The following is a 141,784-nucleotide window of genomic DNA, read 5'->3' on the forward strand; positions in this document are numbered from 1 at the left end:
GGTTCAGTTCGAGGTCACATGTTTCTCAGTTCCTGGGTTATGGAATGAGTATGAGACCCAGAAGATGATGGCTAAAGCTAATATAAGCCCGTGGAATCCATGAATATCTCTCATGTCTTCTGCTCTCCAATCATGTCTGCAATGTCATCCTCATTTCTTCAAGGCCAGGGGCCAACAGGAGAGTGCCCTGCCAGGACAAACCATCCCAGAGATGCTTTTCCCCTTGGCACCGTGCCCTGTATTTGCTCAGCAGCCCACATCCTGCTCTGCCCTGAGCCTTGGAGCAGACTTCCCACAAATTCATTCACATTCTCTCAGATTAAAGTCAAGCCTATATTCAGGGAGCACTTGAGAGACTTAGAGGTTTACCTAGAAGGAAGTTGGAAATTGCACTGCTAATATCAGCACTTTTGCAGTTGGGAAATTGCCAGACTGTTATATGACAATCAGTCTAACCCACCTAAATTGTTCCACAGATTAGCCATCGATTGTTAGAAAAGTCCCTGACTTCCTTTATCTTTATGGCACCAATACAAATACAGTATCCCAGAGGACACGCCTCCTGTTAACTACGAACCTATAAATATCAAGGCATTTTTACTGAGATTGAGAAGAACCCAGCAAAATGGGGATCTCCACAGTCATCCTTCAAATATGTCTTTTATTGGGTCAAATTCTATCTGCAGGTATTATATCTAATTATTACATTTGTTTTTCACTGCTGTAAATCCAAATCATGGCAAAGTATATCTGTTTTTTGGTGCTATTCTTTCATCTGAAGAGGAGTTTTATATCAAGAGTGGGGGGATAGTTCTTTGGTGATCATTGTAATTGCAAAGATTTTTTTGCTTTGTTTCTGGCTGAGAAATGCAATGGTTGTAGTTAGAAAAATCCAATCACTATGTCAATTGTCTTCAGTGAGTCACTCAACTAAGGAAATGATTGATTGGTTTTAGAAAAATTCCTGAAATTAAGGAAAAATGTGTATTATTGAAACTAAAGCTTTGTTATTATTGATCAAGCCTGTGGTTTGTGTATTGATGAACATGGCCAGCAAAGATTGCCCTGTAAATGCGCTTAATGTGGCTTCTGTCTGCAGGTATGTCTGGTTTGATAATTAACATTTACCAAGCAAAATCAGATCACATAGCTGAGCACAGAAAAGATCATTAAGATTCCAAGTCTATGTTTGTCACTGCTTTATTTTTAAATCTTTATTTATTCATTTGGCTGTGTGGGGTCTTATTTGGGGGACGTGGGACCTTGGCTGTATCACGTGGGATCTTCTGTTGCAGCACATGAGCTTAGCTGCCCTAAGGCATGTGGGATCTTAGTTCCCTGACCAGGGATCAAACCTGCATCCTCTTCATGGTAAGGCACATTCTTAACCACTGGACCAGCGGGGAAGTCCCAGTCTGTGACTGCTTTAGATAAATGATTTGGAGATTAGTTTTAAGCACATTTTGGTGTTCTTAGACTGTCAAGTGACAAAATAGACATGAAAGAGCCCTGTGCAAATCACTGAGAACTTGAACTGCGATGTCGTTTTACCGAGATGCTAAGTGAACAGGATGTTTAGCTAGTCTGTTTAGCATTTCTCCCTTCCTGCCTGTCTCTCTCTCTCTCGTTCTCCTATCTTTCTCTGTCTCTGTGTCTAGGTCTGTGACAGGCAACTCACTGACAGGCAACACCTGCCTTCCCCTCTTGCCAGGAGGACCTCAGCGGGTACTGGCTCTGGACAGACTGGGGCTAGAGACTGTGTCTCTATCAGAATACTGGAGAATGGAAGGCACTGTTCTTAGCTCTGGCTTTTATCAATATGAAGTTCATCCCCAGTCTTGCACTGGCTCTGAAAAGTGACAGTGGGTTCACGTCAGCCCCTAAGGGACAGGGAATGAATTGACCTGTCCTTCTCTACAAAGGGGGCTTTCCTGATAGCTCAGATGGTAAAGAATCTGCCTGCAATGCAGAAGACCCCGGTTCAATTCCTGGGTCAGGAAGATCCTCTGGAGAAGGGATAGGCTACCCTCTCCAGTATTCTTGGGCTTCCTTGGTGGCTCAGCTGGTAAAGAATCCACCTGCAATGTGAGAGACCCAGGTTCTATCCCTGGGTTGGGAAAATCCCCTGGAGAAGGGAAAGGCTACCCACGCCAGTATTCTGGCCTGGAGAATTCCATGGACTGTATAGTCCACGGGGCCTCAAATATTCGGACACGACTGAGTGACTTTCACTTCACTATCTACAAAGGGGCTTATGGCACCCTCTACGAGTGGCTTGAGGGGGCTGTGGTTTTGCATGTTATGTGCACACGCATGCACAGACACGCATGCCTGCATTTGCATTTTAGACATGAGAATTAAACCTCTGCAAAGTGGTTGCTCTGTACCAGGTACTCTGCAAGACAGACACCTACCTTTTCTTGTCTAAATCTGCTGACAACTCCCAAGTTGGGTATCCACACTGCAGATGAGGCTCAGAGAGGTTCTGTATCTTGTCCAAGGTCAGCAGTTGTTGCAGGGCTGGGCCAGGATTTGAACCTGGAGGAGGTCCACTGAATTTGAGTGGAGGATTTGGCTGGTTAGCTCCCACGGTTTCTTGCGGAGAACTCAGCTGAGGAGATGAACGGTGGCTTTCAGCTCAGAGCTGGAGCCTATGGAGGAGCTCCGTGCTGGGGAAACCCAGTCAGCAGACACTGCCCAGTTCTAGTCTTTGCACCAACTCTTGAGAAAAAGTCAATGAGTTCAGGTTTGTGCTGGGCTAAAGGGGCCATGAAACTCCTTCTGCTCCTGGCAATGTCTTTGGTCCTGCCATTTACCAACTCTGGGGCCTTTGCAAGCCTCAGTTTACTCACTGATAAAATGGGGTAGTGTTCCAGCTTCATAAGGTTGTACAGACATGGGGCCACCCATGCGGAGTCTGGCATGTGGAGAGTGTCTGGGCTCCGTCCACTGTTACTCTTCTGGGCATAATCCTAACATGACTTCCTAAATACAAGGCAGTATGTTGGATTGGATCCTAGAAAAAGGAAAAACTGGTGAAATCCAAATAAAGCCCGGAGTTTTGTTAGTAGGAGTGTACCCTTGTTGGTTTGGTAATCGTGACAAAGGTAGCTTGGTCATATGAGATGTTATCATGAGGGAAAATTGGGTAAGAGGATATGGAAACTGTGTATTTTCTGCAGCTTTTCTGGAAAGTTATTCCGAAATAATCTTTTTTTTTTTTTTTTAACTCAACTTCCCTTGGTCTCATTTCTTCAAGGTCAAAATAAGAAAGTAATAATTGCTTACAAACTAATTCCTGGAAAAGTGTTAATGCTTGTACTTCCCCTTTTCACAGTTTTTCAGGGATTTGGGCAATAATTAACACCTTAAAAAGAAGGAGGAAATTGTGAGATGTCCGTAGGTGGCTGACATTGGGCTGGGGTAGGCACTTCTGTTATCCTTTAAATAGGTCCCACAGATGTCTAATTATTCCCTCATCAGCTCTCTTCACTGCACCTTGTCTTTACTGCGCAAGCTACCCTCTGGGAGCTAGGTCACTCAGTCCAATCTAGGTGTGGAGTGTTCCAGAATGAAGAGGAAGTCCAAGGCCATGCCCAGAGCCTGAGTCTCAACCAGACACCCAGGACCCTCCTTTCCAGCCTCGGGTCTCTCCACAGTTGGCTTGACAACCCCCACCAGGGTTTCAGTTCCAACCCGTCCCCTGCTGTTTTCTACCCCGTAATTTTATTTGTTCTGCCCCTTTCCCAGCAGGATGCCTTACAGTACAGAGCGAATCTGTCCTGGCCACCTTACACCCAGCAGGAGCTGCCTCTTGCCGTGGGGACTGCTCTCCTGCTGTTCCCTCCACCTGGAACACAGGCTTATTCTTCCCCTCGCCACCTCCTCACCTCTGGCTAAATCTAGCTGCTCTTTTTTAAATACCATGGGCATTGTCCCATCCAGGAACCCTGACCTGTACTCTCAACACACATACACACACACACACACACGCACAAGCAATGTGTCATCCTATGCTTGCCACTCTTATTCTGCCAGAGCATCTTAACTCTATGGATTTTTCTAGAGATCCTGCTATGCGGGGAGTCCCTGGAGGGCAAGGACCATGTCTGGCATACTTAGTACAACACCACGCGTCCCTTGGAGCCTAGCAGAGGCCCCCGCTGGCCGGAAGGGAGGGCAGGAGAACCCGTCCTGAGCCGTCCTCTCTGCCCTGTGCCACGTCCTGAGAAGTAGTTCTCGTCCTTATGTGCAGTTCAAAGGGAGCCAGGCGCCAGACTGGGGCTTCCCAGGTGGCTCGGTGGTAAAGAATCTGCCTACCGATGCAGGAAACATGGCTTCAATCCTTGGTCCGGAAAGATCCCCTGGAGTAGGAACTGGCTACCCTCTCCAGCGTTCTTGCCTGGGAAATCCCATGGACAGAGGAGCCCTGCAGGCTACAGTCCAACGGGGTGGCAAAAAGAGTCAGACATGGCTTAGTAACTAAACAAGACCCCATCTCAGGAGCAATCGTATAGTTGCTAAGTCATGTCTGACTCTTTGCGACCCTATGGACTGCAGCCTGCCAGGCTCCCCTGTCCCGTCGGAATCTCCAGGCAAGAAGGCTGGAGTGGGTTGCCATCTCCTCCTCCAGGGGATCATCCTGACCTAGGATTGAACCCACATCTCCTGCACTGGTGGGCAGATTCTTTATCAGTGAGCCATCAGTGAAGCCCCTAAATCTGTTTGTTTCTCTTTTGCATGTGTATTCATTTGTGTTGTTTAAAAACTGCACATAAGTGATATCATACAGTATCCTACAAGTCTCTTCTCCACTCTTGGCTGCCCTAAACCCACTGCAATGCTGTGGCATGGAGCTGGTGGGAACAGAGCATTACCAGGTAGATAATGGGATCATTCACAGGAAAGCCATGAATGTTGCTTCCCAGTGGGTAATCGTGACCACTGAACATGGAGTGCAGTTGTATGAGCTGGGCTCTTGAGAAGGGGAGGGCAGGGATGGAGGGTGGACTAGCTATTCTTTGAGTCCCGAAAGCTGGGTTGGAAGGGAAAGAGGATTACAGTGACCAGACTCCCCTTGTCCTGAAATAGGCAACCTGACACTGAATCCCAAATACCTGTCCATTGCCGGGAGGTAATAATTAGAAGACACACCCTCCCTGTGCCTCAAATTCCTCCCTAGAAATGGCCCATTTGCTGCCTGATGACTGCACTTGTGACCTCCCATGCTGTTACTGCCCCAAACTCCACCAACCCCAGTGCTGTCAGGGGCAATGCTGACCACAAACTCTCCATTACTAAAGATTATTATTTCAGAATGCTTTGCTTTCTGACAAGTTGAAACGGAATCTCATTTGCACTTGAATTATGGGAAGCGGTGGAGCTGAACTATGAGCATATTTACTCTGGGGTCAGTGCCCTCGACTTCCGGCATCAATTTCACTGTCAGCGCTGTGTGACCTTTGATAAGCTGTTTTACATCCCTAAGCCTTGGATTTCACTTCCATAAAGCAGACTGTGTAATAATCTGACACTGTAATAATCTGATAAAGGATATCCTGAGGATAAAAGGAGATACTGCGGGTAGCACAGTTAGCTCAGTGCTGGGAATGCTATAACTGCCAGGATGTAAGAGCATCTCCTCCCTTCCCTACATGTTTCCTCCTCTCCCTTCCTTCTCCTTCTCTCCTCTTCCTCCCTCTCTGCTTTATCCTTAGCTTCACTTTTTCCTTGTCTTCTTTTTCTTTCATCCTTGCTCTTTTCTTTAGCCTACGACACCACTTCCTTCTGAACCTAAAAGAATCTGCCTCCTACATTACCAGACACCGCATCTCCCGCATTCAGCCTCAAACCACAGCTTTTAATGCAGTTAGGGTGGAGAGCATAGGAACTAGAGAAAAACAAAGAGCAAAGGTAAAAGCACACCTCGTCCCATCACCTGAGATTGGCTTTATTAAAATACGTATTTCTTGCCAATTACATGTGTATGGAAGTGGCATCATTCTTTCCCCTCTCCCCTCTCCCATACTGCCAAATCTTAGTTCCCTGACCAGGAATCAAACCCATGTCCCCTGCAGTTCAGAGTCTTAACCACTTGACAGCCAGGGAAGTCCCTAAAGGATAGCATTTAACATACAGTTTTTCTATAGTTTATATTCTGAACATTTTAACATGCATTCATGATTTTGGGAAATTGAAGTTTTTTTTTTTCAGGTTTTATTCTTTTTTAAAAATTTCTGCTTTATTGAGGTATGATTGGCCAAGAAACTTACAGGATATTTAAAGAGCACCTTGTGGTGATTTGATATGCATATGCGTGGTGGAAAGATTCTCCCTCATCTAGTTGAGAACATATCCATCACCTCACATATCTATTTTTATTTTGGTGAGAACATTTAAGTTCTACTCCCTTAGCAAATTTCAGTTGTATAATAGATGCAGTTTTATCAGCTATAGTCCCCATGTTTTACATTAGATCCTAAGATCTTATTTATCATCTGGCTGAAAGTTTGTACCCTTTTGCCAACCTCTCCCTATTTCTACCACCCCTTTTCAGATTCTTTCTGTAATTATAATAAATAATACTGTGAAGATCATGCTTGTTCGTGCATCTTTGTCCACATTAAGTAAATTATAATTTCCTTTGGCTAGATTCTTAGACATGGAATTACTGAGTCAAAGAGTTGACCATTTTAAGATTTTTAAAGCATACTGGTACATTATTTTCTAGCAATCTACCAATTCTTTCTCCAATAGTAAAAAAGGAAAATGCAATCTTCTGCAACTTTGCTGAATCTGAATATTACCATTCAAAACTCTTGGCTGAATTGTTGGATAAAAATTGATGTACAGTTATTTTAATTTGCATTTTTTTGCTTTATAGTCATGGTGAAAATTTTTAAGCCATTTAAATTCCTTTACTTGAACTGTCTGTTTTTATCCTCTATTTTTTTGTGTATGTGAAAGTTAGTATCATCTTTGTTGGTTTATAGAAACTCTCTCTGTCCATTATGTTGAACAAACTCTCTCTACTTTGTCCATTATATTGATGACAAATATTTTCCCAATTTGTTATTTGCCTTTAAGTTTTGATTTCGTTCTGCACAAATATTTTTACATAATTAAATTTATTGCTATTTTTCTTTGTAATTTCCTGTTGATTTAAAATCTAGAAATTTCACAAAAATCAAATAAACATTTAATTAGTTTCCTGTTTTCATTTGTTTAATAAAATCCTGTTTTTCGGTTTTGAAAATTATTTTTCCTTCTGGTGTGAAGTAAATATCTAAATTGATTCTAAAATAATTTAAATTTTAAACTTTGCTTTAATTTTTATAGCCTTATTTTGAATATTTTGGAGCTAATCGTAAGTTTTGAATGCCGACAACATGACAAACACTATATTAATTAAGCACCTGATATATTTTTCTAACTTTGTCGTCACAATAACCTTGTGAAGTAGGTTAGCATAACTATCTTTTTACAGATGAAGAAACTAGGACTGAGTGAGAATAAATGACTTGCCCAAGTTTAGAGACCAAATAAACAGCAGAGCTAGAATTTGAACTCAAGGCACCTGTCTCCCAGGTTCATAGGTGGGCAAGACCCCCAGTCCCAAACCCACATTGTCCCTTCCCCCTCCCCATCAGTATTTTTTTCTTGTTCAAGAACTTATCAGTCATTTCTAAAAAAAAAAAAAAAAATACTTATCAGTCATTTCTAGCCTATTTATTTTTCTTGATAAACTTCAAGATTAATTTTTAAAGACCAATCCAAGAAAAACTTTTTGATGGAAATGATATCAAACCTATGAATTAGTTTAGAATGACTGATAGTCCTATATTCAGTCCTTCCATCTGGAACCCCGATTCATCTCTTCATCTGAGGAGACAGCCAAGAAGCTTTACACAGAGTTGATAGTTTTATTCTTATGGGGTTGCTTCTCAAGGGAAGTTTATTTATAGTGTTTTACTTCCTTGGAGCCCATCTTCCCCTTGCCTGGTGCACATCTGCTCAAAAGTCCTGGTTCTATTCCGGGAGATCTTCTTCTGGACTCCCAACATCCCACAATTGGAGCTCTCAGTTCTCTGTCCTCTAACCATTTGTCTCTAAGCTTCGTCCACTCGAGCCAATTTCCAGAGGCAGCACTGTTTCTGTCATCTCCACACTCCCCCTGCCTGCTGGAGTCAGGCATCCAGCTGCTGTTTTTTAGTCGCTAAGTTATGTCCAACTCTTTGCCTCCCCTTGGACGCCAGCATGCCAGGCTCCTCAGTCTTTCACCATCTCCCAGAGTTTGCTCAAATTCATGTCCACTGAATCAGGGATGCGATCTAACCATCTCAATCCTCTGTCGTCCCCTTCTCCTCCTGCCTTCAATCTTTCCCAGCATCAGGGTCTTTTCCAATAGTCAGCTCTTTATATCAGGTGACCAAAATATTGGAGCATCAGTCCTTCAAATGAATATTCAGGGCTGATCTCCTTTAGGATGGACTGGTTTGATCTCTTTGGAGCCCAAGGGATTCTCAGGAGTCTTCTCCAGCACCACAATTCAAAAGCATCAGTTCTTCAACATTCAGTCTTCTTTATGGTCCAACTCTCACATCTGTACACAACTATTGGAAAAACCACAACTTTGACTCTACGGACCTTTGTCGGCAAAGTGATGTCTCTGCTTTTTAACCTGCTGTCTAGGTTTGCCTTTCCTTCCAAGAAGCAAACGTCTTTCAATTTCATGGCTGCAGTCACCATCTGCAGTGATTTTGAAGCCCAAGAAAATAAAATCTGTCATTGCTTCCACTTTTGCCCCTTCTATTTGCCATGAAGTGATGGGACTGGATGCCTTGATCTTAGTTTTTTTAATGCTGAGTTTCAAGTCAGCTTTTTTACTCTTCTCTTTCACCCTCATCAAGAGCCCATTGTTCCTCTTCACTTTCTGCCAGGAGCGTGATTGTTGAATAAATTATTCCCTACCACTCTGTCCAAACACTTCTGCTGCAGGCCTGCGATAGTGGTTTTCAAACTTTAATGTGTATCAGAATCACCTGGAATGGATACATATTGTTGGACATCACCTCCAGGGTAAACTCTTAAGTCTGGAGGAGGCTTAAGAATTTGCTTTTTTTTTTTGACAAATTCCCAGATGCTGCTTGGTGCTGAATATTCTTGGAACTAAATTAAGAGCCATTGTTCTAAAAGAACCCTTTTCTAATGTGACTGGGTCAGGCAGCTGTTTTTTCCAAAAATATTGCTTAAAATCATAAAATATTATAGATACACATTTAAAATGTTTCCTTTTATCTTAAAACATATAAACACACTTTGATTTGCCAATTTGTTGCTATAGACTTCTCAGCAGAGGTCTTCTGCGTTCTGCAGCACCTTTCTTGCATAAACTGCTCCCATTTGGCATATCTATAACTTTTAATTTTTAGTCTCTCTAAAGTAGAGTATGAAATGAAAGACATTTGCAAAACAACCTCCTAGGTGGCTCAGTGGTAGAGAATCTTCCTGGCAACATAGGAGATGTGAGTTCGATTCCCGGCAAGGGAAGATCCCCTGGAGTAGGAAATGGCAACCCACTCCAGTATTCTTGCCTGGGAAATCCCAGGCACAGGAGCTTGGCGAGGTACAGTCCATGGGGTCGCAAAGGTACGGGACATGATTGAGTGACTGAATGAACAAATGAATGAGGGTATAAATTCACTTGCTTTAAATATCTTTCTCCTTTTTGCTACCTAACCCACTTGATGTCTTTTTAGCACCTTAATTTTATTTCCAAAGCATTCAGCCTTAATTTTTTGAAAAACATCTTTCTTTTTCTACCCATATTTGATCAATTTACTTAATATTTATTTTAGTGTCAAGTTGATTTTGATTTATGTCAAAATCAACATAAACAGGTTCAGGGCTCATATCTGTCATTCACTGATCACACAGCTTGGTTGGAATGCAAGTTGCCAAGTGTACTAGAAATTAACCCACCAGTGCTAGTGGTTAGTAGGTTTACAGAAAGGATGGAGAGTTCAGTGGATCTGGCTCGGGGGGTTAGTTACCTAAAGGACAGTTAAGACAACTTCTTGTCTACTGCTCCTGCTGGGATGCCTTCCATCTAGTGAGTGCTAAGTCACTTCAGTTATGTCTGGCTGGGATCTCCCGTGGACTGTAGCCTGCTAGGCTCCTCTGCCCATGGGGTTTCCCTGGCAAGAATACTGGAGAGTAGCCAGATACTGTAAATAAAAATATAATATATCCAGTTAAATTCAAATTTTAGATAAATTTTAAGTATACATATATTCCATGTAATATTTTGAACATATTTACATCAAAGAAGAATTCATTGTTTATCTGAAATTCAAATTTTACTGGGGATCCTGAGTTTTATCTGGCAACTCAACAACTTTCACCTTGTTTTTTCTCGACATATGCCTATGCCTTCTTCTAAGCCTTGTTGAAAGAGCCTGTCCTCTCTGGATTCCTCCTGCCCTTCTTCCAAGCCCAGGAATTGCTTCTTTTGAGATTTCCATTTCCCCTCCACTGTGTTCCTCATTGGCCAAGGTGAAGTATTACTGGTTAGCAAGTCTGGCTGCCAGGGGCTTCCCAGGTGGCTCGGTGGTAAAGAATCTGCCTACCTATGCAGGAGATGCAGAAGACACGGGTTCAATCCCTGGGTCGGGAAGATCCCCTGGAGGAGGGCATGGCAACCCACTCCAGTATTCTTGTCTGGGAAATCCCATGGACCAAGGAGCCTGGCGGGCTACAGTCCATGGGGTCGCAAAGAATTGGACACGACTGAGCGACTGAGCATGTGGACAAGGTCTGGCTACCATTGGCCTCTGAGCCCCAGAGGACTACATCTTACCTTCAGTGATGGATCCCTCCGCTCTTTGCCCCTTGTGTGGTCAGAGACAGGTCCATATTCCCTGAGCGAATCAATGAATTAATGAACAATGGGTCCAGCGACCTTCCAGAGCAAAGAGCAATGCAACTCTCTCTGCTGCTCAAATTAGCTGATGGGAGGGAGGGTGGGTCTGGCTTTAATGCTTGTTTTCAGAAGAGCTCTCATTTGGCTGTTTTTCTTTGTCATTCCAGCAACATCAACAACGAGAGACACCACAGACACTGCCTTCTGGGAGTTACTCAGCTCTGGTAAGTCTATCTGAACTCCTGGGCTGGGCGATTGTGGTGCCCAAGGCCATCCCCAAGGACTCAGGAGGCACTGCCACAGAGAATTCTGCCGGGTTTTAGATGTGGGACAGGAAGGGTTTCCTCTGATGGGGTTCACCTAGACCCTTAGCTCCTTCCTCGTGAGGTTCCATACTGACCATGAGACAGGTCCCCAGGCTCCACGCCAGTGTCTGTCCAGGCACACTCCTTTCCTAAGGTCTCTGGTCCCCAGGCTGCCCCACGGGGTGTCCAACAGGGGTTACAGACAGCAGGGCGGCAGGGGCAGTGAGGGGCGGCAGTATCTAGCTGAGCCTCTCCGGTGAGAATCACATTCCTCTTCTTCTCTAGAGCTGCTAACAAGTCTTGGGGAAACTAAGGAATACACTGGCCTCAGTTAGTGCTTCAAATGCTAACTGCTTCTGCTCCCTAAATCCTCTTTTATGGCAGTCCTGTGTGTGCATGAGCATACCTGCTTGTGCAAAAGCACAGACTATGATTTGAGCCAAATAATACAAATGGTAAATATATGTGCACTGGGAGGCAGAATTGCGAAATGGTTAAGAGCAACCGTCTGAGTATGGGTCTGGCTGTCACTTACTGGTCAGTTGATCTGGGTCACCTATTCAAGCCAGCTTCCCTATGGGGTTAAATGAGGATGAGCTGAGACGACACTTGTAAAATTCTTGAGTATGATGTAAAACTCTGGAGTATGACCCCAGGTCCCCAGGCTAGAAAATGTTCAAATCATCCGCCATGATTAAGCTTTTAAAAATGGGCCTCCTTGGGTGTGTGCAAGGAAGGAGAAGAGATGACACAAAAGCAGACTCCCTTTTAAAAAAAAAAAAACAAGTCTTTGTGGACTTTCACCCTGCAGGCATTTTGGAAGCAAGCCTAGATCTCTCATTGCACTATAAGAAGGTGAACTCAGAGTCTACTATAAGAAAAGCAATGGCTCAAAGGTGGATTTCTTGCTTAGGGTCCTTGTGCATGAAATGTGCACGTGTCTGATTTTTCTTTTTTTCATTTATAGTTTCTGAGTCAGATCCTCCCAGAACACGTGGTAAGTATTTTGAAAACAGTATCCTGTATTTGGTTTAAAGTTTATCATTCTATACAGCTATTTATATCTGAAGAATAAACACTGCCTCGCTGGACTTTAGTGAATGGTATGAGGATTGGGTAATAATATGTTTTGTGTCCTTTATGGAAATACAAAGGCAATAGAAACTTCTTTCAGCTATAGTACAAATGGACTGTGGCTATAGAATTAGTTTTTTCTTTGATTTTATTTAGCCTTTGCCTCAAACTTCAGTGCACATTGGAATCAACTAGGGTATTTGGTTGAATGCAGGTCCTTAGAATTCACCTCCCCACCCCAGACACTTGGATTTGGATGGTCTGGGGTGGGACTTAGGAATCTGCATTTTTATGTAACCGAAAATAAAGATGGTCTGCAGACCCCATTTTGAGCAAGCATGCTACATGGCCCAGGACTGAATTAAGCTTTCATGTTTGCAATGCACTTATAAGATTTGACTAAGAATTTCCAAAGCAAGTGACAGAAGATCTATGCATATATTTTAAGTGCTACCTTTTTAAACTTATTTTTTCTTAATGTCTACGTTTTGCTTAATGTCAAGTAAATGCAGCTTTTAAACATTTTCCCGGATGGTTATTGGCTACATCCTAAGTCTGGCTTGTTGATGTAAAGACTTTTCCATAAGAGAGTTGCTAACATTGAACTTTCACACATCTTTCACAATGAGCTCAACATCCTAGCCACCTCATCTGTCAAGAGCTAGTGCTACCAGGATCCTTCTAAACAGGACAGGCCCCTGTAGCGACTTAGGGTTTTATGGAAAGATAGACAGTAATCTCTGAGCACACGGTTACAAGTACAGCTGCGGTGGGTGCTGGGGAGAGATGTCCTTGGCAAGAGGCATGTGCTCAAGCCGTCAGAGAGAGCCACCCTGTGGAAGTCACAGGTAAGTGGAGGTATAGGGCTGGTGTAATAGTTAGCCAGACAGAGGAGGAAGGAAGAACATTTTTCTGTTATTCCTGGCACTGATGTCAGGAACTCGAGGGAACAGATATAGACTTAAGCTGACTTAGTCACCCTACCCTCACCCCCACCCTAATATTTTATCTAAGCATCATAGTGCCCTGATGGGGGCTTATCTCTAAGTTCCATTTCCCAAACTATGTGCCTTTGGCATATTTACTGAAGCTCTAGGGAAAAAAAAAAAAACAAGGACTTCTGATCAACAGAATTCAGAAGTGTCACCTGCCATTGGTGGTAGAACACAGTTCGTCTTTGGGGGCAAACGAGCGAAGAGCAGGCAGGAGGGCCGCTGCCACTCAGACTCAGTTCTTGCTTGCCTTCTAAGTCCTTGTCTAAATCTGCATGGAGACGATGGAGGTGAATCCGGAGAAGGATCTGTGAGCACGTTTCCGGGATGCTAATCCTTGGTCACGTCTTGAATTATTGTTACAGCAAGCAACGTGCAGTCTGGCACAGCCTGCATTTTGTGCCATCCTGTCCCCCTCTACCATCCCCTCAGGCTGGACATCTTCCGCTTAGTCCATGGAGAGGGCTCAGACAAGGTTCACCATCCACAAAATCCTCAGACTTGGAGATCAATGCAGTCTGCTCGGCAGAAAAGACAGTACTCAGGAGAATGAAACAAGCTGGGTGATTTCTGAGCATAGCTCACATGGGACTCTCAACTAGTGTTAGGGGGCATGGTAAACAGACACGTACTTTATTACATCTAAAACTACTGAACGCCCCATAGCCGACCCATTTGTTTTGAAGTTCTATTACAAAACTCCAAACAATTTTAGCAAGAATGCTGCAGGCTCACAAGCCCAAGACTGGCGTGATTGTAAGGTGAACCTCAAGCCCTTTGCTGTGCCCATGTGTCATTTACAAACAGCAGAACCGACTAAGATGAATCTGTATTTCTTTCTAGATCAAGAGAATTTCCAGACTATAAATGATGGTAAGACATTTTTTCTTTACTTGCCTTCCCCGGGGCTTTGCTCACTGGCTGGGTTGGCCAGGGATGCGGCGAACTGAGGTTGAGTGCAGCCTTGGCCACAGGACAAGGGCCTGCCCTTTAGAATGCAAGGATGGAGCAGGAGTCGTCCAGGGGTGCCAAGACCCTTGGTGTGTCCCAGACACACACCCAACCAGTCCCCTGTGTCCTTCTTCTCCCTTCGTCTCTCTCACTGGTCACTCAGTTGTGTCCGACCCTTTGCGACCCCATGGACTGCAGCATGCCAGGCTTCCCTGTCCATCACCAACTCCCAGAGTTTACTCAAACTCATGCACATTGAGTCGGTGATGCCATCCAACCATCTCATCCTCTGTCGTCCCCTTCTCCTCCTGCCTTCAATCTTTCCCAGTTTCAGGGTCTTTTCAAACGAGTCAGTTTTTCACATCAGGTGGTCAAAGTATTGGAGTTTCAGCTTCAACATCAGTCCTTCCAATGAATATTCAGGACTGATTTCCTTTAGGATGGACAGGTTGGATCTCCTTGCAGTCCAAGGGACTCTCAAGAGTCTTCTCTAACACCACAGTTCAAAAGCATCAATTCTTCGGCGCTCAGCTTTCTTCTCTCTATCTGTCAGTTATTCATTGCATGATATTAGCTTCAGCTTGGAGTCAGGAGGTGGTGGTGGTGGGGTGGAGAATCAGTGCCCTTTCTTGCCATGAATGTCAGTTCTACCGAACACAGTTAATGTCTCCCAAGGACTTGCTTTGTACCCTGCACAAAATTATTTTCTTACAATGAATGAGTTAATATATATATATATTTTTAAAAAAACATTTGAAAGACTGGCTGGCACAGAATAAGTGCTCAACTAGTGCACATAGTAAGTGCTATTGTCATGAAATCTTCCTAACAGCACTTTGAGGTGAGTAGGATAATTAACTTTGTGCAGATGGGGGAACCAGGGCATTGTTAGGTAACTTGTCAAGTTCTATGTCTCAGGTCACATGGTAGGCCAGTGGCTGGGCAGGGATTTGAACCCAGAACAGTTCTCTTTGGCTCTGTCCACGATTCTTTCTAAATGGATCCTCTCTCCTCCTCCACAGAGAGCAAACACACCCTTTGTGCCATTAGCATCTTTCATGTGCTCACTAGGGCAGCTGACCCTGCTGCTGGGTCTTGGCTGTGTTGAGGCCAATCCCTGCCCTTTCAGAGCATGCCCTGAGGGTCCAGGAATGGCCTGGGAGGGACTTGATGGACAGGTTTCTGGTGACTGACCTCCAGGAAGGCACAGGTGGAAGCTGATTTCTGCAGGGACCATTCACAGAAATGACCAGAAGGGGGCAGCAGGTGGAGCGAAGAAAAAAACCCAGAATGCACCTTGGGAAAAGCCTACAGGCAATCCAGTTGGCTATTCCTGCTTCCCAGGTGGCACAGTGGTAAAGAATCCGTCTGCTAATGCAGGAGACTCAGGAGATGCAGGTTTGATCCCTAGGTCGGGAAGTTCCCCTGGAGTAGGAAATGGTGACCCACTCCAGTATTCTTGCCTGGAAGATTCCATGTATAGAGGAGCCTGGTGGGCTACAGTCTATGGGGTTGCAAAGAGTCGGACGTGACTGAGCGCACACACTCAGAGCAACCTCTGGCATTTACCATGTGGGCTGCTGTGTGTACATACACGTCACTAAGCATGGGATGTGGCCGTGGAATCCAGTCATCACCTGAGAATGTGTCCCCCAAGAGAGCAGTTCTGTCCAAGCAGTCATGTTGCAGTAGGTATCTTGGCTTTGGAGATGGATCTTTGGGAACATCTTTCCTCCCAGTTGGGGCCACCCTCGGGAATATCTCAGTGACAGTAGATGTTGTCATCTCGGAGTATGTTTGCACCAGAGAAATAGGCACTTGGTATTTGAAGTTCGTGTGCATGTTCGGTTACTTCAGTTGTGTCCAGCTCTTTGCGACCCCAAGGACTATCGCCCGCTGGGTCCCTCTCTCCATGGGACCCTCCAGGCAAGAATACTGGAGTGGGTCGCATGCCCTCCTTCAGGGAATCTTTGCGACCCAGGGATGGAACCCAGGTCTCCTGCATCTCCTGCATTGCAGGCATACTCTTTACTGCTGAGCCACAGGGGAGGGAAGCCCATTTCAAGTTTAGTCTTGTGAACAGATTTGGGCCACTCATTGACAGGGTGATTTTTTTGAATGGAGATTGTGGAAGCACAGGAGGTGGTAACAGGAACCAAGAATGTCCCTGGTGGCCTCCAACATTGAAGGCTGGCAGAGGGACAGATTTGCCTTCTGCTTCAGCAGGAACACAGCCTTGGGGGCAGTGGGCAGGGCTTCTGGATCTTTGCCTCCAGATCTTTGCCCGTTTCTGAGCCGAGTTTGAGGGCCAGTCCTCCCTGGAGGAGAGCCGCAACCCAATGACCTTTCCTTCTGTCTACTCTGCAGTTATATTTGCCACGGAGGAACTCTCAACAGTGGGCCCAACAGAAGGTAATGTTTGGTATTTGGGATTCTTGTGGGCTCATTCCCCTGCTGCACCCAGAGGTCTATATCTAGTCCAGAAGAGGTACAGAAGGCATAAGGGATGGGGGTGCTCAGCTCTCAAAGGGGGAGGGCCTCTGAACAAGGCCTCACTGAATGGGTGTCTCTTCCATGGACCTTGACTCTGAGAGAGGGGAGGGATCAACCCACAGAGACATCTCTAAGGAGCTCCAAGATGGAGCTTGGCTCTCTGTCTCTAAGAGTATCCTGTTCCCCGTGCTCCATGCCCACCATGTTATCTTCACCAATGCATGCAGACCTCGCGTCAGGCTAGGATTCAGGGTCACTGGCTACAGGGCCTGGAGAGGCAGTTGAAATCTGCTGAGGGGGCCAGCTTCTCTGGGCTCTACCTGAGTCCATATGAGGCCTCACTGAGTTTTGTTCCCTCTACAGGAACCATGGTCCTTTAGCCTGGGGTGCAGAGGTCCTGTAACCCACCCTGGGGTCCCCTCCAGTAGGAGAGCTGAGACTTACAGCCAGGAGAGCCTGAGGTCCTGGCAGCCTGGGCTGGGGGAAGAAAATCGCTGTGTATTTCCCTGTGATGAAGGTTAACTCACAGCCATATTCAAAGGTGACCCCCAGCCCAGGGAACTGAGGCCATTTGTTGTTTAGTCACTTAGTTGTGTCCGGCTCTTTGCAACCCCAAGGGCTGCAGCAGGCCAGCCTTCCTTGTCCTTCACCATGTCTTGGAGCTTGCTCAAACTGATGTTCATTGAGTCGGTGATGCCATCGAACCATCTCATCCTCTGTCATCACCTTCTCCTGCCTTCAATCTTTCCCAGCATCAGGGTCTTTTCCAATGAGGCAGCTCTTCCCATCAGGTGGCCAAACTACTGGAGTTTCAGTTTCAGCACTGGTCCTTTAAGTCAATACTCAGGGTTGATTTCCTTTAGGATGGACTGCTTTGATCTAAAGTCATTAGAAGTCCCCTAAGTCTGGAACCTGCCTTAAGCCTGTGACCTCAAGAGAAACGTGAAGTGGTTCCCTGTGCTGCCCTCTAGGGATCCAATCGGGCTTGGCCCTGAGGCTGGTGAACGGAGGTGACAGGTGTCAGGGCCGGGTGGAGGTCCTGTACCGAGGCTCCTGGGGCACCGTGTGTGACGACGGCTGGGACACCAACGACGCCAGCGTGGTCTGCAGGCAGCTGGGCTGTGGCTGGGCCGTTTCAGCCCCAGGAAATGCCCGGTTCGGGCAGGGCTCAGGGCCCATTGTCCTGGACGACGTGGGCTGCTCAGGGCACGAGACATACCTGTGGAGCTGCTCCCACAGCCCCTGGAACACACACAACTGCCAACACAGCGAGGACGCCAGCGTCATCTGCTCGGGTGGGTCTCAAATAGACTGGCTGGGCTTCTGTGGGTGTGGCTTCTTGCTTACATTATGAATCCCCTGAGAAGCATTCTCTACAATTCCCTTTCCCTTGAAATCCTCTAGTGCTTTGCTTATTTAGTACATTAGCTTTTGTCTGGACCTTGGGTATGTAGATGGAGAATTACAACAAATGAAAAACAAATGGAGAGTGACATGTTGCTCCATGCCACATGCAAACCAGAGGCAAAAGAGGGCAGGTCTGCCAGGAGGTCTCTGAGCAGAGGTCATGGCTGGGGCTGCCGGTGGCCCCGGTTCTGCCTCCTGAGTCCTGGACCGAGGCCCCTCCAAGGAACTGGGAAGCACGGTCTGGGCACCAGGACTATTGTGAGCAGGGCGGTGGGCCCTGTGTGACCTGCCGGGCACCGCCTTGTCACCCCCTAAGGTCAAGCCTGACCAATCAAACACCGGGCTTGACCTGGAGCTAGAGCCCTGTCTCACTGCCTCAGTGGATCCATAAAAGCTGGGAGCCTGGCGATTGATTCTGGATCCACTGCATCATCAAGACAGAGCCAATCACCTTGACTTTGGAAATAAGGGGCGCTGGTCTGCTGGGACCTCTGAGCAGGAGGCCCCGTCCTCCACGGCAGAGCGGGTGCATGGTCTGACACCTCAGCTGCTCTGCATCTCAGCATCCCCCACTTTGCCCCCATGGAGCCCCTTCTGTGCACCTTGTCTGACCTGCTTTCTCTCTCCCCCAGCTGCCCAGACCCAGTCCACAGTTGTGCCAGGTGAGTCCTGCTGCCTCTTGACTCCGGGATGTCCCCTCCCCTTGAGTAACCCCCAGGGCCCCCAACCAGTAGCCCCAGGAGGGGACTGAGGAGGATTTCCACCTCTCAGTACCTGCCCTGGTCACTCTAGAGCACGTAAATGGTTCCAGATGAGCCATAACACAGGCATCCTCTGGACTGGCTCAGTGATTTCAGGACTTCCTGGCTGCACAGTGTCTCCCCAGAGCTTTGGGTGACAGGGTGGTCTGTCCTGGGGTCATTTCTGCTTGAACATATTCTCTGGACTGAGAGTTAAGTATGCCGGGAGGACAGAGCTTTTTCCTGTCCTCCACCCCAGACAGAGTCTAGGCGATGCTATTACCAAGAAGTACCCAGTCAGCAGGGCATGGTGACGGCTCTGTGGGCTGTGCCACCTCCTCAGATGAGAGTGTGCCTTTGAACATGATCTGGGCTCACAGCAAACTCTCAGAAAAGGCCTCTTCTCCCTGGACCATGGAGCTCCTCAGATCCCACTGTCCTGATCCCGGTTACAGGTCACTAGACCAACCTTGATTGTACCGACCTTCTTTGTAATCCTGCTTTGTTTCCCCTCCAGATTGGTGGTATCCGACAACTAATTATGGTGAGCATCACTTGGATCCTACTGAACTATCAGTGTTCAATACTCCACTCAATGTCTAAATCTTGGGTGAAGGCTCTGTGTACACCACCCCATTCAATGTCAGGGATTTCCTCTACTCATCAAAACTGTGGATAACCTTCACCTATCCTTTAGAGAGTGTATGAAATAGGCTGTTTTAGCTCACAAGTGGTAGGATTTCAACTGACACTCACTTAAGCTCGACAAGGACTCAGTTACTTTCATGTCTAAGACATTTAGTCATAGTTCTATCTTTAGGTACAGCTGGATCCAGAGGTTCCAGGACTACCTGTCTTAGCCACTTTTTATACCTCTGATTTTTTATGTGTTTGGGCTTCACTCTGTCTTTACTTCCTGTGATGCGGACAGGGGTCAGCCCCAAGTCTACATCCCAACAGGAAGAAAGAGTCCCTTTGGTCTAGACCTTCTGATGACAAGTCTTGGAGAGACTGAGAGCAGCCTGCTGGCAATAGGTGCGGATCCCCCAATCATCTCCATGTACTCTGGTGATAGGGAGAGGGTCCATGGTTTATTTTAGATCCAGGCTAAGTTTTGCGTTTGAAAACGACATGGAAAGAGTTCAGTGGAAAGCAAACGTTCAGAGCAACCTCGCGTCAAGTGAGGTCGAGACCCGAGTCCGGTGAGCAGCAGAAAGAGGCAATTGGTGGGGGCTGGGAAGCTGTGTCTGCAGGTACCCTGATGCACGGGCTCCTGTCCGTCCCAGGGCTCACTAGGGATGCAGGACGTGGGCACCCCTCTCCATCTGGCATCCCAAGGCTGAGCTCTGCTCCTGAGTTCCTGCTGTTGTGGGGAACCAGTCAGAGAATACGCATACCGCAGCACACAGCCGCAGTTCTCTGACACCGTCGCTGGTGGGTCAGCGACGGTGGCCAGACTTCAGTCAAGTGCTCTGGATAAGGAACAAGACCTAGACTCAGTCTCTTCCCTTGGAAGATTTCCAAAACTCACCCAGACATCAGGACTCCTTCCTTCAGGAGACAAAGAGAGTGACTTTTCCTGTCTCCTTCCAGGAACCGAATCGGGTTTGGCCCTGAGGCTGGTGAACGGAGGTGACAGGTGTCAGGGCCGGGTGGAGGTCCTGTACCGAGGCTCCTGGGGCACCGTGTGTGACGACGGCTGGGACACCAACGACGCCAGCGTGGTCTGCAGGCAGCTGGGCTGTGGCTGGGCCGTTTCAGCCCCAGGAAGTGCCCGGTTCGGGCAGGGCTCAGGGCCCATTGTCCTGGACGACGTGGGCTGCTCAGGGCACGAGACGTACCTGTGGAGCTGCTCCCACAGCCCCTGGAACACACACAACTGCGGACACAGCGAGGACGCCAGCGTCATCTGCTCGGGTGGGTCTCAAATAGACTGGCTGGGCTTCTGTGGGTGTGGCTTCTTGCTTACATTATGAATCCCCTGAGAAGCATTCTCTACAATTCCCTTTCCCTTGAAATCCTCTAGTGCTTTGCTTATTTAGTACATTAGCTTTTGTCTGGACCTTGGGTATGTAGATGGAGAATTACAACAAATGAAAAACAAATGGAGAGTGACATGTTGCTCCATGCCACATGCAAACCAGAGGCAAAAGAGGGCAGGTCTGCCAGGAGGTCTCTGAGCAGAGGTCATGGCTGGGGCTGCCGGTGGCCCCGGTTCTGCCTCCTGAGTCCTGGACCGAGGCCCCTCCAAGGAACTGGGAAGCACGGTCTGGGCACCAGGACTGTTGTGAGCAGGGCGGTGGGCCCTGTGTGACCTGCCGGGCACCGCCTTGTCACCCCCTAAGGTCAAGCCTGACCAATCAAACACGGGGCTTGACCTGGAGCTGGAGCCCTGTCTCACTGCCTCAGTGGATCCATAAAAGCTGGGAGCCTGGCGATTGATTTTGGATCCACTGCATCATCAAGACAGAGCCAATCACCTTGACTTTGGAAATAAGGGGCGCTGGTCTGCTGGGACCTCTGAGCAGGAGGCCCCGTCCTCCACGGCAGAGCGGGTGCATGGTCTGACACCTCAGCTGCTCTGCATCTCAGCATCCCCCACTTTGCCCCCATGGAGCCCCTTCTGTGCACCTTGTCTGACCTGCTTTCTCTCTCCCCCAGCTGCCCAGACCCAGTCCACAGTTGTGCCAGGTGAGTCCTGCTGCCTCTTGACTCCGGGATGTCCCCTCCCCTTGAGTAACCCCCAGGGCCCCCAACCAGTAGCCCCAGGAGGGGACTGAGGAGGATTTCCACCTCTCAGTACCTGCCCTGGTCACTCTAGAGCACGTAAATGGTTCCAGATGAGCCATAACACAGGCATCCTCTGGACTGGCTCAGTGATTTCAGGACTTCCTGGCTGCACAGTGTCTCCCCAGAGCTTTGGGTGACAGGGTGGTCTGTCCTGGGGTCATTTCTGCTTGAACATATTCTCTGGACTGAGAGTTAAGTATGCCGGGAGGACAGAGCTTTTTCCTGTCCTCCACCCCAGACAGAGTCTAGGCGATGCTATTACCAAGAAGTACCCAGTCAGCAGGGCATGGTGACGGCTCTGTGGGCTGTGCCACCTCCTCAGATGAGAGTGTGCCTTTGAACATGATCTGGGCTCACAGCAAACTCTCAGAAAAGGCCTCTTCTCCCTGGACCATGGAGCTCCTCAGATCCCACTGTCCTGATCCCGGTTACAGGTCACTAGACCAACCTTGATTGTACCGACCTTCTTTGTAATCCTGCTTTGTTTCCCCTCCAGATTGGTGGTATCCGACAACTAATTATGGTGAGCATCACTTGGATCCTACTGAACTATCAGTGTTCAATACTCCACTCAATGTCTAAATCTTGGGTGAAGGCTCTGTGTACACCACCCCATTCAATGTCAGGGATTTCCTCTACTCATCAAAACTGTGGATAACCTTCACCTATCCTTTAGAGAGTGTATGAAATAGGCTGTTTTAGCTCACAAGTGGTAGGATTTCAACTGACACTCACTTAAGCTCGACAAGGACTCAGTTACTTTCATGTCTAAGACATTTAGTCATAGTTCTATCTTTAGGTACAGCTGGATCCAGAGGTTCCAGGACTACCTGTCTTAGCCACTTTTTATACCTCTGATTTTTTATGTGTTTGGGCTTCACTCTGTCTTTACTTCCTGTGATGCGGACAGGGGTCAGCCCCAAGTCTACATCCCAACAGGAAGAAAGAGTCCCTTTGGTCTAGACCTTCTGATGACAAGTCTTGGAGAGACTGAGAGCAGCCTGCTGGCAATAGGTGCGGATCCCCCAATCATCTCCATGTACTCTGGTGATAGGGAGAGGGTCCATGGTTTATTTTAGATCCAGGCTAAGTTTTGCGTTTGAAAACGACATGGAAAGAGTTCAGTGGAAAGCAAACGTTCAGAGCAACCTCGCGTCAAGTGAGGTCGAGACCCGAGTCCGGTGAGCAGCAGAAAGAGGCAATTGGTGGGGGCTGGGAAGCTGTGTCTGCAGGTACCCTGATGCACGGGCTCCTGTCCGTCCCAGGGCTCACTAGGGATGCAGGACGTGGGCACCCCTCTCCATCTGGCATCCCAAGGCTGAGCTCTGCTCCTGAGTTCCTGCTGTTGTGGGGAACCAGTCAGAGAATACGCATACCGCAGCACACAGCCGCAGTTCTCTGACACTGTCGCTGGTGGGTCAGCGACGGTGGCCAGACTTCAGTCAAGTGCTCTGGATAAGGAACAAGACCTAGACTCAGTCTCTTCCCTTGGAAGATTTCCAAAACTCACCCAGACATCAGGACTCCTTCCTTCAGGAGACAAAGAGAGTGACTTTTCCTGTCTCCTTCCAGGAACCGAATCGGGTTTGGCCCTGAGGCTGGTGAACGGAGGTGACAGGTGTCAGGGCCGGGTGGAGGTCCTGTACCGAGGCTCCTGGGGCACCGTGTGTGACGACGGCTGGGACACCAACGACGCCAGCGTGGTCTGCAGGCAGCTGGGCTGTGGCTGGGCCGTTTCAGCCCCAGGAAGTGCCCGGTTCGGGCAGGGCTCAGGGCCCATTGTCCTGGACGACGTGGGCTGCTCAGGGCACGAGACGTACCTGTGGAGCTGCTCCCACAGCCCCTGGAACACACACAACTGCGGACACAGCGAGGACGCCAGCGTCATCTGCTCGGGTGGGTCTCAAATAGACTGGCTGGGCTTCTGTGGGTGTGGCTTCTTGCTTACATTATGAATCCCCTGAGAAGCATTCTCTACAATTCCCTTTCCCTTGAAATCCTCTAGTGCTTTGCTTATTTAGTACATTAGCTTTTGTCTGGACCTTGGGTATGTAGATGGAGAATTACAACAAATGAAAAACAAATGGAGAGTGACATGTTGCTCCATGCCACATGCAAACCAGAGGCAAAAGAGGGCAGGTCTGCCAGGAGGTCTCTGAGCAGAGGTCATGGCTGGGGCTGCCGGTGGCCCCGGTTCTGCCTCCTGAGTCCTGGACCGAGGCCCCTCCAAGGAACTGGGAAGCACGGTCTGGGCACCAGGACTGTTGTGAGCAGGGCGGTGGGCCCTGTGTGACCTGCCGGGCACCGCCTTGTCACCCCCTAAGGTCAAGCCTGACCAATCAAACACGGGGCTTGACCTGGAGCTGGAGCCCTGTCTCACTGCCTCAGTGGATCCATAAAAGCTGGGAGCCTGGCGATTGATTTTGGATCCACTGCATCATCAAGACAGAGCCAATCACCTTGACTTTGGAAATAAGGGGCGCTGGTCTGCTGGGACCTCTGAGCAGGAGGCCCCGTCCTCCACGGCAGAGCGGGTGCATGGTCTGACACCTCAGCTGCTCTGCATCTCAGCATCCCCCACTTTGCCCCCATGGAGCCCCTTCTGTGCACCTTGTCTGACCTGCTTTCTCTCTCCCCCAGCTGCCCAGACCCAGTCCACAGTTGTGCCAGGTGAGTCCTGCTGCCTCTTGACTCCGGGATGTCCCCTCCCCTTGAGTAACCCCCAGGGCCCCCAACCAGTAGCCCCAGGAGGGGACTGAGGAGGATTTCCACCTCTCAGTACCTGCCCTGGTCACTCTAGAGCACGTAAATGGTTCCAGATGAGCCATAACACAGGCATCCTCTGGACTGGCTCAGTGATTTCAGGACTTCCTGGCTGCACAGTGTCTCCCCAGAGCTTTGGGTGACAGGGTGGTCTGTCCTGGGGTCATTTCTGCTTGAACATATTCTCTGGACTGAGAGTTAAGTATGCCGGGAGGACAGAGCTTTTTCCTGTCCTCCACCCCAGACAGAGTCTAGGCGATGCTATTACCAAGAAGTACCCAGTCAGCAGGGCATGGTGACGGCTCTGTGGGCTGTGCCACCTCCTCAGATGAGAGTGTGCCTTTGAACATGATCTGGGCTCACAGCAAACTCTCAGAAAAGGCCTCTTCTCCCTGGACCATGGAGCTCCTCAGATCCCACTGTCCTGATCCCGGTTACAGGTCACTAGACCAACCTTGATTGTACCGACCTTCTTTGTAATCCTGCTTTGTTTCCCCTCCAGATTGGTGGTATCCGACAACTAATTATGGTGAGCATCACTTGGATCCTACTGAACTATCAGTGTTCAATACTCCACTCAATGTCTAAATCTTGGGTGAAGGCTCTGTGTACACCACCCCATTCAATGTCAGGGATTTCCTCTACTCATCAAAACTGTGGATAACCTTCACCTATCCTTTAGAGAGTGTATGAAATAGGCTGTTTTAGCTCACAAGTGGTAGGATTTCAACTGACACTCACTTAAGCTCGACAAGGACTCAGTTACTTTCATGTCTAAGACATTTAGTCATAGTTCTATCTTTAGGTACAGCTGGATCCAGAGGTTCCAGGACTACCTGTCTTAACCACTTTTTATACCTCTGATTTTTTATGTGTTTGGGCTTCACTCTGACTTTACTTCCTGTGATGCGGACAGGGGTCAGCCCCAAGTCTACATCCCAACAGGAAGAAAGAGTCCCTTTGGTCTAGACCTTCTGATGACAAGTCTTGGAGAGACTGAGAGCAGCCTGCTGGCAATAGGTGCGGATCCCCCAATCATCTCCATGTACTCTGGTGATAGGGAGAGGGTCCATGGTTTATTTTAGATCCAGGCTAAGTTTTGCGTTTGAAAACGACATGGAAAGAGTTCAGTGGAAAGCAAACGTTCAGAGCAACCTCGCGTCAAGTGAGGTCGAGACCCGAGTCCGGTGAGCAGCAGAAAGAGGCAATTGGTGGGGGCTGGGAAGCTGTGTCTGCAGGTACCCTGATGCACGGGCTCCTGTCCGTCCCAGGGCTCACTAGGGATGCAGGACGTGGGCACCCCTCTCCATCTGGCATCCCAAGGCTGAGCTCTGCTCCTGAGTTCCTGCTGTTGTGGGGAACCAGTCAGAGAATACGCATACCGCAGCACACAGCCGCAGTTCTCTGACACCGTCGCTGGTGGGTCAGCGACGGTGGCCAGACTTCAGTCAAGTGCTCTGGATAAGGAACAAGACCTAGACTCAGTCTCTTCCCTTGGAAGATTTCCAAAACTCACCCAGACATCAGGACTCCTTCCTTCAGGAGACAAAGAGAGTGACTTTTCCTGTCTCCTTCCAGGAACCGAATCGGGCTTGGCCCTGAGGCTGGTGAACGGAGGTGACAGGTGTCAGGGCCGGGTGGAGGTCCTGTACCGAGGCTCCTGGGGCACCGTGTGTGACGACGGCTGGGACACCAACGACGCCAGCGTGGTCTGCAGGCAGCTGGGCTGTGGCTGGGCCGTTTCAGCCCCAGGAAGTGCCCGGTTCGGGCAGGGCTCAGGGCCCATTGTCCTGGACGACGTGGGCTGCTCAGGGCACGAGACGTACCTGTGGAGCTGCTCCCACAGCCCCTGGAACACACACAACTGCGGACACAGCGAGGACGCCAGCGTCATCTGCTCGGGTGGGTCTCAAATAGACTGGCTGGGCTTCTGTGGGTGTGGCTTCTTGCTTACATTATGAATCCCCTGAGAAGCATTCTCTACAATTCCCTTTCCCTTGAAATCCTCTAGTGCTTTGCTTATTTAGTACATTAGCTTTTGTCTGGACCTTGGGTATGTAGATGGAGAATTACAACAAATGAAAAACAAATGGAGAGTGACATGTTGCTCCATGCCACATGCAAACCAGAGGCAAAAGAGGGCAGGTCTGCCAGGAGGTCTCTGAGCAGAGGTCATGGCTGGGGCTGCCGGTGGCCCCGGTTCTGCCTCCTGAGTCCTGGACCGAGGCCCCTCCAAGGAACTGGGAAGCACGGTCTGGGCACCAGGACTGTTGTGAGCAGGGCGGTGGGCCCTGTGTGACCTGCCGGGCACCGCCTTGTCACCCCCTAAGGTCAAGCCTGACCAATCAAACACGGGGCTTGACCTAGAGCGGGAGCCCTGTCTCACTGCCTCAGTGGATCCATAAAAGCTGGGAGCCTGGCGATTGTTTCTGGATCCACTGTGTCATCAACACGGAGTCAATCACCTTGACTTTGGAAATAAGGGGTGCTGGTCTGCCGGGACCTCTCAGCAGGAGCCACTTTGGAGGGTTGAGGATGACAGAAATCCTGCGCTCCACGGCAGAGCAGGTGCACGGACTGACACCTCAGCTGCTCTGCAAATTAGCATCCCCCCTTTACCCCCGTGGAGCCCCTTCTGTGCACCTTGTCTGACCTGCCTTCTCTCTCCCCCAGCTGCCCAGACCCAGTCCACGGTTGTGCCAGGTGAGTCCTGCTGCCTCTTGACTCCAGTATGTCCCCTCCCCTTGAGTAACCCCCAGGGCCCCCAACCAGTAGCCCCAGGAGGGGACTGAGGAGGATTTCTACCTCTCAGTACCTGCCCTGGTCACTCTAGGGCATGTAAATGGTTCCAGATGAGCCATAACACAGGTGTCCTCTGGACTGGCTCAGTGATTTCTGGACTTCCTGGCTGCACAGTGTCTCCCCAGAGCTTTGGGTGACAGGGTGGTCTGTCCTGGGGTCATTTCTGCTTGAATGGATTCTGTCAACCAAGAGTTATGTGTTTGGAGAGGACAGAGCTTTTTCCTGTCCTCCACCCCAGATAGACTCTAGGCGATGCTATTACCAAGCAGTACCCAGTCAGCAGGGCATGCTGATGGCTCTGTGGGCTATGCCACCTCATTAGATGAGTGTATACCTTTGATGACATGATCTGGGCTCACAGAAAACTCTCAGAAAAGGCTTGTTCTCCCCAGACCATAGAGTCCCTCAGATCCCAGTGTCCTGATCCTGGTCATACGAACTAAACCAACCTTGATTCTACCGACCTTCATTGTAATCCTGCTTTGTTTCCCCTCCAGATTGGTGGTATAGGACAACTAATTATGGTGAGCATCACTGGGATGCTGCCGAACTCTCAGTGTTCAATGTCTAAATCTTGGCTTAAAGCTCTGTGTTCACCACCTCATTCAATGTTGGGAATTCCCTCTGCTCATCAGAACTGAGGATGGCCTTCACCTATCCATTAGAGAATGTATTAGTTAGGCTGTTTCAGTTTCCACGTAGTAGGATTTCAACTGACACTCAAGCTGGACTAGGACCTAGTAACGTTCATGTCTAAGACATTTAGTCATAGTTCTATCTTCAGGTACAGCTGGATCCAGAGGTTCCAGGACTACCTGTCTTAACCACTTTTTATACCTCTGATTTTTACATGTCTGGGCTTCACTCTAACTTTACTTCCTGTGATGGGGGCAGGGGTCAGCCCCAAGTCTACATCCCAACAGGAAGAAAGAGCCTCTTTTGTTCTAGACCTTCAGCTGACAAGTCCTGGAGAGACTGGCAGACTCAGGTTCTTCCTCCTGAATGTTGGACCGAGGCCCCTCTAAGGAAGTAGGAAGCACGGTCTGGGCACCAGGTCTGTGTGAGCAAGGCACTGGGCCCTGTGTGATCTGCCTTGTCATCATCCCCTAAGGCCGAGGCTGACAGATCACACTCGGGACTTGACCTGGAGCTGGAGCCCTGTCTCACTGCCTCACTGGATCCATAAAAACTGTGAGGCTGATGATTGGCTTCGGGTCCACTCTGTCACCAAGACATAGAGTCAGTTACCTTGATATTGGAAATAAGAGATGCTGGAACATCTCAGGAGGAGCCTCTCTGGAGGGTTGAGAATGGCAGAGGCCCCCCCATTCCTCCACGGCAGAGCAGGTGCCTGGACTGACACCTCAGCTGCTCTGCAGCTTAGCATCGCCCCCCTTGGCCCACGTGAAGCCCCTTCTGTGCACTGTGTCTGACCAGCGTTCTCTCTCCCCCAGCTACCCAGACCCAGACCATGGCTGTGACAGGTGAGCCCTGCTGCCTCTTGACTCTGGGATGTCCCCTCCTCCGCAGTCACCCCCAGGGCCTCCATCCAGCAGCCCCAGGAGGCCACTGAGGAGGTTTTCCACCTCTCAGCACCTGCTGTGGTCACTCTGGACCACAAAGACAGTTCCAGATGAGCCGTAACACTGGCATCCTCTGGACTGGCAGTGTGATTTCAGGACTTCCTGACTACACAGTGTTTCCCCAGAGCTTTGGGTAACAGGGTGGTCTGTCTTGAGGTCATTTCTGCTTGAACATATTCTCTGGACCAAGAGTTGTGTGTATGGAGAGGACAGAGCTTTTTCCTGTCCTCAGCCACAGATGGAGTCTAGGCGATGCTATTACCAAGAAGTACCCAGTCAGCAGGGCATGGTGATGGCTCTGTGGGCTGTGCCACCTCCTCAGATGAGTGTGTCCCTTTGATGACATGATCTGGGCTCATAGCAAACTCTCAGAAAAGGCCTCTGTCTCCCCCAGACCATGGAGCTTCTCAGACCCCACTGTCCTGATCCCAGTTACAGGTCAGCAGGCCAACCTTGATTCTACCGACCTTCTTTGTAATCCTGCCTTGTTTCCCCTGCAGATTGGTGGCATCCGACAACTGACTATGGTGAGCATCACTCAGAGCCTGCTAAACTACCAGCATGCAACACTCCAGTCCACAGACATGGGTGCAGTGCTTGCCTCTTGGGTCCAGGTTCTGAGCTCACCAGCTCATCTACTCTGGACGGTTGCCTTCACTTGCCAGAGTTATGGATATGCTTTACCTATGAGTTGTGCCATATGTTACTCAGAATGCTTTTGTTTGCAAGAATTAGGATGGCCACTCACACTCTCTTAATTGGGGCTGGTGCCACGGCTTACAGATACTGAGCTATAGGGCAACCTTCAGGGAGCGCTGGATCCAGAAGTCCCAATGTTCTTTGTCCCCACGCACTTTTCTGACCTCTACTTGGTTTTGTTTATGAGCTTCACTGTCAGGTTGCTTCCTGCCAGGGGCACTTGTCAGCCACAAGTCTCCTGCACAGGAGGAAAGAGTCTTTGATTCTTGATGTTGAGCCAAAGTCCTGGCGTGCTTGTGAACAGCCTGCTGGTAATAGGGGCCTCCTCCCCAGTCATCTCCAAGTCCTTCAATGATAGTCACCAATTCCTAGGTTATTTCAGGATTCAAGCTTAAAAAAAAAAAAATCAAGCTACATGTTTTTTATGAAAGTATCTGAATACATATTGAATGGAAAAGTCTTCAGAATAACCTTGGGCTGATGGAGTGGGCTCCCACATAGGGCTGAATGGCTGAACCTGGCTCCATGGTGGGAACTGGGAAGCTATGTCAGTGGTCTCCCGCTGCAGAGGCTCATTCTATCCCAGAGGTCTGGGATGTAATTTGCTGAAGTAGGCTGTGGGCTTTCCCTCTTCCCACTTGCTTCCTGAGACAGGATTCAGTTCCTGAATTGCTGAACTTGGGGACGATATCAGAGAACCTGCAGAGCCTGTCCACAGTCCACAGTCAAGGTTTCTATCACACAGCCATTGGAGATATACAGTGATGAACACGCTCAGTCAAGCCTGATGGACATCACTACCTAGCCCTCAGCAGCCTTTCCCTGGAAGACTCTGAATCTCAGTCCCCAGTGCCTCTTCCTTCAGGAGAAACAAGAGGGTGCCTTTTCCTGTCTCCTTCCAGGAACCGAGTCAGGTTTGGCCCTGAGGCTGGTGAACGGAGGTGACAGGTGTCAGGGCCGGGTGGAGGTCCTGTACCGAGGCTCCTGGGGCACCGTGTGTGACGACAGCTGGGACATCACCGACGCCAGCGTGGTCTGCAGGCAGCTGGGCTGTGGCTGGGCCGTTTCAGCCCCAGGAAATGCCCGGTTCGGGCAGGGCTCAGGGCCCATTGTCCTGGACGAAGTGGGCTGCTCAGGGTACGAGACTTACCTGTGGAGCTGCTCCCACAACCCCTGGAACACACACAACTGCCAACACAGCGAGGACGCCAGCGTCATCTGCTCGGGTGGGTTTCTATGACCTGCATTTTTGTGAGTGATTTTCTCCCAACAAGAGCTCTTCTTTGCACTGGGCTCAATCCCACTGAGCTTCCATGGAAGTTGTGTGGTTTTACTGACTCCATCATTGATAGATGTCAGTCCTGGATTTCATGGATCCACTGCAGCCCCTTCTGTATTGGACCCCTGGAGCAGGGGGTTGTTTTCAGATAGTAAGAGCAAATTCCGCTCAGACTTTTTTCAGTTGTGGAGACTGATGTCTGAGCTTGATGTTTCATATTCATTTCTCCTGGACAATACCCAGGCAGTTTTTTTCAGGCGATGGAGGGCCTGGGCACTCAGCGTCTCTCTCTCACGCACCTGATGGGTTTCTTGCATTCCAACCTGGGTGCTCAGGCTAACCATGCTTCCTCTTTCTTGCAGCTGCACAGATCACCTCCTCTTCTCCAGGTGAGTCCCTGCAGTCCCGCCCAGCCACACCCCTCTCTGGGATTCCGCCCTTCAGTTTTCCAGAAGGAGAAGAACAGCAGCTACCTGGGTAGTCGTTTCCCTCTGAGGACTCTGGAGGCTGTCTGTCAGGGAATGTTTAACAGTAAGACTCCTGTGTGCTGTTACCTATCTCTCTTGAGCCCTCCATTCCTTATCAGTTCCTGTCAGGAGCAAGAGGAGCAGGCAAGCCACTCCCAGGACTGAGGTCATAGAGATAGGATGCTTGCATAGGATTTCCTTCATTAGCTTTTCCATATGCTAAAAGTGATTATCTAAGACCCTCTTTTGATATGGATTGCCTTTTGGCCTTGTGGCTTCTATTGCTCCTTGTTTCCTTGGTAACTTGTAATTTCTGGTCTTTTGATCTTTATCTGAAGAAGCTACCTTGTAATACAGTATATATACTCACTCAAAATTCAATAAAGCACCCTTGTTCCACCAGAGACTTGGGTCCCCATGTCCTTCCTTCTCTCTCTCTCTCTCTCTCTCTATTTCTGGCTGATTCCCTGGAGCGTGAAGGCTGGCTGCGTAACCCAGGGAATATTAGCCTCTTTCCTTCTTTCACTTTCTTATCGTCAACTCTGGACCACCAGATTCTGGTCCGTTAAAGGACCCCAACAAGTGGTGCCCAGAACAGGGGCCTGGTATAAGCGGCACTTTGGACGGAGTGACTCAGGGCCTATTGAGGCCGGTAAATACAAGGCCAGGGGTCAAATGGCTGGAGAGCCCCCTCACTTTTCTACTTTACTTCATCATTTATTTAAAGTTCAGGGACTTTCAGTTTCGCACCAACGAGTAGAGGCTTGCCTTCAAACAATAGTTGAACATAATCCCTGGTTCCCTGATGAAGGCAGTTTTGATTTAGAAATTTGGCACTAGGTCAAAGAGAATGCCATTTCAAGGCAATTCTAGCCCTCCTGATCTTCGACAACAGACAGAACACTTATTCCATGAATATGAATTAGATGATGAAACTTTACAAAAGACCCAATTAGAACAACATTCATTAAATATTTCTGAATTTTCCTACAAGGCCTGCCCCGGCTGCTCCAAACGCTTCTCCTCTGCCAACACGTGCGAATCCAAAAGTCTCTCCTTTGCTAGAACCTAATGATTCTGACGACTCTTCTGAGACACTTTTTGACACCAAAACTGGCAATACTTTTCTGGATAATGATAAGTCCTTAGTACAAACTCATATTTGCAAAAAATTGTTACCTACTCACTCTCCTTCGTGACAGAGGCTCTCTGATTCCTGGCTTTGCAATTACAAGTCTCTGAAGCCAATGGTTTTTCTGCCTTCCCAGTTTTAAGAAATGTTAATGCTCAAGGGCAAATAATACCTCAATATGAAGGTATTAACTTTTTTCACATGCAACTAATGAAAAAGTCTGTAAATATGTATGGCCCACATTCGCCTTTTACTAGAGAAATTCTAAATGCTATGGTGTCTTCTATTGGAACCTTTATTCCCTATGATTGGCGAACTTTAATAAAAGCTCTCCTTAAACCAGGAGAATATCTTCAATGGACAATGTGGTTTTAAGATATAGCCAGAGATCATGCTAACAAAAACACTCGAGCTGGTGCTCCCCAAAATCAAATTACTTTTGAAATGTTAACTGCCATAGACAATTTGATGCTATAGAAGCTCAAATACAGTGCCCTCCTTTGTTGCATGAACAATTAAAAACAGTGGCCCTTGAAGCTTGGGATAGAATTACTCCTCAAGGGGAACCTACAGGTAGCTACGCTAAAATATTACAAGGACCTAATGAAACTTATGCTGATTTTTTAGCGAGATTAGAAACTGCTATTTCCCGTACTGTAATCGGAGAAAAAGCTAAAAGGCAATTAGAGAAGTTACTTGCTTATGAAAATGCAAATCAGGAATGTCAAAAGGCTATAGCCCCAGTTCGTGAGACAGGGACTATTATTGATTATTTGAAGGCTTGTCGCAATCTAGGAACAGAAACTCAAAGACTGCAAATGCCAGCTGAAACAATGGCTGCTTGCTTTAAAAAGGGAAATGAGGGATGTTTTATACGCGGGGATAAGAACAATTTAAAAAGGGATTGCCCTAAGAAAGCTAATAAAAAACCTCCAAAAGTCTGCCCCCACAACCTTCGGTCTTTTACTTGGCTGATCCAGTTTGATTACTAAAGGAATTACTGTTCACCCTGGAGTAATCGATTCAGATTATAAAGGAGAAATTCAAATTGTGATGTCATCTAAGATTTTATGGCAATTCAAAAGGGGGGACAAAATTGCTCAATTACTTCTTTTACCCTATATTTCTATTAACTCCTCTAATGATGTATGGAGAGGCAGATTCAGCAGTACAGATCAAAAACACAATCATATTTCATACAAGCTTGTATTCCCCTTCCTTTTGTTTTAGCCATAGGAAACTTACAATTCAATAAGACTTTACGTTCTGTAACTTGTGTAAATTGCAAATTGTATACCTGTCTTAACTCTTCTATTTCCTTAAGAAATGAATCCCTTTTGATTCTTCAATCTCGACATAATTTGCGGTTACCAGTAAATCGCCAACAGCCCTGGGAAGAAGGTCCCATGGCCTGGCTTGCTTCCCAGTTACTTACTAAATTACTCTGATGATCTGAATGATTCATTGGATGGCTGATTCTTGGCGTTTGGGGATTAATAGCTATTTGCACCACTGCTGCCGTCATTGGCGTTGCTTTACAAACCTCAATTCTAACACATAATTTTATCCAAGATTGGACTAAAGATGCTCATACTATGTGGGCCACTCAGGCTCAGATAGATGAGGATATTCAAAATGACATACAGGAACTAAAAACAGCCATCAAATGGGTTGGAGATCAATTAATAGATGTACAAAAACAAGTGGTACCAAAATGTGATTGAAATTCTACTCAATTTTGTGTTACTCCTTTTCAATTCAATCATAGTGCCTATAACTGGGAGCAAATCAAATTTCATTTACAAAATATACATGATAATGCCTCTCTGAATGTACAATTATTGCAAAAAGAAATCTTTGAAACCTTCTCTAAAAGTCTGCCCTCATCCACCAATATGGAATTTTTTTTTTTTTTTTTTGAAATTTTATCTGAACAACTAGCTGATCAATTATCTGGGTTAGACCCACAAAGATGGTTTCAAAGCATCACCCACAGCTTCGGGTCTGGAACTGTAACTCTGGCGATTGTCTTGGCAACTATATTTGTTGTTTACCATTGCCTTTCTGCAAAAATTGTTAAAACTAAATAAATTCAAATGGTCAGGACCTTTTTTTACAAATATAATAAAATAGGGGGAATTGTCAGGGAATGTTTAACAGTAGGATTCCTATGTGCTGTTTCCTATCTCTCTTGAGCCCTCTGTTCCTTATCAGTTCCTGTCAGGAGCAAGAGGAGCAGGCAAGCCACTCCCAGGACTGAGGTCATAGAGATAGGATGCTTGCATAGGATTTCCTTCATTAGCTTTTCCAAATGCTAAAAGGGATTATCTATCACCCTCTTTTGATATGGATTGCCTTTTGGCCTTGTGGCTTCTATTGCTCCTTGTTTCCTTGGTAACTTGTAATTTCTGGTCTTTTGATCTTTATCTGAAGAAGCTACCTTGTAAAACGGTATATATACTCACTCAAAATTCAATAAAGCACCCTTGTTCCACCAGAGACTTGGGTCCCCATGTCCTTCCTTCTCTCTCTCTCTCTATTTCTGGCTGATTCCCTGGAGCTCGAAGGCTGGCTGCGTAACCCAGGGAATATTAGCCTCTTTCCTTCTTTCGCTTTCCTATCCTCGGCTCCGGACCACCAGGTTCTGGTCCATTAAAGGACCCCAACAGCTGTTCAGTGACCAGTGGAATCCCCAGGACCAGGGCTGTCACTCAGCTGTCCCTGGAGGGACCTCTGCTCCCCTGCCACCTCCTGCTGCCAGTGTCTGCTCAGAGCTGCTATGAGGGGAAACAGGATTAGATCCTCTGATCATTTCTATGAAAATAAGTGTCCGAGTCATGCCATGCAGAACTGTGACCACTTTAGAACCATGATCAAGAAGCAGACTCGCAAGTATCTATCCATTAAAAAATTTCTTCAGGTTGAAAGCAATTTCCCAAATGATCTTTTCCTACAGTGATAATATCTACTCCTGAATCAGGTGGGAACTTCCATGTACTTAGTCCAAGTGGCCAGTAACACTGTAGGTGGGCATAGTCAAGGTTCCGAGACATCCTTATTAGGACAAGGATTTCCTTTCTCCACCAAAATGATGACCATGGAATTTAAAATTTTTCAGCAGCATCCTAAAATCACTTGGTTTTCTTTCTAGATTGGTGGCCCGCAACAAGTACAACCACTCAGAGTAAGTAACACATTTTTCCACCTGACCCACAGACCTGGGGATTCATTCCAATTCACAGACATGGGTGCAGTTCTTCCTCTTGGGTCCAGGTTCTGAGCTCACCACCTCAAATACTCTGGACGGTTGCCTTCACTTGCCAGAGTTATGGATAAGCTTTACCTATGAGTTGTGCCATATGTCACTCAGAATGCTTTTGTCTCCAACTACTAGGATGGCCACTCACACTCTCTTAATTGGGGCTGGTGCCACGGCTTACATATCGAGGATGCTGAGCTATATAGGGCAACCTTCAGAGAGCACTGGAACCAGAAGTCCCAATGTTCTTTATCCCCACGCACTTTTCTGACCTCTGCTTGGTTTTGTTTATGAGCTTCACTGTCAGGTTGCTTCCTGCCAGGGGCACTTGTCAGCCACAAGTCTCCTGCCACAGAGGGGAGAGTCTTTGGTTCTTGATGTTGAGCAGAAACTCCTGGAGGGATTGTGAACAGCCTGCTGGTAATAGGTGACTTCTCCCCAGTCCTCTCCAAGTCCTCCAATGATAGTCACCAATTCCAAGGTTATTTCAAGATTCAAGCTTAAAAAAAAAAAAGATACAAGATAAGCTTTGTGTGTGAAAGTGACCTGAATACGTATGAATGGATAAGTCTCCAGAATAACCTTGGGCTGAAGGAGTGGGTTCCCATGTAGTGGTGACAGGCCGAACTCAGCACCTAGTGGAAACTGGGAAGCGGTGTCAGTGGTCTCCTGCTGCAGAGGCTCATTCTATCCCAGAGGTCTGGGATGTAGGCTGTGGGCTTCCCCTCTTCCCACCTGCATCCTGAGACAGGATTCAGCACCTGAATTGCTGAATTTGGGGATGCCATCAGAGAACCTACAGAGCTAGTCCACAGTCCACAGTCAAGGTTTCTATCACACAGACACTGGAGATAAAGAGTGATGAACACGCCTAGTCAAGTCCTTATGGACATCAATACCTAGACCTCAGCAGTCTTTCGCTGGAAGAAATCTGAATCTAGGTCCGAAGCACCTTTTCCTTCAAGAGAAACAGGAGGGTGACCTTTCCTGTCTCCTTCCGGGAACCGAATCAGGTTTGGCCCTGAGGCTGGTGAACGGAGGTGACAGGTGTCAGGGCCGGGTGGAGGTCCTCTACGGAGGCTCCTGGGGCACCGTGTGTGACGACAGCTGGGACACCAACGATGCCAACGTGGTCTGCAGGCAGCTGGAATGTGGCTGGGCCATTTCAGCCCCAGGAAGTGCCAGGTTCGGGCAGGGCTCAGGGCCCATTGTCCTGGACGACGTGGGCTGCTCAGGGCACGAGACCTATCTGTGGAGCTGCTCCCACAGCCCCTGGAACACACACAACTGCCAACACAGCGAGGACGCCAGCGTCATCTGCTCGGGTGGGTCTCAAACAAGCTGGGGATGCTTCTCTGCATTTGATTTCTTGCTTACTTTCTGATCCCCTTGAGAAGCATTCTCTACGTTTCTCTTTTCCTTGAAATCCTCTACTGCTTTGCTTATTTAGTATAATAGCTTTTTTCTCGCCTTTGGGAATGCAGATAGACAATTAGAACAGAAACACAAACTGAAAGTGACATTATGCCTTCTGCTCCATGCCACATGCAAACCAAGGCAAAAGAGAGCAGGTCTGCCAGGAGGTCTCTGAGCAGAGGTCATGGGCTGGGGCTGCCGGTGACCCCGGTTCTGCCTCCTGAGTCCTGGACTGTGGCCCCTCCAAGGAACTGGGAAGCACGATCTGGGCACCAGGAGTGCTGTGAGCAGGGCAGTGGCCCTGTGTGACCTGCCATACCCCGCCTTGTCATCACCTAAGGTCTAGCCTGACTGATCACACATGGGACTTGACCTAGAGCTGAAGCCTTGTCTCACTGCCTCAGTGGATCCATAAAAACTGGGAGCCTGGCTATTGATTCTGTATCCACTGTGTCATCAAGACACAGAGTCAATCACCTTGACTTTGGAAATAAGGGGTGCTGGTCTGCCGGGACCTCTCAGCAAAAGCCTCTGTGGAGGGTGGAGGATGGCAGAGGTCCCGCCCTCCACGGCAGAGCGGGTGCATGGTCTGACACCTCAGCTGCTCTGCATCTCAGCATCCCCCACTTTGCCCCCATGGAGCCCCTTCTGTGCACCTTGTCTGACCTGCTTTCTCTCTCCCCCAGCTACCCAGACCCAGACCACGGTTGTGCCAGGTGAGTCCTGCTGCCTCTTGACTCTGGGATGTCCCCTCCCCTTGAGCAACCCCCAGGGCCCCCAACCAGTAGCCCCAGGAGGGGACTGTGGGGATGCTGCCCCTCTCAGGACCTGCCCTGGTCACTCTAGAGCATGTAGACGGTTCCAGATGAGCCATAACACAGGCATCCTCTGGGCTGGTTCAGTGATTTCAGGACTTCCTGGCTGCACAGTGTCTCCCCAGAGCTTTGGGTAACAGGGAGTCTGTCCTGGGGTCATTTCAGTTTGAACATATTCTCTGGACCAAAAGTTGTGTGTATGAAGAGGACAGAGCTTTTTCCTGTCCTCAGCCCCAGTGGAGTCTAGGCAATGATATTACCAAGAAGTACCCAGTCAGCAGGGCATGGTGATGGCTCTGTGGGCTGTGCCACCTCCTCAGATGAGTGTGTCCCTTTGATGACATGATCTGGGCTCACAGCAAACTCTCAGAAAAGGCCTCTGTCTCCCCCAGAACATGGAGCTTCTCAGACCCCACTGTCCTGATCCCAGTTACAGGTCAGCAGGCCAACCTTGATTCTACCAACCTTCTTTGTAATCCTGCCTTGTTTCCCCTGCAGATTGGTGGCATCCGACAACTGACTATGGTGAGCATCATTCAGATCCTGCTAAACTACCGGCATGCAACACTCCAGTCCACAGACATGGGTGCAGTGCTTGCCTCTTGGGTCCAGGTTCTGAGCTCACCAGCTCATCTACTCTGGACGGTTGCCTTCACTTGCCAGAGTTATGGATAGGCTTTACCTACGAGTTGTGCCATATGTTACTCAGAATGCTTTTGTTTGCAAGTATTAGAATGGCCACTCACAATCTCTTCATTTGGGTGGTGCCACGGCTTACATATCGAGGATACTGAGCTATAGGGCAACCTTCAGGGAGCGCTGGATCCAGAAGTCCCAATGTTCTTTGTCCCCACGCACTTTTCTGACCTCTATTTGGTTTTGTTTATGAGCTTCACTGTCAGGTTGCTTCCTGCCAGGGGCACTTGTCAGCCACAAGTCTCCTGCCACAGAGGGGAGAGTCTTTGGTTCTCGATGTTGAGCATAATGTCCTGGAGGGATTGTGAACAGCCTGCTGGTAATAGAAGCCTTCTCCCCAGTCATCTCCAAGTCCTCCAATGATAGTCACCAATTCCCAGGTTATTTCAGGATTCAAGCTTACAAAAAAAAAAACAAAAAAAAAAGGTTTCAAGATAAGCTTTGTGTGTGAAAGTACCTGAATATGTATTGAATGGAAAAGTCTTCAGAATAACCTTGGGCTGATGGAGTGGGTTCCCACGTAGGGCTGAATGGCTGAACCTGGCTCCATGGTGGGAACTGGGAAGCTGTGTCAGTGGTCTCGGGCTGCAGAGGCTCATTCTATCCCAGAGGTCTGGGATGTAATTTGCGGACGTAGGCTGTGGGCTTGCCCTCTTCCCACCTGCACCCTGAGATCGGATTCAGTCCCTGAATTGCTGAACTTGGGGATGCTATCAGAGAACCTGCAGAGCCTGTCCGCAGTCCACAGTCGAGGTTTCTATCACACAGACACTGGAGATACACAGTGTTGAACACGCTCAGTCAAGCCTGATGGACATCAATACCTAGCCCTCAGCAGCCTTTCCCTGGAAGACTCTGAATCTCAGTCCCCAGTGCCTCTTCCTTCAGGAGAAACAGTAGGGTGCCTTTTCCTGTCTCCTTCAAGGAACCGAATCGGGCTTGGCCCTGAGGCTGGTGAACGGAGGTGACAGGTGTCAGGGCCGGGTGGAGGTCCTGTACCGAGGCTCCTGGGGCACCGTGTGTGACGACAACTGGGACATCACCGACGCCAGCGTGGTCTGCAGGCAGCTGGAATGTGGCTGGGCCGTTTCAGCCCCAGGAAATGCCCGGTTCGGGCAGGGCTCAGGGTCCATTGTCCTGGACGAAGTGGGCTGCTCAGGGTACGAGACTTACCTGTGGAGCTGCTCCCACAACCCCTGGAACACACACAACTGCCAACACAGCGAGGACGCCAGCGTCATCTGCTCAGGTTGGTTTCTATGAACTGCATTTTTGTGAGTGATTTTCTCCCAACAAGAGCTCTTCTTTGCACTGGGCTCAATCCCACTGAGCTTCCATGGAAGTTGGGTGGTTTTACTGACTCCATCATTGATAGATGTCAGTCCTGGATTTCATGGATCCACTGCAGCCCCTTCTGTATTGGACCCCTGGAACAGGGGGGTGTTTTCAGATTGTAAGAGCAAATTCCGCTCAGATGTTTTTCAGTTGTGGAGACTGATGTCTGAGCTTGATGTTTCATATTCAGTTCTCCTGGACAAAACCCGGGCCGCCCTTTTCAGGCCATGGAGGGACGGGCGCTCAGCAGTTCTCTCAGGGACCTGATGGGTGTCTTGCGTTGAGCCTGGGTGCTGAGGCTGATCATGCTTCCTCTTTGTTGCAGCTGCACAGATCACCTCCTCAACTCCAGGTGAGTTCTGGCAGCCCCATGCAGTGAGACTCCTCTCTGGGATTCCACTTCTCAGGTTTCTAGAAGAAGAACACCCTCATCCTAGGGAGTCATTTCCCTCAGAGGACTCTGGAGGCTCTCCAGTGACCAGTGGAATCCCCAGGACCAGGGCTGTCACTCAGCTGTCCCTGGAGGGGCGTCTGGTCTCCTGCCACCTCCTGCTGCCAGTGTCTGCTCAGAGCTGCTATGAGGGGAAACAGGATTAGATCCTCTGATCATTTCTATGAAAATAAGTGTCTGAGTCATGCCATGCAGAACTGTGACCACTTTAGAACCATGACCAAGGAGCAGACTCTCAAGTATCTATCCATTAAAAAATTTCTTCAGGTTGAATGCAATTTCCCAAATGATCTTTTCCCACAGTGATAATATCTACTCCTGAATCAGGTGGGAACTTCCATGTTCTTAGTCCATTTGGCCAGTAACACTGTAGGTGGGCATAGTCAAGGTTCCGAGACATCCTTATTAGGACAAGTATTTCCTTTCTCCACCAAAACGATGACCATGGAATTTAAAAATTTTCAGCAGCATCCTAAAATCACTTGGTTTTCTTTCTAGATTGGTGGTCCGCAACAAGTACAACCACTCGGAGTAAGTAACCCATTTTTCCACCTGACCCACAGGCCTGGGGATTCATTCCAATTCACAGACATGGGTGCAGTTCTTCCTCTTGGGTCCAGGTTCTGAGCTCACCACCTCAAATAATCTGGACGGTTGCCTTCACTTGCCAGAGTTATGGATAAGCTTTACCTATGAGTTGTGCCATATGTCACTCAGAATGCTTTTGTCTCCAAGTACTAGGATGGCCACTCACACTCTCTTAATTTGGGCTGCTGCCACGGCTTACATATCGAGGATACTGAGCTCTATAGGGCAACCTTCAGAGAGCGCTGGATCCAGAAGTCCCAATGTTCTTTATCCCCACGCACTTTTCTGACCTCTGCTTGGTTTTGTTTATGAGCTTCACTGTCAGGTTGCTTCCTGCCAGGGGCACTTGTCAGCCACAAGTCTTCTGCCACAGAGGGGAGAGTCTTTGGTTCTCGATGTTGAGCAGAAACTCCTGGAGGCATTGTGAACAGCCTGCTCGTAATAGGTGACTTCTCCCCAGTCGTCTCCAAGTGCTCCAATGATAGTCACCAATTCCAAGGTTATTTCAAGATTCAAGCTTAAAAAAAAAAGATACAAGATAAGCTTTGTGTGTGAAAGTGACCTGAATACGTATGAATGGATAAGTCTCCAGAATAACCTTGGGCTGAAGGAGTGGGTTCCCACGTAGGGGTGACAGGCTGAACTTAGCACCTAGTGGGCCTGGGAAGCTGTGTCAGTGGTCTCTTGCTACAGAGCCTCATTCTATCCCAGAGGTCTGGGATGTAGGCTGTGGGCTTCCCGTCTTCCCACCTACACCCTGAGATCGGATTCAGCACCTGAATTGCTGAATTTGGGGATGCCATCAGAGAACCTACAGAGCTAGTCTACAGTCCACAGTCAAGGTTTCTATCACACAGACACTGGAGATAGTGATGAACACGCTCAGTCAAGTCCTTATGGACATCAATACCTAGACCTCAGCAGTCTTTCGCTGGAAGAAATCTGAATCTAGGTCCGAAGCACCTTTTCCTTCAAGAGAAACAGGAGGGTGACCTTTCCTGTCTCCTTCCAGGAACCGAATCAGGTTTGGCCCTGAGGCTGGTGAACGGAGGTGACAGGTGTCAGGGCCAGGTGGAGGTCCTCTACGGAGGCTCCTGGGGCACTGTGTGTGACGACAGCTGGGACACCAACGATGCCAACATGGTCTGCAGGCAGCTGGAATGTGGCTGGGCCATTTCAGCCCCAGGAAGTGCCCTGTTCGGGCAGGGCTCAGAGCCCATTGTCCTGGACGACGTGGGCTGCTCAGGGCACGAGACCTATCTGTGGAGCTGCTCCCACAGCCCCTGGAACACACACAACTGCCAACACAGCGAGGACGCCAGCGTCATCTGCTCGGGTGGATCACACATAAGCTGGGGATGCTTCTCTGCGTGTGGTTTCTTGCTTACTTTTTGATCCCCTTGAGAAGCATTCTCTACGTTTCCCTTTTCCTTGAAATCCTCTAGTGCTTTGCTTATTTAGTATAATAGCTTTTTTCTCGCCTTTGGGAATGTAGATAGACAATTAGAACAGAAACACAAACTGAAAGTGACCTTCTGCTTCATGCCACATGCCACATGCAAACCAAGGCAAAAGAGAGCAGGTCTGCCAGGAGGTCTCTGAGCAGAGGTCATGGGCTGGGGCTGCCGGTGGCCCCGGTTCTGCCTCCTGAGTCCTGGACTGTGGCCCCTCCAAGGAACTGGGAAGCACGATCTGGGCACCAGGACTGCTGTGAGCAGGGCAGTGGCCCTGTGTGACCTGCCAGACCCCACCTTGTCATCACCTAAGGTCGAGCCTGACTGATCACACATGGGACTTGACCTAGAGCTGGAGCCCTGTCTCACTGCCTCAGTGGATCCATAAAAACTGGGAGCCTGGCTATTGATTCTGTATCCACTGTGTCATCAAGACACAGAGTCAATCACCTTGACTTTGGAAATAAGGGGTGCTGGTCTGCCGGGACCTCTCAGGAAGAGCCTCTTTGGAGGGTTGAGGATGGCAGAGGTCCCGCCCTCCACGGCAGAACGGGTGCACGGACTGACACCTCAGCTGCTCTGCATCTCAGCATCCCCCACTTTGCCCCCGTGGAGCACCTTCTGTGCACCTTGTCTGACCTGCCTTCTCTCTCCCCCAGCTGCCCAGACCCAGACCACGGTTGTGCCAGGTGAGTCCTGCTGCCTCTTGACTCTGGGATGTCCCCTCCCCTTGAGCAACCCCCAGGGCCCCCAACCAGTAGCCCCAGGAGGGGACTGTGGGGATGCTGTTCCTCTCAGGACCTGCCCTGGTCACTCTAGAGCATGTAGACGGTTCCAGATGAGCCATAACACAGGCATCCTCTGGGCTGGTTCAGTGATTTCAGGACTTCCTGGCTGCACAGTGTCTCCCCAGAGCTTTGGGTGATGGGGTGGTCTGTCCTGGGGTCATTTCTGCTTGAACATATTCTCTGGACCAAGAGCTATGTGTATGGAGAGGACAGAGCGTTTTCCTGTCCTCCGCCCCGGACGGAGTCTAGGCGATGCTATTACCAAGAAGTACCCAGTCAGCAGGGCATGGTGATGGCTCTGTGGGCTGTGCCACCTCCTCAGATGAGTGTGTCCCTTTTGATGACATGATCTGGGCTCACAGCAAACTCTCAGAAAAGGCCTCTGTCTCCCCCAGACCCTTGAGCTTCTCAGACCCCACTGTCCTGATCCCAGTTACAGGTCAGCAGGCCAACCTTGATTCTACTGACCTTCTTTGTAATCCTGCCTTGTTTCCCCTGCAGATTGGTGGCATCCGACAACTGACTATGGTGAGCATCATTCAGATCCTGCTAAACTACCGGCATGCAACACTCCAGTCCACAGACATGGGTGCAGTGCTTGCCTCTTGGGTCCAGGTTCTGAGCTCACCAGCTCATCTACTCTGGACGGTTGCCTTCACTTGCCAGAGTTATGGATAGGCTTTACTTATGAGTTCTGGCCTGTGTTACTCAGAACACTTTTATTTGCAAGTATTAGGATGGCCACTCACACTCTCTTAATTGGGGCTGGTGCCACGGCTTACATATCGAGGATACTGAGCTATATAGGGCAACCTTCAGGGAGCGCTGGATCCAGAAGTCCCAATGTTCTTTGTCCCCACGCACTTTTCTGACCTCTGTTTGGTTTTGTTTATGAGCTTTACCATTAAGTTGCTTCCTGGCAGGGACACTTGTCAGCCACAAGTCTCCTGCCACAGAGGGGAGAGTCTTTGGTTCTCGATGTTGAGCATAAACTCCTGGAGGGATTGTGAACAGCCTGCTGGTAATAGGGGCCTTCTCCCCAGTCATCTCCAAGTCCTCCAATGATAGTCACCAATTCCAAGGTTATTTCAGGATTTAAGCTTACAAAAAAAAAAAAAAGAGTTTCAAGATAAGCTTTGTGTGTGAAAGTACCTGAATATATATTGAATGGAAAAGTCTTCAGAATAAACTTGGGCTGATGGAGTGGGTTCCCACGTAGGGCTGAATGGCTGAACCTGGATCTATGGTGGGAACTGGGAAGCTGTGTCAAGGTCTCCTGCTGCAGAGGCTCATTCTATCCCAGAGGTCTGTCATGTAATTTGCGGACGTAGGCTGTGGGCTTGCCCTCTTCCCACCTGCACCCTGAGATCGGATTCAGTCCCTGAATTGCTGAACTTGGGGATGCTATCAGAGAACCTGCAGAGCCTGTCCGCAGTCCACAGTCGAGGTTTCTATCACACAGACACTGGAGATACACAGTGTTGAACACGCTCAGTCAAGCCTGATGGACATCAATACCTAGCCCTCAGCAGCCTTTCCCTGGAAGACTCTGAATCTCAGTCCCCAGTGCCTCTTCCTTCAGGAGAAACAGGAGGGTGCCTTTTCCTGTCTCCTTCCAGGAACCGAATCGGGCTTGGCCCTGAGGCTGGTGAACGGAGGTGACAGGTGTCAGGGCCGGGTGGAGGTCCTGTACCGAGGCTCCTGGGGCTCCGTGTGTGACGACGGCTGGGACACCAACGACGCCAGCGTGGTCTGCAGGCAGCTGGGCTGTGGCTGGGCCGTTTCAGCCCCAGGAAATGCCCGGTTCGGGCAGGGCTCAGGGTCCATTGTCCTGGACGACGTGGGCTGCTCAGGGCACGAGACTTACCTGTGGAGCTGCTCCCACAGCCCCTGGAACACACACAACTGCCAACACAGCGAGGACGCCAGCGTCATCTGCTCGGGTGGGTTTCTATGACCTGCATTTTTGTGAGTGAATTTCTCCCAACAAGCGCTCTTCTTTGCACTGGGCTCAATCCCACTGAGCTTCCATGGAAGTTGGCTGGTTTCACTGAGTCCATCATTGATAGGTGTTAGTCCTGGATTTCCTGGATCCACTGCAGCCCCTTCTGTATTGGACCCCTGGAGCAGGGGGGTGTTTTCAGGTTGCAAGAGCAAATTCCGCTCAGACTTTTTTCAGTTGTGGAGACTGATGTCTGAGCTTGATGTTTCATATTCAGTTCTCCTGGACAAAACCCGGGCCGCCCTTTTCAGGCCATGGAGGGACGGGCGCTCAGCAGTTCTCTCAGGGGCCTGATGGGTGTCTTGCGTTGAGCCTGGGTGCTGAGGCTGATCATGCTTCCTCTTTGTTGCAGCTGCACAGATCACCTCCTCAACTCCAGGTGAGTTCTGGCAGCCCCATGCAGTGAGACTCCTCTCTGGGATTCCACTTCTCAGGTTTCTAGAAGAAGAACACCCTCATCCTAGGGAGTCATTTCCCTCAGAGGACTCTGGAGGCTCTCCAGTGACCAGTGGAATCCCCAGGACCAGGGCTGTCACTCAGCTGTCCCTGGAGGGGCGTCTGGTCTCCTGCCACCTCCTGCTGCCAGTGTCTGCTCAGAGCTGCTATGAGGGGAAACAGGATTAGATCCTCTGATCATTTCTATGAAAATAAGTGTCTGAGTCATGCCATGCAGAACTGTGACCACTTTAGAACCATGACCAAGGAGCAGACTCTCAAGTATCTATCCATTAAAAAATTTCTTCAGGTTGAAAGCAATTTCCCAAATGATCTTTTCCCACAGTGATAGTATCTACTCCTGAATCAGGTGGGAACTTCCATGTACTTAGTCCACGTGGCCAGTAAGACTGTAGGTGGGCATAGTCAAGGTTCCGAGACATCCTTATTAGGACAAGTATTTCCTTTCTCCACCAAAGTGATGACCATGGACTTTAAAATTTTTCAGCAGTATCCTAAAATCACTTGTTTTTCGTTCTAGGTTGGTGGCCCCTACCAAGCACAACCACTCAGAGTAAGTAACACATATTTCCCCCTGACCCACAGGCCTTGGGTGTCCTCTCCCCAGGCTTGGCTGCTGGTCTCCGGGCTGTAGTCAAAGTGCTCACTCTCCAATGAGTTCAGCTCTCCTGACTGTCCTGCCACATGATGTCCCCGCGGCTGATGTCCCAACCCCAGGAGGGTTGGGCCTCTCTCCTGCTCTTCTTTGTCCATTACTAGTCTGATCAGGATGAGATTCCTACAAATAGTCAGTCTCCAGATAATGCTGACCACCTGTTTAGGTCCAGCTCCTCCCAACAGCCTGCCTCTGGGTTGCCACTGAACCATAGCTCACAACCCCACCCTGCTTCCAGATCTTTCCTCCGCATCACCATCCTTCCCTCCTCACCACGGGGCTGCCTACAGCAGCTGCAGCTTTAAGCTGCCCCATCCCCATGATACATTCTATCAATGATGGTAGTCTTCATCCAATGGCAAGGTCAGTCCCTCACACCGAGGAGGGGACATCAAGTTTGTAAGAGTGAAATCGCCCCAATATTTGCTGTTGTTTGTGAAGAATGATGTGTGAGATTAATGTTTCCTATTCAGCTCCCTGGTGCAACTCTTAGGCCTCCCTTCCCTGGCCATGAAGAGGCCGGGAACTCAGCATCTCTCTCAGGAAACTAATGGGTTCATTGCAGCCCATCATGGATGCTGAAGCTGATCATGTTTCCTCTTTCTTGCAGGACCAGGAATCAACTTCTCCACTCCAGGTGAGTTCCAGCAGGCCCACCCAGCCAGGTTTGTCTCTGGGATTCCACCCTCTCAGGTTTCCAGAAGGAGAAGAGCAGACTCTACCTGGGGAGTTATGTCTCTCTGAGGACTCGAGTCTGTTCAGTGACCAGCCAAGTCCCCAGGACCACGGCTGTCACTCAGCTCTCCCTGGAGAGACCTCTGGTCCCCTGCCACATCCTGCTGCTTGTTTTGAGTGAGTGAGAGAGGATTGGGTCCTCTGATCATTTCTATGAAAATAAGTGTCCTAGCCATGCCAAGCAGAACTGTCACGCCAACCACTTTAGAACCATGGCCTAGAACAGCCTCACAAATGTCTATCCATTAAGCAATTCCTTCAGGTTGAAAGCAATTCCCAAAAGGATCCTTAGGCCACAGTGTTAATATCTGCTGCTGAACAAGCTGGGAACTTCTCTCTACTTAGCCCATGTGGCCAGTTACACTGTAGGTGGGAATAGTCAAGGTTCTGAGACTTCCTTGTTAGGACAAGGGTTTATTTTCTCCACCAAAGTGATGACCATGGACTTTAAAATTATTCAGCAACATCCTAAAATCACTTCCTTTTCTTTCTAGACTGGTGGCCCCCAACAACTACAACCACTCAGAGTAAGTAACACATTTTTCCAACTGACTCGCAAGCTTTGGGTTTCCTCTCCCCAGGCTTGGCTTCTGGTCTCCGGGCTGCAGTCAGGGTGCTCACTCTCCAGTGAGGTCACCTCTCCTGACTTCTGCCATGTGGTGTCCCCACAGCTGATGTCCTAACTCCAGGAGGGCTGGACCTCTTTCCAGGCTCTTTTTGTCCTTAATTATTCTGACCTGTGTGATTCAGATCTCTAGTCAGACTCTTGACGATGCTGACCTCCAGGTTAGGTCTCACCCCTCGCTAGGACACTAGTCCCTGGTCAGTGCAGCCTGGATGGACTCTGCTTCAGCGTCACCAGCAAAGGCTCCAAACAGCCTACTTCTGAATTGCCACTGAAGCACTCCTCCCTGGCCCACCCCGCTTCCACATCTTTCCTCCACATCCCCATCCTTCCTTCCTCACCACCTGGCTCCCTACAGCAGCAGCGGCTTCAGGCTGCCACACCCCCATGATCCATTCTCTCAGTGATGGTCATTTTCACCCAATGGCAAGGTCAGTCCCTCACATCAAGGAGGGGATGTCAAGTTTGTAAGAGCGAAATAGCCCCAATAGTTGCTGTTGTTTGTGAAGACAGATTTGTGAGATTGATGTTTCGTATTCAGCTCCCTGGTACAACTCCTAGGCTGCCCTTCTCTGGCCAGGGAGGGGCCAGGCACTCAGCATCTCTCTCAGGAAACTGATGGGTTCATTGCAGCCCATCGTGGATGCTGAAGCTGATCATGCTTCCTCTTTTCTTGCAGGACCAGGAATCAACTTCTCCACTCCAGGTGAGTCCCGGCAGCCCCACCCAGCAAAGGTTTGTCTCTGGGAATCCACCCTCTCAGGTTTCCAGAAGGAGAAGAGCAGACTCTACCTGCGGAGTCATGTCTCTCTGAGGACTCGAGTCTGTTCAGTGACCAGCCAAGTCCCCAGGACCACGGCTGTCACTCAGCTCTCCCTGGAGAGACCTCTGGTCCCCTGCCACATCCTGCTGCCTGTGCCTGTTGAGTGTGTGAGAGAGGATTGGGTCCTCTGATCATTTCTGTGAAAATAAGTGTCCTACTCATGCCATGCAGAACTGTGACCATTCTCAAAACCATTTTCAAAAGCAGCCTTACAGACCTTTCTCTGTTAAATACTCCTGCACGTTGAGAGTAACCCCCAAATGATCTTTACGGCGCCTTGAAAACACCTGGTGCCCAACATGGAAAGGTGTGCTGCTGTGGACGCCAGTCCTTTAGGCCAGTCTCCGTGTAGGTGGGAATGGTCAAGGCTCTGAGAAGTCCTGCAGGAGGAAAAGGACTTCCTGAGGACACTCATCCGGAGGACGATCTCTTGTCACAACACCCCCGGAGACCCACCACAATGGGGATGTTCCTCTCTCTCTGCTCTGCAGGCTCCTTTCCAAGTTGTGGCGGCTTCTTATTCAGTGCCAGTGGGAACTTTTCCAGCCCATTCTACCCTGGATACTACCCGAACAATGCCAACTGTGTCTGGGAAATACAAGTGAACCCCGGCTACCTCATAAACCTGGGCTTCGACAGTCTGCAGTAAGTAACCCCCAGGCCACCTGGAGAAGGAGGTGTCTTCCACGGACCACCCTGGGGTTTGAGTGGGGTCCTGGGCTGGGAGGCTTTCCCCTCTCAGGTCCCATGGACTACATTTCAGGTTTCTCTGATCCCCACCAGGAAGTCTCAGTCTCGATAGTGGGCAGTCCCTTGATCTGATTAAGGAAGAGCAAGAGGACGGTCTTAGATTCAAGGACGTTTCTCATAAAGTCCAAAATACCTGCAAAGTTTATGAGCAGCAGACATTCTGATGTTGATGTGAATCCCGCTTTCCACACAGGTTGGAGACACACAGTAGCTGCAGTTATGACTATGTTGAAATCCTTAATGGACCACTTAGTAGCAATGCCTCAGCGAGGAGAATCTGTCGTTACACCAGGGAAATATTCACTTCTCATTCCAACCGATTGACTGTTCGATTTCGGAGTGATGGCAGTGTCCAAAACACTGGTTTTTCTGCTTGGTATAACTCCTTTCCAAGAAGTGAGTACAAGGCATGAAGAAAAGATCCGTGGTTACCAAGAGGATGGGGTTTTGGGGAAGGGGTGGATGCAGATTTGGGGATTAGCAGATGCAGACTACTACATATCAAATGGATAAACAAGGTCCCACTGTAGAGAACAGGGAGCTCTATTCTGTGACCTGTGATAAACTGTGTAGAAAGAATATGGAGGCGGATACGGAAAAGAATATATCTGGAGAATGAGGGATCTGAACTCTGTGAGGTCAGGAGCCCCTTCCAGGTGGATCACGTAGCTGTTTATTCACTGATCAGTGTCATTGCGTGGCTTTTGGGATGAGGAAAGAAGCAGGGGTTAATTGGCTTTGGGTGTTTGCTGGGGGATGGGGTCATCACCTCTTACAGTGTGTGTCTTTCAGACATCAGCTTGAGATTGGTGAATTGGAACTCCTCCCATCCCACATGTGCTGGGCGTGTGGAAATCTACCATGGTGGCCAGTGGGGAACAGTGTGTGATGACAACTGGGACATTCAAGATGCCCAGGTGGTGTGCAGACAGCTGGGCTGTGGATACGCAGTCTCAGCCCCAGGAAATGCCTACTTTGGCTCTGGCTCTGGCCCCATCACCTTGGACGACGTGGCGTGCTCAGGGGCAGAGACCAACCTCTGGCAGTGCCGGAACCGGGGCTGGTTCTCCCACAATTGTGGCCACTATGAAGATGCTGGAGTCATTTGCTCAGGTATTGGGTGATGTCATATGTGGAAGGCTCCTTTCACCTCGGGGCTGCTGGAAACAGAAGCAGTGGAAACTGGAGGCCAGTGACTGGTGGTGTGTGTGGCTAGTTCAGGGCGTGGCGGTGGGCAGGCGCTTGTCAGAGTTCCCCTTGACCTGTGCACTCCAGGAGACCTCGCAGAGGCCACTTGATCTCTGGTCCTTGTGCTGAACACTCCGCTGGTGTCCAGCTTATCATTACTCTCCCATTTGCTTTATGGGCTTACCTCGTGCCTCAGAGGGTAAAGAATGCACCTAAAGCAGAAGATGCTGGTTTGATCCCTGGGTCTGCTATATTCCCTGGAGAAGAAAATGCAACCCACTCCAGTATTCTTGCCTGGAGAATCTCACCGACAGAGGAGCCAGGCAGGCTACTGTCCAGGGGGTCCCTAAAGTGTCTGAGATGAGTTAGCAACTAAACAACAGCAACTTGGTGCTGAGGCTGATCGTGCTTCCTCTTTCTTGCAGTTGCACAGATCAACTCCTCCACTCCAGGTGAGTCCCTGCAGCCCCACCCAGCCAGTCTCCTCTCTGGGATTCTGCTTCTCAGGTTTCCAGAAGGAGAAGAACAGCCTCCTCCGGGGGAGTCATTTCCCTCCGAGGACTCTGGAGGCTGTTCAGAGACCAGTTGAATCTCCAGGACCAGGGCTTTCACTCAGCTCTCCTGGAGAGACGTCTGGTCTCCTGCCGCCTCCTGATGCCTGTGCCTGTTCAGAGCTGCTGTGGAGTGGAGAGGATTAGGTCCTCTGATCATTTCTATGAAAATAAGTGTCCTAGTCATGGCAAGCAGAACTGTCATGCCAACCACTTTAGAACCATGGCCTAGTAACAGCCTCACAAATGTCTATCCATTAAGCAATTCCTTCAGGTTGAAAGCAATTCCCAAAATGATCCTTAGGCCACAGTGCTAATATCTGCTGCTGAACAAGCTGGGAACTTCTCTCTACTTAGCCCATGTGGCCAGTTACACTGCAGGTGGGAATAGTCAAGGTTTTGAGGCGTCCTTGTTAGGACAAGGATTTACTTTCTCCACCGAAGTGATGACCATGGACTTTAAAATTATTCAGCAACATCCTAAAATCACTTCCTTTTCTTTCTAGACTGGCGGCCCCCAACAACTACAACCACTCAGAGTAAGTAACACATTTTTCCACCTGACTCGCAGGCTTTGGGTTTCCTCTTGCCAGGCTTGGCTGCTGGTCTCCAGGCTGCAGTCAGGGTGCTCACTCTCCAGTGAGTTCACCTCTCCTGACTTTCCTGCCACATGACATCCCCAAAGCTGATGTTCCCAACCCCAGGAGGGCTGGCCATCTCTCCAGACTCTTTTTGTCCTTGACTATTCTGACCAGCTTGAGATTCAGATCTCTGGTCAGACTCTAGAGGATGCTGACCTCCTGTTTAGGTCCCACTCGTAGCTAGAACACTAGGCGTGGGTCAGTGCAGCCTGGATGGACTCTGCTTCATTGCTGAGGTTGGTGTGTCACGAGCAAAAGGTCCCAACAGCCTGCTTCTGAGTTGCCACTGAACCACCCCTCACTGCCCCACCCCACTTTCACATCTTTCCTCCACATCCCCATCCTTCCTTCCTCACCACCTGGCTCCCTACAGCAGCAGCAGCTTCAGGCTGCCCCACCCCCATGATCCATTCTCTCAGTGATGGTCATTTTCACCCAATGGCAAGGTCAGTCCCTCATATCAAGGAGGGGACGTCAAGTTTGTAAGAGTGAAATCGCCCCAATAGTTGCTGTTGTTTGTGAAGAATGATATGTGAGATTGATGTTTCCTATTAAGCTCCCCGGTACAACTCTTAGGCTGCCCTTCGCTGGCCAGGGAGGGGCCGGGCACTCAGCATCTCTCTCAGGAAACTGATGGGTTCATTGCAGCCCATCATGGATGCTGAAGCTGATCATGCTTCCTCTTTTCTTGCAGGACCAGGAATCAACTTCTCCACTCCAGGTGAGTCCCGGCAGCCCCAGCCAAGGTTTGTCTCTGGGATTCCACCCTCTCAGGTTTCCAGAAGGAGAAGAGCAGACTCTACCTGCGGAGTCATGTCTCTCTGAGGACTCGAGTCTGTTCAGTGACCAGCCAAGTCCCCAGGACCACGGCTGTCACTCAGCTCTCCCTGGAGAGACCTCTGGTCCCCTGCCACATCCTGCTGCCTGTGCCTGTTGAGTGTGAGAGAGAGGATTGGGTCCTCTGATCATTTCTGTGAAAATAAGTGTCCTACTCATGCCATGCGGAACTGTGACCATTCTCAAAACCATTTTCAAAAGCAGCCTTACAGACCTTTCTCTGTTAAATACTCCTGCACGTTGAGAGTAACCCCCAAATGATCTTTACGGCGCCTTGAAAACACCTGGTGCCCAACATGGAAAGGTGTGCTGCTGTGGACGCCAGTCCTTTAGGCCAGTCTCCGTGTAGGTGGGAATGGTCAAGGCTCTGAGAAGTCCTGCAGGAGGAAAAGGACTTCCTGAGGACACTCATCCGGAGGACGATCTCTTGTCACAACACCCCCGGAGACCCACCACAATGGGGATGTTCCTCTCTCTCTGCTCTGCAGGCTCCTTTCCAAGTTGTGGCGGCTTCTTATTCAGTGCCAGTGGGAACTTTTCCAGCCCATTCTACCCTGGATACTACCCGAACAATGCCAACTGTGTCTGGGAAATACAAGTGAACCCCGGCTACCTCATAAACCTGGGCTTCGACAGTCTGCAGTAAGTAACCCCCAGGCCACCTGGAGAAGGAGGTGTCTTCCACGGACCACCCTGGGGTTTGAGTGGGGTCCTGGGCTGGGAGGCTTTCCCCTCTCAGGTCCCATGGACTACATTTCAGGTTTCTCTGATCCCCACCAGGAAGTCTCAGTCTCGATAGTGGGCAGTCCCTTGATCTGATTAAGGAAGAGCAAGAGGACGGTCTTAGATTCAAGGACGTTTCTCATAAAGTCCAAAATACCTGCAAAGTTTATGAGCAGCAGACATTCTGATGTTGATGTGAATCCCGCTTTCCACACAGGTTGGAGACACACAGTAGCTGCAGTTATGACTATGTTGAAATCCTTAATGGACCACTTAGTAGCAATGCCTCAGCGAGGAGAATCTGTCGTTACACCAGGGAAATATTCACTTCTCATTCCAACCGATTGACTGTTCGATTTCGGAGTGATGGCAGTGTCCAAAACACTGGTTTTTCTGCTTGGTATAACTCCTTTCCAAGAAGTGAGTACAAGGCATGGAGAAAAGATCCTTGGTTACCAAGAGGATGGGGTTTTGGGGAAGGGGTGGATGCAGATTTGGGGATTAGCAGATGCAGACTACTACATATCAAATGGATAAACAAGGTCCCACTGTAGAGAACAGGGAGCTCTATTCTGTGACCTGTGATAAACTGTGTAGAAAGAATATGGAGGCGGATACGGAAAAGAATATATCTGGAGAATGAGGGATCTGAACTCTGTGAGGTCAGGAGCCCCTTCCAGGTGGATCACGTAGCTGTTTATTCACTGATCAGTGTCATTGGGTGGCTTTTGGGATGGGGAAAGAAGCAGGGGTTAATTGGCTTTGGGTGTTTGCTGGGGGATGGGGTCATCACCTCTTACAGTGTGTGTCTTTCAGACATCAGCTTGAGATTGGTGAATTGGAACTCCTCCCATCCCACATGTGCTGGGCGTGTGGAAATCTACCATGGTGGCCAGTGGGGAACAGTGTGTGATGACAACTGGGACATTCAAGATGCCCAGGTGGTGTGCAGACAGCTGGGCTGTGGATACGCAGTCTCAGCCCCAGGAAATGCCTACTTTGGCTCTGGCTCTGGCCCCATCACCTTGGACGACGTGGCGTGCTCAGGGGCAGAGACCAACCTCTGGCAGTGCCGGAACCGGGGCTGGTTCTCCCACAATTGTGGCCACTATGAAGATGCTGGAGTCATTTGCTCAGGTATTGGGTGATGTCATATGTGGAAGGCTCCTTTCACCTCGGGGCTGCTGGAAACTGGAGCAGTGGAAACTGGAGGCCAGTGACTGGTGGTGTGTGTGGCTAGTTCAGGGCGTGGCGGTGGGCAGGCGCTTGTCAGAGTTCCCCTTGACCTGTGCACTCCAGGAGACCTCGCAGAGGCCACTTGATCTCTGGTCCTTGTGCTGAACACTCCGCTGGTGTCCAGCTTATCATTACTCTCCCATTTGCTTTATGGGCTTACCTCGTGCCTCAGAGGGTAAAGAATTCACCTAAAAGCAGAAGATGCTGGTTTGATCCCTGGGTCTGCTATATTCCCTGGAGAAGAAAATGCAACCCACTCCAGTATTCTTGCCTGGAGAATCTCACCGACAGAGGAGCCAGGCAGCCTACTGTCCATGGGGTCCCTAAAATGTCTGAGATGAGTTAGCAACTAAACAACAGCAACTTGGTGCTGAGGCTGATCGTGCTTCCTCTTTCTTGCAGTTGCACAGATCAACTCCTCCACTCCAGGTGAGTCCCTGCAGCCCCACCCAGCCAGTCTCCTCTCTGGGATTCTGCTTCTCAGGTTTCCAGAAGGAGAAGAACAGCCTCCTCCAGGGGAGTCATTTCTCTCCGAGGACTCTGGAGGCTGTTCAGTGACCAGCTGAGTCCCTAAAACCTGGGCTGACACTCAGGTCTCCCTGGAGGGACCTCCCGTTCCCTGTCACTTCCTGGGACCTGTGCTGATTCAGTTGGCTGTAGGAGTGGAGAGGATTAGGTCCTCTGATCATTTCTATGAAAATAAGTGTCCCATTGATGCCATGCAGAACTGTGACCATCATAGAACCAAGTAGAATAGCAGCCCTACAGAGGTTTATCTGTTAAATAATCCTTCATGTTGAGAGCAATTCCCCAAATGGTCTTTCTGAGACAAGGAAAATATCTGGTGCAAATATGTTTGGATGTGCTGTGTTCTCTAACTGCTTTTTACTAGACACAGTGCAAATTGGTATAATCAAGTCTCTGAGAAGTCCTGAATAAGGATAACGATTTATTTTCTCCATCAAACTCTTGAGTATGGAATTAAAAAATGATCCGGCAATATCCTAAAATCACTTGCTTTCTTTCTAGACTGGCAGCCTTCAACAACTACACCCACTCAGAGTAAGTATCGCATTTTTCCACCTGACCCACAGGCCTTGGGTTTCCTCTCCCCAGGCTTGACTGCCGGTCTCCGGGCTGTAGTCACGGCACTCACTGTCCAATGAGTTCACCGCTCCTGACTTTCCTGCCATGTGGAGTCTCTGTAGCTGATGTCCCAACCCCAGGAGGGCTGGGCCTCTCTCCAGGCTCTTATTTGTCCTTTAATCAGCTGGTCATCCTAAAACTCGGATCTCTGGTCAGTGTCTAGGTGAAGTCTCCCACTGTGTAGGCCCTGCCCCTCATCTGGGACATTAGTCCCAGGTCAGTGCAGCCTGGGTGGAGCCTGGTATGTAATCAGCAGAAGTTCCCAATAGCCTGCTTCAGAGTGGCTGCTGAACCACCCCTCACTGCCGCCCCCCCCACCACCCCAGATGTTTCCTCTGCATCCCCAGCTTCCCTTCCTCACCACCTGGTTTCCTACAGTAGCACCAGCAGCTTCAGGCTGCCCCTCCCCCTGACCCATTCTCTGCAGGGCAGCTAGGGTATCTTCATCAAATGCCAAGGTCAGTCCCTGCCTCAGGGCTGGAATCCTCAGCACCGTCTGGACACAGATCCTCAGTGCTCAGGACAATCTCTAGGGCTTGCAAATTCTTTCCCATTGTTGAGTTGATTCCTGCCATCCTTCCCATCACTGCTCCATCCACCTCGGGGTTCCCCAATTGTGCCAGCTACTCTCATACCTAGGTTCCTTCACACATGCTGTTCCCTCTGCCTGGAACACCCTTCCGACCTTTTTGCCTCACCTCCCTGTGTACCCGTCCCCTTTCCCTCCTCAGTCTGGACCAGGAGCCAAATCTCCCAGCTCCTAGCAACTCCTGGGCTCTGTTCCATCACAGTCCCATCCCTGGAGACTGGGATTTGCTCTTTTCCATCCTCTTCTTTAGGCTGTGAGCTCCCAGAGGGCAAGTCCCACAGCTGGCATCTCGCTGGGAATTTGGGGTTGGCATATTTCCAGTGCAGAGCTGAGAAGCACTCAGCAGCTGAACCAAGGGTGCCAGGAAACTGATCATTATCTTTTCTGTTTGTCAACAGATCCTGTTTACAATGTCACCGGCCCAGCCAGTAAGTTCTGAGCCCCCTGACCATCCCCCTTCCCTTCTCCTCGATGACGGTGACCCTGGGGAGGGACGAGGAGAACAGTGAGGAGACGGCTTTCCTGAGTACGGCCTCCCTGTAGGGGCACCGCAGTGACCCTCAGTAGGGAGTCCAGGTGTAGGCACCTCCCGGTGGGATTCCCCCACGTGACTGTGCAGTGGACCCTGAGGGTCATCGGCATTTCTCCCTTTGTCCCAGCAGCAAATTATTCCTGCGGAGGCTTCCTGACCCAATTTTCAGGGAACGTTTCCAGCCCATTCTACCCTAGGAACTATCCGAACAACGCCAAGTGTGTGTGGGACATTGAAGTTCAAAACAACTACCGGGTGACTGTGGTCTTCAGAGATGTCCAGTAAGTGTGTGCGGTGGTGGGAGGAGATGTGTGGTGAGCCCCTTGCAGGCATTTTAGAAGGAGATAACTGGCACTTCTGGAGAGATGCTTGACCCACTGCCCTTTTTTTCTATGGGTTCCATTTTCGACCAAGTGTAGAAGCAGCCAAGGAGGGGACGCCAGGACCAGAGTCCTGGGTCAAGTTGCAGGTCTGTCACTATTTTGCTGTGTGACCTCAGGAAATCATTTAACTCTCCTGAGCCTGAAAAGAGGAGACTATAATACCTGTTCCCTCCCCTCCTGGTTCCTGGGAAAGTCATAAGAGAAATATATGAAAATACTTGGGCAATGTTACCCAATGGGAGGGGTTATTGTTAGAAGTAGTAATAGCAGAAAGAATCCTATTAACAACCACACTAGCTTTTCTGAACTCATTTCTCTCCACCCCCTCTTTCTCTGGGGAGTGGTTTTGGGCAGAAGAGGAATAATTCTTGTGGCAGATCTTAGGTTATCTGTTCCTCATCCGATGAAGGGTGGGGATCCTTGTTTTAATCAGAGGAGACAGCATCAGAACCACCGGGAAGTATGATTGGCTCAAGGGGGAGGGCTGACCACACTGAGACACCAGGAGCTTGTAGAGTCCTAGGAAAGGGGTGCCATCATTTTTTCTCTAACAGTCACCGCTAAACAAAGTAGTTTTTTCTCTTGATTTCTGGTTGCAGTGGCCTGGGAGGTTTTGCCTTGGAAGTTCATGTCGGGTTTTGCAAAAGATGTGATGTTATTTTAATCTCTTCATCATTGCAATTCATTTGGGGGATTGTACTTAAAGCTCATTAAATTCTACAGGGGAAGGTTAACCATGACTAGTTCTGAGCCAGCATCTTAGTAACAATGACCACCATTTATGGCATTTTTATGAAGCATTTTTCCATCTATTATACTGTTAGAGCCTCCTGACAGCTCTCTTCAGTATACTTGCATTGGGAGATTTCACCTTTGCAAATAAAAAATCTGAGCTGCAGAGAGCTTATCTGACTTGCCCAATACTTATTTGTTCAATTATTTGTTTCTGTTGCTATGAATTCATGGATTAAAAAAAAAATTCTATGGGAAACTGGGGTCTTTTTGGTCAAAGAAAAAGTCGAAGGTGGGATGTCATTCTTTCTTACGTGATGTGAAGGGCTGTCAGGAGAGGAGCTGTAGATTTCATACGCATGACCCCAAAAGGCAGGAGTAAGACCGATGTATGGAGGTCATGGGAGGATGAACCTCCATTGGATTTAAGAAAGTCTAACGAACTGGTGGTTACCAGTAGGGAGAGGGTTTGGGGGAGGGGCACTCTTGGGGTAGGGGATGAAAAGGTACAAACTATGATGTAGAAAACAAGCTACAAGGCTCTATGGTGTCAATACAGCCCAGGGAGGATAGCCAATATTTTTTAAATAAGTATAAATGGAGTATAGCCTTTAAACATTGTAATCACTATATTTACACCAGTACCTTGTGTAATATTGTACATCAACTGTACTCCAGTAAAAAAAGAAAGTCTATTCCTTTCAATTATTAATTTTGTTGGAGTTTCTGGCTTAGAGGTATAATACCTCTGACCACCAATGTCAAATCCTGGTTGAAAGTGAAGCCAGACTGTGCGTTCCATCTCTGCAGGCTGGAAGGCGGTTGTAACTACGATTACATCGAAGTGTACGACGGCCCGCACCACAGTTCCCCACTGCTCGCCCGGGTTTGTGATGGGGCAAGGGGCTCCTTCACCTCATCGTCCAACTTCATGTCCATCCGCTTTGTCAGCGACATCTCCATCACCAAGAGAGGGTTCTTGGGCGAATATTACTCCAGCCTTTCCAATGGGAACACGAGTAAGTCCCCACTCATCCGGGGTGACACCTCTGAGCGCCTTTGGCGGCTCAGCCACCCTGTGGCTGTGGAAGGAGAAACGAGAGCCACCCCATCAGGACACCAAGGCTTGGTGTGGGGCAGAAGGGGGCCAAGAGCAAGGGGTCTGGGGACTCCGGCTGCCCAGGACTGGCTGATGGGTGGCGGGTTGGCCTTTCTGTGGTCAGCAGAGATGAAGTAGAAGGGGGTGAGAGGACACCGTCGTAAGACAGTGAGATGTCAGTGCCAAGGGCAGAGGGGACCACCTGGCTTGAGACCTTGTGGCCTTCCCAGAGTGTGGGACACTGTGACCTTGTCCTGAGACCTAGCGTATTTGGCTGATTCCTGAAAGTGGTCTGAGCTGCTCTCTCAGCCACGTCCAGCAGAGGCTGGCGGCCACAGGTGGATCTATTAAATTGCCTGACGTACAGATTGACCAGGGGCTGGGCAAGGAGATGTGCTGGCTCTCTTTGCGGTCAGGATTTTAAGCACTGACCTGCCCTTAGCTGCAGGACCTATATTAAGTCCATAGCTAAGGATGCTGACTTCCCAACATCCCTGCAAGTTGCCCCAAGTGTTACTCTGTGTGTGTGTTAGTCACTCAGTCGTGTCTGACTCTTTGCAACGCCGGGGACTGTAGCTCATCAGACTCCTCTGTCCATGGAATTCTCCAGGCAAGAATACTGGAGTGGGTTGCCATTCCCTTCTCCAGGGGATCTTCCCCACTCAGGGATCGAACCTGGGTCTTCTGCATTGCGGGCAGATTCTTCACCATCTGAGCCACCAGTGAAGCCCAAGTGCTATCCTACTAAAAGGATAAACAGCAACCTGGCAAAAACATTTTGTTGTTTTACATCTTGCCCGCATTTCTCCATCAGAGGAATCCTAGTCCCCGTGCCCTCATAGGAGTCTCAGGAGAATGGAACTGACTCAAACCCCAGGGCATCTTCAGAGGGGTGGTGAGCTGTGTCCACAGGAAGACCACGTGCCAGCCATCTCAGTCTTTTTCTGTGGGTTTAGCGGGGGGTGCGCTGACTGACCGCACTGTCTGCCTTTGGCCCCCAGAGTTGCTTTGCCTGCAAAATCACATGCAAGCCAGAGTGAGGACGAGCTACCTCCAATCCTTGGGCTACTCTGCCAGGGACCTCGCCATTCCCGGCTCAGACAGAAACTACCAGTGTCAGCCCCAGATTACATCGAGCCAGGTGACATTCACGATTCCCTACTCCGGCTGTGGCACCAGCCAGCAGGTAAGCCTGGAGCTTCCCCCCACCTCCTGCTGAGCAAGCTTTCTTAGTGACAAGTGCTCTGTTTTGGGAATCCTGGGGACCCAGAAAATATAACTGTGGTATAACCAGAACATAATCTGGGTGAGGCTATAAATGCATTCCTTGGTGTCATGACGTGGCTGCAGCCACATTCAAACAGAAAAAGAAGGCAGGTCAGCGGGAGTTTTTCCCACAGTATCCAGCAGAGAGGGTGCCTGGCAGGCTGCCATCAGGTCAGCAAGAACAGTAGCAGCTCCCAGGGGCAGTTGCAGGTTTTAAAGGGCCTGGCGCTTCTATAGGTTGAGGTTGGGGTGGGTGAGAGGGACGGGTGCCTCCTTCATGGAAAGAAGGCAAGCATGTCTTACTTTTAGAAATCTTACAAAAACACATGGTGGTGTCAGTGCATTGCTGACCCCTGGAGGGACCTGCGCATGGGGTCGGGGGTGGGGGTGGGGGTGCTGACGCCTACACTTGATTGTTGTTTAGTTGCGAAGTCATGTCCAATTCTTTTGCGACCCCATGGACTGTAGCCCACCAGGCTCCTCTGTCCACGGGATTCTCCAGGCAAGAATATTGGAGTGGGTTGCCATTTCCTTCTCCGGGATATCTTCCTCATCCAAGCATCAAACCTAGACAGATGCTTTTTACTACTGGGCCACCAGGGAAGACCTTAAGCTTCATTAGCTTCACAATAATACATTGGCCTCTGCAGGTGTCCCTAGTTGAGCTGTCACCACCTAGGGTGACCAGCTATCTTGGCTGACTTGGGACTTAGCAGATTTTAGCGAGAAGTCCTAAGTCCCGGGAAACTCCTCGATCCTGTCACCCTACAAGTGACGGACCCCGAGATTAGTCCATGTCAAACTCCCCGAGTTCCCCAGCAACAAGATACACACCTCCTCTCATTGTCATCCTGCTTGAAAAGCAGGGAGACTGGGCTTTGAGGAGTCAAGAAGGTTGCCCAAGGCTCCTTAACTAGGTAGGTAGTGGTAGGACTGACGTCAGACTCTGAGAATCTCAAAACTGTGGCGCTGAGTGAAAGAAGGCATGCACGCCAGATCCCCTGCCCTGTGATTCCATTTCCGCGAAGCTTAGAAATGAAGAGTCAGTGTGTGATGGGCCAGTCTGGTGGGGGCGCTGCCTACAAAGGGCAGATGGAGCTCTGGGATTGTGAGAATGTTGGGCCTCTTACTGCCAGATCTCACTCAATGGCACTCTTAGAGTTGTTGCACTTACTTTATGCAAATTTATTTCAAACTCTCCATTCTAGTTCTGAATTTTTGACCACCACCTAAGTAACCACTTCCAGATCTTGTCTGTCAGGAAACAGACACAGAGGAAATACTTTTAATAGGTTTGTTGTTGTTGCTTAGTCACTGGGTCTTGTCTGATTCTTTGGCGACCCCATGGACTATAGCCCCGCAGGCTCCTCTGTCCATGGGATTTCCCAGGCAAGAATACTGGAGTGGGTTGCCATTTCCTACTCTAGGGGATCTTCTTGACCCAGGGATCCAACCTGCATCTCCAGCATTTGCAGGCGGATTCTGTATCACTGAGCCACATAGGAAGTTTTTTATTAGGTTTTGGTCTGCAACAAATATACAGCATGAAATGCTCGAGTGTGTACAGTGTGTGTGACACACGCAATCAGAGGGTTTGTTAGTCACCAACGACATTCTGCCCATTTGCTGTGTGCCAGGCAAGGGGCCACGAGGGCGCTGTGCCTGATCTGTTCCAGTCACAAGGAACAGTGACAGATGCAAGGGACACTCGATTAGCCAACCAGATGAGCCTGTCGTCAGCGGACGGGTGCCCGGGCCCAAGGGTCTGCAGTCACCATTGTGGTCACCCAGCTCCCATCAGATCTCCTTCTGGGAGGACCTGAGTGGGTCACGAATGCGTTAAGTGCAGAGAAGTGTACAGATGAGTCATGCCCTGCAAACCCTCTAGTCCACCTGGCTTATACATTTTGCAAATCAGCCATGTTGGATTCTGGTTTGTCCTGAGTTTAGTCAGTGGGAGTCAGTCCACCACAGGCAACCACCCCTCCTGGCTCCAAATGTACAGCCTGGAGCCTCTGATGTCTAGGCCATTCCATCTGTGTTCCTTCGTCTCTTAGGAGACTCCAAAGCCACAGGCCAGCCCTGGTCTTCTAACCTGGATGGTCGTGGGCCGCGTAGGTTAATTCTTATTCCTCTGCTTATTTAAATACCTGTATCCTCTACAGACCATGCCTCCGGGGCAGGTCCACATTTCATTCGTCTTTGCCACTGCCAGCGCCCCTTGGTGCAGAGCCTAAGCCTTTATAATCAGATTACTAATGGCTAGTTTGCGTGCCAGACACCAAACTCCAACAAGACTTTCAAAATTCTTGAGACAACCTTTATTCCCATTTAATCAAGAGGAAACAGAGGCTTACAGAGGTTAAACCACTTGCTCAAGGCCATGTGGTCATGAGCTGCAGAAATGAGATTCAAAGGCAGGATGGCGTGATCCGTAGCTGGAACTTTCTGCATCTCCTCCAGGTGCCCTGTTTAGCCGGTGTCGGACAAATGTTGGGTGCACAGGACAGACGCCATGTGGAAGAGGCCAGGACAGCCTGCCCTTCCCATCCATCCCATGCCTTGCACACTGTGGGCGTGTGTGCTCAGTCGCTCAGCTGTGTACGACTCTTTGTTACCCCTTGGACTGCAGCCCACCAGGCTCTTCCATCCATGGGATTTCTCAAGCAAAAATACTGGAGTAGGTTGCCATGTTGTCATCCAGGGGATCTTCCCAACCCAGGGATCAAACCCACCTCTCTTGAATCTCCTGCATTGGCAGGCAGGTTCCTTACCCCTAGCACCACCTGGGCAGATGTCTAATAATGAATTTTAATTTAAAATCAGAACCGCTTCTTATGATCAAGAACTAAACCCGCATGCCACGTGGCTTGGTGTGCATTCAGAATCTAGCTTGACCATGGAAACCAGAGACAAATGTGGATTCAAAAACACTTTCATGTGAATGTACAAATTGAAGACACTTCAGTTTATCTTTGAAGGAGTAACAAGATGGAAACATTTATGTGGTTTATTATGCTAATCACTGGCACTCCAATATAAAGTTCCCCATTTTTTAAAAGAAAATATAAATATAGCGTATTTCCCATGGAGGCTTCCCTGGTAGCTCAGGTAGTAAAGAATCTGCCTGTAATGTAGGAGACCGAGGTTCAACCCCTGGGTCCGGAAGATTCCCTGGAGAAGGGAATGGCTACCCACTTTATTGCCCGGAGAATCCCATGGACAAGAGGAGTCTGGTGGGCTATAGTCCACGTGGTCGCAAACAGTCAGACACAGCTGAGGGAGTAACACTTCCCATGGACGACTGGAAGGCATAGAGCCCATTCTAGGTCCTTCTCCAGACCTGAGGCCAAAGTGCAGGCTCTGGCATCCCCTGCAGACCAGAGCCTCCCTCTGACAAGAGAAAAGGGAAACCAAGGTCAGAGAAGAGGCGAGGTTCCCCTAGTGGCAAAATCACTTTAGTTACTTGTTAAACTTTTCTCTTTTCACATGTCTTTCTGGGACTAACTTAGAGCTGAGCTCTGCACTTCGGACATGGAGTGAAAGCCTCTGCAACACATGCTGTTCTAAAGAATAATTACATTTAGGTTGTGCAAGTGCTGGCTTCAGAAGGAAACTTGTCTAATCTCCCAAATGGCCAGGAATGCACTTTTGCTCCTCACAGTGTATATGACTAAATGTCACTCAACAACTTACTTTTTTTTTTGACTGGGTCACAGGGCATATGGGATCTTAATTCCTTGACTAGGAACTGAACCTTGAACCTTCGCCCCCTGCATTGGAAGCACAGAGTCTTAACCACTGGACCACCAGGGAAGTCTCCCTTCCATATTTTTTTTTTTTAAGAGTAAGGTTGTCTTACACTTTACAAGGGCTTCTATCTAGGCCACTATTTTTGTGTCCATCCCTGCAGCTGGTGCCCATAGCTGGTGGGAACTTGTACCAGGCACAGATGAGTTTGCTTCTGACCATCACAGCTCTCCCCAGTCTCCACCTGGGAATGCTCCTCTTGTGCTCACCTCACCTGCAGCCAGAGGATCATGACCATGTGGCTTCCAGGGGCACTTGTTCACCTGTGACCTTTTGGCCATTTGGGCTTGCTACTGCCAGCTCCATCCTTCTTTCATCACAGTTCTTTTGCTGGGCTTCTGTGCCCCGGACCTTTCCTCCATTCCATGAATTTTTATTGATGCTAATGATGCTATCATCAACACTACCAAGCCCTGGGAAAAGAGAGATGCTTAGACATCACCCTTTCCTTGAGACACTCACAGACCATCACGTTGTGAGACTCTTTTCCCTGGGGAGTTTGCTCTTACAAGACATAGGCACATCAAGCAGCATGAGAGACCAACAATCTTATGAGTTTGCTGCTTCCTGAAAGGAGCAGTAGGAAATGGTGTTGTCGTTTGGGGAGTGGAGAGGCAAAGTGTGATGGAAGTGCTCCTTCGTTGCCATGGCGCCCACCCTGTGGCCCATATGAGCCTCTGGGGAGGTTTCTGCCCCAGAGGTCAGTGACCTGCCGCGGCTATAACTCTGGATCTCTGTTGCTTCGGGCTCTGGCAGCTTCAGACACCAAGCTGCAATAGCTACATGCATCCCCACAGCACAGTGAAATCGAATCCTGCCAGCCGCTCCCTCCCTCATGACTGCCTCCCCTGATTTCTCCCAGCAAGACTGAGACCAAAACAGAACAACCCAAAGGGCCGCAAGCCATGGAGACAAAACTCAGCTTAGTCATATAGCAGGGATAGGGATCATCCGGACACACTCATCCTTCCATGAGCAGCAGCTCCCGGGAGGACCACCAACCTCGCGGTCCGTGTCATGAGGCAGAGGAAAGGGGAGGTGTGAAAGGAGGGAATCTTGCTGGGAAGTGTGTCCATTCCAGGTAAAGGTAGCCATGGAGACAGATACCTCCCATCTCTCTGAGGCTCTGGGAGCATTTTGCAGTCTTGCAGCATCACTTCAGTCTCCTCCTAATCCAAATCAGCAACGAGATGCTCTTAGTGGATGACATTTGCCTGATTCTGCTTTCCCTCCTGCCCCTCCCAGGTGGATAATGACACCATCATCTACTCCAACTTCCTCAAAGCGACTGCTTCAAGCGGCATCATCAACAGGAAGAGGGACCTCCAAATTCACTTCAGCTGCAAGATGCTCCGGAATATCTGGGTTAACACAATCTACGTTACTAATGACACCATCGAGGTTGAGAACATACAATACAGCAATTTTGACGTGAACATTACCTTTTACACATCCTCTTCATTCCTGTATCCGGTGACCAGCAGCCCATACTATGTGGACCTAAACCAGAATTTGTACCTTCAGGCTGAAATCCTCCGTTCTAACGCCCCCTTAGCCTTATTTGTGGACACCTGTGTGGCATCACCGAATCCCAATGACTTTACATCTTTGACCTATGATCTCATCCGGAGCGGGTAAGTAGCATCTTCTGGGGGTGGACTTCGGCCTTTACCTGATAAACTCATGCCCCGCTAGCCCAGAGTGCAAGGAAGGCAGACTGGTCTCCAGTAGCTCAGGCTTCAGCAGCCAGGCTATCATTTCTGGGAATCTGGGGAACTAAGGGAGTCGTCAGTTGCCATCCAGCAGGTTAGCTATAAAGTATAATTAGACCAAGTGACTAAACTCCAGGCGAGCCTTAAGTTTCCAAAGATATGCATGTAGCAGGAGCAACATTGATTTTGAAGCAGACAGCTCAGCGCCATGCTGGCTGCATCTAGAAAATCGCACCTCTCTGAGCCAGTTTTTTCAGCCATCAGATGAGCGTAGTGAAGCCCTTTTCACAATCTGCTGGGAAGGTTAAACAAGGGGCAGATGGGGCAGTGGACAAAGAGCCTGCCCAGCAGGTGGTCCACAGGAGGGTTGTGAAGGCAGCAGGTGGTCCCGTGACCTCCATCCTCCCTGGAGGACGCACAGCACCTGGTCGGGTGGCGTGAGGAGCACAGCGCTCTGCTGAGGGCTCACAGTGACTCCTCTCCTCCTCCAGGTGTGCGAAGGATGAAACCTACCGATCCTACTACCAGCCCTCGTCCAACATCGTCCGCTTCAAGTTCAGTTCCTTCCACTTCCTGAACCGCTTCCCCTCCGTGTACCTGAAGTGCAAGATGATCGTGTGCAGGGCGTATGACCCCTTCTCCCGCTGCAACAGAGGCTGCATCGTGAGGGCCAAGAGGGACGTGGGCTCCTACCAGGAGAAGGTGGACGTCGTCCTGGGACCCATCCAGCTGCAGCCCTCCCCCCAGAAGAGGAACCTGGGTAGGTGGCCGCCCTCCCACCCCGCCATCTGCCAGGGCCCTGGGCTGTGAACCACAGGGACTCAGGCTGCTTCCGTGGGTGTCCTATTTCCCCTTGAGTAGGGAACCTGTGCTATATGACACGGAGTCGATACAGAGTTGAGCTAGACCTGATCCCCATCTTCTTCCAAGGGCTTCTGGGCTGTAGGGGGATGCATGTGTGGGGTTCCGTCAAGACAGTTCTAACCCAGGGCACAGAACACTTGACACCTTTATCCTGTGGGTTCTGAATACCAATCTCACACTCATCCATGAAATAAAAACGTTTCTTTTTGTCCTACCTCTTAGGACTGCAGAGAGGGTTACATAAAACACCGTTAGTTACACTGCTTTGGCCTCTGCCTGGTACAAGTCATTGGCTGCAAAGAACAGTGACTTTGTTACTGTCACATTGTCATCAATGTTAACATTAATGATCACGTTATTACCTATGATGACAAACTGTACCCTCGGGTCGTGACCTCAGGGTCTGTGCAAGGCCGTGTAGATCCAGGCAGGACTGGTTTATTCTGACAGCTCCCAGCGGTTGACCCTGGAAAAGCCATTCCATTTTCTGCACCTGGAATGGGGAGCAGAGTTCCCCTGCTGTGCTGTTCTGTTGTGGGTGTGGATGAGGAAATGTTTGCAGAGGGATTCCCACCATTTCTGGTCCAGGCTGGGCCAGGTCAACAAATGTGGTGGCATTAGTGATGGGGCAGCAGTAGCTGCCACAAACCTCCTGCAGACACAGGCTCCTCCTTACAGAGGTTCTTTGACAGCTCCCTCCTTCCCAGGGCCCAGACCTAGGCCCTCCCCTCATCTGGCTGCTTCCAGGCTCTCCCCTGACATTTTCAGCTTTCTGGGCATCTTTGTTGTTGCTGTTCAGGCAACATGTCAGCCATGTCCGACTCTTTGTGATGCCATGGAGTGCAGAATGTCAGGCACTGTCCTTCTCTATCTCCCAGAGCTTGCTCAAACTCATGTCCACTGAGTCAGTGATGCCATCCAACCATCTCGTCCTCTCCTCCTGCATCCAATCTTTCCCAGCATCAGGGTCTTTTCCAATGAGTTGGCCCTTTGCATCAGGAGGCCAAAGTATTGGAGCTTCAGCTTCAGCATCAGTCCTTCCAGTGAACACCCAGGGTTGATTTCCTTTAGGGAGGACTGGTGTGATCTTTGGAAGATCATCTCTGGAAGGTCTATTATGTGCCAGGAGATAGAACTAAATAGATCAAAACCCCTGCAGCTCCAGCAGGAGGAGACACAGCTCCATCGTAGGTCACTCGCTGTGGTGGGTGGAGCTACAGAGAGAAGGAAGGTGGGGCAGGGACTGGGCAAAGGGTGCCAGTGGGGCACTGCTCCTGTCTCTCCTCTCTCTCTATTCCCCCTGACAAGGCAGTAGCTTAAGGCCTGTGTCTCGCCCTCTTGCTGGGACCTTTGTAGCCATTCCCATATGGGGTCAAATGCCCCAACTCCCTCCCTTCACATCCATTAGGAGAGACTATGCCAAAGGCCATCTCTGCCCTTCTGTTTAGAATCCTTCGTTGCTCCTGGGAGCTGAAAAGACACTGTGAAATCTCCCAGGGCTGACACTCAGCGGCCCTTCCGGGGGGAATCTGGCCTCAGTTTCCTGAAAAGCACTCCTCTCTCCCTTTATTTTTTTCCCTCCCACCAAATGGTTTTTTTTTTTTTTTTTTTCCCAACCACCAAAATCAGATGGTTCTGATTGCCATCACCTTGCCCTGGGACCCCCCCACCCCACCCCACCCTCACTTGTCTCCCCTTCTCCTTCCCTGCTGGGCTCATCCTGACCCCGAGTCTTCTCTCCTTTCCAGACCGGCAGGTGGTGGGCACAGAGGAGGAGACGAGCACCCACGGGAGCTACCACACTGCCGCCATTTTTGCTGGGGTCCTCGTGGTCATGGTCGTGGCCGTGGCAGCCTTCTCACTGGGGCGGAGAGTGCTGGTGGCCCGTGCCCAGCCTCCGAGCACTAGGATGTGAAGCAGGAGGATGCGCGGTGCTCAGACCCAAGTCCCTGTGCTCTGGAGCCGAGTGAGGAGGGAAGAAACCAGTGGCCAGAGCTTGCTACCCAGACCACACAACTGGGTTAAACCCTGGCCTGGTGCATGGTGGGGGTGGACGGAGGAGTGGGGTGAGAAAGATGAGAGCGGGTTTCCCCGAAACACAGGCTAGGGGCAGGGACGAAATGTCAGGCAAGCAGGTCGGGGACCTAAAAATCCCGCCTGCAGCTGGATGCTTACACACTAGGAGCACTTGTGGATAGAATTTCTTTTCTGACCTTTTAGGAACCAGATTCTTTGGCCTGGGGTGTATATATCTTAGTCTTTCCTTGTTATAGGGCAAGCTGAATAAAGAACTTTTTTCAGAGTAAGTGTCTGATTGGTCCCTCGTTTCCAGGGCTGCACCTAGCATGGACCTCTTTGTGTTTGATAGGTGGGTAGAGGGGCTCCGGCAGGAATGAGAATGGCCGCGGGGCCCTGCGCTGTAGTGACCCCAAGGCTGAGGCGACTGTGGAGTGAGCAGTGGACAGGTGGGGCCGACAGTTTCCCAGCCTTTTCCACCCACAGCCCCTGGGGGTCTTCACAGGCAAGGTGGCCGTGAGCGGGCAGACTGCCACCCACCCCCACATCTGCCTGCCTCCCCTCCCAGGACCCATTACAGCCTCTGTAGAAGGGCCTTGGGGACATTTCCTTCTTGCTATGAGTCTTGATGGAGCAGGTAGTTGCCGGAGGCCGAGGCTGGCCTGAGGGCCCTGGGGTGGCGTCAAGCTGGGACTGTGGGTTGAGAAGGTGAAATGCCAGGAGCTCACAAGCGGTCACAAGACAGAAACCAGCAGTGACCCTGGACACGTCCCCTTCCTCCCTTATGGCCTCCTGGGAGGTCCGAGGAGGACAGTGGATTTGGTGGAGGGTCAGGGAATACAAGAAGTGTATTTAAAGTGTACTTTAAAGTCTTTGTGAAGGCATCTCCCACCAGGCTGACAGCAGGCCAGGTTGACGCTGCAGCAGAGGGTTGGCCATGTGGCCAATAAAACCTCTGTCCTCTGTCCTTTGGCCCATGGATCCTCATTTAAATCACTCTTGTTTGGGAGGGGGCCGCTCACCCCTGCTTTCCCGGGACCTTCTTGGCTTAGCACAGCTCTCCTGTGTCCTGAGAACACTCTCTGCCCCAACAAACTGGGAGGGTTAGTCAACCTAGACTTCTGGCGGCAGGACTACAGGGGAGCCGGTGTCTAGGTTCCCATGACAACCACCAAAAGCAGACAGGAGGGAGATGGAGGCAGGAGACTGGGTCACAGTGCAGAATCTAAGGTGGCTGCTACCTACCCTGGTCCGGGACACAGAGTTTGGGAGACCACCCTTGGCTCAGGTCATGGTCTGGTCATTTTCATGATTTTGGTCTCTAGGAGCCAAGAACAGATGGGTGAGAAAACTTGAGGTTTTGCTCTGGACAGGATCAAGACCCTGGGTTACAAAAGCATGTGGGCCTTCGTGGTGTGTGTGTGCATCTCTGTGTGTGCCTGTGTGTGTACATCTGGGGTGGACTGGACAGTCTTCCAGCACCATTTGAGGATGTGGAGTCAGCATCGCTCATGTTCAATCTCCAGTGTGATAGCACAGTGACGTCTCCACCTGCAGGAGAAATGGAAAAAAGAGTCTCTAATTGAGAAGGGTCCCTGGTGGCTGGAGTCTCAGGACCCAGTTCTAACAGGAAGCCCGTTTTCAGGAGGAGATTCCTGGAGGGGAGGCTAGTCCTGCTCTGACTTCTCTGTGGAGGGAAGAAGGCGTTTGGGAGTTGTCTGCCTTTTCAGAAGGACCAGCTGGCATTTGCTAACAAGCTGTGTCCACAAAGCCCCCAGCGCTGAGCTCACCCTGGGCTGAGCTTTGCAGGGATGGAGAGCAGTCAGAGGAGGCCCAGGGCTCGTCCCTGGACTTGTTCTCAGCTTGTAACTGCATCTGTAATGTGTCCGACTCTGCTCTCTAACATGGGGAAGCAGATGGACACCATTCCTGGAGATAAGGCTGCTGAACTGGAATCCAGTTTAGCTTGAAGGGGAGGCAAAAGTTTACCTTCACCCTCTTAGGGTTTTATGTGGCAGAGCCTGTGACTTCAACTGACAGCAGACGTCTCAACAGGAGAAAAACAGACAAGCTTATTTAGTGCAAGTTGTACATGATGTGGGGGGGAGACTTCATAAGAAATGAAAATCCCCAAGATTGGGAAATCTACTTGCTTTTGTATGTGGTTCAACAAAGAGAAGCAACTGTGGAAAAGTAATTGCATCATGTGGGGAGGATAAGATGGAATTATTTTATCACGATCTCTGTGTGTAGAATTCTTTGGGCTCAACTTTACACCCTGATGATAAGCATGTTATTTCCTTCTGGCATAAAGGGGATGCATTTCAATGGCAAATTATTTCCTGCTTATAAGAAAAACAAAGGTCAGAGCGTGCATGTGTGTGCATTGTTGTTTTTCTGGATTTGCCTTTTTTCCAAGTGTCTTTAAATCAAAATAGTCAATATGCCATATCAACATATTTTACAGTGGGAAGTTCTGAATTCCTTCGGGAGTGAACATAAAAACATGTTCAAGACTTTAAATAGGCTCAGTTGTTTTAAAACGAAGTCATTTCACATTTAGAATCACTCTGGAGCCTCTTTGGCTGACTTGGTACAGGCCGGTGGTTCATAGTCTTCACTGCTTCCAACTTCAGCTCTTACAAAGGTGACTTTTCAGTCACTTTGAGAAACAATCCTTGGCCTTTGGGTAAAAACCTGCCTGCAATTCAATACATGACTATATGGATAACATAGGGGAAAAAATCAAAAGCTCACGTGGGTTCAAATAGAAGAGCAATGTTTCTAAGACCTGGAAACACTGATTGATGAAACACTAATGGCTGGTGGGATGAAGCTCAGGGGTTACATGGGACACCCTGTCTCTCCCACAGGCAGGACCTACTGGAATGACCAGGAGCCGGCCAACCTCATGGGGACTGATGAGCATCAACCTACCCAATGACCATCAGCTAAGGGCTGCTGCTACTGCTAAGCCACTTCAGTTGTGTCCGACTCTGTGCCACCCCATAGGTGGCAGGCCACCAGGCTCCCCCATCCCTGGGATTCTCCAGGCAAGAACACTGGAGTGGGTTGCCATTTCCTTCTCCAATGCATGAAAGTGAAAAGTGAAAGTGAAGTCGCTCAGTCGTGTCTGACTCTTTGGGACCCCATGGACTGCAGCCCACCAGGCTCCTCCGTCCATGGGATTTTCCAGGCAGGAGTACTGGAGTGGGGTGCCATTGCCTTCTCCATCAGCTAAGGGAGGCTGGTGAAAATCTTCTGCTGGATCTGGGGCCCCACTGTGGGAGGCAGAAGACAGACACAGCTGGTGCTCTTGGATCTCTGACCGGATCTCCTACTAGAGCTGCCCTTTCCCAGTCTCTCTGCAGGAGGTTCAGTTGGTTCTGCTCTCACGGCCCAGGAAAGAGATGCGTGGAGGTCACTGTAAAACTGCTGAGACAGGAGAGGAGAGTGTGGGGATGGAGGATGGGGACAGGGCAGAGGAAGAAAGACACAGAGATGCACAAAAACATCCCACTCCAAATGGACCTGTGAAACCAAATGACAACACATAAAATAAACGAAATGATAAACATGTTGGCCAATGAAATCAACAACTGGAGCAGATATTCACTCCGGATTAGCTTGTTTGGGGAAACGTTTTAACAAGGTGAATTTTGTATAACATAGGATGAACCATTTTAAAGTGTACTTCAGTGGAATTTGGTATAATCACCATGTTGGGCAACCACCACCTCTGTTGACTTGCAATGCATTTTCAGCAGCCCTAAATGAAGCCCCAGGCCCATAAACAGTCATCTCTCTCCCCCTCCATCCAACTGAAAGATTAACACTACCTTGCAACCACCAATCTTTTATGTCTTTATGGATTTACCTAGCATTCTAGATTAATTTTTTTAAGATTAATTTTTAAGAACACTCCTGCAAAGACTGTAATAGGAATCTTAAAGGTGACCACTGGTATCATTGAAAGCATAACTTCTGATATTGCTAAAAAATTATTTTGAAATAAAACTCATACAGGCACAAATTCTCAACAAAATCCTAGTATACTGAACCCAGCAATGTATAAAAAGAATTATGCACAGTCATGTGGGATCTATTATGAGTACACAAGTCTGGCTCAACATTCAAAATTCAATTATTGTAATCTAGCACATCCACTCAAGTATTCTTGCCTGGAAAATCCCATGGACGGAGGAACCTGGTAGGCTACGTCCATGGGGTCGCAAAGAGTCGGACACAACTGAGCGACTTCACTTTCACTTTAGCATATCAATAAGGCAAAAAAGAAAAATCACATGATCAGAACAATATATGCATGAAAACACTTGACAGAATTCAACTCATCCATCAGAAGTATTCAGAGTAAAATAGGAACAGAGGGAAACTTCCTCAACTTGTTAAAGAATATGTATTAAAACCCCATAGCTGGCATCATACTTACTGAGAAACAATACTTTCCCACAAATATTTGGGTCAGAGCAAGTATATCCTCTCTTACTACTCATTTTCAGTATCATACTGACTACTGAAAAGTTATGTTTCCAGTACACAGTAGGCAAAGAAAGTAAGTAAAAAACATTCAGATTGGTAAGGAAGATATAAACTTTGTTCACAGATGACATGATCATTTCTTAGATAATATGAAAGAATTGTTTAAAAAAAACTACTGGAAGTAATACATGATCATAGTAAGACTGCAGAATAAGAAGTCAATTGCTTGCCTATATATTTGCAGACAAAAGTCAATTGCTTGCCTCTATATTAGCAATGACAAGCAAAAAATTTGAAATAAAACCTATATAATTTACTTTAGAACCCCAAAATGAAATGCTTAGGTTTTAATCAAACAAAATTTTTTCATGATTTATATGAGAAAAACTACAAAACTCTGGTGAAAGAAATCAAAGGCCAGCTAAGTGAATGGAGAGACAATCCATATTCATGGCCAGGAAGACTCAATATTGTCAAGATCCCAAATTGAGCTACGAATTCAACACAACTCCTTTTGAAATCCCAGCAAGTTATTTTGTGGGTATTGACAAGCTGATTGAAAACTTTATTTGTGGAGGGAAATGACTCAAATAGATGAGAAATTATTGAAAGAGAAGAACAAAATTGGGAAACTGACACTATCTGACTTCAAAATTTACTGTAATGCTGCAGTTACCAAGACAGTATGATCAGCTCATACAGCTTACCTGAAAAAAAAACCTCACTCAAAAAAATGCAGAAGTCCTAAATAGACATTTCTCCAAAGAAGACACACAGATGGCCAATAGGCACATGAAAAGAATCAATACCACTAATTCTTAGAGAAATACAAATCAAAACCACAATGAATTATCACCTCACACTGATCAGAATGGCCATGATTAAAATATCTACAAATAGCAAATGTTGGAAAGAGTGTGGAGAAAAGGGAACACTCCTACACTGTTGGTGGGAATGTAAATTGGTGATGCCACTATGGAGAACAGTACATAGGTTCCTTAAAAACTAAAAATAGAGCTAACATATGATCTAGAAATCCCACTCCTAGGCTTATATCCAGAGAAAACACTAATTAAGAAAAGACACATGCACTCTAGGAGACTTCCTTGGTAGTACAGTGATTAAGAATCTGCCTGCCAATGCAGGGGTCATAAGTTTGATCTCTGGTCTGGGAAGATCCCACATGCCACCACAGAGCAGCTAAGCGTGTGCACCACAATGAAGAGTAGCCCTGATCTCTACAACTAGAGAAAGCCCGCAGCAATGAAGACTCGAAGCAATCAAAAATAAATACAGAAAAGTAATTTTGAAAGATACATGCACTCTAATTAAGAAAGATACATCATTGCAGAACTGTTTACAATAGACATGACATGGAAGCAGTTTAAATGCCGGTTGACAGCTGAAAGAATAAAGAAGACATAGTATATATACATATAGAGAGAGACATTATACATACAATGGAATACTACTCAGCCATAAAGAGTGAAATAGTGTCGTTTGCCACAATGTGGATGGACCTGGAGGTTGTCTATTAAGTTAAGTAGGTCAGAGACAGAGACGAATATCATATGATAGCAGTTACACGTGGTATCTAATCATGCATCTTGGTTCTTACACACAGGAGTTGAAAACATGTTCACATGAAAATCTGCACTCAGATATTATGCAGCTTTATTAATAGTTGTCATAACTCAGAAGTAACCAAGATGTCCTTTGGAGGGTGAATGGGTCAGTAAAGCAGAATATGTCCAGAAATAGAACATTTTCTAGCACAAAGAGAAATGAGCTGCTAAACTACAAAAAGACACATGGAAGAAACTGAAAGACGTATTAATAAGTGAAAAACACCAATCTGATGAAGCTATACACTGTACCATTACAGCTATTTGACATTCTAGGAAAGGTAAAGCTATGAAGACAGTAAAAAGGTCAATGGTTTGTAGGGCTTAAGGGAGAGTGATGAAAATGTGGAGCACAGAGGATTTTGTAAACTGTGACAATACTCTGTGTGTTATTATAACAATGGATCCATGTCATTACACTTTGTCCAAACCCATAGATGTTCAACACCAAGAGTGAACCCTCATGTAAACTATGAACCTCAGATGATTGTGATGCTTCAACTCTGATTCATCAGTTATGACAAATGTTCCACTCTGATGAGCTGTGATGATAAAAGAGGAGGCTGTGCAAATGTGGAGCGTGGGCTATATGGGGAACTTCTGTTCCTGTCTCACAATTGTGCTCCGAATCTAAAACTGCTTTAAAAAATAGTCTCATGATGGGACTTCCCTGGTGGTCCAGTGGTTAGGACTCCACCCTTCCACTGCGGGGGCCCATGTTTCATCCCAGGTCAGGAAACAAAGATCCCACAAGTGGTATGGCATGGTCAAATAAATAGTCTTATGAAAACAAGCATAATGAGACATTTTAAAAATAAGTATTTTACTCATTCATCCATTCATTACTTCTTTGATTCAATAAATACCATTTCTCAAAAAAACAATAGCAATTCAAAGTTTTCTACTTCAAAAAACCATGCTTCCTGAGAGTTTTTTTCTAATAGTACAAAGTGAGTTTTATTTAGCACCTAACATATGAGATAATTTCACATAAATTATAAGAAAGACTTGACAGAGAAATGAAGGGCACTTGGTGCATATTTTGTCACAGGATGTAATGGATTACAATTTCCTGAGAGTTTTTTTAAAAAAGAAATATCACTCTCAACAAAGTGTATATAGAGGGAACACAACTCAACATAATAAAAGCCATATATGACAAGTCCACAGCTCATATCATTCTCAGTGGTGAAAAGTTGAAAGCATTTCCATCCAAGATCAGGAACAAGTCAAGGATGCTCACTCTCGCCACTTTTATTCAACATAGTATTGGAATTCCTAGTTATAGCAAGCCGAAAAGAAAAATAAAAGGAATTCAAACTGAAAAGGCAAAAGTTAAATGTCACGGCTTGCAGATGTCATCACAGTATAGATGTGTTCAGTCACTCAGTCGTGTCCAACTCTGCAACCCCATGGACTGTAACTCATCAGGCTCCTCTGTCCACAGAACTTTCCAGGCAAGAGTATTGGATCGTGTTGCCATTTCCTACTCCAAGATATCTTCCTGATCCAGGGATTGAGCATGCTTCTCCTACTTTGGCAGGAATTTTGTCAAATGTGTTGCACTGGACTTTGACTGTGTGGATCACAACAAACTGGAAAATTCTTCAAGAGATGGTAATACCACACCAGTTTACCTGTCTCCGGAGAAATCTGTATGCAATCAAGAAGCAACAGTTAGAATCAGACGTGGAACAACAGAAAGTGAAAGTGAAGTCGCTCAGCCGTGTCCAACTCTTTGCAACCCCATGGACTGTAGCCCACCAGGCTCCTCCATCCATGGAATTTTCTAGGCAAGAGTACTGGAGTCGGCTGCCATTTCCTTCTCCAGGGGATCTTCCTGACCCGGGGATCGAACCCAGGTCTCCCGCATTGCGGGCAGACGCTTTACCGTCTGAGTCACCAGAGAATCCCAGTTGAGAAAGGAGTACGTCAAGGCTGGTACTGTCACCTTGCTTATTTAACTTCTCTGCAGAGCACATCATGCGAAACACCAGACTGGGTGAAGCACAAGCTGGAATCAAGATTGCCGGGAGAAATATCAATAACCTCAGAGATGCAGATGACACCACCCTTATGGTAGAAAGCAAAGAACTAAAGAGCCTCTTGATGAAAGTGAAAGAGGAGAGTGAAAAAGTTGGCTTAAAGCTCAACATTCAAAAAATTAAGATCATGGCATCCAGTCCCATCACTTCATAGCAAATAGATGGGGAAACAATGGAAATAGTCAGAAACTTTATTTTCTTGGGCTCCAAAATCACTGCAATGGTGACTGCAGCCATGAAATTAAAAAACGCTTGCTCCTTGGAAGAAAAACTATGACAAACCTAGACAGCATATTAAAAAGTAGAGACATTACTTTGCTGACAAAGGTCCATCTAGTCAAAGCTATGGTTTTTCCAGTAGTCATGTGAGATGTGAGAGTTGGACCATAAAGAAAGCTGAGTGCTGAAAAATTGATGCTTTTGAACTGTGGTGTTGGAGAAGACTCTTGAGAGTCCCTTGGACTGCAAGGAAATCAAACCAATCCATCCTAAAGGAATTCAGTCCTGAGTATTTGTTGGAAGGATGGATGCTGAAGCTGAAGCTCCAATACTTTAGCCACCTGATGCGAAAAACTGACTCATTGGAAAAGACCCTGATAATGAGAAAGATTGAAGTCAAGAGGAGAAGGGGTTGAAAGATGGTTGAATGGCATCACTGACTCAATGGACACGAGTTTGAGTAAGCTCCAGGAGTTGGTAATGGACAGGGAAGCCTGTTGTGCTGTGGGCTCGCAGAGTCAAATACAACTGAGCTGAAGTGAACTCCTACATTGGAAGGCTGATTCTTTACCACTAGCACTATCTGGGAAACCCCATAGTACAGATAAAAAATCCTAAAGATGCCACCCAAGAACTACTAGAACTCATTGATGAACTTGCTAAATTTGCAGGATACAAAATTAATATACAGAAATCTATTGCACTTCTACACACTAATAACAAACTATCAGAAAAAGAAATTAAGAAAACAATCCGTTCATAATCACATCAGAGATTATTTAATAAAATGTGACAACTGATGCCCTGAAATTGTCCACAGAGTGAAAAAAGTTTTGTGCTCAAAGGCCATACTTTCAGGCAGTTTTACAAGGAAATATTGCTATTTTCAATCATCTTTATTTTATTAAAAATATCTTAGAGGACTCAAAAAGCCACTCAAATCATTTTAAATATAGAAAAATCTGATAAAACTATGATCTGATATGAGTAATAGGCAAGGACAGTACAGGAAAGGAAATCAATAAATAAAATTTATGAACATAGGTGCAAACATAAGATAAAAAAGAATAGGACAGAAATTTAGGAAACTAAATTTCATAATTTACAAAATATCCTTAAAAATAAATATTTATGCTAAGGATGCAAAGATAACTTGAAATCAAAAAAATCTGTGAAAGTAACTTCTCATACTAATAGAATAAACACTAAAACCCATATTAACACCTCAACAGATACAGAAACAAACTCAAAAAAACTGAATAACTGTTAATGTTGTAACAAAGCTATTAGAAATTAGTCATTGAGGGAAACAAGTTTGCTTTCATAAATCGCAACTAGAAAGAACATCCAGCAAAACATTTTGTTCATGATTGAGATATAAAGAGCATTCCTAGAAGTGGCAGCCCACTCCAGTGTTCTTGCATAGAGTATCCTGTGGACAGAGGATCCTGGCGGGCTGCTGTCTGTGGAGTCACACAGAGTTGGACCTGACTGAAGCGACTTAGCATGCATGCATGCATTGGAGAAGGAAATGGCAACTCATCCCAGAATTCTTGGTTGGAGAATCCTGTGGACAGAGGAGCCTGGTGGGCTACAGTCCTTGGGGTCGCAGAGAGTCAAACACCACTGAAGCGACTTAGCAGCAGCAGCAGTAGAGTTAAGAACACTACAGGACGGCTGTCATCACATTTCATCAAAAGTGTGCTGGAAGATTAAGGAATTATGGCCTTTCCTCCGAAGAAAAGCAGAGCTAGAGCAGGTCTGCTTAGCTTTGGGGCTCAAACAGAAGATAGCTGTTGTTCTTCTAAGACTCTCTAAGGAATCTTAGAAAAACTTTGTGTCCCTCAAGTCCTGGGAGCCTGAAGGGGTGAGGTTGTTTTTTCTGCACCTGTCAGTCAAGTTCCTTCTGACTGGGACCTCCATCTGAAACCCCTTCAACCACAAGGACAGGTAGTGCCTTCTGGAGCTGGAAGGGAGGAGGCTTTGGGGCGAGCTTGCCCAGTGGCTCTGGACTGGCGGCCCCACCATCCTCTTGCTCTGCCTCCCTTGTGACTTGGCTTCACCCTCAGTTGGGAGGACGTGGAGCAGACCTCTCCCACCTCCCCTGCAGCCAGACCTTCCCTGTCCCTTCACCTGGGGACATGCTCATTCCTGCACCGTCACCGACCAGGATGGGGACTTCCTGTTGACCTTCTCTCAGAGCTGGGTCTGCGGTCAGCTTCCCCCGTGGCCCATGGCACACACAAGGGGAATAGAAACTGAAAGAAATTGCAGTTCTCTGTCAGTGAGGAGGGAATCCGGGTCAGGAAGGCAGCTTACAAAATGCCCAACAGACCCTTCAGAGCCTCCCTGGGAATAAAAGCGTGGTCACTGAGAAGGAGACAATGCCTATCCATGGGATGGTCTAGACAGAGAGCAGCTGGGAAGAAATGATGAGGTGGGAGACACTTGGGGGGTGGTCTGTGAACCGGGTGCAGACACCCAGTGCATCTGATGGAGAGGAGAGGACAGGTGTTCAGTGGAGCAGTCCACAGGGAAGGAGCTTAGACGCAAGGAGACCAGGCTTGTTTAGGGACCTCAGAAACCAGGCGTGAGCTTTGGGACATACATCTGAGGGACGGAAGTCCTCAAAAACCATTCCCTCGTAAATTTCCTCCAGAGGGCACAGTCACTTCAGGAACCTAGGACTGATTCCTGCGTGTCCCTGGGAAAGAGATTGTTGTTTCTTTTCTCCCCAGGCAGTCACAGCCCTGCTTGGACCCTGCTGGGGAGGACAGTGGGCCCAACATGTGGGGATGGAAGGTGGGATGCTTGGGCTGGGATGGAAGACAAGCAACTGCCTTCCTCCCACGGCTCCTGCGTTCCCTCCATCCAGGCATTTACAGCCATGGGGTGCTCCTTGTTCTCTCCACAGGTCAGGGCCAGGGAGTATTCTGTGTGTAGGGGACTCTAAGGGATAACAGAGAATGGAAGGGAAGGGAAATTCTAGATGCAAGGAGAGCTATGAGGAATGATTGCATTTTACAGAAGTAACAACCAGGGAGCCTAACCAACTGGAGCAGAATCAGTGCTGTTTTCTGAGAGGGAGACCTTGTCCAATAAACTTCCTCCTCCATTCATCAGCCAGAAGAGCTTGAGTGACCAGAAGGCTCAGACAGCTTCCCTGTGGTCCACTGGAGGTGGAATGTCTCTCCCACTGCGAGCCCATTAGAGCTCCTGTAAAGAAAGGTATGAGTGAGAAAGAACAGGAAGTTTCTACAACCCATAAGGAAAAATGAGTGATGCAACAGTAATAAACGGTTGGCTCAAAGATATGTATGACCAGACATTTCTCACAAGAACTGGGGTTGGACTAGAAACACTGGAGAAGTGGCCAAATGCACTGGAGTTGGAGAAATGCACATTTTAAAAGAAGATATTATTTCAAACAATTGTAATCACCAAGATGTTTTGAAAGACTTGGTAAAATTCAGAGCTGTTTAATCAGGAAATGGACATCGGTTTCTCTTGGTTGGTGTGTATATAGCTGGTAATGAGCCTTGGAAGGCAAGTGGGCTGCCATTCCTTTTGATGGCTGAATGATTATGATTTTGCGGATGGGCCATTTTTTTTTTCAGATGATGGAAATTTGGATTGTTTTCACTCTGTCTCTTATGAATAATACTTCCATGAATATTCATGCACAATTTTCTGTGTGGACGCATGTTTTCATTTCCTTGCTAAATACATAGTAGAAACCTGGACCATATAGAAACTAGTGTGAAACATTTGAGAACCTGCTAGACTGTCTTCCGTAGGGGCTTCTGCTAGGTTCTCACAACTGTGACACTCATCAGACTGAGCCATGTGGTCTTAGTATCATAAATATAGAAAGAATTCCAACGTGTGTGCCCAGGTCACCCCTGTGGACACACCACACACAGGCTGACATGTCCTCCAGCTGCCCCACCAATCGTGACCCACACCTGGAACAGACGAGGGTGTTTACCTGCCTTTGCCCTGAGTGATGCAGGAGGGCTCTTAAGACCAGGCAGCCAGGACGTCAGACTGGTCCTGCTTCTGCCACTGGCGCCCTGGGATGTGGGCAAGTCCCTTGGTCTCTCTGGGTCTCAGTTCCTCTCCATCCAAGTTGTACTGAGGTTTATGAAGGAACTAGGGGTGGACTTGCGGTAGCTGGACCCCAGGGAAGAGGGCCCTGCAAACAGGGCATCCTGGTGGTCTGTGGCTAATTTGTCAGCCTTCATCGAGGACCACAAAGACAGAAGAGGGAGGGAAGGAACAGATCATCATTTCCCAGTCCGGGTGGGAACGGACACAGAAAATCTCTGGTGAAGACAAGGGGGGAAGCAGCAGGCAGCCCCCTTCTCCTAGAGAACCCAGGGTTCCCACAGCCCTGCATGGCTGGGCTCCAGGGGAGGAGGAGATCAGGTGTCAGCCGCTGTGTGTATATAGCCCCAGGCCTCCGGGGCCAGGCTCACTGCTGAGGCCGGGGCCAGGCTGGGAAGATGAAGCTGTTCAGCGCCATCCCTTGGGCCTTGCTGCTCAGCACAGGTGAAGCCTCGCCCCCAGCCCCCTGCCCCTGGGGCCTCTCTGCTTCCTGTTCACCTAGAGATTCTGTGCAGCTCGCTTGTTGCCACGGAAGAGGGTCTGCAAGCTGCCCTCCTCCAAGGAGATGCCGCCCTCAGCCTGGCCTGGAGGAGGAAGGTCCAGGAGGATGGCCAAGACCCAGGACTGAGTATATAGTGATTCTTAAGCATTTTCTGGGCTGTCCATCATGCATTCCCTGAGCCCCCTCTGCCTTAACCAATGTCCCCTGGGATGCTTCCCTGCTGGCTTAGCTGGTAAAGAATCTGCCTGCAATGTGGGAGACCTGGGTTCGATCCCTGGGTTGGGAAGATCCCCTGGAGAAGGGAAAGGCTACCCACTCTAGTATTCTAGCCTGGAGAATTCCAAAGACTGTATAGTCCATGGGATCGCAAAGAGTCAGACACGACTGAGTGACTTTCACTCACCTGGGATGCCCTGAGGGACAGCCAGCCCTCACCCAAACCTGGATGAGGTGAACCAGTCATGGTCAGCTTTTCAGGGGTCTTGGAGGTGTGACAGTGTGGGTGCTGTAGGTGGGACCCTGGCTGGACCTGATTGGAGGGTGGCATCCAGAGGGAAGTGGGGGCCCTTAGAGAAGCCCCTGGAGAGGTGGGAGTGCTCTGCCTCTGCTCCTGGGATGGAGACGTGGCAATAACATGAGCTCAGGAATGACCAGCAGGAGCAGCAGCTCCCAGCAGGGTTGAGGATGTCCTGACAGGTAGTCATAGTCCTTCAGGGGGCTGGGCGTTGGGCCTGCACTGAACACAGAGGGCCCCGTGCTGGTCTGGGCTCCTGGGGTAGCGCTAGTGGTAGAGTCTGCCTGCCAATGCAGGAAACTCAAGAGATGTGGGTTCGATCCCTGGGTTGAGAAGATCCCTTGGAGAAGGCAATGGCAACCCGCTCCAGTATTCTTGCCTGGAAAATTCCTTGGACACGGGAGCCTGGCAGGCGACAGCCCGTGGCTTCTTGAAGAGTCTGACATGACTGAGGGACTCGCTACTCATGCTGGTTCCCAGTGCTGGCGGGAAAGAACAGGAAGGCAGCCATTTCTTCAGGGAAATCCCTGTCTCCTCCTTCCTGGTTCTCTCTGTCTGTCTCATTTTGTCCTTCCTCTTCTGCCCTTTTCAGTCCGTCTCCTCTTTTCCTCTCTCCTCACCCAGCTTCCCTCCCCTCTCCCTATTTTTCCTCCGGCTCACCTTTGCCCCTCACACTTCCGGTCAGGGGCTGTCCCATGACTAGGCTCTCTCTTCCCTCCCCGTTTCTCTCCCTAAAGTCAATGGTGGGTCACGACTAGGAGTGAGCGGGGGCGAGCGGAAGCGAGGGTCGTGCAGTCAGGGTGTGCGCACACATCCCCCTCAGGGTCCACCCCAGGCTCCCGTGATGAGGACCTTCCTGTCTCCCTGGCCTGCGGTGGGGGTGGCGAGGGGCAGCCCTTCTCCTGGCACACTTCGTGGGCCCCTTGTAGGTAGAAGCGGGTCCATCAGAGCCCCTCCGGCTTCTGCTCTTTCTCAAGTGCCTTCACTTCAAATCATCAACAGATCAAGATGGTGTGTTTTGGGGTGATGTGTCTTGAGCTCCTACAAGGGGCTGTGTGTCCCCCTGCTTCAGAGTCGGGACCTCAGACTTGAGATCAGAGGAGGTCACTATACGTGTGGATCCAGGCCAGATAGGTCACCTGAAGGGACAGGAATGATCTCTGCTTCTGTCCTTGAGGCCTGCTCTCAGACAGACCTTCATGTGTATCTTCCTAAGCAGACAGTGATGGATGCCCCAGGGTGGGGAAGGTTTGTCTTTTTTTTAAATATTTTAATTTTTGTTTTTTAAATTATGAAAGTATGATAACACCTTTACAGGAGACTTGGAAAATACAGAACAAAGTTACATATAGTTCCACTGTCTATTACAATTATTTTTTAAAATAGATAAGATGTTTCATTGGCGTCTCAATATCAAACTCTCAAAATTAATAGAATGAATATACAGAGAAGTAAAAGGATAACAGACCTGAGAAGCCCTGTGAACCAATTCAACATAATTAAGATTTATACAGTTTTCACACAACAGTAAAATACCAATTCTATTCAGGTTCCTATGGGCTATAAACTAGGAGACACTGGAACATATCCAGGGACATAAAACAAGGTACAAAAATTTCATGGTCTAAAGTTTTTGAAATCATACAGTCTGTTCTCTTATCACTGTGGAATTATGTTAGAAATCAATATCAAAAGAAATTTGAAAATAACTGTGCCCCCAATCCAATGATACTTCAAGACTCAGGAAGGGTAGGTGGAGATGGACCCCAGGGTCCTGGTTGACATTTATGGTCAAATAGCTTCCAGAGGACTTGTTGATTTCTATTTACTAAGGAAAGCAGTTTCTATGGGAAAGGAAATGAATGAGTGGCAGGTAACCTAGTGGGGAGCATCCCTGGGCCGGGCACTGAACTATGCATGTGTGGACTGTCCTCTGGAACCAACGAGGCTCTTACTGTTGAATTTCCATTTTAGAGATGAATGGATTGAGGCTTAAGGAGAGAAAATAACTTGTCCAAAGCCATGCATCTCTCACCCCCACAGGGCTGTGACCCAGGGCCATCTAATTCTTAAGCTTTGCTATGCCTGATCGTTGTATCGTGAAGATAAGCCACAGTGCAGGTCCACCCTGGGAGGCCATGTGATTGAAATCAGGGCCCCTGATCCATGTACCTAACTCAGGTCCCTGATACAGTGAACCTTCTACAAATTAAGATGGCCCACTTCTCCTTAACTGAAAATGTTCACTCCCAACATCAAATTCACCACCAAAGGATGAACAAGAAACGTTCACGTCCTAGTTGGGTGAACTACTCTCTTAGTTTGGCTGGGATTGAGACATTTTCTGGGAGAAGGTGGTTCAGTGCTGAGACCTGGATAGTGCCAAGGCTAAAGGGACAAGGTGGTCACCTTCCTGGGAACTGGCTCTTCCAACTCTGGCTGCAGAGAGGGAACACTGGCCCTAAACTGAGTAGATCTGGGGAAAACAAAGACATCAAGCTGAATGGGCCAGACTTCGAGGGCCCTCCTTCTGCCCTTCCGCTGTGTGACCAGGATGGTCCCCAGGGTGGAGGACAGCAAAGCATCTCTCTCATCTCAGTGCCATCCCTTGGCACACAGCTCGTCCACACAGGGTTACGTGTTTTCCATTCTCTTACCCTGGTCGCTCTGTAACCTCTCATTTTCACGATGTTTTTCTGTTTTGCCACCTTTCAGCCACACTGGTTTCAGCAGAATCGGATGAAGGTAAGTGTAGACGATATGATTTCACCACTTCCCCTCATCACGTAGAGATGGGCCTTAAAGTTGAGGTGCACGGTTTCTCTACAAGGGAAATGTACGTACCCATTACCAAAAGAACATGGCTTTCTATACTTCACAGCCTGGCTCTGCCATCACAATCCCTAACTCCAGTCTCTCCAGGCCTCTGAGGACTCCCCGCTCTGCCTCACTCCTTCTCCCCACCCCACCGCATCTTCCAAACTTGGGAGAAGCCTCACTTCGGGGGAGGAGGAAGGGGCCACGTCTCCATGGAGCAGGTGGTCCAGGAAGATGGAGCCGCCTCCTAATGGCTGGAGGCAGCAGGGCTGGGGCACATCACCGTCTTCAGGGTCAGAGATGAGAGCTTCGAAGGGAGAGGGAGTGAGGGCAGCGGGATGGACCGGGTCAGAGGGTGCAGCTGACCAGAGATGGGTCGTGTGCTCTAGAAGTTTCCAGGCCCAGGCACTGGCTGAGCACCTTCCAACCAGGAGCTCATTAGATCCAAATGCCTGAAGGAAAGTGCTCTTTTTATCCTCTCCTACAGATGTGGAGCCTGGGCGTCACTGAGTGGGTCCTGGCGCCCCCTGCTGGTCTGCACAGTGAATGGGTTCTCTTGGCACTGAGGGGTCCTCAGGCCTTTGCCATTTCTCAGGCTTCACTGGGAAGAGACACGCAGGAGACAGAAAGAGGGGTTTGTGTGCACCTTCTGACCTCCAGTCTGGCCATGCTGTTGATGATAAAGATTTATTTGCTGAAGAGAGATTAAATATATCTGTGTTCACGGGTCAAAACAAATTTCAGTGATGGGTATGGTTCCTTTTAAAATGTTTAAAAGAGTAAAACATTAAAAATACATTTTTGGAGGTCATTAGACTTGGATCATTGTCGATTTGTGATTCCTGGAATCCGGAAATCACAAGGTGTAATGATGGTTTGGGGCCCGAGGATGGTACAGCCCCCACCCAGGGGTTGTCACAGCCTCTGGGCAGCAAGAAAGCTGGCTTCTGTTGTAGACACTAGGAAATGTGGGGGCGTCCGCAGAAGCCTCTCCGGGAGGATCTCCAGCGCCTTCTCATGGCAGCCAAAGTGCACCTGGACCATCCAGATGAAGAGCGGTTATCAAATTATACTGACAATTCCATTTCTCAGGTCAGTGCTCAGTGGAGGATTCTTTGCTGATGCTCTACTTTGATGGGAAGGTGTCCCTCTTTGCCCCTTCCCTTTCCCCCTGCACCACCCAGCACACACATCCGGGCACATCCTGACTCCAGCTCACTCCTGCTGGTGACCCTGCATGGCCCCCTGCCCTCTGCATAAAGCAGACCCTCCTTGCATGGCTTTCAGATCCCTCCAGGGGACCCCGATCTCCCCTCCCTTCTCACCTCTTCTCCCCCTGCCCCCTCTCTGAGCTGAGCCAGCACACTCTGAGCTGTGGACCCCCCAGACTGTCGGGCAGCTCTGAGCCTTTGCTCACACTGTCCCCTCTGCCTGGAAGGCACCTCCCACCTCTCCCAGACTCACCACCTGCTGCTTAGGGTCCTCATTTCCTAGTGCATGATTTCACTGGAGGAAGAACCTTTCCATCACACCTGAAACCCCTGCTCCGACTCTGTCCACAGCTGGGCGGATCTTTCTCGGATTTGTGCCCCTTCCATTAATCCGTGCAAAACTCTGGGGGAATTGACAGCATAACATCACTCCTGCTGATGTCTGAGTTTGTCTCTCCTAGGATGCGTGTCTATCACTTGTTTGTTTTACCTAGGAGTGGATACATGATTGAAAGATCTAATAAATGTTTGAAAGTATGAATGAAGTTATTATGCTCCAGAAGGCATTTCCAAAGTAGCAATAGTTACAGCATTTCTGTAGCAGGTTACTCTTCATGTATTTTAACCTGGAAGTGACAGTTTCATTATTTGTGGAATAAAATCCACTGTCGGGGTGGCTGAGATTAGTTCTATCATCTTGTGCCTGAGGGCCCTGTCCCTCCAGACCTTCTATGAAGTCAGGTCTCCCACTAGGTGGAGGAGCTGCTCCGTGTGAGGAGGACAACCTGGAGATGCCTGCCCCGCAGCCGGGCTCAGACCATCTACCCAAACCACACGCCAGGGCTAAAGGAGGCAGGCATTTCCTGCATCACCATTTCTGTTAGGGTCAGAGGGATAGATTATTCTAAAAGTTTTCATTATTGTCCCTTTGACCCTCTCCAAGGCCAGTCTTGGATATGTCTGTTCTTGGGGCCAGGAAGGAATCAGTCCGTCCAACAGCAAGCTAGTCTAGAGGGAGCTGAGTGTGTGTCCTGGTGAGATGTCCCTTCCGGGTCTCGTTTTAACCCAGAGAGGCTCCAACCTCCCTCCTGGGTGGGACACATGCTGGGGGCTGAGAGAGGAAGATAGGGTGGGGTCAGGTCTGATGGGCAAGAGGAGGAGGCAGAGACCTCAGCAGGAGTGTGACAACCCGTGTGTGCACTTTGCTCACAGCAGGGAGAGCTGGATGCCCCTCTTGCCCTGCAGGTCCTGGAGGCCAAGCAGGGGTCCTGGGCCCCCTGTGCCAGGGGTGCAGAGGGTGAAGCAGAAGTGGAGTCACACACACCTGTCTGGGCCTCACCTGACTCCATTCTTGTTGCCCAAGGAAACAGTCCTCAGGGTTGACTGTACTGTTCCGTCCAGTGGCTCCTGATCCCAGAGTCCTGGGTGGGCTTCCCTGAGCCCCATCAGTGGGGCTGCCCAGGAGGCAAGGAGTCACCTGCAGCCCTGGTGTGGGGAGGGTCCTGGGTGACCACCACCCCCTCCTCCAGAAGGGTGAGTCTCCTTCCCCGAGGGCACCATCCTGGGATGTCTGGTGAGCAAAGCTCTGTGATTGTGTGGGGTCTGGACAGGGGACGCTGCCTGCCGGAGGGACCATGATTCCAAAGGCTGATGTCTTCCCTTCCCACTGCTCCAACAGACTCAACTGTAATGAAGAGGATGTGGAAATCATAGACGGGCTGCCAGACAGTACTACATTTGGGAAGTTCTGTTCCGGGGCACGCCTGGTATTTCGTTCTTCTTCCAATATCATGACCGTGAAGTACTACAGAAATTCCAACCAGCCAGTATCTTCTTTTGATATATTTTACTACGGGCGTCCCTCAGGTAGGTGAGATGGGCAGGGGTCTGCTGACATGCCCTCTCCTGTCCGCGCACGGCTCTGCGGCCACTTGGGCAGGTGGCTGTTACGTGACTGCTGAAATAAGGTGGAATCTAAGTTCTGCATGACCGTCACTGGGTGAGCGAGAGTCAGCATGACCCAGTGAGTCTCTCCGGAGACATCCACCCACTCATTCCCAGCATTCTGCATCTGAGATACTGGAATTTGAAAGGCCCATATGAAAATTCTTTTCAAATTTTACTCTTCCCTTTGATTACGTCCCATATTCCTCCCAAGTAGAAAATTTCTTTCTTGATTTCTAGCATGTATATTTAAAATGTGTACTACACATAGGATACTATATAAAATGTATATATTTAACAGATATATAGATATAATGCACATATATATCTTTGTACATAGATATAGCAGGATGTATATTCACCGTTTACTACACAAAATGTATATTATGTTCACCAAATATTTATGCATACAAATATATACATGTGTCACCCAGGGCAAATCAGCACAGTTTCTCAAAATTGTTTCTTTTTTCTCATTAATGATCAGTTAAACTTTCCCCACACTTATCACTGGGAAGAAAATGCTTGTTTAATTGAAGTGAAGTGAAAGTCGCTCAGTTGTGTCCGACTCTTTGCAACCCCATGGACTACACAGTCCATGGAATTCTCTAGGCCAGCATACTGGAGTGGGTAGCCTTTCCCTTCTCCAGGTGATCTTCCCAACCCAGGGATTGAACCCAGGTCTCCTGCATTGCAGGCGGATTCTTTACCAGCTGAGCCACAAGGGCAAGAAAGTGAAAGTGAAATCACTCAATCATGTCCGACTCTTTGCGACCCGGTGGTTCCTCCATCCATGGAATTTCCCAGGCAAGAATACTGGAGTGTGTTGTCATTTACATCTCCAGGGAATGTTCCTGTCCCAGGGATCAAACCCAGGTCTCCCGCATTGCAAGCAGACACTTTTACCGTCTGAGCCACCAGCGAAGCTCCCCGAGCCACAAGGGAAGCCCACAAATACTGGAGTGGGTAGTCTACCCCTTCTCCAGAGTATTTTCCCAACCCAGGAATCGAATCAGGGTCTCCTGCATTGCAGGCAGATTCTTTACCAACTGAGCTATGAGGGAAGCCCTGTGTAACTGACTAGTTAAGTTCTCCATCCACAGCTTCGTGATCTGTGCTCACACCGAAGAGTGGACAAGTGTTGCAGATGAAAATAATCTTCCTGGAAGACTCTTCTGGAATCAGCTGACCACGAGGAGAGACAAGTCCTGGCCACCTGTCTGATCACAACTGCTTGTCCCACCCTGTCTCATCCATCCTTCTGTATCTTCCCTGCAAAGAAAGATTCCTTACTCCTGAGTTTTCAATACTTACCAGTCTTGTGGTTGGATCATTCCAGTTGTCATTATAATAATTCTGAAAAAAGTCTCTTTACCTGAGTCTGGATTTGTTCTTTTACTCTAAATGTCCTCATGTCACAGATTAGAGAATCAGACATCAGTGAGAATGAGAGGAACCCCTTCTGAAGTTCTTTAAAATCATAGGGGTTTTTATTTTTTGAGGCCTGTCTTCAGATAGTTACATTATTTACTATTTCCCTCTCCTGCCCAAGATAAACCTCTAAGACAAAATAGAGACATTTGAGCATCTTTCTGCTAAACTTTCTGACAATGTGGTTGATGATAAAGAATATTTGATGGTAATGCCTTAAATTTCTTCTAATATCCACTAGCCAACTATAACTACATTGGGGTGTCTTAAAAAGTTTTGCAAGGAGTAAAACATATTTTGTTTGTGGGATCATCAGATTCAGGGGTTTTTGTTGGTTGGTTGGTTGGTTTTTAATGTTTACAATGTTGTGCTGGTTTCTGCTGTAAGAGGACATGAATCCGCCATAATCTTACATTTATCTCCTCCTCCGTGCGCCTCCCTTGCCTCCCCCATCCTGCCCCTCTAGGCCATCTCAGAGCACCAACTGGGCTCCCTGTGTTATAGAGCAACTTCTCTCCAGCTATGCATTTTACACATGATAGTGTGCACATGTTGATGCTACTTTCTCCATTCATCCCACTCTCTCCCTCTCCTGCTGTGTCCACAAGTCCATTCTCTATATCTGCATCTCCATTAGGTTCATCTATACCATTTTTCTAGATCCCATAAGTAAAGTATTAGTCACTGCGTCATGTGCAACTCCTTGCAAATGCACAGACTGTAGGTTGCCAGACTCCTCTGTCCATGGAATTTTCCAGGCAAGAATACTAGAGTGGGTTGCCATTCCCTTCTCCAGGGGATCTTCCAGACCCAGGAGACCCAGTCTCCTGCATTAGCAGGCAGAGTCTTTACCATGTGAGCCCAAGCACCAAATTCCATCAGTTTCAGTTCAGTCACTCAGTCGTGGCCAACTCTTTGAGACCCCATGGACTGCAGCACGCCAGGTCTCCCTGTCCATCACTAACTCCCAGAGTTTACTCAAACTCATGTCCATTGAGTCGGTGATGCCATCCAGCCATCTCATCCCCTGTTGTTCCCTTCTCCTGCCTTCAATCTTTCCCAGCCTCAGAGTTCTTTCCAATGAGTCAGTTCTTCACATCAGGGGGCCAAATTATTGGGGCTTCAGCTTCAGCGTCAGTCCTTCCAATGAACATGCAGGACTGATTTTCTTTAGGATTGATGGGTTTGATATGACCATGTACTGGGATCCAGCCCCAGCAGGATCCAGGGGAACCCTCAGGATGAATGGAGTCGGCGAATGAGAGAGAGAGAGAGAAAGAAAAAGAGAGAGAGAGAGACCAGACCAGGAAGGTGCGGCAGAGTCTGGCAGTTGCTTTATTTTTCACCATTGCCATTATACCCTAAAATTGGTACATTTCTAAGGGGCAGATAAGCATACAGACTTAGTTTAACATTATATCAACTTGTCCTTCACGAAACCAGGTGTGTTCTGTATATTTTTTGTTTATGAGAGGCTTTTCCCATAGATTTTTTGTACATTATCTTCTGGCCTTGAGGTTAGCAGAAAACAGAAGGTTGGCAATCTTATGGTACAGCAAGTTGTAACATAATAGAAATACAATCCTGTTAACATAAAAGTCAGTCTTTTTGCAGAAATTCTCAGCTAAACTTATCTAAAAAGTTTAACACACAAAGACTCTGTGGCTCTGGTGAGGCAGCCCCTGTTTAGCACTCTTGGTTAAAATTAACAATTATCTTATTGCTTTTACACTAGGGCCAAACTTTTATTTTACTATATCTTTAACTATATTAATAATAGTTTCCACTGCACAACCTCAGCATATTAACATCAATCAAACGTTGATCTAATAACCACTTTTAAAGCAATATTTTTTGTATTTTCTAATAGGGCTTCTTCACCCCCCAAAGGGCTCTGTGCCTATTAGGGCCTTTTTAATGGTTAATCTCTATGTATAATATCTTTTGGCTTTCAGGCCTGTTGACAATTTATGGTTTGCACCTGGTGCAACTTTAAGCAACTTCAGTAGCCGACCCTGTCTTTTTTGTGATTAATCTATTTTCTTTCTATTAGGTGTCATCTCCAAGGGAAATAGATAGGATTACATTTTCACAGAACAGAAATGCAAAGGATTGCAAAAACAGCAGATATGGCACAAAACAGGCTCTTAGTCCAAAAGTTAATTACCTGCAAGAAGTCACCAGCTAATCTCTATCTAAACTATTTTCTATTAGGCGTATATGTGGCTATAATATTTGTGGGGCTTTTCTCACCCCGTGAAGGGGCCTATGCTTAATAGCTTCTTTTGTTAGCGTACTGTGCTTAGGATGTTTAGGACAATCAAGAACATTTTGTGCAATGAGATCACACATTTATCAAACAAGCCAGAATGCCAGCAAAATGTTTGAATTGAAGCATTTCCTTCATCCCTGGCCCCTTCATAGGGTACCAGCGTCCAGGAGATTTATTAATTAGCTTTTAAGTTGGTCTTTATTCAGTGAAAGAGGAGCAGGAGAGCTCTTGGCAGGCAACACAAGAATCTGCAGCAGGGCAAATAAGAACAACAGCAGAAAAGGGGGGAGGATACAGGGTGGGGTAGAGGCCGAGGCCAACCTGGAGGGTCCCTTATCCTAGACGGCCTTGCTTGTCAGGTTCTTTCCTCGTGACCTCGTCACGGATGGGGTCCTGGACGGCCTTGCCTGCCCGGTATTTTCTTCATGACCTCGTCACGGGCGGGACCCCCCATAATGGCTCCCGGCAACCATGACACCCTGAACGTGGCCAATCTCGTCTGACCTCCGGAGCTAAATCCCATATATATATGTGCTAGTACACAATATTTACTTTTCCCTTTCTGACTTTCTTCACTCTCTATAACAGGCTCTAGGTTCATCCACCTCTCTAGAACTGATTCAAATTTGTTCTTTTTATGGCTTAGTAATATTCCCAGATTCAGGTTTTGATGTTGCATTTTACCAGAGGCCAGGATGTTAGGAGGACCAAGAAGCATAATGTCTGCCTGAGTGACACAAATCCCACACATGAGGGCACACCCGTATCCTCCTCTGTGTTATTTTGTTCTCTTTGGGGAGTTGGGGGATGTAGAGTCTTTTCCCAGACTTGGGGCAGGGTTATCAACTCCCTCGAGAGCACCACTACGTCCATCTGGACCATCCTGATGAGACCAGCTCAGAAAGTCATGTTGGGGTCTCCCTTCCTCAAGTGAGTTCCCTGGAGGTGAGGTTTCTCTCCTGATGTAGATTTTAAGAAGGATCCCACCCTGGTCTCTTCCAGTTCACCACCCAGCACACGCATCTAAACACATCTGATTCCAGCACTTCCTGTTGAAAACCCTTCTATGGATTTCTGTCTTCAGGATAAAGTTTACCCACCTTAGCCTAGTTTTCCAAAATCTCTCCTTTTCTGACCTTCCCTCCCTTCTCACCTCTTCTCCCCTCTGCTCCTCTCAATGCTGGACCATCACACACTGAGTTTTGGAGACTGAAGAATTTTGAGCAACTCCATGCCTTTGACACACAATCTCGTCTGCCAGGATTGCATCTGTCCAACCCTCTTGACTCACACGCCCTCTGCCAGAACCCCCCCATATAGGATACCATGGTTCAGAATGAGGGTTAACGTTACCTTATCACCTTCCTGACACCTCTTAGGTGCAGGGATCTCGCTCCTTCCTCCTCCCCCCACCCCCGCCCCCAACTTACCTTGTGTAAATCCCTGGGTCATTTAACTTATCATTTGTTTATTAGTTGTGTGGCTGTACCATTGTGGGACTCCAAAGTCCAAGTTGCAATTCTTGAATGAATGAGTGAATGAGTATAGATTCACACATGCATTTTCAATGATCCTCTAAAGTACTGCATTTCTTTCCAGCCAGTCTTCACACAGGTTAACATGGGGAATCATATTTCCTTCCATTCTAGACTGAGCTGAACATAACCTATATAAAACTTTGTTCTACATTTTCCAAATCTCCTGTAAATATGCTATACTACTGTCACAATTTAAAAAACAAAAAAAATGGAATTAATAATGAGAAGATTTCTTATCAGAAAGTTGACAGTTCCAGAGAGTTTAACAATGAAAATCACTGTTTCAGTGACCTTTAACTTTCCAAAATATCTTGAGGAAATGAAAAGGGTACCCAGCTCATTTTATAAGTTTAGAATAATCTGATGTAAGTATAATCTGATACGAGTAACGGGAAAGAACAGTACAGGAAAGAAAACTTCATGCAATCTAATTCAAGAACACAGATGTCAATATAAGAGCAAAAAATGAAATAGAATACTGTTTTAGAAATTGAACTTAGTAGAGTGATAATATTGATAAAGCATAAGGATTTATTCCAAGAGTACAACGATACACTAAAAAACTATTTAGAGATTCCAGTCATCTTTTCTGACCACAGTGCAGTAAGATTAGATCTCAATTACAGGAAAAAAATTGTTAAAAATTCAAACATATGGAGGCTAAATAACACGCTTCTGAATAACCAACAAATCATAGAAGAAATCAAAAAAGAAATCAAAATATGTATAGAAATGAATGAAAATGAAAACACAACAACCCAAAACCTATGGGACACTGTAAAAGCAGTGCTAAGGGGAAGGTTCATAGCATTACAGGCTTACATCAAGAAACAAGAAAAAAGCCAAATAAATAACCTAACTCTACACCTAAAGCAATTAGAGAAGGAAGAAATGAAGAACCCCAGAGTTAGCAGAAGGAAAGAAATCTTAAAAATTAGGGCAGAAATAAATGCAAAAGAAACTAAAGAGACCATAGCAAAAATCAACAAAGCTAAAAGCTGGTTTTTTGAAAAAATAAACAAAATTGACAAACCATTAGCAAGACTCATTAAGAAACAAAGAGAGAAGAACCAAATTAACAAAATTAGAAATGAAAATGGAGAGATCACAACAGACAACACTGAAATACAAAGGATCATAAGAGACTACTACCAGCAGCTCTATGCCAATAAAATGGACAACTTGGATGAAATGGACAAATTCTTAGAAAAGTATAACTTTCCAAAACTGAACCAGGAAGAAATAGAAGATCTTAACAGACCCATCACAAGCAAGGAAATCGAAACTGTAATAAAAAATCTTCCAGCAAACAAAAGCCCAGGACCAGATGGCTTCACAGCTGAATTCTACCAAAAATTTAGAGAAGAGCTAACACCTATCTTACTCAAACTCTTCCAGAAAATTGCAGATGAAGGTAAACTTCCAAACTCATTCTATGAGGCCACCATCACCCTAATTCCAAAACCAGACAAAGATGCCACAATAAAAGAAAACTACAGGCCAATATCACTGATGAACATAGATGCAAAAATCCTTAACAAAATTCTAGCAAACAGAATCCAACAACATATTAAAAAAATCATACACCATGACCAAGTGGGCTTTATCCCAGGAATGCAAGGATTCTTTAATATCCGCAAATCAATCAATGTAATACACCACATTAACAAATTGAAAGATAAAAACCATATGATTATCTCAATAGATGCAGAGAAAGCCTTTGACAAAATTCAACACCCATTTATGATTAAAACTCTCCAGAAAGCAGGAATAGAAGGAACATACCTCAACATAATAAAAGCTATATATGACAAACCCACAGCAAGCATCACCCTCAATGGTGAAAAATTGAAAGCATTTCCCCTGAAATCAGGAACAAGACAAGGGTGCCCACTCTCACCACTACTATTCAACATAGTGTTGGAAGTTTTGGCCACAGCAATCAGAGCAGAAAAAGAAGTAAAAGGAATCCAGATAGGAAAAGAAGAAGTGAAACTCTCGCTGTTTGCAGATGACATGATCCTCTACATAGAAAACCCTAAAGACTCTTCCAGAAAATTACTAGAGCTAATCAATGAATATAGTAAAGTTGCAGGATATAAAATTAACACACAGAAATCCCTTGCATTCCTATATACTAACAATGAAAAAACAGAAAGAGAAATTAAGGAAACAATACCATTCACCATTGCAACAAAAAGAATAAAATACTTAGGAGTACATCTACCTAAAGAAACAAAAGACCTATACATAGAAAACTGTAAAACACTGATGAAAGAAATCAAAGAGGACACAAACAGATGGAGAAACATACCGTGTTCATGGATTGGAAGAATTAATATTGTCAAAATGGCTATTCTACCCAAAGCAATCTATAGATTCAATGCAATCCCTATCAAGCTACCAACGGTATTTTTCACAGAACTAGAACAAATAATTTCACAATTTGTATGGAAATACAAAAAACCTCAAATAGCCAAAGTAATCTTGAGAAAGAAGAAGGGAACTGGAGGAATCAACCTGCCTGACTTCAGACTATACTACAAAACCACAGTCATCAAGACAGTATGGTACTGGCACAAAGACAGAAATATAGATCAATGGAACAGAATAGAAAGCCCAGAGATAAATCCATGAACCTATGAACACCTTATCTTTGACAAAGGAGGCAAGGATATACAATGGAAAAAAGACAACCTCTTCAAAAAGTGGTGCTGGGAAAACTGGTCAACCACTTGTAAAAGAATGAAACTAGAACACTTTCTAACACCATACACAAAAATAAACTCAAAATGGATTAAAGATCTAAATGTAAGACCAGAAACTATAAGACTCCTAGAGGAGAACATAGGCAAAACACTCTCCGACATAAATCACAGCAAGATCCTCTATGACCCACCTCCCAGAATATTGGAAATAAAAGCAAAACTAAACAAATGGGACCTAATGAAACTTAAAAGCTTTTGCACTACAAAGGAAACTATAAGTAAGGTGAAAAGACAGCCCTCAGACTGGGAGAAAATAATAGCAAATGAAGAAACAGACAAAGGATTAATCTCAAAAATATACAAGCAACTCTTGAAGCTCAATTCCAGAAAAATAAATGACCCAATCAAAAAATGGGCCAAAGAACTAAACAGACATTTCTCCAAAGAAGACATACAGATGGCTAACAAACACAAGATGCTCAACATCACTCATTATTAGAGAAATGCAAATCAAAACCACAATGAGGTGCCATTATACGCCAGTCAGGATGGCTGCTATCCAAAAGTCTACAAGCAATAAATGCTGGAGAGGGTGTGGAGAAAAGGGAACCCTCTTACACTGTTGGTGGGAATGCAAACTAGTACAGCCACTATGGAAAACAGTGTGGAGATTTCTTAAAAAACTGGAAATAGAACTGCCATAGGACCCAGCAATCCCACTTCTGGGCATACACACTGAGGAAACCAGATCTGAAAGAGACACGTGCACCCCAATGTTCATCGCAGCACTGTTTATAAGAGCCAGGACATGGAAGCAACCTAGATGCCCATCAGCAGATGAATGGATAAGGAAGCTGTGGTACATATACACCGTGGAATATTACTCAGCCATTAAAAAGAATTCATTTGAATCAGTTCTAATGAGATGGATGAAGCTGGAGCCCATTATACAGAGTGAAGTAAGCCAGAAAGATAAAGAACATTACAGCATACTAACACATATATATGGAATTTAGAAAGATGGTAATGATAACCCTATATGCAAAACAGAAAAAGAGACACAGAAATACAGAACAGACTTTTGAACTCTGTGGGAGAAGGTGAGGGTGGGATATTTCAAAAGAACAGCATGTATACTATCTATGGTGAAACAGATCACCAGCCCAGGTGGGATGCATGAGACAAGTGCTCGGGCCTGGTGCACTGGGAAGACCCAGAGGAATCAGGTGGAGAGGGAGGTGGGAGGGGGGATCGGGATGGAGAATACGTGTAAATCTATGGCTGATTCATATCAATGTATGACAAAACCCACTGAAATAAATAAATTAATTAATTTAAAAAAACTATTTAGAGGAACTTATCATTAACAGAATAAATATAAAATCTATAATGACACATCAATAGATTCAAAACAAATGAAACAAAATTCTGTTAACTATTAATGATGTCAAATAAAACTCTTAGAAACTACTCACCGACAGGTACAAGCTTAACATCATAAAGTGCAGCTATGAAAAACGTCCAGCAAGATGGCTTCTTTACTGATGAGTCTTTGGAAGGAATTCCATTACATTACAAGCAATACACAATGGCTGGCATCACCCTTGGTCAATTTTCTGTTGCAGGATTTAAAATTTTTGCTTTTACTCCACACACACACACACACACACACAGCTGGAACAGGTTTGCCAGCTTGGGGTTTCAAAAAGGGGCTAGAAAGTTTTTCTTTTTTTAAGACTCTCTAAGAAATTTTAGGAACACTTTTTTGTTCTGGGATTCATGGCACCTTGAAGGGGTGAGGATATTTCCTCCTTCGAGTGACTGACATGCCATCTCGAACCCCTTCAACCACAAGGACAGGCAGTGCCTCCTGGAACTGGAAGGGAAGGGGCTTTGGGGCGAGCTTGCCAAGTGACTCTGGACTGGCAGCCCACCATCCTCTTGCGCTGCTTCCCTTGTGACTTGGCTTCACCCTCAGTTGGGAGGACGTGGAGCAGACCTCTCCCACCTCCCCTGCAGCCAGACCTTCCCTGTCCCTTCACTTGAGGACATGCTCATTCTTGCACCATCACCTGGACAGGGAGCTTCCCGGGGACACTTACACCACCTCCTTCACCACTGAGGCCAGTTCTCAGAGCTGGGTCTGGGATCAGCTTCTCCCAAAGCCCGTGGCACACGCAAGGGGAACAGACACTGAATAAACCTGTGGTTCTGGGGAGGCAGCTTACTAAATGCCCAGCAGACCCTTCAGCTCCTCCCTGAGAATAAAAGCGTGGTCACTGAGAAGGAGACGATGCCTACCCACGGGACGGTCTAGAAAGAGAGCGCTGGGAAGCTCTGATGGAGTGGGAGGTACTTAGAGGGTCTCTGAGCCAGGTGCAGACACCCAGTGCATCTCATGGAGAGGAGAGGACAGCGTGCAGGGGAGCAGTCCAAGGGAAAGCGCTTAGAAGCCAGGAGACCAGGCTTGTTTAGGAGCCTCAGAAACCAGACGTGAGCTTTGGGACAAACATCTGAGGGACGGAAGTCCTCAAAAGCTGCTGTTACCCCATAAATTTTCTCCAGAGGGTCTTGTGAATTTAGGAACCTAAGACTTTGATTCCTGAGTGCCCCTAGAAAAGAGACTGTTGGTTTTTTCCCCCCAGGCAGCCACAGCCCTGCATGGACACTTCCAGGGAGGACACTGGGCCTGATGTGGGGTGACTTAGGATGAAGACAGGCTGCTTGGGCTCGGATGTAAGACGAGGAACTGCCTTCCTTCCATGGTTCCTGCATTCCCTCCAACCAGGCACTTCCATCCGTGGGTAGCTCCTTGACCTCTCCACAGACCAGGGCCAGGAAGCATTCTGTGTGTATGGGACTGTGAAAGGAATCTGGAAATGATTAAGAAAGAGAGATTCTAGATGGAAGGGGAACTGTGAGGAATTATTGCATGTTATCGTAGTCACAACCAGGGAGCTTAACCACTGGTGCAGAACCAGCATTGTTTTCTGAGAGGGAGACCCTGTCTAATCAGCCTCCTCCTCCATTCAAGAGCCAGGAGAGCTTGAATGACCAGCTGGATCAGGCAGTTTCCCTGGGCTCTGCTGGAGGTGGAATGTTTCTCCCACTGTGAGCCCATTAGGGCTTCTGTAAAGAAAGATATGACTTAGAAAGAACAGGAAGTTTCTACAACCCATAAGGAAAAGTGAGTGATGCAATAGTAATAGAAACTGGCCCAAAGATACGCACCAACAGGCATTTCACCAAAGGACTACAGCTGAGCTAGAGACATATGGAAAAGAGACCAAACTCACTGGCAGTTGGAGAAATGCACATTTTAAAAGATGTTTTATGAGCATTCCTAATCAGCCAGAAATTTTGAAAAATTTAATAAAATTCAGAGTTGCGTAATGTCAGGAATATGGACATCGTGTTCTGGTTGGTATGTAATTGTAATGGTCCTTGAAATGCTATTGGACTGCTGTTCCTTTAAATGGGAGAATGACTCCCGTTGTATAGACAGACCCTATTTAATTTATGCATTCGACGATGAATGGATGGACATTTGGGTTTTTACCACTCTTTGATATGAATAAGGCAACTATGAATATTCATGCACAGTATTCTGTGTGGACATGTTTTCATTTCCTTGGTTTTCATTACCTGGTAGAAAGTTGGCTGATACATCCTCCACATGCTGAGATTCTGATGCATGTTTTCAACAAGGAGTTCTTCTGGGTTCTTATAACTGTAACACCCTCACTAATCTGAACCATGTGGGTCTTGGTATAAAAATAGAACAAATGTCAACATGTGCATACCTTTCTCCCTTGTGGACACACCACACGCAGGCTGACATGTCCTCCAGCTGCCCCACCAATCGTGACCCACACCTGGAACAGACGAGGGTGTTTACCTGCCTTTGCCCTGAGTGATGCAGGAGGGCTCTTAAGACCAGGCAGCCAGGACATCAGACTGGTCCTGCTTCTGCCACTGGAGCCCTGGGATGTGGGCAAGTCCCTTGGTCTCTCTGGGTCTCAGTTCCTCTCCATCCAAGTTGTACTGAGGTTTATGAAGGAACTAGGGGTGGACTTGCGGTAGCTGGACCCCAGGGAAGAGGGCCCTGCAAACAGGGCATCCTGGTGGTCTGTGGCTAATTTGTCAGCCTTCATCGAGGACCACAAAGACAGGAGAGGGAGGGAAGGAACAGGTCATCATTTCCCAGTCCGGGTGGGAACGGACACAGAAAATCTCTGGTGAAGACAAGGGGGGAAGCAGCAGGCAGCCCCCTTCTCCTAGAGAACCCAGGGTTCCCACAGCCCTGCATGGCTGGGCTCCAGGGGAGGAGGAGATCAGGTGTCAGCGCTGTGTGTATATAGTCCCAGGCCTCCGGGGCCAGGCTCACTGCTGAGGCCGGGGCCAGGCTGCGAAGATGAAGCTGTTCAGTGCCATCCCTTGGGCCTTGCTGCTCAGCACAGGTAAAGCCTGGCCCCCGGAGCCTCTCTGCTTCCTGTTCACCTAGAGATTCTGTGCAGTTAGTTTGTTGTCGCAGAAGAGGGTCTGCAAGCCGCCCTCCTCCAAGGAGATGCCGCCCTCAGCCTGGCCTGGAGGAGGAGGGTCCATCAGGATGGCCATGACCCACGGCTGAGCAAATAATGACTCTCAGACATTTTCTGGGCTCTCCCTCCTTGTTCTGACATGTGTTTTCTGGGCCCTTTGCCTCCCCTTATGCCAATAGCCCCTGGGATGCCTGATGGGACAGCCAGTCCTCAGTCCAGACCTGGACGAGGTGAACCAGTTGTGGGCAGCTTTGCAGGGGTCTTGGAAGTGTGATGGTGTGGGTGCTGGAGGTGGGACTCGGGCTGCATCTGATTGGAGGGGGCATCCAAGGGGAAACAGGGGCCCCTGGAGAAGTCCCAGGACAGATGGGGTGCTCTGCCTCTGCCCCCCGGGAGGGAGATGTGGCAGCAACGCGAACTCTGGGTTGACCAGCAGGAGCAGCAGCTCCCAGCAGGGCTGAGGACGTCTTGACTGGGGTCTTAGCCTTGCAGGGGGCTGGGCGCTGGGCCTGCACTGAACACCGAGGGGTCCATGAGGATTCTCGGTGCTGGAGGGAAAGAAGGGGGCGGCTGTGCCCTCAGGGAAGCCTCTGTGTCCTTCTTTCCTTGCTCTGTGTGGGTCTCATTCTGTCCTTCCCTCTTCTCTCCCCTTTTCTGCTCAGACTGCTCTTTTCATCAGCCCCACACTCTGCTTCCCTCCCCATCCCCTGCTCCCCTGCAGGCAACTGTGGTCATGACTAGGAGCCGGGTGGGAGGCAGGTGGAAGGACGGGCTTGTGCTGTCAGCGTGTGAGCACAGATCCCTCTTAGCATTTATCCCAGTCTCCTGTGATCAGGACCTTCCCGTCTCCCTGGTCTGGGGGGCCTCATGGTTCTCTCCTGGGACACTTTGTGGGCAGCTTGTAGGTAGAAATGTGTCTATCAGAGCCCTTCCTGCGTCTGCAGTTTCTCAAGCACCATCAGTTCAAATCAACAGATCAAAGCATCATGCTTTGGGGTGAACTCCTACAAGGGGCTTCTTGTTCCCCTGCTTCAAAGCCGGGACCTCAGATTCTAGATCAGAGGAGGTCACTGTACATGTGGGTCCATGATAGGAAGATGTGTGATTCTGCCCTTGAGATCTGCTTTCAGAGAAACTTTGATTTGTATTTTCCAGAGCGGATGTGATGGACGCCCCATTCATCCATGGAGGGTGGGGTCCCCAATCCTATGCCACTTCGGTACTCAGGACGGGCAGCTGGAGATGGGCCGCAGAGTCCTGGTTGACATCTCTGGTCACATAGCTTCCAGAGCACTTGTTGGTTTCAATTTACTGAGGAAAGCAGTGTCTATGGGGAAGGAGACAAATGTGGTGGGAGGTTGACAGTGGCAGGGAGCATAGTGGACAGCCTCTCTGGGCTGGATGCTGAGCTGTGTATGCGTGGACTGTCCTCTGGAACCAAGGAGGCTGTTACTATTAAATTTCCAGTTTACAGGTGCATGGACTGAGGTTTGTGACAATAAATGCCTTGTCTAAAGCCATCCAGCTCTCATCTGAGCAGCTCTGAGCCTCAGGGCCATCTGATTCCTGCACTATCTGTACCCACTGGTCACATCGTGAGGACAAGCCAGGGTCTCATCAACGGTGGAGCCTGAGGGGCTGGATCAGCACCCTTGACCCAAGCCCCAGACTCAGTTCCCTGATACAGTGAAACTTCATAAACTCAGATGGTTCACTTCTCTCCAGTGGAAAATCAATTTCATTTTGTTCAACCTCAAACTGGTCACTGACCTCAGTAAAGAATTGTCCAAACAGTTCACGTTCATTAGAGTGATGAAATGTCTTGTTGTGACCAGGTTGGAGAGGTTTCTCGGGAGAAGGTCTTACAATGCTCAGACTGGAAATTCCTGGGGAAATCAGGACAGGTGGGTCAGCATCCTGAGTGCTGACCTCTGGCTCTGGAGAGGGGGCATCACAGAAGACATGGTGGAATTGGAGAGACAAGGAGAAAGCAGCTGGATGAGGGAGTCTCGAAGGTGGAGGGCCAGACCTCCATGCTGCCCTGCCCCTGTGAGACCAGGTTCGTCCCGGGGACGAGGACGGCCATGCTTTCCTGTCTGTGCTCTGCACCTCCCTTGAGACTCAGCCCTTCTCCTCATTGTCTCTGCAAAAGGCTTGACTCTTCCGTAACGTCCACCTTGTCATCTTGACTTTCTGGGGTTTTTTTGTTGTTGTTGTTGTTTTGTTTTTCAGCCACACTGGATTCAACTGATGGGCTTCCCTGTAAGTGCACAGATATTGTTTCATCCTTTCCTGCTCATCACACAGAGAAGTGCTTGGGGGTTGCAGTCTGAATAGCTCTCCCGGAAACACTGGTACCAGTTTACCATTTTGGTCAAAGGAACTTGGCATTTCCAGAGCTGACTGTCAGCCTCGGTTTTAACAGTCCTTAGGGTCCCATGCCCCCTGACCTCTCATGACTCCCACCGTGCTCCTCCTGCCCTCCCCACCTTCCCTCCTCCACAGCCCAAAAGCCTCCTCTGCCCTCCTGCCCGCACAGCCTCACTAGGCAGGTGGGGGACCACCTGTCCACAGCACAGGTGTCTCAGGATGACGGAACCGCCTCCGATGGCCAGAGCCTGGAGGGCGAAGGGGCATCACCGTGTCCAGGCAGAGGGTGTGCTGGCATCAGGAGGGGTGCTGGGCAGAGGGACAGGCTTCCTCCTGATGAGAGGGCTGACTGATGATTGATAATTGATCGATTGATGATCGATTGATTTCCCTGTGACTTCTGGCCCAGGTACTCGCTGAGCATTTTTTACAAATAAGAAGTCTTTTGATGATAAACACCCCTGAGGAAAGTAGTGACTTTATCCTCACTTGATGAAAAATGTTTCATCATGCAAGTGTGAAGTTCTTCTATTTTCAGGTGTCAGAGCAAATTGCAGTAACATGTGTGTGGGTTTGCTCTGTTCTGCCGAGTGCAAGATAAGATTCACTTTTAGGGGACTCCAGACTTAGACCCTGGAGGTTCCTTTGTGATGGGCGGAAGGGGAAGTTAGGACCATGTACAGTGGTGTGGCGCCCAGGGGTGGTACCTTCCCTGCTGGCCTGGTGTTGCTCCTGGGCACCTGGAATTCTCTCTTCAGTTAAAGATAAAAATTTGTGTGGGGGCTTTTATGAAGAGGAATTTGGAGTGATCCTCCCCTATCTGGGACAGCACACGGAATGCCTCTGGATCATCAACATGGACCCAGGTTACAAAGTTCTTTTGGAAGTACGCCATCTCTAGTAAGTGCTCTTTGCTGATGTTGTGGTTTTATGGGAAGGTGTCCCTCTTTGCCCCTTCCCTTTCCCCTGCACCACCCAGCACACACATCCGGACACATCCTGACTCCAGCTCACTCCTGCTGGTGACCCTGCATGGCCCCCTGCCCTCTGCATAAAGCAGACCCTCCTTGCATGGCTTTCAGATCCCTCCAGGGGACCCCGATCTCCCCTCCCTTCTCACCTCTTCTCCCCCTGCCCCCTCTCTGAGCTGAGCCAGCACACTCTGAGCTGTGGACCCCCCAGACTGTCGGGCAGCTCTGAGCCTTTGCTCACACTGTCCCCTCTGCCTGGAAGGCACCTCCCACCTCTCCCAGACTCACCACCTGCTGCTTAGGGTCCTCATTTCCTAGTGCATGATTTCACTGGAGGAAGAACCTTTCCATCACACCTGAAACCCCTGCTCTGACTCTGTCCACAGCTGGGCAGATCCTTCTCGGATTTGTGCCCCATCCATCAATCCGTGCAAAACTCTGGGGGAATTGACAGCATAACATCACTCCTGCTGATGTCTAAATTTGCTCTAGAGAAAGCAGCCTAATCTTTGGGGGGTCAGGGAATAATTTTTTAACTAATGAATGAATAAATGAATGAATGAACCATTGAAAGAAAGAAAGAGTGAATGATAACAGGAAAAGTGAACAAAATGATGTGGCAACAAAAAGCATTTCCAATATAGCAATAAATTACAGCACTTCTATAGCAGGTTAGTCTTCATAGATACTAACGCAGCAGCCACATTTCTATGGCTGGCCACATGCAGTCCAGGGTGGTGGTTGAGACAGGTGATGTTATCTTGTGACTGAAGGCCCTGTCCCTCCAGACCTTCTATGAGGTCAGATCTCCCACTAGTTGGAGGAGCTGCTCTGTGTGAGGAGGACAACCTAGAGATGCCTGCCTCACTGCAGGGCTCAGACCATCTACCCAAACCACACGTCAGGGTTGAAGGAGGCAGGCATTTCCTGCATCATATTTCTATTATGGTCAGAGGGATAGATTATATGAGAAACTTCCCCTGATTGACCTCTCCACTTTTGCAGAGATTTATTTTTGTTCTCACTGTCCTTGGCACCAAGGAAGGAATCAGTCTAAGAGCAACCTAACTAAACAGAGGAGGGCACAGCTAACTAACTAAAAGTTAGCTAAACTAACTTAGAGAGTGTCAAGGGTGTGTCCTGGTGAGACGTCCCTTCTGGGTCTCGTTTTAGCCCAGAGAGGCTCCAACCTCCCTCCTGGGTGGGACACACGCTGGGGGCTGAGAGAGGAAGACAGGGTGGGGTCAGGTCTGGTGGGCAGGAGGAGGAGATGGAGACCTCAGCAGGAGTGTGACAACCCGTGTGTGCACTTTGCCCACAGCAGGGAGAGCTGGATGCCCCTCTCACCCTGCAGATCCTGGAGGCCAAGAGGGGGTCCTGGGCCCCTGTGCTAGGGGTGCAGAGGGTGGACCAGGAGTGGAGTCACACACTCATATCTGAGCCTCACCTGACTCTGCTTATCCATGGAAACAGTCCTCGGGGTTGGCCGTACTGTGCCCTCCAGTGGGTCCTGATCCCAAAGGCCTGGGTGGGCTTCCCTGAGCCATCAGTGGGGCTTCCCGGGAGATGTGGAGTCGTGTGAGGGAAGGGTCCTGGGTGACACCCCTCTCCAGAAGGGTGAGTCTCCTTCCCTGTGGGCATCAGGCCTGAGAAGTCTGGTGAGAAAAGCTATGTGACTGGGTCGGGTCCAGGCGGGGAGGCTGCCTGCCGGAGGGACCACGATTCCAAAGGCTGATGCCTGCTTTTCCCTCTGCTCCAACAGCCTCAACTGTGATAAAGAGTCTCTGGAGATTATAGATGGGCCACCAGAATCTTCTAGCTCATGGAAGATTTGTGAAACTTCATACAAGGAATACAACTCTTCTACCAATATCATGACCATCAAATACACAAGAAAGCCCAACCACCCTGTCTCTGTCTTCTTATTACTTTTCCACCGTGTGCTTTAGGGTTGGTTTTAGACAGCAGAGACCTGCTGCTCTGCCCCACCCCTGTCCGTGAATGGCTCCACGGGAGCTAGGTGTGTGGTACTTATGTTGAAATAAACTTGACCATCACTGGGTGAGTGACAGGCAGGGTGACCCACTGAAGCTCTCCAGAATCATCCACCAGTTCTATCCCAGCCTTTCTACAAACCCCGGGTTTTTGAATTGGAAAGTCCTGATATGAAAATTCTTTTACAAATTTTATTTTTCATCTCAATGATGTGAAAATTTCCTCCCAAATGTAAAATTTCCCTTCTTGATCTTTTTAAAATCCCTTTGGCATTTTCCAATAAATTTATTTTAAATTTGAGGTACAGATAGTATTGCATGTGTGTGCTCAGTTGTGTCTGACTCTTTGCGACCCTATGGATTGTTGACCGCCAGGCTCCTCTGTCCACGGAGTCTTACAGGCAAGAATATTGGAGTGGTTTGCCATTGCTCCCTCCACGGGATCTTCCTGACCCAGGGATTGAACTCGAATCTCCTGCATCTCCTTCATTGCAGGTGGATTCTTTACCATTGAGCCATCAGGGAATATACAATACATATATATAAGGTCTATAGGTGTATAGTAAATATGTAGATATATAGCAGATATATATGTATCAGTTCAGTTCAGTCGCTCAGTCATGTCCGACTCTTTGCGACCCCATGAATTGCAGCACGCCAGGCCTCCCTGTCCATCACCAACTCCCTGAGTTTACTCAAACTCATGCCCATCGAGTTGGTGATACCATTCAACCATCTCATCCTCTGTCGTCCCCTTCTCCTCCTGCCTTCAGTCTTTCCCAGCATCAGGGTCTTTTCCAATGAGTCAACTCTTCATATGAGGTGGCCAAAGTATTAGAGTTTCAGCTTCAACATCAGTCCGTCCAGTGAACACCCAGGACTGATCTCCTGTAGGATGGACTGCTTGGATCTCCTTGCAGTCCAAGGATCTCTCAAGAGTCTTCTCCAACACCACAGTTCAAAAGCATCAATTCTTTGGCGCTCAGATTTCTTCACAGTCCAGCTCTCACATCCATACATGACCACTGGAAAAACCACAGCCTTGCCTGGATGGACCTTTGTTGGCAAAGTAATGTCTCTGCTTTTTAATATGCTATCTAGGTTGGTCATAACTTTCCTTCCCAGGAGTAAGCGTCTTTTAATTTCATGGCTGCAGTCACCATCCAATCCAACCTCTTGATGGACAAGTTTTTAAAGCTCAGGAGTAAGAAGTCTTTCCTTCGTGGAGGAGACAGACGACTGGGACAGACACAGAAGGAGGGATGGGGTCAATATGTGATCAGACAGGTGAGGAGTGGATGTCTTTCCTCTTACTCAGCTGATTCCTGAAATCTGCAAGGACTGTTGTTTTCATTTGCAATGCTTGCCCGTCCTTAGGCATGAGGCAAATGTCACTAATCTCTGGGATGGAGAGCCACTTAAATAGACTTTGGGTAAGTCAAATCAATAAGCATTTTCTCCCAACTGATAAGTGGGGGAAACTTTCAGCGAAACATTAATGAGGAAAAAAGCAATTTTGAGGACTGTTTCTTCTGGGTTACACAGGTATCTATATACCCGCATAACACCTATATAATGAACATAAAACCAGAGGAATTCTCCTTTGTCCGAGGCCTGTCTAGAGACAGGAATTGTGCCTATTGACTATTTCTCTCACTTTCACAATGAAAACCTCCCCAGAAACGGAAACGAGATGTGGCCCAACTCTCTGCTAAACTTTCTGGCAACATGGTTGATGGTAAGGAATATTTGATGAGAATGTGTTGTGTCTCTTTGATTCCCCCTAGCCTAGTATGACTTGTACTGTATCAGGGTTCCTTTTGAAGTTCTGAAAAGAGTAAAACATAAAGCCCACATTGTTTGTTGGTTCATCAAAGTTGGGTGATACTGCGTTTTATCAGATCAGATGGTAGGAGGATCAAAAAGCACAGTGGCTCTTGAATGGCACAGCCTCTTTCGGGCCTGGAACTGACCAAATTTCCTTCAAGTCTTTTACTTCTGTTCAGAGCAGAGGGGGTGGCGTGGGGGCCTCTTCATGGACCTTGAGCTGGGTCATCAACTCCCTCAGGAACAACAATGCCTGATGAGGCTGGCTCAGAGCCATGCTGGGATCTCCCTCCCTCAAGTGAATTTCCTGGAGGTGGGTTTTCTTTGCTGATGTTGCAGATATTAGGAGACAGTATATTAAAAAGCAGAGACATTACTTTGCCAACAAAGGTCCATCTAGTCAAGGCTTTGGTTTTTCCAGTGGTCATGTATGGATGTGAGAGCTGGACTGTGAAGAAGGCTGAGCACCGAAGAATTGATGCTTTTGAACTGTGGTATTGGAGAAGACTCTTGAGAGTCCCTTGGACAGCAAGGAGATCCAACCAGTGCATCCTAAAGGAGATCAGTCCTAGGTGTTCAATGGAAGGACTGATGTTGAAGCTGAAACTCCAATACTTAGGCCACCTCATATGAAGAGTTGACTCATTGGAAAAGACCCTGATGCTGGGAAAGACTGAAGGCAGGAGGAGAAGGGGACAACAGAGGATGAGATGGTTGGACGGCATCACCGACTCAATGGACATGGTTGTAGGTGGACTCCGGGGACTGGTGATGGAGTCCCCTCTAGGACAGGGAGGCCTAGCGTGCTGCGGTTCATGGGGTCGCAAAGAGCCGGACACGACTGAGCGACTGAACTGAACTGAACTAGCAGAGTTTGAGGCTTCCCTGGTAGCTCAGTCGATAAAGAATCTGCCTGCCATGCAGGAGGGCCAGGGTTCGATCCCTGGGTCAAGAAGGTCCCCTGGAGAAGGAAATGGCAACCCACTCCAGTACTCTTGCCTGGAAAAATTCCATGGACAGGGAAGCCTGGTTAGAGTTTATAAAATCCTTTCCATCTGACCTTCCCCCCCTCTTAATGTCTTCTTCCTTATATGCTTTCTCAGGGCTGAGCCATCACACACGGAGTATTGGGCCCAGCAGAACTTTGGGCATCTTCCTGCCATTGTTCACACTGTCCCCTGGGTCAGAAGTGCATCCTTACAACACTTCCAGTTTCACCTGCCTGCTTCTGAGGGTCCCCGATCAGAACATCATGATTCAGCTGAATGGATAACTCTACAATTGATAGCTTACGGTGAACAGTGCTGAATTCTCCATCTCCGAAGAAGAAGATTTTTAGCTTCGTGACCAGGGACCAGGCTTGATCACTCAAGAGCTTTTGTGTAGCAGAGTTTTATTAAAGTATGAAAAGGGACAGAGAAAATTTCTGACACAGACATCAGAAGGGGGATGGAGAGCGCCTCCCTCGGTAGTCTTTAGCGAGGGCATTACATGCTTTTTAAATTAGTTATTACAGTAAATCAAAAGAATGTCTCAAGGTTGTAAAAATTTTACCAGACCCACTCCCACAATTTACATTTTAGGGTAACAGGATTAGAACTTAACTATAGAAAGATCCTACCAGACCCACTTCCATAATATACATTTGATATCAGGATTAGTCAGAAGGTTTTCAGGAAGGAGAAACTGTCCTCAGCAGGATCAGTTCAGTTCAGTTCAGTCGTTCAGTCATGTCCGACTCTGCAACCCCATGGTCACCAGGACTCCCTGTCCATCACCAACTCCCGGAGTTTACTCAAACTCATGTCCATTGATAGGTGATGCCATCCAACCATCTCATCCTCTGGCAAGCATTCTCAACAAAATACTAGTGTATTGAATCCAACAGTGTATAAAAAGAATTATAAACCTCAGGCATTTGACATTTATTATAAGTATGCAAAGCTAAACACTTAAAAATCAATTTCTGTAATTGATTTCTGTAATTCATTGCATCAATATGATGAAAAAGAGAAGTCACATGGTTGTAACAAAGGTGTTTCTCGAAGCCTTTGAGAAAATTCAACTCTTACTTATCATAAAAACTTGCAGATAAAATATAGGGAAACTTTCTCAACTTGCTTAATAATATCTAGCAAAAAAAAACACACTGTAGCTAACATCTTACTTGGGGCTTCCTTGATCGTTCAAGCAGTAAAGAATCTGCCTGCAGTTTAGGAGCCACAGGTTTGATACCTGGGTTGGGAGGATCCCCTGGAAAAGGAAATACCTGGGAAATTCTTGCCCAGGAAATACCATGGACAGAGGAGCCTGGCGGGCTACAGTCCATAGGGTCCCAAGATTTGGACATGACTACGCATGCACACACAGCATCTTACTTAATGATGAAAACCTCGAAGATTTTCCATTAGTATCAGGTATCAGGCAAGGCGGTCCCCACTCACCACTCCTCTTCAACATCACACTGGAAGGTTTTGCTTCCAATATACAATAAGACAAGAAATGTAAATAAAAATATTCACATTGGTAAGGAAGACAAATTATTTTTGCATACAGACTACACTATCATCACTTAGAAAATCTGAAAGAATCATCAAAAAAAGAAAAACTCCTGGAAGTAATTAAAGATTATAGCAAGGTTTCAGGATTTAAAGATTAATACACAAAAGCCAATATACCAAAATAAACAAGCAGAATTTTTTTTATTATTATTATTATTTTTTTTTTTTCCAGTGGGTTTTGTCATACATTGATATGAATCAGCCATGGATTTACATGTATTCCCAATCCCGATCCCCCCTCCCACCTCCCTCTCCACCCGATTCCTCTGGGTCTTCCCAGTGCACCAGGCCGGAGCACTTGTCTCATGCATCCCACCTGGGCTGGTGATCTGTTTCACCATAGATAGTATACATGCTGTTCTTTTGAAATATCCCACCCTCACATTCTCCAACAAAGTTCAAAAGTCTGTTCTGTACTTCTGTGTCTCTTTTTCTGTTTTGCATATAGGGTTATCGTTATCACCTTTCTAAATTCCATATATATGTGTTAGTATGCTGTAATGTTCTTTATCTTTCTGGCTTACTTCACTCTGTATAATGGGCTCCAGCTTCATCCATCTCATTAGGACTGGTTCAAATGAATTCTTTTTAATGGCTGAGTAATATTCCATGGTGTATATGTACCACAGCTTCCTTATCCATTCATCTGCTGATGGGCATCTAGGTTGCTTCCATGTCCTGGCTATTATAAACAGTGAAACAAGCAGAATTTGAAATAAAAAAGACAATGTAATTTACCTTAGCACCCCCCCAAAATGAAATATTATAGTTAAGTCAAATGAAAATTTTACATGTTCTATATGAGAGAAACTACAAAATTCTTATGAATAAAATCTAAATGAAACTAAACAAATGGAGAGATATATCTTGTTCATGAATAGGAAGACTCAATATTGTAAAGATTTCAATTCTTTCTAACTTGATCTATATATTCAATGCAATTCCATTCAGAATTCCCAGCAAGTTATTTTGTGAATATGGACAAGCTGATTCTAAAATTTAGGTGGAGAGGCAAAAGATTCAATCTGTAGAAAAAATGTGGAAGGAGAAGTACAAAACTGGAAGACTGATGCTGCTTGACTTCAGGACCTACAATAATGCTACAGTAAACAAGACAGTGTGGTAATGGTGAAAGAATAGACCACTGGAACAGAATAAAAAGCACAGAAATAAATCCCCGTAAGTACAGTCAACTAATCTTTGACAATGGACAAAGGCAATACAGTGGAATAAAATAGTCTTTTAAACAAATGGTGTTGGAGTAATTGATGTCCATATGCAAAAATAATATATCTAGATTCAGAGTTTCACAAAACTCTTCATAAAAATCATCTCTAAATGAACCATTCACCCAGATGTAAAATAAAAGGCTAGAGAACTTCTAAAAGAGGTATAGGAAAAAATCTAGATGACTTTGGGTATAGTGATAACATAATACCAATGGCATGATCCATGGAAGAAATAATTGAAAAGCTGAACTTCACTAAATGTACTCACCTAGCCCTGTGAAAACAGTATCAGGATAATGAGAAGACAAGCCACAGACTGCAAGAAAACATTTGGAAAAGACATATCTGATTAAGGACTATTATCCAAACATACAAAGTGAAAGTGAAAGTCACTCAGTCGTGTCTGACTCTTTGTGATCCCATAATTCTATCAAGGGCTTTCCTTGTGGCTCAGCTGGTAAAGAATCTGCCTGCAATGTTGGAGAATTGTCCATGGAATTCTCCAGGTCAGAATACTAGAGTTGGTAACCTATCCCTTCTCCAGTGGATCTTTCTACCCCAGAATTTAACTGGGGTCTCCTTCATTGCAGGCAGAAACCTACAAAGGTCTGTTAAAATTCAAAAAAAAGAAACAGTTCATTTTTTAAAGGGCCAAATTTTAATAGACACTTCAACAGAAAGAGAAGTATACAAAATGGCAATAAATATGTAAAGATGCACCACATCATGTGTCACCAGAGGATGGCAAATTAAGACGCCAGTGAGATACAGCTTCAGATGACCACATCTGGAATCCTGACAGCACTGTATGCTGATGAGGATATAAAGCAGTGGGAACCCCCATACACTGCTGGTCAGGATGAAAAATGGAAAAGCCATTTAGGAATGAGAGAGTCAATTCCTAGGCAGGTTGATAAGAAGTCCAGGGTCCCCAAGGAGAAGAAAGTGGTCTGGGGCTCTCAAGGAGGAGGAAAGGACGAACTTTTTTTTTCTTCTCTACATTCCTCAGTCTTAGTCATATAAAGTGTTTTTGTTTTTTTTTTCTTTAAGCCCAAAACTGATGATTACACAACAAACAATTCAGTTTAAACTCTGTACTAGGGATTATATAACAACAATGTATAATTATCGGAGAAGGCAATGGCAACCCACTCCAGTGTTCTTGCCTGGAAAATCCCATGGACGGAAGAGCCTGGTAGGCTGCAGTCCATGGGGTTGCGAAGAGTCGGACACAACTGAGTGACTTCACTTTCTCTTTTCACTTTCCTTCATTGGAGAAGGAAATGGCAGCCCACTCCAGTGTTCTTGCCTAGAGAATCCCAGGGACGGCAGAGTCTGGTGGGCTGCCGTCTATGGGGTCGCACAGAGTCGGACACAACTGAAGCGACTTAGCAGCAGCAGCAGCAGCAATGTCGAATCTGACACTGTTCATGGTAAGCTATCAGGAAGACAGTTTAGCAATTTCTTATAGAAATAAACATAGTCTTGGTATACACCCAGCAATCCTGCTTCTTGGTATTTATCCAAAGGAATTGAAAACTTATATTCACATGAAAACCCACACACAGCCATTATAAGCAGTTTTATTCACAATTGCCAAACCTCAAAAAGCAACCAAGAAGTCTGTTGGAAGGTTAATGGATAAGTAAACTGTGATACAATAGAATGATATTTTTTACTAGAAAGAAATGAACCAACAAATCATCAAAAGACATGTGAAAGAAACTTAAATACAAATTGCTAAATTAAAGATGCCAATCTGAAAAAGCTACATACTGCATGATTCCAACTATTTGACGTTGTAGAAAATGTCAAACTATGGAGACAGTAATAAGATCAGCCATTGCCCAGGGCTGGGAGGAGAGATGACTATATGGAGCACAGAGGATTTTTAGGGCACTGAAAATATTCTAGGTGATATTATAATGATGGGAACATGTTATTATACTTTTGTCCAAACCCATATAGTGAGTCACACTAACAGTGACCGCTACGCACACTGGGCGCTTTAGGCGGTTGTTAATGTTTCAATGCAGGTTCATCAACTAAAGCAAACACGGCACTCTGGGGAGGGGTGATGGGAACCGGGATGTGACCTACCAGAAATCTCTGTTCTTCCCTCTCTAAAACTGCTAAGGAAAGAGTCATAAGAAAAGAGGAGCACTCAAAAGGGGGGGATATATGTACACCTGTAGCTGATTCACTTTGTTATATAGCAGAAACCAACACAACATTGGAAATCAACTCCACTCCAATAATAATAATAAGAAGAAAACAGGAGCAATGATGCAAGCATCTTTCAAAATAATTACTATATTTATTCATCCACTCATTAATTCATTGATTCATTAAACATTTTTGCCTGGGGAAAAAAAATTGGAGATAGTGAGCAAACGTTTTCTTCTCTGAAGACTACAGTTCTAGACAGTTTAACAATGAAATATCAGTGCCTTCAATTACTTTTGTAGTCATCATTGTTTAGTCGCTAAGTCGTGTCCAACTCTTTTGAGACCCCATAGACTGTAGCCCACCAGACTCCTCTGTCCATGGAATTTCTCAGACAAGAATACTGGAGTGGGTTGACATTTCCTTCTCCAGGGGATCTCACTGATCCAGGTACCAAACCCGAGTCTCCTGCTTTGCAGGTGAATTCTTTAACACTGTGAAGCTCAGTAACTTTTAATTCATTCAAAATATCTTAGAGGAAGTGAAGATGTTACCCAACTCATTCTACAAATTTATAATAATCTGATATAGCTATAATCTGATATGAGTTATGGGCAAGGACAGACAGTAAAAGAAATTTTAGGCAATGTAATTTAAGAATACAGATGAAAACAAGATAAAATGAAATAGAACAGGATATAATTTTAGGAAATTGAATTGAGTATTGTTAAAAAATATTTTTTAAAATAAGAATTTATCTCAAAGATGCAAAGATAATTCAAAATCAGAAAATCTACTCATGTAATTTTTGAGTTTAACAGAATAAGCACTAAAGTCTATATTACTACTTCATGAATTCAGAAACAAATCCAGCAAAACTCAATAGTCATTAATAAATCTTATAGAAGGGAACAAGCTAAATGCCTTAAAGCATAAGTATAAAAAAATCTCCAGCAAACCTCTAATTTATGGTGACACTTCAGAAGTAATCCCATTAAAGTTAAGAGTAAGACAGAATGATTACCATCACATTTAATCAGCATTGTTTAGGAGACTCTAGTCATTTTAGCATTTTTCTCTGTAAGAAAAAGGGGTTAACATTGTAATAATTGGCAAAAAAGTAATAAAACTCATCTTATTTTCAGCAAATATGATACACAAATATGATTTCAGCAAATATGATACACAAATATGATAGAAAATTTTTTAAAAATCCTCTGAAGTTAAGTGATAGGAACTAATACTAAGATTAAGATTGCTGGATCAATGTGTGAAAAATAACAATGCTTCCAACTGTAATAACCGATTAGGTATATCAGGTTTCTATTTTTTTTTTTTTTTATTAGTTGGAGGCTAATTACTTCACATCATTTCAGTGGGTTTTGTCATATATTGATATGAATCAGCCATAGATTTACACGTATTCTCCATCCCGATCCCCCCTCCCACCTCCCTCTCCACCTGATTCCTCTGGGTCTTCCCAGTGCACCAGGCCCGAGCACTTGTCTCATGCATCCCACCTGGGCTGGTGATCTGTTTCACCATAGATAGTATACATGCTGTTCTTTTGAAATATCCCACCCTCACCTTCTCCCACAGAGTTCAAAAGTCTGTTCTGTACTTCTGTGTCTCTTTTTCTGTTTTGCATATAGGGTTATCGTTACCATCTTTCTAAATTCCATATATATGTGTTAGTATGCTGTAATGTTCTTTATCTTTCTGGCTTACTTCACTCTGTATAATGGGCTCCAGCTTCATCCATCTCATTAGGACTGATTCAAATGAATTCTTTTTAATGGCTGAGTAATATTCCACGGTGTATATGTACCACAGCTTCCTTATCCATTCATCTGCTGATGGGCATCTAGGTTGCTTCCATGTCCTGGCTCTTATAAACAGTGCTGCGATGAACATTGGGGTGCACGTGTCTCTTTCAGATCTGGTTTCCTCAGTGTGTATGCCCAGAAGTGGGATTGCTGGGTCCTATGGCAGTTCTATTTCCAGTTTTTTAAGAAATCTCCACACTGTTTTCCATAGTGGCTGTACTAGTTTGCATTCCCACCAACAGTGTAAGAGGGTTCCCTTTTCTCCACACCCTCACCAGCATTTATTGCTTGTAGACTTTTGGATAGCAGCCATCCTGACTGGCGTGTAATGGCACCTCATTGTGGTTTTGATTTGCATTTCTCTAATAATGAGTGATGTTGAGCATCTTGTGTTTGTTAGCCATCTGTATGTCTTCTTTGGAGAAATGTCTGTTTAGTTCTTTGGCCCATTTTTTGATTGGGTCATTTATTTTTCTGGAATTGAGCTTCAAGAGTTGCTTGTATATTTTTGAGATTAATCCTTTGTCTGTTTCTTCATTTGCTATTATTTTCTCCCAGTCTGAGGGCTGTCTTTTCACCTTACTTATAGTTTCCTTTGTAGTGCAAAAGCTTTTAAGTTTCATTAGGTCCCATTTGTTTAGTTTTGCTTTTATTTCCAATATTCTGGGAGGTGGGTCATAGAGGATCTTGCTGTGATTTATGTCGGAGAGTGTTTTGCCTATGTTCTCCTCTAGGAGTCTTATAGTTTCTGGTCTTACATTTAGATCTTTAATCCATTTTGAGTTTATTTTTGTGTATGGTGTTAGAAAGTGTTCTAGTTTCATTCTTTTACAAGTGGTTGACCAGTTTTCCCAGCACCACTTTTTGAAGAGGTTGTCTTTTTTCCATTGTATATCCTTGCCTCCTTTGTCAAAGATAAGGTGTCCATAGGTTCATGGATTTATCTCTGGGCTTTCTATTCTGTTCCATTGATCTATATTTCTGTCTTTGTGCCAGTACCATACTGTCTTGATGACTGTGGCTTTGTAGTAGAGTCTGAAGTCAGGCAGGTTGATTCCTCCAGTTCCATTGTATATCAGGTTTCTATGGAGAGAACTTCTAAATGATACTGAAAGACGTAAAAGAAAATGTGATGAAATAGAGAAACACAACTGTTACAGGTTCAAAAGCCTCAGATCATAAAAACGCTAATTCTGCCCAACAAATCTATTAATTTAATGCACTTTCAATCAAAATCAACTTTCCTAGAATTTGACAAGACAATCCAAAACTCACATAGAAGAATGAAAGTTCCAAAATAGGGCAATTTTGAAAAGGAACTGAAATCACACATACAAAGGGGAAATAGCAACTATCACCCATGAAGGATTACTATAAAGCTTTGGTAATTGACCTGTCATATAATTGACACAAGGGCTTCCCTGGTGGCTCAGTGATAAAGAATCCACCTGCAATATGGGAGTTGAGGGAGAAGCAGGTTCTATCCTTGGGTCGAGAAGATCCCCTGGAGGAGGGCATGGCAACCCACTCCAGTGTTCTTACCTGGAGAATCCCATTGACAGAGGAGCCTGGCAGGCTGCAGAATCAGACTTGACTGAAGCAACTTAGCACGCATGCACCCATTAATGGTGCAATGGGACACAACCAGACCAGTGGCAGAAGAACAGTTGGCTATCCATATAGAGCTCAGATTTATGGTCTGAGATATCTATCCATCCATATAGAATCAGACTTTGATTCCTGAGTGCCCCTGGAAATGGGACTCTGTTTTTCTTTTCCTCCCAAGCAGTCACAAACCTGCATGGATGCTGAGGGAGAGGACAGCAAACCTGACACGCAGGGAATGAAGGTGAGATGCTTGAACTGGAATGGAAGACAAGCAATTGCCTTCCTCCCACGGCTCCTGTGTTCCCGCCATCCAGGCATTTACAGCCACGGGGTGCTCCTTGTTCGATCCACAGATCATGGCCAGGGAGTATTCTAAACTTAGAGGACTGCCAGGGGTAACAGGGAACGATAAGGCAAGGGAGATTCTAGATGGAAGGAGAACTGTGAGGAATTATTGCATTTTATAGAAATAGCAACCAGGGAACTTAACCACTGGAGCAGAACCAGCACTGTTTTCTGAGAGCGAGACCCTGTCTAATCAGCCTCCTCCTCCATTCATCAGCCAGAAGAGCTTGAGTGACCAGATAGCTCAGGCAACTTCTCTGTGCTTTGCTTGAGGTAGAATATCCCTCCCACTGGGAACCCATTAGGGTTTCTGTAAAGAAAGATATGACTTAAAAAGAACAGGAAGTTTCTACCACCCATAAAGAAAAACGAGTAATGCAATAATAACAGAAAACTGGCCCAAAGATATGCACGAACAGGCATTTCTCAAAAGAACTGGGGTTGGACTAAAAACATTGGAAAGTGAAAGTAAAGTTGCTCAGTTATATCCAACTCTTTTGGATCCCATGGACTGTAACCTAAAAGGTTCCTTCATCCATGGAATTTTCCAGACAAGAGTACTGGAGTGGGTTGCCATTTCCTTCTCCATGGATCTTCCTGATCCAGGGATCAAACCCAGATCTCCCACACTGCAAGCAGACGCTTTTACCGTCTGAGCCACCAGGGAAGCTAAAAAAGAACCAAAAAAGTGGGGCAAGCGGTGGGTGTTCTTAGCAAACGAGGATGCATCTAGTGCTGATTTAGAACCCAAGACAAATTCCACACCCCTGCCAAGAAAACTGGAGGTGCTGGGGATTGAACCCAGGACCTCCCGCTTGCTAAGCACACACTCCACTGAGCTTACACCCCCTTTGAAGAAGTGGCCAAACCCACTGGCAGTTGGAGGAATGCACATTTTTAAAAAGATATTATTTTAAGCATTTCTAATCAGCATGGAATTTTGAAAGATTTCGTAAAATGCAGCTTTTAAGGTCAGGAAAATGGACATCGTGTTCTGCTGGTTGGCGTGTAATTGCTAACGCTCCCTGAAAGACAATTGGGCTGGTGTTCCTTTAAATGGTCGAATGACTTCCATTGTACAAACAGACTGTGTATTTTATTTATGCACTCAACGATGAATGGACATTTGGGTTTTTAACCACTCTCTCTCTTTATAAATAATGCAGCTATGAATATTCATGAATAATGTTCTGTGTGGCCATGCTTTCATTTCCTTGGATAAATAGGTAGTAGAAAGTTGACTTATATAGAAACTCTGGTCGAACGTGTTAGGAATCTGCTACATGTTTTCAACAAGGAGCTCTTCTGGATTCTCATAGCTGTAACACCTCACCATCAGAGCCATGTGGGTGTTGGTATAAATATAGAACAAATGCCAACATGTGCCTACCTATCTCCCTTGTGGACACACAACACAAGCTGACATGCACTCCGGCTCCTCCACCAGTTCTGACCCACACGTGGAGCAGAGGGGCGTTTACCTGCCTTGGCCCTGGGGGACAGAGGGCTCTCAAGACCAGGCAGCCAGGACATCAGACCACCTTTTGCTTCAGTCACTGTCACCCCGTGATGCGGGCAAGTGCCTTGGCCTCTCCGGGTCTCAGGTCCTCTCCTGTCCAAGGTGTTGTGAGGCTTATACAAGTCACTGGAGGTAAACGTGCTGAAGCTTAACCTCAGAGAGGAGGGCTCCCTAATAAGAACACGGCCGGTGCTCCGTGTCACCCATTATTCAGGACCACAGGAAGAGCAGAGGAAGAGAAGGAACTGGTCATTATTTCCCAGGGGAAAAGGACCTGGAAAGTGTGTGACAAAGACATGGAGGAAGCAGCAGGCACCTCCCTTCTCCTAGAGAACCCAGGGTTCCTGCAGCCCTGGCGAGGCTGGGCTCCAGGGGAGGAGGAGATCAGGTGTCAGCTGCTGTGTGTATATAGCCCCAGGCCTCCGGGGCCAGGTTCACTGCTGAGGCCCGGGCCAGGCTGTGAAGATGAAGCTGTCCAGCGCCATCCCTTGGGCCTTGCTGCTCAGCACAGGTAAAGCCTGGCCCCCAGCCCCCTGCCCCCAGCCCCCTGCCTCTCTGCTTCCTGTTCATCTAGAGAGTCTGTGCAGTTCGCTTGTTGCCACGGAAGAGGGTCTGCAAGCTGCCCTCCTCCAAAGAGATGCTGCCCTCAGCCTGGCCTGAAGGAGGAGGGTCCAGCAGGATGGCCAAGACCCAGGGCTGAGTATATAATGATTTTTAAACATTTTCTCGGCTGTCCGTCCTTGTTCTGGCATGCATTCCTTGGGCCCCCTCTGCCTTAACCAATGTCCCCTGGGATGCCCTGTACGACAGCCAGCCCTCAGCCCAGACCTGGAGGAGGTGAACCAGACGTGGTCAGCTTTGCAGGGGTCTTGGAAGTGTGATGGTGTGAGTGTTGTAGGTGGGACCCTGGCCGGACCTGATTGGAGGGTGGCATCCAAGGGGGAGCGGGGGCCCCTGGAGAAGCCCCTGGACAGGTGGGGTGCTCTGCCTCTGCCCGCGGGATGGAGACGTGGCAGCAACATGAGCTCAGGAATGACCAGCAGGAGCAGCAGCGCCCGGCAGGGCTGAGGACGTCCTGATTGGGGTGGGGGGTGGTCTTAGCCCTGCAGGGGGCTGGGCGCTGGGCCTGCACTGAACGTGGAGGGACCTGTGAGGATTCTCGGTGCTGGAGGGAAAGAAGGGGGCTGCCGTGCCTTCAGGGAAGCCTCTGTCTCCTTCCTCCTTGTTCTCTCTGTGGGTCTTACTCTGCCCACCCCCTTCTCTGTGCTTTTCTGCTCTAGCTCCTCTTTTCATCGACCCACACTCTCCTCCCCCACTCCCCTGCAGGCAACCTTGCTCATGACCCGGAGCCGAGTGGATGGAAGGACGGGCTTGTGCTGTCTCTGTGAGCACAGATCCCTCTCAGCGTTTATCCCAGCCTCCTGTGATCAGGACCTTCCCGTCCCCCTGGTCTGAGGCTGTGGGGGTGGGGAAGGGGAGCCCTGCTCCTGGGACACTTTGTGGGCAGCTTGTAGGTAGAAACAGTCCATCAGAGCCCTTCTTGCACCTGCTGTTTCTCAAGCACCATCAGTTCAAATCAACAGATCAGGATGGCATGTTTTGGGGTGATGTGTCCTGAACTCCCCCAAGGGGCTGCTGGTTCCCTGGCTTCAAAGCTGGGACCTCAGATTCTAGATCAGAGGAGGTCACTGTACGTGCGGATCCATGATGGGAAGATGTGTGATTCTGCCCTTGAGATCTGCTTTCAGAGAAACCTCGATTTGTATTTTCCAGAGCAGACGAGATGGACACTCCAGGGTGGGTAGGTTTCCTCTGTGGCCCCCAATCCTATGCCACTTCAGTACTCAGGACGGGCAGCTGGAGATGGACCCCAGTGTCCTGGTTGACATCTCTGGTCACATAGCTTCCAGAGCACTTGTTGATTTCAATTTACTAAGGAAAGCAGTGTCTATGGGGAAGGAAACGAAGGTGGTGGGAGCTTGACAGTGGCGGGGAGCGTAGTGGACAGCCTCTCTGGGCTGGACACTGAGCTGTCCTCTGGAACCAAGGAGGCTGTTACTATTAAATTTCCAGTTTACAGGTGCAGGGACTGAGGTTTGTGAGAATAAATATCTTGCCTAAAGCCATCCAGCTCTCACCCGAGCAGCACTGGGCCCTAGTCTGTTTCCTGAGCTGGGCTGTGCCCACTTATCACGCCCTGAGGATAAACCACAAGCCACAACAACAGAGGAAACAGTGATTGCTGTCAGGTCCCTGACTCAGTTCCCTGATACGGTGAAACTTTCTAAATTAAGAATGTTCATTTCTTCTCAGCTGAGATTTTTATTCCATGTATTCATACCAACAGCAAACTCATCATTGGTTTCATTGAAGAATTACAAGAAATACTCAAGTTATTTTTGAGTGCCCCTCTGTCCTGATTGGCCCGGGACTGAGAGGTTTCCTAGGAAATGGCAGGTTCAACCTGCCGAGCAGAAACTCCCAGGTTAACTGGAGAAGCCACTCAGCCTCCTGAGAGCTGACTTGTCTGACTGTGGCTCCAGAGCCAGAACATTCATTTTCACTGAGTGGAACCGAGAAACGAAGGGTCACAGCTGAACGAGCAAGTCTTGAAGGCGGAGTGCCAGACCTCCTTCCTGCTCTGTCCCTGCAGGGCCCGGCTCTCCCCGGGACGAGGGCGGACAAGTACTGTGCGCCCAGCACGACCCCCTAGAAGCACAGCCCCTCCCCACAGGATGTGCGCTGTGTGTGCTAATGCCCTGACACTCCAGTAACTTCCAGCTTTTCATCTGTTGTTCTCTTTTGATGTCTTTCCAGCCACAGTGGATTCATTAGACTGGCTCCCCCGTAAGTACAGTCTTAACCGTTGCCATTTTATGCTCCTCACGGGGAGAAGTGCTTTAGGGCTTCAGTTCAGATGCCTCTCCTGGAAACACCGGTGTCGGTTTACCTTTTGATTAAAGGAACTTGGCATTTCCGGAGCTGACCGTCAGCCTTGGTCTTAACAATCCCTAGGGTCCCACACCCTGACCTCCCATGACTCCCTTCCTGTTCCTTCTCCCCTCCCCTCCTCACCTCCACAACCCAGGAGCTTCCCCTGCCCTCCTGCCTGCACAACCTCAGGAGGCAGGAATGGGACCACCTCTCCACAGCGCAGGGGTCCCAGAACAGTGGAGCCACCTCCAATGGCTGGAGCCTGGAGGGCTGAGGGGCATCACCATGTCCAGTGTCAGATGTGAGAGCCTCCAGGCAGAGCGTGTGTCGGCATCAGGGGGGCGCCGGGCAAAGAGAAAGGTTTCCTCCTGATGTGGGGGCTGATGGATGACTGAGTGATTGATGATTGATTGAGCGACTGGTGATTGATCTATCGACGACTGATTGATTTTCCTAGTGATTTTCAGGTCCAGGTAAAACTTGAACTCATTTGATCAAAACACCAATGATGAAAGTGCTGTTTTATCTTCACTTGACAAACTGTGGGCTTCTCTGGTGGCTCAGCTGGTAAAGAATATGCCTGCAGTGTGGGAAACCTGGGTTGGTCCCTGGGTTGCAAAGATCCCCTGGAGAAGGGAACAGCTACCCACTCCAGTATTCTGGCCTGGAGAATTCCATGGACTGTATAGTCCATGGGGTCGCAGAGTCAGACATCACTGAGTGACTTTCACTTTCACCTGACAAACAATATTTTGTTGACAAGGTGTTACACTCATATTTTTCAAGGATCAAAACAAACTGTAGTAAAGGGTGTGGATCTCTTTAAAATTCTGAAAAGATTAAAACCTTGAAAACCACGTTTTCCTGGGTGCTCAGACTGGACAGCGGATGTCTGTTTGTGATTGGGGGGTGGGAGCCAGGACCACCTGCAGTGGGGTTGGGGAGGGGTGGCACAGAGCCCAGCAGCCTGGTGCACCTTCTGGGAGACTGGAATCCCTCCTTCTGTTGTAGGGAATACTAACTGTGGGAGAATCCTCAAAGAAGAGTCTGGAGTGATCGCCACCTATTACGGACCGGAAACTAACTGTGTCTGGACTATCCAGATGCCACAAGAGTACCAAGTTAGGGTGACTATCCAGAACCTCCAGTAAGTGCTGAGTGGAGTATTCTTTGCTGATGTTGTGGTTTTATGGGAAGGTGTCCCTCTTTGCCCCTTCCCTTTCCCCCTGCACCACCCAGCACACACATCCGGGCACATCCTGACTCCAGCTCACTCCTGCTGATGACCCTGCGTGGCCCCCTGACCTCTGCATAAAGTGGACCCTCCTTGCATGGCTTTCAGATCCCTCCAGGGGACCACTGATCTCCCCTCCCTTCTCACCTCTTCTCCCCCTGCCCCCTCTCTGAGCTGAGCCAGCACACTCTGAGCTGTGGACCCCCCAGACTGTCGGGCAGCTCTGAGCCTTTGCTCACACTGTCCCCTCTGCCTGGAAGGCACCTCCCACCTCTCCCAGACTCACCACCTGCTGCTTAGGGTCCTCATTTCCTAGTGCATGATTTCACTGGAGGAAGAACCTTTCCATCACACCTGAAACCCCTGCTCCGACTCTGTCCACAGCTGGGCGGATCTTTCTCGGATTTGTGCCCCATATATTACCTGCTTTGGGAAGATCCCCTGGAGAAGGGACTGTCATCCCATTCCAATATTCTTGCCTGGAGAATTCCACGGATAGAGGAGCCTGGTGGACCACAGTCCGTGGGGTCTCAAAGAGTTGGACATGACTGAGGGATGATGCACGCACCATTCCTACCCATGTCTGAGTTTGTGCCTACAAGAAAGGGAGTCTTATTTTTGGCAGTCAAGAAATATTTTTTAACTAGTGAGTGCGTGGATGAATGAAAGACTGAATGAACAACTAAAAGACAGAATGGATGAATAATCCTGCAACAGAAAGCACTGTCAATGTAGCAATAAGTTGTAGCATTTCTATAGTAGGTTACTCTTCACAGATATTAACACAGGAGCCGCATTTCCACCAACTGCAGACCAAGTGATATATAGTCCACAATGGTGGTTGAGACAGGTGATGTTATCTTGTGCCTGAGGGCCCTGTCCCTCCAGACCTTCTATGAGGTCAAGTCTCCCACTACTTGGAGGAGCTGCTTCGTGTGAGGAGGACAACCTGGAGATGCCTGCCGCACAGCAAGGCTCAGACCATCTACCCAAACCACACGCCAGGGCTAAAGGAGGCAGGCATTTCCTGCATCACCATTTCTGTTAGAGTCAGAGGGATAGATTATTCTAAAAGTTTTCATTATTGTCCCTTTGACCCTCTCCAAGGCCAGTCTTGGATATGACTGTCCTTGGGGCCAGGAAGGAATCATTCCATCCAAGAGCAAGGTAGTCTAGAGGAAGCTGAGTGTGTGTCCTGGTGAGATGTCCCTTCTGGGTCTCGTTTTAACCCAGAGAGGCTCCAACCTCCCTCCTGGGTGGGACACATGCTGGGGGCTGAGAGAGGAAGATAGGGTGGGGTCAGGTCTGATGGGCAGGAGGAGAAGATGGAGACCTCAGCAGGAGTGTGACAACCCGTGTGTGCACTTTGCTCACAGCAGGGAGAGCTGGATGCCCCTCTCGCCTCTGCAGATCCTGGAGGCCAAGCAGGGGTCCTGGGCCCCCTGTGCCAGGGGTGCAGAGGGTGAAGCAGAAGTGGAGTCACACACACCTGTCTGGGCCTCACCTGACTCCATTCTTGTTGCCCAAGGAAACGGTCCTCAGGGTTGACTGTACTGTTCCGTCCAGTGGCTCCTGATCCCAGAGTCCTGGGTGGGCTTCCCTGAGCCCCATCAGTGGGGCTGCCCAGGAGGCAAGGAGTCACCTGCAGCCCTGGTGTGGGGAGGGTCCTGGGTGACCACCACCCCCTCCTCCAGAAGGGTGAGTCTCCTTCCCCGAGGGCACCATCCTGGGATGTCTGGTGAGCAAAGCTCTGTGATTGTGTGGGGTCTGGACAGGGGACGCTGCCTGCTGGAGGGACTATGATTCCAAAGGCTGATGCCTGCCCTTCTCACTGCTCCAACAGCCTCAATTGTGATAAAGAGTCCCTGGAGATTATAGATGGGCTGCCAGGATCTTCTGTCTTAGGGAAGATTTGTGAAGGTTCACTCCTGGACTATAGATCTACTGCCAATATCATGACTGTCAAGTACATCAGAAAGCCTGACCACCCAACTTCTTCCTATGAAGTGTTATACTTTCAGGATCCACAAGGTAGGTAAAAGGAGGCAGGCACCTGCTAATAAGTCCTCCCTCTCTGTTCATGGTGCAGGGAAGTTGGGCGTGTGGTGTTTTTGTGACTATTGAAATAAACTCGATTGTCAGTAGATGAGCCAGAAGCAGTATGACCTAGTGAGCCTCTCCAAAAACATCTACCAATTCTATGACAGCATTTCTGTATCCCCAGATCTTGCAGTTGTGAAGATCTGACATGAAAATTCTTTTACAAGCTTTACTTTACATCTAGGCAAGATGATCATTTCCTCTCAAATATAAAATTTCCCTTCCTGATCATATTAAAATTCCTTAAGCATATATCACTTCAGTTCAGTCACTCAGTCGTGTCCGACTCTTTGCAACGCCATGGACTACAACCCAGCAGGCCTCCCTGTCCATCACCAATGCCCGTTTACTCAAACTCATGTCCATTGATTTGGTGATACCATCCAGCCATCCCATCTTCTGTTGTCCCTTTCTCCGCCCACCTTCAGTCTTTCCCAGCATCAGGGTCTTTTCAAAAGGGTCAGTTCCTCGAATCAGGTGGTCTATGTAGTGGAGTTTCAGCTTCAGCATCAGTCCTTCCAATGAACATTCAGGACTGATTTCCTTTAGAATGGACTGGTTGGATCTCCTTGCAGTCCAAGTGACTCTCAAGTTTTCTCCAACATCACAGTTCAAAAGCATCAACTTTTCGGCTCTCAGCTTTCTTTATGGTCCAACTCTCCCATCCATGCATGACTACTGGAAAAACCACAGCCTTGACTAGACAGACATTTGTTGGCAAAGTAATGTCTCTGCTTTTTAATATACTGTCTAGGTTGGTCATAACTTTTCTTCCAAGGAGTAAGCATCTTTTAATTTCATGGCTGCAGTCACCATCTGCAGTGATTTTGGAGCCCCCCAAAAATAAAGTCTGTCAATGTTTCCACTGTTTTCCCGTCTATTTGCCATGAAGTGATGGGACCAGATGTATATGTAACCTAAAGCAAACCAAGCACAGTCCCTCAAGAGTGTATTTTTTCCTCATTAATGATTGACGGCAATTTCACCCACATGTCAATTGGAAGAAAATGCTTCTTAAACTCTACTTAACCTGTTCTCCATCCCACAGCTTAGTGATCTCTGCTCAGGCTTGAGTGGACAAATGTTGCAAAAGAGAACAGCAGTCTTTGAAGACCCTCTGGAATCAGCTGCCCACAAGGAGAGGCATCTTCTGATCACCTGTCTAATCACACCTGCTGCTCTCACCGTTACTTCCATCCTTTCCAGCCCCCAGTCTCCTAACTGCAGAAAGAGTCCTTACTACTGGGCTTTAGATTGTTGCCATCTTGTGGTTAGTTCCTTCTATTTATCACTATAATCATTTTGAATAAAGTCTCTTTACCTGAGTCTGGATTTTTTTTTTTTAGTTTGTGAGGCCTGGTGTCACAGGGTTGGAACCCCAGGCATCGCTGAGAGTAGTTGAAACCCCTTCTGAAGGTCTTTATGCCCAGAGGGGTTCTCATTGGTCTGAGGTCTCTCTCAAGACAAGAGTGCTGTTTACTTATGATTTTCCTCGCCTGCAGAAGAAAACCCTCTACAGACATAGAAATGAGATGCTGGCCTGGCTCTCTGCCAAATTTCAAGCAATGTGCTTGAGGACAAAGAATCTTTGGTGAGGATATGTTGAATGTCTTCTGATTCCCACCATCCAACTATCAATTATATTGCATCATAGTCTCTTTTAAAGGTCTTCAGAGAGTAAAACATAAAGTTCACATTGTTTGGGGGCTCATCGAGTCGGGTGATGTTGCATTTTATCAGACCAGGCATTAGGAGGGTCAAAATCACAGTGGCCTCTGGATGGCACAGCCCCTTAGGAGCATGCAACTGCTTGTGTGTCCTTTTCTTCTGTTCAGAGAGGAGCGGGAGTGTGGGGGTCTTTTCACGAACTTGTGGGGAGAACCATCAACTCCCTCAGGCACAATAATCCATGTGTGTGGACCATCCTGATGAGGTCAACTCAGAAAGTCATGCTGGAATCTCCCTTCCGCAAGTGAGTTCTCTGAAGGTGATTTTCCTTTGCTGTTATGGTAGATTTTAGGATCTTTTCCAGTTCACCCTGCACCATCCAGAACAGGCATCTAACCACGATCTGGTTCCATTTTTCACTTCCTGGTTGAAAACCAGTCCATAGAGTTTACCCGCCTTAGCAGAGTTTCATCAAACCCTTCTTCACCTGGCCTGCCCTCCCTTCTAATGTCTTCTCCCCCCTGGCCCCTCTCAGGGCTGAGCCATCACACACCGAGCTTTGGACACGGCACACCTTTGAGCAACTCTGAGCCTTTGCTCACACTGTCCCCTCGGCCAGGAGTCCAACCTTCCAACCTTCCAGACACACCTGCCTGCTGCTCGGGGTCCCCATGAAGCACCTCCTGGCCCAGCTGAAGGGCTGACTGCCATCACATCTTTGGGACTCCCTCACCTCATGTAGGTCTCTATGCAGTTTAAGAATACAGCTGCTGCTAGACACTCAGTCATATTCAACTCTTGGTGATCCACGAATGGAACCTGGGCCGCCTGCATTGCAGGCAGATTCTTTACCATCTGAGCCATCAGGGAAGTCAAGTATACAGTGTCAGTTGCTTATTTATTCAGTGGGTACCATTGCGGCACTCAAACTTTAGGGTCCTACTAGTAATTCTTAAATGAGTGAATGAGTGATAAGGTCAGAGTTGTGTTTTCAGTGTTCCAATGAGGCTCTGCATTTCTCTCCAGGCAGTCTTCAGTGTTAACATGGGAGTCACGTTTCCCTCAACCGTAGGCTGAGCCAAACACAGACCAGAGAAGATGCTGAGACAGATGTCATCTGTGTGAGGCAGGGTTTCTGTCCTTCAGACTTGATGTGGGGTCTGGACCTACACTAAGTCACTCTCGTGTGCCCAAGGATGAAACGCCTTGCAGACGGCTGCAAAACGGGGTTTAGACTCTATTCAAACGGTGCTTCTATAAACTTGAAATAGTATGGTCAAGAATCAAGGCTGGGGTGCAAACTCAAGGTGGGATTGACAATGCACGCATTTCCCATGGCTTATATAATTTCTCGAGGGTTCAGATGGTTAGATGGCTCTGAAAATTTCTGTGCATTGGCCCTTTGCCATTTTCAGAGATTTCAGGCTCTTCCTGTCCTTTTCTCTAGGAAGGCTCTGTTTGGTCAAGGGTGAAACCTGTACAGAAGGTCCTGGTGTGTGTTCTTCGTGGACATGTCCCCTGCCTCCTGCTGGATCCCTTAGAGCCTCCAGCCTGTCTCCTGTGAGCAGGGCATGTGCTTGTGGCTAAGTAAGGATAAAGGAAGGGATTAGGAGTTAAGAGCAGAGGGGGCTTTGAAGGCCAGAGAGAAGCAGAAGGACCTCCTTAAGACTAGGAAGGTGCTCCACAAGAAGATGGACATGACTTGTGCCTCTGATCCTGCCCTTGGACGCAAGCTTGGCTGCTGGAGCCGTGCAGCCCCACCCCCAACCCCATCCACCAGGGGAGGGGCGGTCAGAAACCAAGGAGAGGCATCTACACACTCATGTCAGAAGGAAAGCTTTGCTTCTGAGGACAGAACAATGAAAGGTTTTATTTTCTGCAGAAGCATTCATCCATCTCTGCGAGGCACTCATCAATTCCTTCCTGAGCTTTCCTTCTCCTGGGCAGCACTGTGTAACCTCAGTTGGTGTATTATGTTGCTTTTCCCTGGCATCTACCTAGAGAAAAGAATTCCTGGCTAAAGAGCTCATCATGAAGCCCCTTGATGATTCAAGGTGTGGGGATGGCAGGCAGGTGACAAATGGAATGCTAGTGACCGACTAGGACATGGCTGTCTGGAGCAGAGCCCCACGGAGACTCTCCAGGCATTCGTGTACAGCCCGGAGTCCTAACACCTGCAGGGTGACAATGGGGTTGTCACAGACCTGAGGGAGACTGACTGATGGTCCTGGGCGATGTTGCTGTAATGACCTTTGGCTGTCACAGGAGGGGCCGTGGCTTTCAAACAGGTGGACAGAAAGCCTTTGGCCACATGGATGTGGGCAATGGCCATGCATCGGGGTGTTCCCAAAATGACATGGGTTAGAAAGATCATGATGACACTGACAGTAACTCCTCAGAGGAATCATGAAAAACATCAGCCCAGAGTCTATTTCTCAAAGTTGCTTCAGCTTTGATTCCAGCTGGACACATCTGGGCTTTAGATCTAACCTTCTTTCTCTCTCTCACAGACGCCCGGCCCCAGACCACACAGTGGCCAGGTGAGGACCCAGCCTCCCATCTCAGAATGTCCCTTCTCTCCCTGCCCTTCCCCCCATAATATAAACCTGTCCGTGTGTCCCTTCTGGACATATGGCTTACTCTACCACTGGCAATATCCATGCTCAATAGGGGCTTCTTTTTAAGGACTCACAAGGCCTTGCAGAGCTTACACTTGCTCTGTGTGTGTGTGTGTGTGTGTGTGTGTGTGTGTGTGTATGCTCAGTTGCTTCAGAAGAATCTGACTTAGTGTGATCCCACGGACTGTCTCTGCACTGGCATGTGGATTCTTTCCCACTGTACCTACCACCTGGGAAGCCAAAAAGAACGTGGAAGTGAAAGTCGCTCAGTCGTGTCTGACTCTTTGCAACCCCTTGGACTAGACAGTCATGGAATTCTCCAGGCCAGAATACTGGAGTGGGCAGCCTTTGCCTTCTCCAGGGGATCTTCCCAACCCAGGGATCGAACCCATGTGTCCCACATTGCAGGCAGATTCTTTATCAGCTGAGCCAACAGGGAAGCCCCCCAAAATATTAATGTATATAACTGAATCACTCTGCTATACACCTGAAATATTGTTAATCAACCCCATTCCAATATCAAATAAAACTTTTAAAAATGAAAAGTTTTTTAAAAGTTAAAAAAAATAAAGAAAAAGAGAGAAGCCACCTGGGGCAGAGCTGCAGGAGTAAGAAGGACCAGGAGGCTGGGTTACCATGGAGATAAATAAAACTTTAATAATGATGGGAAGCAGTTTTGCACATGTACTCTTTCCAGGCATTCTCTTTTTCCAGGCTGGTGGCCTGTGATGCATAACTGGGGTAGATCCCCCGAGACAGAAAATCCTGATTCATTAGCAAGAGGTCTCCAGGGAATTCTGCCACGTGCAAAAGACTTCTGTTTGTTAAGCCAGTGATGGACCTTTCCACTTTCTTTGCGGGGAGGAATGGTTTTAGATCATTTGGATGGTATGTTATGCATTTTTTGGATTCTTCTGACTTGAAAATGACGTTCATTTTTATTTCCTGTCTTTTGGAGGTTTTGCTCTCCGCCTCGCCTCTCCCCTCTTGATGGGCATCGTTGGCATCATCAGCGTTGCCGTCATCCTGGCCTTCCCCAACCCTGGCCTTTGCCATGGGGCCCAGGCCGCCTGAAGGCAGAAGCGAAGAGCCCCTAAACCTTTCAATGTAGGGTAGGAGCTGCTTGCTCCGCAGGGCTCTTGCCAGCTGCATACGCTCTATGTGCTTGCTGATGTTCAGCCTTTCCCGCCGGGGCATTCTGAACTCTTCCGGCGACACGATCACCTTGGCTGTCCACATTTTCCCCAGGGGCCCACAGGTGGCACAATGAGGGGTGTGCTGCATTTTATAGTCCACCGCCCGTTTGTAGTCTGAAGACAGTGTCTGTAGTTCATTGAGCATTTTCTGTTCTTCCTCTTGCTTGTAAGTCAGAAACCTCCTGGCTGCCACGGTGTGAACACCACCTAGACGCTGACAAGTGGGAAAAGGCGTGTGAGTCTTGCGGTCGTGTCCGACTCTTGGCAACCCCGTGGACTAGAGCCCACCAGGCTCTTCTCCAGGCAAGAATGCTGGAGTGGGTTGCCATCCTCTCCTCCAGGGCCAGTGGGCAGGGGGCTGGGGGTTGAGGGGAGAGAGGTGGTGGTTAAAATCTCAAGGGGATTGATGTGTTCATTTGTTTGTTAGTTTTTTATAATCGACATGTGGGTGAATTTCTACAGTATTTGTCTTTCTTAATCTGATTTATTTCACTTAGTATGGGCTTCCCTGGTGGCTCAGAGGGTAAAGCGTTGCCTGCAATGTGGGAGACCCAGGTTTGATCCCTGGGTCAGGAAGATCTCCTGGAGAAGGAAATGGCAACCCACCCCAGTATTCTCGCCTGGAGAATCCTGGACGGAGGAGCCCACCGGCTTGCAAGGAGTCAGACATGACCGAGCGAGTGGGGAGGGGAAGGGAAAAAGGGGTAAAGGAGATGAGCTGTTAGGTTATGGAGAAAACTACATTTTGGTGGTAAGCACGTGGTAGCACATAGAGAAAAATGAAACACAGGTTGTGCACACGGCGCTGACGTAATCGTTGAGTCCTGCTGCAGGCCACAGGCGTGAGGCCTTGTACCAAGGCCACAGAAGCAGAGTCTAGAACCAAAGCTAACTGAGCCCCTCTGTAACCTTACCACAAGTCCCCTTGATCACCACTAACAAGCTTCCTGATTCCCAGTTAGGCAAAGATGCCCACTCCAGTAAACACCCTGTCACGCCCCAGTCACCTAACGCCAACCTTCTAGCAGGAATTGTCTTTGTCTTGAGGCTATAAAAATCGACTATTAACTCACGAAAGCGGTCGACTCTCCCTGGCCTGTCAGGAGTTGTCAGCCTGTTGCACTCGCAGTGCCCACTTTATCTCTGCTCTTTTTTAATAAATGCTCTCCTTTCTGCAGTACTCTGTGTCTGGAAATTCTTTTCCAACCTGCTCTCGGGCTGCCTCAACAACAATGTTCTAAATCAATGTTACCTCAAAACAACAAAAAAATAAAAATATAGCGTTTATGATGGAAAATTTTTAAAAGATTCTCAATGGGACAGGAGCAAAGCACACCCACAAAAAGAATTATCTAGTGGCTCCCTTGCCCTCCACCAGTGAAGGGGCCCGAGACCTTGTATAGTGAGAATGAGGGTAGATATTTGGGAACAGATGAGCCTGGGTTCAAATCTGACTCTCCTTCTCACCTACTATGAATCTGAGAGAACTGTATTGATCTTACAGGCCCCTGTGAGGTCTCCATAAGATGACAAATATGAAAGCAGCTAGTGCAAGATAAGGGCTCAAGAAAAGGCAGCTTCCATGATTTGTTATCACTTGTAGTTCCAGTCTTGCTTGGGACTTTGTAATAAGAGAGTATTTTGCTTTTGCTAGGCAAATATGGAAGCCACTAGTTAACTCAGCCAACTCTCCTCCACTGCTTGGGAGACTCACACCTGTGTTGCTGGTGGTTTTGAAACTCTGACTCTCCTAGCCTAACTGCCTGGATTCCGTGGGGCCTCCCTGCGTATAAATCTCACAGCACTTACTAGGATCTCTTTCTCCAAGGGGGAGTATTTCCCGAGGGCAATGCGTGGGTCTGACTTGTAGAATTTGGTCCATATCCTGGAAGGCAGAGAGGTATATTAGAACTCTGAAAGGGTCTTCCTAGTTTTGCCTTTTGGAGTGGGAAATCTCACTAAGGGTGATACTATGTTGATCAGGATAAGGCCCCTGTGACCATGGTTTCTAAAGCCACAGGGTGGGCTCTTCCATTTGGCTTCAAATCTGACATGGGTGGGACGTAATGGACCAGAAGCACAGGTTACACTCACCCCAGTGGTGAAGCAGGGCATAGATCCCCTTGGGAGTAGAGGGACTCTTTATTCAGGAAAGAATCGCTTATATTGAATGCTTGCATCGGTGTTCCATTCTTATTTAACTTCCCCTCTGTAGTCATCTTTTCTTGGGCCCTTGAATCTCTAGCCCTCTGTTTTCCAATCTTCGGACAGCCATTCTCCCATTCTCTGATCATACTCTGGCTCCAGGCTAGGATGGGAGGTGTCAGTGCCTGGAGTTTCTTTCTAAGACAGCTTTAATGCGAACCCAAATGACAGTCACAAACATCTTGCATCATAACTGGCCTCCGTGGCAGCTATTGTGAGGTCTGGGTTTAGGCATCAGATGATCCCCTGGGGTGAAATGGACACACACTACCATGGTCTTGGTATGTCGGAGTCCAGAGGAATAGAGTGGGTAGAGAAGTGTAGCTGGAAGATGATCTGACCACTTCAATGCCACTTATAAGCCCATAAAGACTGCTCAGTTCTTTCAGGATGAACACCATCACCTGAAGTCTCTCCCTGGTATTGGCTTGTCTCTCCAATCTTAGTTCCAATTTTAGTTCCTCATGTTCCACCATGAACTCTATCCATGGTTCTTGGAATCAGCTTCTAGACATGCTCCCCTCATGTCTCAAATACCCATCTCTGCCTTGACAACTTGTTTATCTTTTAGGGCCCAGCTTACCTGGAAATATCTCTGAGAAATACTGTTAAAGCAAAAATCTAGGCACACAAGTATATAAATTGTAGACAACCTTTTTGTATTGGAAAGGAAAAAATAAGCATGTATACTTGTATTTGCATAAAGAAACATTAGAATAATACATACCAAAAAAATGTCACAAATGATTATCAGAGGTGGGTGCCTGGCAGATATAGATGAGGTGGTAATGAGTCTTTTCATTGTATACATTATTGTTTTGTCTTGAATTTTAGAACCACGTGAGCCTATTACGTTTTGAAAAAATGAGTTTAAAAAGTAAAGAAGCAGCTCATGGAAGAAGATGTCTCTGTCAAGTACTGGTCCTGAAGCTTTCCTTTGCTTCTACCAGAAAACCCCCCTAAGTGGGGATATTTAGAGATGGGTCCAGGGCTCATGTCCATGACAGCCATCTGAAACACACCAATGCTCCTCACACATACCCAGGCAGTTTCAGTTCCCTAGAACAGCTGTGAACCTGGAAATCAGCAGCCAGTGCCTCTGAGCAGTATAGACAGTGCCTCTTGCCCTGTATGCATTGACTGACACATTTGTTCTACACACAGCTGTTTGCACAAGCCACATGACACCTGGCATATTGGGTGCACTCCACAAATATTTGTGGAACAACCAATGAATGGGACATGATAGAATATTAAGGACTGGGACTTTCCTGGTGGTCCAGAGGCCAAGACTGCACTCCCAATGCAGGTGGCCTGGGTTCAATCCCTGGTCAGGGAACTAGATCCCACACTCTTCAGCTAAGAATTTGCATGCCTCAACTAAAGATCCCACTTGCCACAGTGAAGATCGAAGATTGTGCCGCAACTAAGACTTGGCACGGCCAAAAAAATTAATATTAGGAAAAAAAAGAATATTATGGACCTTGGTTCAGATGGTAAAGAATTGGCCTGCAATGCAGGAGACCTGGGTTCAATCCCTGGGTTGGGAAGATCCCCTGGAGGATGGCATGGCAACCCAGTCCAGTATTCTTGCTGGAAGAATCACTATGAACAGAGAAGCCTGGCAGGCTGCAGTCCATGGGGTCGCAAAGGGTCAGACGTGACTGAACAACTAAGCACGGCACACATCAAAAAACTCAAATCTTTATCAAATTTCCAATAATACACTCGGGATGTAATGTGATACTTTTTAAAAGACCATACAGAACTTCCAGAGAATTCAAGAAGAAAAAGGACTGGAAGGAAAAACACAGAGATACGAGCAGTGGACTGTGGGCTAGTGGGGGATATTCTAGGACTGGCCATGGACCTGCAGCCTGGTCACCTCCAGGTATTGAGATGGAGTAGCTATGGCCTTGTCTCAGCAGGTTCAGGTAGAAAAAGGTGACACAGCTCCTCCAGGCATCAGAAAGAGAGTGATAAAGGGCACCCTGCCATGCTGCCCAGAAGTGACGTCACCATGACGACGGTAGGTTTGGGGTGGGAACTGGAAAGAGAGAGAGAAATTCATTTTAAGGGATTAGCTTACATGATTGTAGAGGTTGGAAGGTCCAAAACCTACTGGTGTGGTCCAGCAGGCTGAAGACTCTGGGAGAGCCCATGTAGAGGATCAAGACCACTGGGAGAGATGCCTCTTGTTCAAGGGACATAAGTCTTCAGTCTGTTCATGCCTTCAGTTGATTGGATGAGGCCCACCCACATTATGGAGCAACAGGCAATTTGCTTTACTCAAAGTTTGCTGATTTCAATATCAATCTCGTCCAAAAACACCCTCACATAAATATCCAGAATAATGGACCAGACCAAAGCATGACTGGGCACACATGTGTGCTAAGTTGCTTTGGCTGTGTCTGAATCTTTGCAACCCTATGGACTGTAGGCTCCTCTGTCCATGGGATTTTCCAGGCAAGAACACTGGAATGGGTAGCCATGCCCTTCTCCAGGGGATCTTTCTGACCCAGGGAGCTAACCATGGTCTCCTGTATTGGCTGGCAGGCAGTTTCTTTACCACTAGCACCACCTGGGAAGCCCTGACTGGCACTATGGCCCAACCAAGTCAACACATGAAAGTAACTCTCAAATCTACTTATAAGTATTAGGTTTTAATGATTTGCTTAATTTTTAAATAGTTTTTTAATATCAGGGTTTTTGTTTTTATATATAGTTTTGCCCGCTTTTGAACTTCATATTAACAGATTCATATAGTATGAATTTTTTACACCTGCATTTTCCCCTCAACATTGCATTTGTCAGACTCTGCTGTTGTTATGCTTGTGAGTTCAATCATTTTCATTGTCGTTTAGCATGATCGTCTTATTAAACAGTCTTCTGTTGCCTACATTTGGATTTTTTAAATTTGGGAGCATGATAATGCAGGTTTCCTTGCAGTTACTCTGTTGGGTGCACACCTAAGAGTGAAATTGGTAAGCCCTAGGATGTGTGCAGCTTCAGTTTCCTAGCGAATTCTCAGCTCTGTTCCAAAATGTCTTTATCATTCACCATCCCACCAATAATGTATGAGAATTCCTTCTTGCCAACACGAGTGGGTATGTTGTGATATGTCATTGTGGCTTTAATTTACACTTTTCTGATTACAAATGAAGTCAAATACTTTTTCTGATGCCCATCGAGAGTACCCTTAGTGAAATGTCTATTCAGGACTTTTGTCCATTTTTTCTAGTAATTGCTTTTCTTATTGATATGTACAACTTCTTTACATATTCTTTGTATAAGCCCATTGCCAATAAAATATATTGCAAATATCTGCTCCTACGGTTAACTAGCTTCTTCCCTTTCTTAAAGATGCCTTTTGGGGCTGTGAAGAGTTGGGAGATTGGGGTTGACATATATACACTATTTATATTACATATAAAATAGATAACTAACGAGAATCTACTATATAGCATAGGAAACTCTACTCAAAGCTCTATGGTAACCTAAAAGGGAAGGAAATTCAAAAAAAGAGTGGATACATGTACATGTATAACTGACTCACTTCTCTGTACAGCAGAAGCTAACACAACATTGTAGAGCAACTATACTCCAATAAAAATTAAGTTTTAAAAATATACACACTACTATCTATAAGACAGATGACCAAGAAGGACCTACTATACAGCACAGGGAAGTCTATTCAATATTTAACATATATGGGAAAATAATCTGAAAAAGAATGGATATACATTTATGGATAACGGAACCATTTTGCTGTACATCTGAAACTAATGCAGTATTCTAAACCAACTATACTCCAATATAAAATTAAAATTAAATTTAAAAAGATGTCCTTTATTCCGGCTGCACTCCAATTTATGAGCCTTTTTCTGAATGGTTATTGCTTTTCATGGCTTAAGAAAGCATTTCCTGTTCTAGGTAGGAATGATAATCTATATATATTGCATATATATTTATGATTTCTCATATCATTCTCTAAAAATTTCTTTTCTTTTGAACTTCTTAACTTCCTACCTCGTTTTCTTTAAGTACATTTTCCAACTTATTATTGTAATGGCTATCAAGGATTGCTTGTACGTGTGTGTATGCAGGTCATACACAAAAAGCCCAGGATTTTCTTCCCCGCTAGCCACACCTGTCCCTGCAGTCACCGCCTAGGCTCTGGCGCCCTCTGGTGGATTTTGCCACTCAGTGAAAGCTGGCTCTGCAAAGACCCACCAGCCATCCCTGCTCTCCAGGGCTGATTCCCTACAGACATCGCCCCCTCGGTTTATAATAATGGAGCTCTTTTCTAATATTGCACTCACTATATCCAGACTTTATATGAGAGGCTGTGTGCTTTAGAATCATAGTTCCCTTTACAAAGCCATTGGCTCTTGGCAGACCAGCCTCCTAGAAAGGTCTTCTAGGCCAGTGATTCTCCAACACTAATGTGCATATAAACGCCCTAGCCAGTGTTACTTGCTCAGTGGTGTCCAGCTCTTTGCGACTCTATGGACTGTAGCCCACCAGGCTCCTGTGTCCATGGGATTCTCCAGGCAAGAGTACTGGAGTGGGTAGCCATGTCCTTCTCCAGGGGATCTTCCCGACCCAGGGATCGAACCCAGGTCTCCCTCATTGCAGGCAGACTCTACCGTTTGGGCTACCTGGGAAGTCCATATAAACCTCCTAGAGATCTTATTAAAATGCAGTCACTGATACATAGAAGACACTAAATAAATATCTGATGGAATGAGAGCAAAAAGCTTAGCTAAGATAGCTCTATAAAGTGAAGCAGGGAGGTCTGAGCCATGGAATGGCAAGATGTCCTTCTGTGGGCTGGGGTGTAAAGGCAGCAGCCACAGGTTGAGTGAAAATAGCCCTCAGCTCCTGACAGCATGCATCTGGGCTCGTTTCTGGTTACCTGGTTGAATCACTTAGGTGAGGCCACACCACCATGCATAGGAGGTGGAGGCATCTTCCTGAAAGCATCAGGGGTGAGCCCGGTCCTCTGGCAAGAGGGAGAAAGGCTTTAAACTAAAAGAATTACTGCCTCTCTCCAGCTCTTACTCTCCTGCATCTAGATATCGGAAAGGTCTAACCACTCTTGCAGGTGGCTCTGGTGGGGAGGAAAAGGTGGCCTCTACCCCAGGGAGCCAGCTCGGAGCAAAGTCAGGAGCCAGACCGGGAGTCCCATCATGGCAGCCAGAGATAAGCTGAACCCCATGGTTCCATGTGCTTTCCTGATTATGTCTGCTTCCCTCAAGGGCAAGCCCGAGCTCCGACCGCTCCAGTCCGGTCTCGGTCTAGGGTTACATTTGGGCTGCGGGGAGGGGTGGTGGGGAGGGAGTGTGGACTGTGTCTCAGAGGCCAGGTCCCTGGGGTCAGCCGTGGTTAGTGGGACCCCTCTCAAGGGGAAGCAGAGATCCAGCAAGGAGCAAGGTTTCATGAGATAGGATTTAGCAACGCCTCCAGTGGTGACGGAGAGACAACAAAAAACCCAATGTACTCTACAGCAGAAAGCCAGGAGGCGAGGGTAATTTGAAGTTAGAAAGGGATCACTTTATTTTTTTTTTTATTTTTTTATTTTTGAAAGGGATCACTTTGAAAAGGAAGCACTTGAATGCAAATTTGTAGAGACAGAAAGTAGACCAGTAGACTACTGGTTTTCAGGGGATTAACTGTAAATGGGCAGGAGAGATCTTTTGGAGGAGATCCAGCCTGGGATAATGTCTGAGCTCACTCTGAGAGTCAGGCTGGTGATGGTCCTACCTTACCCTTACTCCAGCTTAGCACTTCCGAGACTCCATCAGATTACCGGGGAGGGTGTGAACTGTGGTTTCCCTTATCTTTAAATAACAACTTCCTCTGTTAGCCTGGCATGAAGGTGGCGCCAGACAAACTAGACATTGACTGTGCTGGCCCCGCTGCAGTCAGACGAGGCAGGAGGCGGGGGGATGGGTGACCTTCCTGTGTTGAGAGCGCTCCTTCCTGCCTGTCGCTCCATGTGTGATCTGGACATAGATAAAATAGGAGACAAGACTCTCCTTGCTGGACCACACCAAGTCAAGTCCGTAGGCTGTGATGCTCCTTTCTGTCCCACGAAGGGGGGAAAGGGGAAGAGGATGGGGAAGGGTATGACCAAGCAGGCTCCTCTGTCTTGCGTCCCATCCCTGCTGACATCTGATTCAGCTCTGTCCCCCATCTGGGTTGCTACAGACCCCACCTGAGAGGTAAACAGCCAAAAAGAGGATGTCAGAGGAAAGGAGGTGACCATGTCTGGGAGGTACGTCCCAGCTGGCTCACCAGATGCAAGGCTCACAGGGTGCTCATCTGACCTGTGGATACTTAGAGAAAAAGAGAGAAAGAGGAGTCACTCAAGACCATGTGGTCTAAAGGCAGATCTGAGTTCCCGGGGAATGAGAATAGGTTTTAAAAGAGAGAGAGATGCTTAACTCTTCAGTGCAAATGAGAAAAACAAATCATTTTCACCCTCTAAGGGACCGTGCACCCCAGCAGTGGAAACCCAGGACTGCTGATGTGACCAATGCCCTTAAGTCAGCTCAAGGCTCTGGTTACACCAGAGTGCCCCGTACAGAGGAGCCAAGAAGGAAAAAAGCCCCGTCTTCTTCATCATTTTGAGAGGGAAACTATGGCTTCCGGTGAAGAGATTTGTCCCAGGTTCAGGTCTCAGCTCTGCCCTTCCCGTTCTGCGGGTGCTTGATCTATAATGGGAAAAGGGTCTGAAAAAGAGGGGCTATGTCAATCTATGAATGTGTAATTGATTCACATTGCTATGCAGCAGAGAGTAACACAACATCGTCAATCAACTATGCTTCAATTAAAAAAATTTTTTTCCTAAGTGAAATGTGGCTAAGATGCAGCAGGGAAGGAATGATGGGGAAACTGGGAATCAACTTAAAAGGGAGCTCAGCCCAGGGATTTGTGATGACCTAGAGGGGTGGGATGGTGGGGGTGGGAGGGGGCTCAAGAGGGAGGGGATATATGCCTAAGTATGGCTGATTCACGTTGTTGTATAGCAGGAACAAACACTACACTACAAAGCAGTTATGCTCCAGTTTAAAAAAAAAGAATTTTTTAAAAAAAATTTCGAGGAGGCAGACATGGCCCCCGAAAGAGAACAAACAGCTCTCCCCACACAGAGAGAAGTTACAAATATGAATGATTTTGCGTTTTGGGGTCTTGACTTCCAGGAAGTTCCATTTGTGAATCTGGAAAAGAAGACAGCAGGAAAGGACTCCCAGAAGTTGTCTCTACTGTTAACACAGTAAACAGGGCTCTCAGCGCTGTTGTGCCAGGGTCTTTGGGCAGCCCCCTACTCATTCTTCCTCAGGAGGTCCTTTGATGGGGTTTTACAGACGAAGAAGTCGGCTACTTTGGGGGAAAGTTTCAGTGAATTGCCCAAGGTCACAGTATTTAAAACTAGGCAAAAAAAAACAACAACAAAAAAACCTAACAATCTCAGTATAATCTGAGGTTAGAGTCCCTCCAGGAAATGATGAGGTGCTGAATGGATACAAATCAGTCTGATAAGGAGATTAAAATTGAACAGGAAGCTAATGAAATTCACACAGGAAAATGGTGAGAGGCAAGGGTTTAGCAGCCCCAAAGTCACCACCCCTAAACCACTGGTCTGGTCTGAAATAAGGAATGCCACCAACATTAGCAATAATAACTAACACCCGCAGAGCATTCATGGATAGGCAAGAGTCTATGAACTACAAATGTCTTAAAATATTTAAATACGCATATTTATTTAAAACTATATTAATGAGAATTCTAGAAGGCATTTGCTTCCAAAACAAAGCATATTAACAGCTTTCAGTTTCAGTTCAGTTCAGTCGCTCAGTTGTGTCTGACTCTTTGCGACCCCATGAATCACAGCACCCCAGGCCTTCCTGTCCATCACCAACTCCCGGAGTCCACCCAAACCCATGCGCATCAAGTCGGTGATGCCATCCAGCCATCTCATCCTCTGTCATCCCCTTCTCCTCCTGCCCTCAATCCCTCCCAGCTCAGGGTCTTTTCCAATGAGTCAACTCTTCGCATGAGGTGGCCAAAGTACTGGAGTTTCAGCTTCAGCATCAGTCCTTCCAATGAACACCCAGGACTGATCTTCTTTAGGATGGACTGGTTGCATCTCCTTGAAGTCCAAGGGACTCTCAAGAGTCTTCTCCAACACCACAGTTCAAAAGCATCAATTCTTCGGCACTCAGCCTTCTTCACAGTCCAACTCTCACATCCATACATGACCACTGGAAAAACCATAGCCTTGACCAGACGGACCTTTGTTGGCAAAGTAATGTCTCTGCTTTTTAATGTGCTATATGATGAGGTGTGTGTGTGTGTGTGTGTGTGCTCAGTCCTGTCTGACTCATTGCAACCCCATGGACTGTAACCCACCAGTCTCCTCTGTCCATGGAATTTTCCAGGCAAGAATATTGGAGTGGGTTGCCATTTCCTAGTCCTGGGGGATCTTCCCAACCCAGGGATTAAACCTGCACCTCTTGTGTCTCCTGCATTGGCAGGCGGATTCTTTACCACTGTGCCACCTGGGAAGCATAATCTGCTATGATAGGCCAAATAATGTTAGAAAGGTTGCAGCCTTGGCACAGGGCATATCAAGGATTGCTGAGTAGATGTATTTCTGTGTTTACATTTTATGTAGGGAAAGTCTGAACTCAGGAAATGGGCTGGGATTCCAAGTGGTTCTAGGGGTACTCAGGAAGCTCATTACCCACCAATAAGAAAGATTTACAATCTCTCTACACTGGTACAACTACATATAGCAATCCCTGATGACTCAGATGGTAAAGAGTCTGCCTGCAGTGTGGGAGACCCGGGTTCAATCTC

At 47.7% G+C, this 141,784-nt stretch overlaps 5 protein-coding genes across 14 annotated transcripts; 4 read left to right on the forward strand and 1 right to left on the reverse strand.

Moving 5' to 3' along the window:
* The first annotated feature begins 542 nt into the window (after positions 1-542).
* On the forward strand, positions 543-68,857 carry DMBT1 (deleted in malignant brain tumors 1). 10 transcript variants are annotated; one of them, XM_061162822.1, is made up of 52 exons: positions 543-686; positions 11,089-11,145; positions 12,194-12,223; positions 14,136-14,165; positions 16,611-16,655; positions 17,708-18,031; positions 18,776-18,805; positions 19,401-19,427; positions 20,477-20,800; positions 21,545-21,574; positions 22,170-22,196; positions 23,246-23,569; positions 24,314-24,343; positions 24,939-24,965; positions 26,015-26,338; positions 27,110-27,139; positions 28,693-28,722; positions 29,322-29,348; positions 30,423-30,746; positions 31,162-31,188; positions 35,550-35,582; positions 37,760-37,789; positions 38,387-38,413; positions 39,510-39,833; positions 40,245-40,271; positions 40,869-40,901; positions 43,072-43,101; positions 43,702-43,728; positions 44,820-45,143; positions 45,555-45,581; positions 46,179-46,211; positions 46,924-46,950; positions 47,543-47,575; positions 48,353-48,379; positions 48,988-49,141; positions 49,440-49,642; positions 50,039-50,359; positions 50,860-50,886; positions 51,492-51,524; positions 52,321-52,347; positions 52,952-53,105; positions 53,404-53,606; positions 54,003-54,323; positions 54,825-54,851; positions 55,452-55,484; positions 56,556-56,585; positions 56,817-56,970; positions 58,615-58,823; positions 59,905-60,089; positions 65,225-65,613; positions 66,183-66,451; positions 68,304-68,857. In XM_061162822.1, the coding sequence occupies exons 1-52, from the start codon at positions 626-628 to the stop codon at positions 68,468-68,470; spliced, it is 6,036 nt and encodes a 2,011-aa protein (XP_061018805.1). In that variant the 5' UTR covers positions 543-625; the 3' UTR covers positions 68,471-68,857. The 10 variants fall into 10 exon arrangements, with proteins under 10 accessions (XP_061018805.1, XP_061018806.1, XP_061018810.1 ...); XM_061162823.1 differs by having other exon boundaries at positions 56,820-56,970; XM_061162827.1 differs by lacking the exon at positions 44,820-45,143.
* Positions 68,858-81,465: 12,608 nt separating this feature from the next.
* Positions 81,466-88,186, forward strand: LOC133069906 (spermadhesin-1-like). The gene is made up of 5 exons (XM_061161349.1): positions 81,466-81,511; positions 84,799-84,828; positions 85,857-85,992; positions 87,790-87,977; positions 88,173-88,186. Exons 1-5 carry the CDS (start codon positions 81,466-81,468, stop codon positions 88,184-88,186), a joined length of 414 nt encoding a protein of 137 aa, XP_061017332.1.
* Positions 88,187-100,418: 12,232 nt separating this feature from the next.
* LOC133070498 (spermadhesin Z13-like) lies at positions 100,419-105,835 on the forward strand. The gene is made up of 4 exons (XM_061162834.1): positions 100,419-100,464; positions 102,778-102,807; positions 103,674-103,815; positions 105,649-105,835. Exons 1-4 carry the CDS (start codon positions 100,419-100,421, stop codon positions 105,833-105,835), a joined length of 405 nt encoding a protein of 134 aa, XP_061018817.1.
* Positions 105,836-119,426: 13,591 nt separating this feature from the next.
* Positions 119,427-125,376, forward strand: LOC133069907 (spermadhesin-1-like). The gene is made up of 5 exons (XM_061161350.1): positions 119,427-119,472; positions 121,779-121,808; positions 122,907-123,042; positions 124,973-125,160; positions 125,354-125,376. Exons 1-5 carry the CDS (start codon positions 119,427-119,429, stop codon positions 125,374-125,376), a joined length of 423 nt encoding a protein of 140 aa, XP_061017333.1.
* Positions 125,377-130,169: 4,793 nt separating this feature from the next.
* C15H10orf120 (chromosome 15 C10orf120 homolog) lies at positions 130,170-133,005 on the reverse strand. The gene is made up of 3 exons (XM_061162833.1): positions 132,806-133,005; positions 132,521-132,596; positions 130,170-130,925 (listed from the first exon to the last, which is right to left on the reverse strand). The coding sequence occupies exons 1-3, from the start codon at positions 133,003-133,005 to the stop codon at positions 130,170-130,172; spliced, it is 1,032 nt and encodes a 343-aa protein (XP_061018816.1).
* Positions 133,006-141,784: the final 8,779 nt, after the last annotated feature.

This window comes from Dama dama, chromosome 15 (genome assembly GCF_033118175.1).
Source record: "Dama dama isolate Ldn47 chromosome 15, ASM3311817v1, whole genome shotgun sequence".
NCBI classification, from domain to species: Eukaryota; Metazoa; Chordata; class Mammalia; order Artiodactyla; family Cervidae; genus Dama; species Dama dama.

Bases quoted from the DNA above. Each gene is read 5' to 3' on its own strand.
- LOC133069906 (XM_061161349.1), top strand. From the start codon at position 81,466: ATGAAGCTGTTCAGCGCCATCCCTTGGGCCTTGCTGCTCAGCACAG. The intron at 84,829-85,856 runs GTAAGTGTAGAC...CTTCTGTTGTAG, and splicing joins TTCAGCAGAATCGGATGAAG to ACACTAGGAAATGTGGGGGC. The intron at 85,993-87,789 runs GTCAGTGCTCAG...CTGCTCCAACAG, and splicing joins CTGACAATTCCATTTCTCAG to ACTCAACTGTAATGAAGAGG.
- LOC133070498 (XM_061162834.1), top strand. From the start codon at position 100,419: ATGAAGCTGTTCAGTGCCATCCCTTGGGCCTTGCTGCTCAGCACAG. The intron at 100,465-102,777 runs GTAAAGCCTGGC...TTTGTTTTTCAG, and splicing joins GGCCTTGCTGCTCAGCACAG to CCACACTGGATTCAACTGAT. The intron at 102,808-103,673 runs GTAAGTGCACAG...TTCTCTCTTCAG, and splicing joins TTCAACTGATGGGCTTCCCT to TTAAAGATAAAAATTTGTGT.
- LOC133069907 (XM_061161350.1), top strand. From the start codon at position 119,427: ATGAAGCTGTCCAGCGCCATCCCTTGGGCCTTGCTGCTCAGCACAG. The intron at 123,043-124,972 runs GTAAGTGCTGAG...CTGCTCCAACAG, and splicing joins GTGACTATCCAGAACCTCCA to CCTCAATTGTGATAAAGAGT. The intron at 125,161-125,353 runs GTAGGTAAAAGG...CTGTATCCCCAG, and splicing joins ATACTTTCAGGATCCACAAG to ATCTTGCAGTTGTGAAGATC.
- C15H10orf120 (XM_061162833.1), bottom strand. From the start codon at position 133,005: ATGATCAGAGAATGGGAGAATGGCTGTCCGAAGATTGGAAAACAGAGG. The intron at 132,597-132,805 runs GTGAGTGTAACC...TCTGCCTTCCAG, and splicing joins TGCCCTGCTTCACCACTGGG to GATATGGACCAAATTCTACA. The intron at 130,926-132,520 runs GTAAGTGCTGTG...CCCACTTGTCAG, and splicing joins CCTTGGAGAAAGAGATCCTA to CGTCTAGGTGGTGTTCACAC.
- DMBT1 (XM_061162822.1), top strand. From the start codon at position 626: ATGGGGATCTCCACAGTCATCCTTCAAATATGTCTTTTATTGGGTCAA. The intron at 24,344-24,938 runs GTGAGTCCTGCT...TTTCCCCTCCAG, and splicing joins CCAGTCCACAGTTGTGCCAG to ATTGGTGGTATCCGACAACT. The intron at 29,349-30,422 runs GTGAGCATCACT...GTCTCCTTCCAG, and splicing joins GCATCCGACAACTGACTATG to GAACCGAGTCAGGTTTGGCC.